Source organism: Electrophorus electricus, chromosome 6 (genome assembly GCF_041902795.1).
Source record: "Electrophorus electricus isolate QZ-2024a chromosome 6, ASM4190279v1, whole genome shotgun sequence".
NCBI lineage: Eukaryota > Metazoa > Chordata > Actinopteri > Gymnotiformes > Gymnotidae > Electrophorus > Electrophorus electricus.
In genome coordinates this window covers 21,606,103-21,750,281 of record NC_137502.1, presented here as the reverse complement: position 1 = coordinate 21,750,281, position 144,179 = coordinate 21,606,103, and the positions used below count along the sequence as shown (strand labels likewise).

The 144,179-nt window shown below is 41.8% G+C and overlaps 4 protein-coding genes and 1 long non-coding RNA gene across 18 annotated transcripts in view; 1 reads left to right on the top strand and 4 right to left on the bottom strand.

The window, feature by feature from the left end:
* The window catches only part of tnfaip8l3 (tumor necrosis factor, alpha-induced protein 8-like 3), a 24,781-nt gene extending 20,094 nt beyond the window's left edge, over positions 1-4,687 (bottom strand). The window contains exon 1 of the mRNA XM_027009835.3: positions 4,375-4,687. Within this exon, the coding sequence (XP_026865636.1) occupies positions 4,375-4,420 (46 nt within the window). The 5' untranslated portion in view covers positions 4,421-4,687. The remainder of the gene's footprint in view (positions 1-4,374) is intronic.
* A 12,625-nt stretch (positions 4,688-17,312) lies between these two features.
* On the bottom strand, positions 17,313-21,850 carry cyp19a1a (cytochrome P450, family 19, subfamily A, polypeptide 1a). Of its 2 annotated transcripts, none has more exons than XM_027009871.3 (9): positions 21,414-21,850; positions 20,930-21,080; positions 20,417-20,571; positions 20,076-20,252; positions 19,700-19,814; positions 19,390-19,501; positions 18,971-19,133; positions 18,538-18,779; positions 17,313-17,790 (listed from the first exon to the last, which is right to left on the bottom strand). In XM_027009871.3, the coding sequence occupies exons 1-9, from the start codon at positions 21,619-21,621 to the stop codon at positions 17,545-17,547; spliced, it is 1,569 nt and encodes a 522-aa protein (XP_026865672.2). In that variant the 5' UTR covers positions 21,622-21,850; the 3' UTR covers positions 17,313-17,544. The 2 variants fall into 2 exon arrangements, with proteins under 2 accessions (XP_026865672.2, XP_035381207.1); XM_035525314.2 differs by having other exon boundaries at positions 18,971-19,019.
* Positions 21,851-25,442: 3,592 nt separating this feature from the next.
* On the top strand, positions 25,443-31,474 carry gldn (gliomedin). The gene is made up of 10 exons (XM_035525752.2): positions 25,443-26,250; positions 26,986-27,037; positions 27,164-27,181; positions 27,361-27,459; positions 28,195-28,296; positions 28,592-28,720; positions 29,387-29,455; positions 29,590-29,715; positions 30,145-30,295; positions 30,431-31,474. Exons 1-10 carry the CDS (start codon positions 25,744-25,746, stop codon positions 30,894-30,896), a joined length of 1,719 nt encoding a protein of 572 aa, XP_035381645.1. The 5' UTR covers positions 25,443-25,743; the 3' UTR covers positions 30,897-31,474.
* A 503-nt stretch (positions 31,475-31,977) lies between these two features.
* On the bottom strand, positions 31,978-88,938 carry dmxl2 (Dmx-like 2). 13 transcript variants are annotated; one of them, XM_081715938.1, is made up of 48 exons: positions 88,370-88,938; positions 82,868-82,993; positions 82,470-82,541; positions 81,933-82,011; positions 80,744-80,888; positions 77,492-77,558; positions 75,544-75,716; positions 74,928-75,105; positions 74,417-74,591; positions 74,035-74,241; positions 73,317-73,579; positions 72,054-72,756; positions 71,249-71,370; positions 70,675-70,764; positions 68,312-68,423; positions 68,096-68,215; positions 67,080-67,310; positions 65,209-66,894; positions 63,073-63,183; positions 62,641-62,810; positions 62,407-62,504; positions 62,039-62,204; positions 60,557-60,821; positions 57,009-57,766; positions 56,413-56,700; positions 55,792-55,983; positions 55,190-55,266; positions 54,931-55,061; positions 54,150-54,398; positions 47,028-47,180; positions 46,380-46,445; positions 43,532-43,552; positions 42,687-42,880; positions 41,606-41,736; positions 41,411-41,496; positions 40,956-41,157; positions 40,668-40,785; positions 39,865-39,930; positions 39,137-39,223; positions 38,802-38,923; positions 38,062-38,197; positions 37,010-37,070; positions 36,448-36,575; positions 34,933-35,010; positions 34,430-34,521; positions 34,248-34,300; positions 33,774-33,991; positions 31,978-33,552 (listed from the first exon to the last, which is right to left on the bottom strand). In XM_081715938.1, exons 1-48 carry the CDS (start codon positions 88,454-88,456, stop codon positions 33,343-33,345), a joined length of 9,363 nt encoding a protein of 3,120 aa, XP_081572064.1. In that variant the 5' UTR covers positions 88,457-88,938; the 3' UTR covers positions 31,978-33,342. The 13 variants fall into 13 exon arrangements, with proteins under 13 accessions (XP_081572064.1, XP_081572065.1, XP_081572066.1 ...); XM_081715939.1 differs by having other exon boundaries at positions 42,687-42,877; XM_081715940.1 differs by having other exon boundaries at positions 54,931-55,058.
* A 12,958-nt stretch (positions 88,939-101,896) lies between these two features.
* LOC113577283 (uncharacterized) lies at positions 101,897-121,602 on the bottom strand. The gene is made up of 3 exons (XR_003410614.3): positions 121,417-121,602; positions 107,922-108,128; positions 101,897-102,026 (listed from the first exon to the last, which is right to left on the bottom strand). It is a non-coding gene; the product is annotated as an uncharacterized LOC113577283 (long non-coding RNA).
* Positions 121,603-144,179: the final 22,577 nt, after the last annotated feature.

Genomic DNA, 144,179 nt, shown 5'->3' with positions numbered 1-144,179 from the left:
ACTTTTTAAATACTGTATGACAACATATTTAGATGGGCCTCTGTAGACATGGCTGTCTGGAGACTTAATGTGGCATAGTTTGACACTAATGAGAGGGAAATAACTGTGGTTACACCTCAAAACGTAAAAAGAGACTGAGATCGAGAGAGATGTCCAGGAAAAATACTGGAGTGTTTCATGCTGTTTTTCTGAATGCAGTTTTTTGCAGCCTTGTAAAGTATGGCTCCGAAATATTTCCATCTCTCAGCAAAACCAGTTAATCACTTAGCAGCCATTTGGACTGTTTCTCTACTCTTCTTGATGTTTAGAAAACAAGTAAACAGGAAACTCTTTTTCTCTCACTAAAACACACACACAAGAGGGAGAAAAGCACCTCTCCCCTTTACTCTTACTCGTCTTTTCCAGTGAAGAGTCCTGGCAAAGAGCAAGAAAGAAAGAGAAGGAGAAAGAGAAAATGCGAGAGAGAGAGAATCTGCCATCTCTCTCTCTCTCGCTCTCTCTCTCTCTCTCTCTCTCTCTCTCTCTCTCTCTCTCTCTCTCTCTCTCTCTCTTGCTCTCTCTCTGTAGTGGTTACATTTCATGTGTAATGAGTGGGTGGGCCAGTTAGCCACAAGGATGCTGGTTGGGGCTGGTAGATCGGCGAGCGGGGCGTTTACTCAGCTGAAGCAGTAAGCGCTAGGCACACTGGGAGCTGAATGCTGAGCAGTGGAGCTAATGAGAGCAACTGTGAGAGTTGCCACGATGGCTGTGCCTTCACCCTCCTGTTTGGGACCCTGGATGGAAGAGCTCCTGTGTGTGTGTCTGCTTGCATGTGTGCAGAGAGGGCAGTTCTATGAAATGTCAAATTTTATGCAGTATACCCTTAGTGTGTAAGACAGACAGAGAGACAAACAGAGAGACAGTGGTTCACTCTCATACTTGCTCTGAGCTTATAGAATGCACATTCTCCAATTAAAGAATTGTGGTTCACTTAAAGACCACAGATGTGACTCCTAAAAGGGTGAGAGGGCGTGGGCCCACATGACTTCTTTAAAAGGAAACATCACAACTGAGGATCTTACAGACAAATAAAAGAAGAAGAAGACATGTGTGTGTGTGTTTGTGTTTGTGTGTGTGTGTGTTGTGTTTGAGTGATATTTATCATTCCTCACCAGAGGGCAGAACATTCGCTTCAAACACTTTTATTGAAGGAGAGTATTTCCCTGATCTGCTGGAACTATATACACACATCACACACCTTCTGAAAGCCCAGACATAGCCACTGTCTTGAAAAGGAAAATACATCATTAAATATAAGCCTGTTCTTCAAATGCCTGCAGTTTCTAATTACAAAATAGCAGCTTTTTTCTCTTCATATGTGTCCGCGCTGGTCTGCGTGTGTATCAGCACACTGTATTTGAAAAAGTTTGGACTCCTGCCTAGGCACTAAGCTTGAACTGCAACTTTATTTTGTCTGAATATGTTTTGCAAAGCTCACAATATTGTACCTTTGATGAGCTCAGAATAGATCTGAATATCTCCAGTCTCTCGGTGATAATTAGAGAGGTTCTGTGCATATGTGTGTGTAAGTGTGTGTGTGTGTGTGTGTGTGTGTGTGTGAGGGAGAGAGAGAGAGAGAGAGAGAGAGAGAGAGAGCGATAGGACAAGAGCATGTGTTGAGTGAGAGTTTCCTTATGTGGGTGTGTGTATGGATTTGTGTATGAACGTTTGTGTGTGCATGTGTAAGACGTGTGTATATGTGTGCATGTGGTTGTGTATGTGTGCTTGTGTGCATGTGTGTATGTGTGTGTATCTATGTGTATTTAAGTGTGTGTGTGATCTGCTAGCTAGCTTCTGTGGAGCTTGGGTGGAGCAAATCAGCACTTGTGGATGTGAAGTCAGAGCCTCTGAGATGTCTCTAGAGCTGACTCTGTCTCTAGAGATGACTTTGACTCTGGAGTTGACTCTGAAGGTTCTACGTTCATCCCTTCCTGCAGCTGCTCTAGACTAGCTGCTCTAGTGTGTGCATGTGTATGTGAGTGTATGTATGTATGTGTGTGTGTGTGTGTGTGTGTGTGTGTGTGTGTGTGTGTGTGTGTGTGTGTGTGTGAAGGGGGAAAAAAGAGAGTGTATGGGTGTGTCTGTGTAATGTATGATGTGTGAAGTGAGGAGTGTCTGTGTGAGAGCGCCTTAGTTCACTGTGTAGTGCTACACACACAGATGACCTTTGATGACCTTTCAGTGACTGGTGGTAGAGCAAATGCAAGAGAGAGAGAGAAAGAGAGAGAGAGAGAGAGAGAGAGAGAGAGAGAGAGAGAGAGAGAGACTGACTAGCCCAGAGAACTGCACATAAAAAAAAATATATATATATATATATATATATATATATATATATATATATATATATATATATATATATATATATATATATATATAAATGAGTCATCAGATAAACTTGAATCAGCCTTTAGAAAAGCCCAACTAAAGGAGTGATGGGTGGTGGTCATAGGACTGTTGGCCACTGCTCTAGGGTTAGTTTGGGTTTATGGTATCATGATGTAAGGTCTGAGCTGTGTAAGATCTGATCCTGGGTCAGTGTTGTACATGGTTGTACATGGTAGTATAAGCCTTGTGCTCCTGACACACACAACCTTCAGCAACTTGTTTTCTTTCAGAACTTTAGTTCTTCACCCTACAAGTGTTCTGTATCTGCATTTGCCTGTTTGTGTGTTTGTTGTGTAGTAGCTTGCGTTCATTTTGCATTCTTGCATATATATATTTGCATATATATATTTAAATGTTGTGTATGAGTTGTTTTATAATGGTACTACACCACACAGATCATGTTAAACTGGTTAGCACATCATTATAGACACTTTATTTAGCATGTTATTTCCAACACATTATGTAATTTCCATTCTTAATCTGGTGATTAGGAAAGCGAACGATAAACAGATTTTTCTTTCTTCTGTTCTAAAGCTGCTTTAATATAATCTTAAGATAGGCACTGAGTCTTTTTTTAATCATGTGTGTGCATGCATGCGTGCGTGGCTCAGGGAGAGGTGGCGCACAGGGAGGCGTGACATGGAGGTGCAGTGGTTAGCACTGCTGCCTCACAGCTGCAGCTACCAGGTCCAGGTTTGCTCTGCCTGTGTGGAGTTTGCATGTTCTCCCTGTGCCTGTGTGGGTTTCCTCTGGGTATTTTTGTTTCCTGGATTCCAGAGTGTACTAACACTAGTATACACCAAGTATACAAGCACACTTGAACCTGAGTGAACTAATGCTGTTTCAGCGATGTTAACACCAGCACACCTGAACAATGAATGCACTGTTTCAATGAAGGCTGTTTCAACCACACACGTTACAATACTGCTTCGGGTAATGTTATTACCTCATGTCACGGCATACCTGATAATGATACTTCACCAGCAGTGCAGCACAGGTGACAGACTTTACACCCAGGTCAAAATTCACACATTAATGAATGTACAATTAATTTCATTTCCAGATTTTCTGCATGAACAAATGAGTGTACTCACACACTAGAAATGCAAAACAATCAGAAAAATGTGGAAAAAATGAATTATTTTATATATTGTTTTTTTTTCTAAGAGCATATTCCTTAGGGCTCTTTTCTATTTAAGTAGTAAATGTGTTCAAATATGCAACTGGTTAGGCAGTTTTTTGGAGTAGAAGGTTAGGAAGGATGACTAAAGTGCAAGTACTTCTATCATTCTCCATCTCTCCCTCTCTCCCTCTCTCCCTCTCTTTCACTCCCATTTCTTTTTCTCTCTCCCTCTCCCTCTATACTCTTTTTTGCTCTCTCTCTCACAGAAAGATTTAGTTGTGGAGAGTATTCAGGCAGCCCAACCTGCAGAGTAGCCAAAACCCTGTGTGTGTGTGAGTGTATGTGTGTGTGTATGTGTGTGTATGCGTGTGTATGCGTGTGTGTGAGTGTGTGTGTGTGTGTGTGTGTGAGTGTGTGTGTGTGTGTGTGTGTGTGTGTGAGTGTGTGTGTGTGTGTGTGTATGTGTGTGTGTACGTATGCGTGTGCGTGTGCGTGTGCGCGTGCATGTGCGTGCGTGTGTGTGTGTGTGTGTGTGTGTGTGTGTGTGTGTGTGTGTGTGTTTTTAACACAAAGTGGCCAAGTGCAGGCTGAGGCTGAGTGCTGCTCCCCTTATCACCCTGGGCATCAGAATCAGTAACACAGGATATCAGAGTGGCCGAACAGGGTTACGGCGCATGTGGTTGAGAGGTATCGGGAGGATGATGGGTAGAATGTGATAACAAGGCTAGAGAGTCCATAGGAAAAACTCAATAAGCAGGAGTTGGAGATGAGGAGAGGAAAGGAATGAAAAATGAAAGAAGGAAAGGAGTCAAAATTCCTTCTCTTACCTGGTGAAAGCTCTCCTTCACTCAGCTCCCCAGAATCTGAGTCCATGGTTTGCTCTCTTCTCTTCTCCTCTCTTCTGGTCTCAGCAGAGCTCTGCCTCTTCTCCTCTGTCTCGTGTGAAAACTCTCTTCTCTGGCTTGAACACAGCAGTTGTCCGTGGGTAGAATGAAGCTGACATTGAGAGCGCTAGCTATTTGGTAAGTCGCTCTCTCTCTCCCTCTCGCACTCTCGCACTCTTTTTTCTCCTCAGTCAGGCTGCCGGTCTCTTGTCGTCTTTGCTGACTCTCTCTCTGCTTTTCATTCCCTCTCTAAGCCTTCCTATTCCCCTCCTCCCCTATTCCCCCTGCTGCTCCTCCTTCTCTCTCTTCCTCTTTATCTCTCTCTCTCTCTCTCTCTCTCTCTCTCTCTCTCTCTCTCTCTCTCTCTCTCTCTCACTCACCCCCTTTCTGGCTCAGAGTTGCTCATGTCTATGAAAACACAGGGAGAGGAAAACCTCTTGTATTTCTACCAGACCATGAGAGTGCATATGTGTGTGTGTCTGTCCACTAGCCCAACAGTGTGTGTCTTTCTACCGACCAAACTGTGTGTTTGTCTTCTTTTTCCCTCCCTGTCTGTGGACCCACAGCCCGTCAGCCCTGTAACAGTGTCCTAGGCCAGTGCTCCACTGCTGTGCTAGTAGTCATGACTCTAGTCTAGCCAAACATACTGCATGCTACATGCTAAACACCTCTGTATACTACATACTATGTTCTACATACTAGGGCAAACACAATATGGCCAAAAGAGCACTTTGTTAATATATTCTATCATATCTCCTTTAGATGATAAAGGGAGCACAGATAACCCATAGAATTATTGGCCAATTACCATACTCAGTGTTTAACATTTTAGAAAAGATTGATGACAAACAGATATACATGTAAAAATGTATACAAACACAATCATATGATAAGTTTCAGTCAGGGCTTAGAAAGTCATTTCTAGAGATTGCTGCCTACAATTTTTCCAAAGTATCTAAGTATGGTTCTTACAAAAATGACAGGTTCTCATGACATGTTCAGAAAGCAGGGCTGGGCGGCATATTTTCTAAGATCTTTTGAGTCCTTTATTGTTTCTGTTGTATGGATATGAACTCAGTCTTGTAATTTATTGCTTAATGCTATGATTCTGCACTACTGATTTCAGAAAGAGATATCAACAGTGTGTAGAAGAAGATAGATATGGATTAGTCTAATAAGCTTTCTTTATGTATGTATGTATTAATGTATGTATGTATTAATGTATTTTCACCTACAACTTCTTTCTTTCATCTCATTTGTCTTTTGTGTTTCTGCCTTTCTCTGTGTGTGTCTGGTTGTCTGTTAGTTTATGGGATACACAGCAGGTCAGTGTGACAGCAGATGGCTGTGCACATCCACAGGGCAAATGTGTGTGTGAGTGTGTTTGTGCATGGATATGGGTGTGTGTGAATTTGTGTGAGGTCCTCTATTTCATGTCAATCTACAGATGGTCATGAACTTGCATGATTACCTCTGTCCATTGTCTATTATTTAATCAATCAGCAACTAAAATGGTGAAAATTTGCTGGTGTAGTATCAAGTATCAAGTCCATTAGAAGTGCATTGCAATTTTAGAATAACATATGCCAAATATTGCACCATCATATGATTTAGAGTTTAATTTGATCGCCCTGCATTCTGAATCCTCCTGTCAAGATTAAACTCCTCTTCCACTGGAGTCTCTTTGCTCTGTGAGCGAGCCATTCTCTGTTCAGCACTGTCTCTCTCTGCCTCTGTGTCTCTAAAGAAAGACCCCCAGCCCTGGACGCAGCAGAGGGGGACCCAGGGCTGAAGGTAGGCAAGCAGCTCTGGATCTGCAGAGACCTGCCCTGCCCTGTAGGCCTGAGTCACTGTTGGTTCTGGATGTGTATTTGCATGTAGAACAGAATGGCTTAAGACACGCAGTCATATCAGATCCTATCGCATCCTGAGTCCTAACCTACATTCATACATCATATCATGTCTGTTACAGAGATATGCAAATACATGTGGCTGAAGATCTAAGATTCTGTGTGTGTGCATGTTTGTGTGTGTGTGTGTGTGTGTGTGTGTGTGTATATGCATGAATGTCTTCTGCACTTGTATAAGAGATAGAGAGAGCAAAGGTGCTTAAAACAAAGAAAAAGTTCTTTAAGGGACGATAATTGCTGTCTGCCTCATCTTGGTAAAGACAGAGTAGCACAAAGAGCCAACTGGCTATGGAGAGAACCTGAACTCATGCTCCTCCCTCTCAAACATTACTCACTGTTACTTACCTTAAAACAATACTCACTCTCAAACAATACTAACTCGCTCTAAAGCGATGTTTGTCTGTCAAGGAAAGTCACTGGTGCTAAAATGACTTTCTCACTCTCAAACACAAAAATACTCATTCTAATACAAAACTCATACTAAAACAGTACTTACAATAAAGCAATACTTAGACAACATACATAACCAAAAGAAGCTGTCCAAGTTTACCAACATCCAATATACAAGTGTTTAGAAAGAAACTAAAGAAAAGAGGTTTGAAATTTCAATAAAAGAATCATGAATCCACAGCTTGTGGTTTTAAATTGTTGTCCAAATATTATATTATATTATATTATATTATATTATATTACATTATATTATATTATATATGGGGTGAGCAATGTTAGATGAGTATGAACGGAGCATTGTTTAAGAGAAAGGAGTTTGACCTTGGATCCTCTGAATGCATCCTGTGATGGTGCAGTCTGGGGCACATAACTGTTAAAACACAGGTTTGTAACCTAATTGTAGAACCCCTAGGTGTTGAACTCTTGCATGTTGAACTCCTGGAGCTCTTTACATATTATACGTAAATGTTAAGTCTGATCCAGTGGCAGATTTGACCACATCCTGGTGCGTCATACAGCCACAAACAAATTCATAGTTCTGTGGTTGCCTGTTAAGGTTAGGACTCCGTGAAAGAAACACAACAGAAGGACCTTCTCTGTGGAGTTCCTTCTGTCAACAAGATTCAATTGAGTTTTCTTAGTCTTTTCCTTAATCCAAATAATTAGTTGTGATATTTTAGTGATTTATTTCACCCTAATTGTAGTTAGGTTTCACTGTCTCCAGATGAGAAGTCCAGTAAAACAGATTATGCTATGTGCAAAAGTTCTATACAGTATTCTTTGTTGTGTGTCCCAGTCCATATGAATACTACTCTTACTGTGCTAAATTTGATTTGTCTCTGGCACATTGTTTTTGCACATTAACTTAGTATCCATCCATCCATCCATCCATCCATCCATCCATCCATCCATCCATCCATCCATCCATCCATCCAGCTGTCTAGCTATTGCCTGCCTAAGAATAGAATGACAGGGCAAGTCCTTCATTTCTACTGTTGTATTTTTGTGGTTTTCTGGATTCAAAGGATGAGAAGCCTTCTACGTTTACATATACATTTACATTTATGGAATTTATCAGATGCTCGTATCCATAGTGACTTTACATAAGGGATAAATAGATAAAGATAAAAATCATACATCCTGGAATCTAGCAGACACATGTGCTATACTAAAAGCTTATCTGTTCTGGCCTAATTGGGAAGTAAGCACAGCTAATGTTAATAAAGAGTAGCTGACAGATCATGAAGGCCTTTCAAGTATCAGAGGGATTTTTTAGAAGCTCTGAATTCTGTTCTCATTGACTACAGTTCATATAGTAAAGAATGAAGGAACTTCTCACTTTGTCTATCACACAGAAACTGATGGAATGGAATAGGGACACATTTATAAGTCAATTAGTTGATTTTGAGGTGCTTTGATGAATTTACAAATGAGACTATGAGAAACATATAGACAAAGATAATTACTATGAAAGGATGAAATGAATGAAGAAAATCACTTCTTACATAAAAATCTCTTTTTACATAGTCAACTCACTTCTTGGACAAATGACATGTTTGTATATGTATGCATGCTCACCTATCACTTTATCAGATGATGACATGCCCTGTTTGTGTCAGCCATGCTCCAGGCCTTCACTGATGCTCAGTTTCCAGTGTTTTCTAGTATTTTTGGCTGGCAGACCATATACCATACCATACCAAATTATACTATACTGTACATACCATACCATACCATACCATACCATACCATACCATACCATACCATACTGTACCATACATACCATACTGCACCATACTGTACCATACCATACTGTACAATACCATATATTACTATACCATACCCTACTGTACCATACTGTATCATAACATACCATACTGTACCATATCGTATCATACTGTAACGTACCATACCATAATGTACCATACTGTACCATACCATATTGTATCATACCATAGCATGCCATGCAGTACCACATCATACCATACTATTCAGTACAATACCATACCGTACCATACTGTACCATACCATAGCATGCCATACTGTACCATACCATACTGTATCATGTATCACAGTATGGTATGGCATGATATGGTACAGTATGCTAGCTGTACCATATTGTACCATACCATACTATACCATACTTTACCATACCATACCATACCATACCATACCATACCATACTGTACCATATTGTACCATACCATACTGTACCATACCATAGCAATCCATACCATACTGTACCATATCATACTGTATCATACCATACCATGCCATGCTGTACCACATCATGCCATACTATGCAGTACAATACCATATCATACCATACTATACCATACCATACTGCACCATACCATTCCATACCATACTGTACCGTATCATACCATACTGTACCATACCATACCATGCCATACCATACTATACTATACCATACCACACTGTACCATACCATACCATACAATATCATACCCTACCATATCCTACTGTACCATGCTGTACCATGACATACCATACTGTACCATATCATACCATACTGTACCGTACCATACCATACTGTAGCATACTGTACCATAGCATATTGTACATACCATACCATGCCATGCGGTACCACACCATGCCATACTATTCAGTACAATACCATACCATACCATACTGTACCATACTTTAGCATACCATACCATATTGTGTCATACCATAGCATGCCATGCAGTACCACACCATACCGTACTATTCAGTACAATACCATACCGTACCATATTGTACCATACTGTACCATACCATGCCATAACATACTGTACCATACTGTACCATACCATACTGTATAATACCATACCATGCCATGCTGTACTGCACTATACTATGCAGTAAAAAACCACACCATGCCATACTGTACCATATTGTACCATACTGTACCATACCATACTGTATCATTCCATACCATTGTACTGAATGGTATGGTAAAGTATGGTACATGGCATGATATGGTAGAGTATGCTAACTGTACCATATTGTACCATACCATACCATACCATACCATACCATACCATACCATACTGTATCATATCATACCATACCATACTGTATCATACCATACCATACTGTACCATACTGTACCATACCATACCATACCATACTGTATCATATCATACCATACCATACTGTATCATATCATACCATACCATACTGTATCATACCATACCATACTGTACCATACTGTACCATACCATACCATACCATACTGTACCATACTGTACCATATCATACTGTATCATACCATACCATACTGTACCATACTGTACCATACCATACTGTATCATATCATACCATACCATACTGTATCATACCATACCATACTGTACCATACTGTACCATACCATACTGTATCATATCATACCATACCATACTGTATCATATCATACCATACTTTACCATACCATACCATACCATATCTATACCAAGCCAGATGGAACACCAGGCAATGTTACTGGCACTTCTAAAAGCCCCAGCAACACTGCAGTGCCTGATAAATTTGTGTCAGCTCACCACCCACAACAGTGCCTTTACAATGTCAGTATTAATGCTGTGTTGAAAATGCTTCACCCAAATAATATACAGTCAGCAGTGGTCTTGTTGCCAGAAAACGAATAGTGATGAATGGATAGCTGACAATGTCCATGCCAACAGTAGATAATTGTAGGCTTATATAATGCGCCTATAGGATAGAATCTGTGTATCTAATAGAATGGTCATTGAAGGTGGGGCCAAGGCAGCAAGTTCCCAGAACCCCAGTAGAGTGGGCAATGAATGTGTGAGCATGTGTGTGCATTTCCTTATGACTGGAAGACTCAGACACAGTGCATGTGCTAACCTGAGCTCCTTGGCAGGGGACATTTAGTAGATTCCCATAATGAAAATGTTTTTATTTGTTAAAACTAAACAAGCTCTGCATGTGTCTGCGTGTGTGGCGGGGGCAGGGGTGGTGGTAGTTGTGAAGTCTTCCGCTGCTGTAGCACTCTTGTTTTTGCATGTTGTGACGTTCTCTCTGACACAAACCCAGGGATTATTATTATAGCTCGCTGATGGTGCATATTTCCATGGTAACCAGAAACTAAAATCTTCCATGCTGCTTTGGAGGCTGTAAAGCATCATGTTAATGCAAAGAGGGCGTCAAGGGGTGTGTGTGTCTTTTGTGGAAAAGAATGTCGTTGGGTGGATAACAGTAGTACTTTCTCATGTGTTTATACGAACATCTTTAAGTGCATTTGGAGTCTTGCGTGACCTACCTGAACACTGTGTTTTCTATGTGTCTGTGTGTCTGTGACGTTTGTTTTACAAGCAATGCTACAGGAAGGACATGAATATAGAGATAAATATTATGCAGAAATGTGTGGTGTGTTTGTGTATGTATGTGTGTCGGTGTGAGAGAGAGAGAAAAAGAGAGAGAGAGATAGACAGACACAGAGACAGACAGAGAGAGAGAGAGAGACAGACAGGCACACACAGAGAGAGAGAGACAGACACACACACAGAGAGAGAGAGAGAGAGAGAGAGAGAGAGAGAGACACACACACAGAGAGAGAGAGAGAGAGAGAGAGAGAGAGACACACACAGAGAGAGAGAGAGACACACACAGAGACAGACAGAGAGAGAGAGAGAGAGACAGACAGGCACACACAGAGAGAGAGAGACAGACACACACACAGAGAGAGAGAGAGAGAGAGAGAGAGAGAGAGACAGACAGGCACACACAGAGAGAGAGAGACAGACACACACACAGAGAGAGAGAGAGAGAGAGAGAGAGAGAGAGAGAGAGAGAGAGAGAGAGAGAGAGCGACAGGCTGTATAAAATATTATTTTAATTCCATTACCTCTCAGAGGCATGTTTTAGCTGTGATGCTGTGCTCCCGTGTGTGTGTGTGTGGGTGTGTGTTCATCTTTTCTCTCTTATATCTGAGGAAACACAAACCCTTCTAATCATCGTATCTTCCTAAAGACATGGCAGTGTCTGAGCTGTCATTACTGTCACATGCTCCATGCCAGGCCGGCTCAGTGGACACACGTGCGAAGCAGAAAAGTAGAAAAGGAGAGCCAAGCCATTTTTCCCTTTTCCTTTCCTGGGAACAATCACAGACTGGAGAAAAAAATCTTAGTGGGATTTTTCAGACAGCATATGCTCGAAGAAATTTCAGACTGGGGTATTAAAAAGACTATTAGACGATTTAAACAGCAATTACAAGGAAATATTTAAGAAAGGCAACAAATACTGGGCAGTGAGTCTACTCTTATCCCATCTTTTGTCTAAAGACATTGCTCATGTTCTCAAAAGACTTTCTCTGTCTTTGAGTCTTTTGCACATTCTTCTCTCATTCAGCATGATTGTGTTTGCTCTCTGTCTCTCTGTCTGTCTGTCTGTCTGTCTTTCTTTCTGTGTGTATGTGTGTAGGAAATATCATTATTCCTGTAGCGTGTTTAACCTTTATGTAGCTGCTAGCTGGTGCCTCAGGCCATGTAAAGGTTATCACAGAAAGAGACCACAGCCGTGCTTTGGCAGATTTAATTAGTCTGTCGATACAGTTTCTCCCTTTTAAAAATAGAACAAAAAGAATGATCGGATTTTTGTTTTGAACTATTTTCCAGTTTTAATTAGCTGATTTTTTAATAAGATTTTGATGCTCTTTATGTGTAGCAGCAATATAATGCTTCATACAACAAACAAGAAAGTCACTAAAACAGTGTGTTGTTACTGTCTGAGGAAAAATGGCTTGTCCACTGTTGGTTGACTTAAAATGAAATGTCAATAGGTTGTGTGTGTGTGTGTGTGTGTGTGTGTGTGTTTATTTGTGCATGCGTGTGAATGTGTATGTCTTATAAAATATCTGGGGGGAATCAAATTTCAGTTCATGCACAAAACAAAAGAAAAAGAGCAAAATGTAGAGATTTGAGTATACTCGACATGTCCATGTTCTTACTGTGTTGCTCCTTTGCCTGTTTCTGACTGGCTTTTTAATGTCTTTTTTCTTCCATCAGCAAACCGGTACCAGTCAGGCTCAATGAACCAACCTGATGTGCAGAGAGGCTGAGAGATGAATTAGACTGTGAGCTGCAGGAAAGACGACCAGCCAGGACGGAGCGGCACAGGGTGCTCCACTTCCTCCTCCCCTTATTCATCAGCCTGCCTCAAAAATATCGGAATGTGGAATGTGGGAATGTGAGACAGAGTGAAAGATAGGTAAGAAGGACAGAGTGTGCATGAATAACACTTGTTTTCAAAAATGGAGGTAAATAATTACAGAGACATCTGTGTGAGCAGTCAGGAACATTTTCTGTGGCATTAATTTGAGAATTAAAGACTTCCTCATCAAACACAAAGCCCTTGAGCAAAAGTCAGATTGGGATCCTACAAATCAGTGCACATCAGAACATATTCTCACCCTGCAACCTAAATTGCTCACATAGTAGCAAAAACTGGAATATTTCATAAAAATCGAGAAAACTTTTGAATATCATTGGTGTGGCAGAGTCACCTGTGTTCCACTGAAGCTACAGAGGAAGATGATGACGTCGTCATGCTTTTAGTGCCTCCAGTTGAGATCACAGTAAGCAAGACAGAAAATACCAGGCAATGTTGTTTTCAAAATAAACCTTATTGGCTTCGGTTATGGATGAGAAAAAAAGATGAGAAAAAATAATTTAATCAGTATTGAGTCAGATGGTAAAAAATAAAAAACAAAGTAGACTCTACTGCCAAGAGCTCATGACCTGTTTATTTAACTTCTGAGGCCTCCTAAGTGGAGATCTCTGTTGTGTTTTTGCAGTTTTAATCATTTTTAAACTCTTCCTACAGTTTTCCTACACTACATCCTGTTTACAGATTTTACAGGTTTGATTTTCCAACTGGTGTGTGCTAGCCCCCCAGCACCCACAAGCAGAAGAGCTCCATCTGCCTTCAGTGTAGCGCACAAGCCAGAGGTCTTGAACACCAAGTCCAGGTTAGGCAGTGACTTTTTTTTTTCTTAAACCAATGCAGTAAAGAGCAAAACAGCTCTGCCAGCGCTACACATGGTCTTGCTCCTCTTCTCTTTACAGCAGACTCAATCGTCTACTGAAAAACACCATTGTTGTCAAGAGGTGCTTTTATCTACCAGTCTACCCTGATATGGAGATTAGGACAACTGTTAGCTGGGTTCCAAGGACACATCTGTGCATGTATGTGCTGTGTTACATAGACTGCTTATTTGGGACTGTGTGTAGTTTTGTGTGTGTGTCTGAGAGATGTTTTTGTTTATTTTGTGTGCAGTGTATTGTTGAAGTGTCCCTTCTTTCTCAAAAACAGCTGTGGAAGGCCTGAAGGTCATATTTTCCTGTGTTAGTGTGAGAAAGGAGGATGAAGGAGGAAGGGGAGATCAAAAACAGCATTGCTTCTTCTATACTCTATTGACACAAGCAGCAGTGAAGCCCCTGAGTGATTAGGCAGGGCAGGCCTGGGACAGTGCACAGCTGTTTACGTCTGACGCTCACATATGAGCTCACCATTGGCCATTTCTTACGGAGCATTTGCGATAAGTGCCTTCTAATTTTGTTAGTACAGAAACGTCACACAAAATGTTTGGTATGTTAAAAGCTACCTATCATGACACTGAAATCCTCCCTCCCTGTTGGAGAGCACACCCACTGGACCACCAAACTGTCAGCGGAACGAGGAGTAATGTTTTCGCCATCTGAGTGATTGTTAAATATGACATTATTTGGATTTATAATAGGTCGAATTTTTTAATTCAAGTATTACTTTTGAAGGGCTTATGAGTCTTACATGTTTTATTCAGTATTCATTCCCACTGTAAAGTTGTAGAAAAAAAGATAAACAGTTGTTCATTGTGGCTCACGCTCGTTAGCAATTTGGCAAATGCAAAACCGCAGCAAGCAGCTAAATTTGCAGTGGGGTCATTTCAGCAGCTAAAGAAATTCTCTCTATTTGACATTTTAATAAATAATATATAGTGTGCAAATACATAAAAATAGCAACACATTTCTACATACATTTTTCAATAAATACATATTTTTTAATAAATACTTTTTAAAAAGTCTCTAATCCAGTAAAATTTCCTGTCTGTGAATTTAACTGAGGGACATTTATATTAAAATAAGAACATAAAAATGAAGAAAAAAAAAGAAAACAAAAATGCAAGTTTTTGTTAAACACTTCAAATGTTAAAAATCAGTAGTAATGCAAAAATAAGGCTATAAACATGTCCTCATTTTCTTATCAAGTCTGTATTGATGATGAGAAAACTAGAAGACGTTAGAGGGCAGCAGCATTTGAAGAAAGACAGGGAGAAACAGAAGTAAGACAGGCTGAAAGGGAAAAGAAAACCATTTATGAACTGAGTGAAAGAGAGCAGAGACTGAAATGCAGAATAACTTCCTAGCAGGAGTGTCATATGAAGGTAGCCACAGCACCCATTATTTAATGCCAGTTCAGGCAGGGAATCAAGGTCAGAATGTGAGAATTTTTACAGAAGCACTCTGGGTAGAAACCGTGTTTGCGAGTTTAGCATTAATTGGTGGGGCTAAATTGCTGTAGGAAAAAGGAGTGGTTAATCAGAAGGCAGATAACAAGAAAAATAATAAAAAAATTGCACGCTGCAAGCAAGCTATAGGCATCCCACAGAGAAACTTTTTCCAGATGCATCTTGTAACTAGCAACAACCTGGAAGACTACAGAGGTTTTGTGTGACACAGCAAATAATGTGCACATGTGGAGAGTGCAAAGAATTTAGACTGAGAACTTTCGCATTCAACAAAATGGGAGCAACAAACATTTCTGTGACAGTGTTGCATGCTCTCATAACATGCACATATACTGTATGTAGGAGAAGAAGCAGAACATATGTAGGATATGTAGGATTGGGAAGATTTCCCCATCAAGACTTGGCAACATGTTGACCCAGTACTAAATAACACATCAGGACCACATATCTTACAGTGTCATCACTGCATATCTTACAGTGTCATCACCGCACTTTTTTAGCAACGGGCCCTTTCCTCAGCATGGACAAAAAGGCAACTTCTTTATTCAGCACCATATTGGAGGAAAATGGCTACAAGGAACTTTTTTGAAGCCAGTCATGGGAATGGGGCACCTAATGTGTGTGTGTGTGTGTGTGTGTGTGTGTGTGTGTGTGTGTGTGTACTTGTGTATGCGCATGTGTGTGTGTCTGAGAGAGACAGAGAAGCAGTGTGATTATTCTGTTCAATCAACACTTCACTCTGACACCTGAACCAACAGCCCATTAATACTGCAGCTCACACTCCCTCAGCATCTAAGAAAAAAGAGAGAGAGATGGTGAGAGACAAAGAGTGATAGAGACAATGAGTTTAACTGGGAAAGAGAGGTACAGAGAGGACGGAGAAATATAATGTAAACAATGTACAACTCTGTCATACAGCAAATCACTGTGAACTTTAACTGAAATTTAACTGAACTGAATTGAAAGGAGAAGAGAAACAGGTAAACAGACATATTTCTGAAAGAAAGCATCGTTGAGAGTTGGATTGTGTGTGTGTGTGTGTGTGTGCGCGTGCATCTGTGGGAACCAGAACACACAAAAACAAAGCTATCTGTTCATCTTTTTTAGGTTTCTGAGGTTGTTACTGATGTGTGTGTGTGTGTGTGTGTGTGTGTGTGTGTGTGTGTGTGTGTGTGTGTGTGTGTGTGTGTGTGTGAGAGAGAGAGAAAGAGAGAGAGAGAGAGAGAGAGGGGGCAGGCCATAGTGAGAGAGAGGGCATATGGAAAGTCTACATCCACTAAAGGAACCCTTGGTCCTTATGTATAAACGTTCTTAGGCTGAAATGTTGCTGTTCCAGCAATCATTTTGCCTTTCTTTCTATGAAGATATGGTATAATAAAAGTCTTTTGAGAGAGGAGAAAGACAACAGATGTTTAGTTCTGCTCCGATTCTTATTAAATATCATGGTGTTCATGATGGTTAGCCCTAGTTCCTTCTGGTATAGTCATATAACGCCTACAAGCCAAACAGGGACAGTAGGCTTTCTGTTTATGTAACATAACTAATAGTGACACAAATGGAAATTAGGTTTGAGATCAGCACTGTTTCCTCCCACATATCAGGACGTGTGTATTCAGGTCCAGCAGTGTTAGAGTTTCACCAGGAAGCCAGTAGCAAGTAATACACCAGGTACACTTATAAAGGCCTGGCTTGCAAGAACATTCTTGATAATTTGCATCAGAAGAACTAGATGTTCTACAAGAATTAATTTAATTTGTAATAAACTATACAATTATATATATATATATATTACATTACTATATCATAGTTCCCAGATTCTCAGCAGTTGTATCTGCTCAGTTGGGCAATGGTGCCCTCTGGTGGGACACGCAACAAAAAAACCTCTGACATTTATCAAGGTGATCTGTTTTATAGACTAACAGACTTCTAGAATATGAAAAATATAAAAATGCTGCCGATGCTTATTTAAAAAATGCAAAAAAAAACCCATCAATTTCATAATAATTTATCTTTATTTTACAAATTTTTCCTTGTGCATGCAAGTCAGTCAACTGCCCTTCCGCGAAGAACGTTCCACTTCTCACACATAGGTTACAGCGTAAAACACACTGTAAGTGAGTGAGGAGCATGACCTTGGAGGAGAATGACCAGCTAGAATGTGAACTAGAGGCCTGCAGATAAACCGAGCAAAAGCGGGTGGTTCAGTGTGGAGAGGTGAGGATGGGTCAGGGGCGGTGGGTGGTGACGTTACGGGGGACAAACTGGACAGTGAGTGTGTGCTTATCCTCTACAGGCTGCTGTGAGAGGTTGTTGGTTTGTGGGACACTCTGTAGTGTGCAGTCCTGCCCAGGACACACCGAGTAGCGGGACAGCAACGTCACCAGGACGGCTTTCATCATCACCATGGCAATGTGCTTCCCCACACAGGAGCGAGGACCCGATCCAAAAGGCTGGAAGAAGCGGTTTGGGACCTGGAAGAGAGAGAGAGGGAGGAGAGAGGGAAGGAGAGAGAGAGATGAAAAGGGATGAGAGAGAAAGCAAAGAGACAGATATATTTTGTTTCTGCTTTTTCTGTCAAGCAGATGCTTTCTCTGCAGTTATTTCAGCTTTCTATTTTGTTCAAAGATGTCTTCAAACAGTCAGTATACATGTAAGAAATGGAACCAGTGAAGCATCCAAACATCTGAAAATAATGACCCAGGTAGAGCCAAATAATGCAGTGTTCACTGTCCTATGGCGATTTCCAGCAGTTCAAATCCATGGCTACTTGCCACTTAGCACCATTTAAAAATGTACGCTTTGTTTTGCTCACTGTCTGATAAATAAATACCAAACTCAAGAACATTTTATTTAGCTAACTCTTTCAGAGGAGTTAATATTCAAGTATGCCTAAATATGACAACAGTGGCCAGCTAATCAGAAACAATCCTTTTGCTTGGCCATGGATTAAACATAAATAAATACATGCTTTTAATGTTTTTAATGTGTGTTTTACAGACATATAGTTATGTACAGTAAACATCAAACTGTTGGGTTTTACTTAACAAAACCTTAGAGAGGTTTTTATATAGAGATTTTTACAACAGCCATTGTCACAAAGCAACTTTACAGTTGCCCGAATCCTATACATCCCAGTATAATACTTTACAGTTGTACTGTAATACGTAAGAAACTGTTGTACAGTAGTATGTAAGAATAGGGACCGTTTAACCACTAACCATTTTTTCAAAGTTGCTCAGGCTGAACTGGTCGGGCTTGTTGTAGAACTTTGACCTGTGCATACGGCCCACATTCAGAATGATATTTGTCCCTCTGGACACCTGGTAGCCCTCGATGACATCATCGTTGAGTGCCCGGCGCATGGTGAAATCCACAACAGGGTGGAAGCGGAGCGACTCATTAATGAAGCTCTCGAGGACACACAGCTGGGGCAGATGGGAATGCTGCAGTCTGCCGTTACCTAGGAGACGAGCAGAACACAGCAGGATGAGACCCATGCACAATCATTAATGATATTCAGAGTCATCTCAGTGTGAGGATGGGCTGTAACTGGCTTTCAGGATGGTTATGTGGTTATGTGTGTGGGTATGTGGTTATGTGGAAGTGTGTGTGTGTGTGTGTGTGTGTGTGTGTGTTTACAGAGAGCCCCACCTAAGACTGATTGGATCTCATGCAGGATTCTGAGTTCGATGTCAGGGTTCTGTTTCAGCAATAAAAGCATGAAGAACACACTGATGGAGAGAGTGTCTGGAGCAGCAATCACCATCTCCAACACACACTGCCTTACGTTCTCTGCTGTCAGCTCACCACGGCTCTACACACACACACAAGCATGCACATGCAGACCCATACATAAAGACAGACAAACCACCACACAACCATGTAGAAATATGCACATAACAACAAGGAACCACCTTCCAGCTTTAATTAATCAACTTCATTTTGTTTTGTATTCCTCCACTTCACAACAATGTAGATTTTTTTTTTTTTTTCATGAATATGTGTGCGCCAGCGTGCGTGCATCGGCATGTGTCCGCATATGTGCACACATATCTGCACTAGAGAGTTACCTGTGCGAATATGAGTTCTGCAGTGAAATTGAGGTCGTCCAGTTTCTCAGCCTCTAACAACTGAGTTCGTTTCTGTTCTATCAGGTCTTCAATGGCATCCTGCAGTTCCTGACTGCACACACACAGACATGTGCACACACACACAGACACCGAGACACAACAAACAATTTGATTATCAGTTGTAGTTCTACATTTATATATGAATGAACTGAACTGCATAGAAACTTGCTTTACCAATATGCATGCTGCAGAATACATATTTAAACACACAGCCACATGTGTATGAATGCACGCAGTCACAGTCACGTACGTAGCACTTTTGTGTTTCTTGTGCAGCCACTTCAGTCTGAAGTAAATGTCTGGTTTAATTAATACAGTCTGCCAGGTGTCGAAATACTTATGAATTTTAGATAACAGACTCTGTTCTGTAACATAAAAGAAACAAAGCATAGAGTTTATAATGAAGTACATAATCATTTATTTCTTTTTTAATAACAAGGAAATGTAATACATTGTTTTATGAATGACAATATGAAGGTTTCACACAAAAAATATGAAGGGCACACACAAAAAACAATAATGAAAATATGTATTGTAACACTAATTTACGTGTATACCTAAAAACCTTTTTATAGATGTGTTATTGGTGTGTCCTGTAAATGAACTGTTTGACAGGTGCTGCTGACCATTGACAGGCACATTGAGGAAAAGCCTATTGGAGATGTCCACCACGATGCAGCGAAGGAGGTTAAGAATATCCACCTGACCCCGTGTGTCCGTCAGTTGAAACAGGTTGTCCAGGTGCAGGTTTGTGGAAGAAGTGCAAATCTCTAATGTCCTTTGCAGCCCTGGACCTGTTAGAGCTGACACACACACACACACACACACACACACATATCAGAAATGCCAAAATAATGATAATGCTGATGGCAGGATAAAACACTGAAAGGACTCACATATTTAGGATGATCATTGATACATCTTTGGGACAGAGGACATTATTAAGCTGAAAATGATCGAGTTTTACCTTTGGCAAAGAAAGTGCGGACCTTCTTCCAGAGGGCAACGTTAGAGTTGAAGATGATTCCTTGCTCATGCATACCCAGGCACTGAAGTCCCTGCCTGCTCCCGAAGCGGGACATATAGTTGGTGTGCTTCAGGACATGGTGGACTGCTGAGGGCCTGCAAGATGTTTCAGATCTGAAACACTGATGCAGGACGCTCTTATATGAAGCCTCTCAGTCCATCATTACATTACTATGCCATAGTGTTGTTCATCGCTTTCGGGAATGTATCAAGGCAGTGGTCCCTGACCTCTGCTCTCAAAGGTTTTTTGTTTCTCTGCCAGCTCATCCAGTTGAAACCGGAGGGAAGTAACAAGCTAGTGATGGAAGACTTCAATAGTTGAATCTGATGTGTTGGGGCCAAAAGTGTGTGTGTGTGTACATGTTTCCTGGGATTCAAATGGCAGGCTTGCTCATGATCTGGGCTTCAAATAGCCAGAGGTGCTCTAGCTGAAGAGCAGGTGTTTGACTCATACCTGCTGAGAATGAGAGTCTGCTCTCCATCGATCCAGACACGCACTATATCCCCGTACTTCTGGTTGTAGTAGTTGCTCGCTGTGCCGATCCCGCTCCAGATAAACCGACAGTATGAAAGCAATGGTCCCACTCCCAGACAGAAGGATGGTCCTATCAAATACATGCACATACATCCATGAGGAAAAGCTAGCCAGCCAGTGATTCTTTTGCAGCTGTCTATACGGTAACTGCTCTAAAAACACTGCCTGTATACTATAGTGCAAGAATACCCATTCATGATGCATCTCTCCTGCAGAGTTGAGTTCCAATATCAAACCATGGACCTCAGTAGCATCCTATCAAAGGTAGCCTCACTATAAGAGTAGGATCTCTATAATTCTGGAGGAAGGTAGCTCTTCAGTAACAGTGTTGGAGATATTTGCTTTATTGATTTCAAAATACTGATGTTAAGCAAGTCCACGTTAAGCAAACAGTATTACTGACCTGGAACAGTACATTTTTTCTCGGCCCGGTTCCAGACGGCGAGCAGCAGGCACAGAAATAGCAGCAGTGTTGCGGTAGCCCCTTTCGCGCTCTCGTGCTGCGAACCCGTGTCATTACCCGCCACGTGGTGTAAGTGCTCCATCGCTGCCTCGCTGAGCCGCATAGGTTTCACCGCACGCTCACAGCCTGGGAAAAGATCGCCTGCCATAGGAGCTGTCAGCCGGTTCACTCATCTGCCACGCTACGTGTCCCTGCGGTGCGCTTTAATACTCGCCTGAAGAAGTTTGCTTAGGTCACGGTAATTCAAACGTCAAAACAAAAGTGAAGAGTTTCAAACAAAGCCTGAGTAACCTTGTGTCCTGAATCGTTGCCAGTTCGCTGTGTCCTTGAGGCTAAAAGCAGACGGAGGGAACCAGCAAACGGTCGTGTAATGTTTCCAAAACATAATAGCTTCAAATCAGAAATGTTTTCTCCCACAACGTATAACAGCTGTTAAAATCTCAAATTATTCCATCTGAGGTCTAATGTTAGTCAGCCCCCCCCCCCCCCCCCCCCCCAAAAAAAAAAAAAAACTAGTAATTTTTTACATTAAAGAAGAGTCTTATCCCAGGGATCATCCTTTAAAAAGTAGGGCTATACCTTGTAATCTGCAATGAGGAATTGACGAATAGTAGGGCTCACTTGTTGAGTATAAACTTTTTGATAAAAATCACTCTCATAAAACTCGGTCTTCTAAAAAATAAGCTTGTATTAAGAACTTAGTGACTACATTTATTTTAGAACAAAATGAGGAAAAAAAATTACTGAAGGCTTTAGTTACATTTAACACAAATAACTAAATACATATATGCTTTCTTTCATTTTTAAATTATTTATATATATACACACACACACACACACACACACACAGTTTTGGAGCCATATGAAAGGTTAAGGTTTAATGTTAAGTTATACATCACTTATATAGCCGTTATATTAAATTGCATATTTGCACATTGGATAAGAAATTTGTTTTTGCTTTCAATTAATGTAGAAATGCAACAAAGTGGGTGAGATGGATGGCGTTGCATGGACGTGCATGAGTTAATGAAGGCCTATACAAGCTTTCATCATCACCAGGCCTTTTGTGTTCCCTCATCAGAATGAGCCACTTTGTGAATTCACTGAACACCCACATATTTTTATGAAAGTATTCAGAGGAATCAAACAGACATCTTTGTGCATGTTTTGGGCAGTTGCCCGAGCACAAGGGTAGGATTCTTCCCTGATGCGGCCCTGTCTGTGGGTGTACGTGTTGAGTGTGCGCACACGGCGGCTCTCCCCTCTCCTCATTCCCACTTCAATCAACTGTGGCTGCAACCTTTTCAATATATTGTGTAAATATATGTAAATATAGGCTGTAAACTCTACTTTGGCAGCATTTTGGTCCAGTATGTATAGTGCTTACATGCTTCCCTTGTGTTCTTTTACCAGAAATTTGGATAACAGCAGATATAGGTGTTTGAAACTGTTTTGTTTGAAACTGAAAACGCTTTATGACTTTACTCTGACTAAACATGGCTGTAATTTATGGTTAAAACAGAACCCCTCATCTTTCCTGCATCCTAAACCATACATTATCATATGTCCTAAATCATACATCCTAAATCAAACATCCTGTATTCGTTCTGAAAAATCATGGACTTTATGGAGCGAAAAGGGAAAATACTCAAGGAAAAATTAAATGCTGCAGGGTTTTTGTCATGCTGAAATGCCTGAGAGTTTGCCACTCTGTGTGCATAAAGTCCTTATTATTCAGCACTTCAGCAATGAAGTGCATGCCTTTGGCGGCACTGTAAAGAGGCAGGACACATCTAACATGTTCTAACAAAATATTTTTAATTTTATACAACAATCAGTGAATAAATTAATTTGCTTTATTCTTCTCCGATGTTATCCAGTGTTATCTTGTTCAACTTTGGAACAGGCCACAGCCCTTTCTACTACTGTCTCCACTTTCACACACACGCTCACCTGCGTCCAGTCACATGCCCTCACTCTCTCGCCTACTCCCAGTCCCAGTCACACACCGTCTTGCTCTTACGTGCGCCCCCTCATGTCCCCCAACATTGTCCTATTCATTAATTTTCCGTGGCGATAATTAGCGTACCAGAGTCTTCTGACCGCAGTGCTAAATTTACATGTGCCCTAGGTGAAAGCCCAGGAAATTTGACATGTAAATGGGTCTGTGATTATTAAAGACCCACGCCCAGAGAGAGATGACTGATTAATCCCAGCCGTTAGCCCTGAAAACTGCCATTTATATAAAAATGTAACGCATTTGTAATTTTCACCAGGATAGGTGCTGTACGGTTGGTCTGCGTTGACGACTTCAGTACGTTTTATAAATGACAGCGCAGCAAAATTGTATCTCTCCTCAGTCTATATCTGTTTATAGTTTCTGCTTCTGTAACACCTAAATTTTCGTTTCTTATGGCAAAAAGTCGTGATATTCTTAAATCGTGCTCAAGCAGTTCACCTTCTTCTGTAGTAGGTGTACCCATTCTATAGTAGCTGAAAAGTTTGCCATCATGCTAAACCAGACCAAAAGTGTGCTTTTTAAACAAAATTTTCAATTTGGCGTAGATGACATTTTTGCGGAGCGGTGTTCTTGTTATTGTAACGGCCCAATAGCCGCAGGACGCACAGACTCCCTCGACGGTGACTGAAATTTATAACACACAACGAATACAACAGCACTCACATATAACGTGAACACACCAACAAGAGTTTAAAGCACATACAAACGTAACAAGACTAAACCATATGCAGGTTTGTGCTGACGAGTGGGCGTGGTTACAAACAGGACGCGTCAAACAGTCCACGAGAAACTCCCACTGCACGCGGCCGCACGTGATCAGCAGGAACGGCAGCGCTCTCTTATGAATCACTAAAGTCCTTTGCATGAATACAAAAAGTGGTAGCACGTGTGTGTATAGTTTTGGTCGAAGTCAACCTATAGTTAAAAAAAATATTTGGAGCCCTTATAAGTGAAGGAGTTGGTCACCCCCCCCAAAGCTCCGCTAAAATACTTTTTAAAACCTGGTTTATTAACCAGTTGTGCTATCACGTATACTAAAATCTCGTGACACTGGAAGACATTTCAAAGTTGTGCTAACGCTAAATGTAGCGCGACACCAATCCATTTCTGCTTTCCCTCATATATGTACAGAGCTTCATTTGTTCAGTCAGTTGGTGACCCACAGCTTTAAGGCATACGGCCAAATTGTGCTTCCTGTTTTTAGAACAACTACATTTTCAGCAGTGTTTCAAATAACATGGGTGGTTTGTGAAATCTTTCAATAAAAAGGGCCAGACTGTCGTAATTGTTATGTAATGTGTAATTGGAATGACGTCAGTTTTACAAAGACATATTTCTGAGATTCAAGTTTCTGCAGAGTGCAGTGTTTATTAGTATCCATACACATTACATGTCTGATGAGCTCAGACCACAATTCCTGATTCAAAATGTACAGAAATAGGTCATGTTGCAGGATATGAGGGAATCTTTTTGTTAAAGGTCATCGTGGACTGAACTGTCTGCTTTCATTTTGCCTGGGCAAGGATTTCAGACATGGCTATGTGCTACGTATCTTTCTATATTAGATATCTAGAGATATTTGGGTCCAATTACTACCCAGTTTTAAAATTTGTCCATTTTATTTTGTGATAAAAAGTATTTTTAGAATTATTGTTCTAGTTACATCTATTTCCATTTTTTTTTAAATTTTTTAATCATTACATGTGATATGTGTACATCATGAGGTTAAACATTACACTGGACAAAATATCAGAAAACCTTCTTTCATGTTAACCCTATGAAGTGATGTGAAATATAATACTGAAAATGAAAATGAAGTAAAAAAAAACATTGAAAGAAGAGAACCATGTCTTGGATGAAACATGAATTATGACATATGAATTATGTAAGTCAGCCTCCCAGCAGGCTGAAGTATGGGCACTGCTGCATATAAATCAGGTGATTCCACCAGTGGAGCTTTTTTTCTAGAACATTAGACCGAGTGACTGCCAGCTTCCTCAGACAGTACAAAACAAGGGCTGTATTTGTGTCGACAAAACACCACTTGTGCTTGGAGTTGTTATTTCTAAGTTTCCAGGATTCTTCAAACTTTTCAATGCTTTTAGGGCAAAAACTGTAGTTATATTGTCTAATTTTCTTAAAGATAAGCATCAGCTTATTGTTATTTACTGCAGTTTTTATTACTTAAGACTTTAAACTTTGTTTTAAACTTTTGTGAAAGATTTGGTTTCTCTGGAGCCCTAAAAGAAGATGCTGGACCCGCTGATGGAGGCGCGTCGGACTGGGACTTTGAGGCCATGTGTGGGCCGGGTGCCGTGGTTGCTGCGCTGGGTGCTCGGTAGTATATGCGTCCTCACCCTGATAAACTCAGCCACCGTCCTGCTGCTCCTGTTCCAGAACAGACAACTGGGAAAGCGCATGGCTCAGACAGAGGCTCGAGTAGAGGAGCTCTCCCAGAGCTCTGTGGTAGAGTTCATGACAGAGATGAGCAGAGATCAGAAGGAGATCCAGGAGGAGCTGTATCAGTCCTCCCGGAATAAAAGGAGTCAGGAGCTAAGGCATGCTCAGATGCTGACCCTGGAGATGGAAGAGGGATCAGGAGAGGATCTGGGGAAGGAAATTACAAAAGACCTTCAGCAGGAGCCAAGCCATGAAAAGAAACAGAAGGGGCACCAGTATCTCGCTAAGCCTCCCACCCATCACAGGACAGGCATACACGACAATATGATGATGATGATGACTTACTCCATGGTTCCGGTAAGAAGGAACTAGGAAATAATAATTTAAAAAAAAAACTTATAGGAGGGTGTTGTTTATGTAACTATAAAAAAAATATAAAAAATTGTGGGAGACTAGAGTTGAAAAATCAAAAACAAAAATCTAATAGTTCTTATAGTGAGAGTGAAAACATGTATTAACCTTTTCACTACTGTGTGGCCAGGGGGGAAAAATAAAGTAAATAATGATATAGGATGCATATTTTTTAAACATGTGGGAGAAAAATACAAAAGCAGAAATGACTTATGGTCCTAAATTTGAAAAAAAATCTTCTTCTTGTACTTACAGCAGAAAAGTAACTCACTGCAGAATGATCAGAATATAATTACTTATATAAATTTGTTATGAGGGTGGAAAATTAACTACATTAATTTTGGAATATTACAGATTATTATAATAGATTAATTTGGGATTGATATGTGATTAAATACATGCATTAGTTTTTTTGCTAAGGTGTTTAAATAAAGTATGGGAGTAAAATATGTATTGTAGTCACATTTGTGGACTCTTTTGAAAAACAATAATTCTAAATAGTACGAATATCATTAGATTTCATGATACATCAATTTTATGATACATGCAAGTTCAATCAAACTGAAATGTTGTGAGGTCAGAGATTTACACCGTGATCTCCAGTATGAAGACAGATTCATGATTTCAATCACACTGATTGTATCTATCATCTTTACCACTGCTGCTGTTTTCACACTTAAGGTTAAAATCTTACTAGACATCTGTAACAGCACAAATGGAGTCTGTCTCACTGGTAAGTGTGAGTCCTTTTTAATGGTTTTCATGAACCAATTAGTATAACAAATACATTTTTGACAATCCTAACTATTCAGAATCACCTTTTTGTTTGTTAATGTTTTACTGTATCTGTCTTCAACAGGACCTCCTGGACCCCCAGGTAAGCAATGAAGTATTAAATTAACTATAAAATCAATCAATGTCATGTCAATTAATATATGATCTCTCAGTGAATATGAATGATATTTTATGCGATAACGTATAAAATTGTATATAGAAATAATATAGTAGATAAAATGTGCATTAAATAAGAAATTACATTAACATTGGTAATTTCAGGTTTGCCAGGTGTAGATGGAATACCAGGATATAATGGAACAAATGGAATTCCTGGTCTGCCAGGGGACACTGGAACACCTGGAAAACGAGGGAAAAGAGGTCAGATCCATTGAAGAATCAGAAATTCTCTTCATTACACCATTCTCTTCGGTCCATTAAAGGGCTGGGAATTCTGTCCATTACACAAAGTGAATATGGAAACCAATGTAACAGCTGGGAAAACAGCTCTTCAGAAACACTCAAACCTCTAGCCATTACTGCTGGAAGTGTCTCCATTCACTTAAACGAATAAAAATTATTTTATGTCTCAGACACAAAGAAGCACAAAATCTGCCTTTGAGAAGCCTGTGGAAGGAAGTGGGGGCAGGTTGGGGGGCAGTCATAGCTGTGGTTTTGAGCCATGCTCACTCTATTGTATATAAATGGGAGTCCACTGACATTGCTGATGTGCTAGGACAGTGAATCACAGAAGACACATGAATAAAATTCTTTATTGCATGGCTGAAAAGCTTCTGGAAAATATTTGAATTGATTATAAAAATGATGACTGATCTGAAAGGGTATTTATTAACAGTGGTTGTATAGCCTTTATAAAGAGTACATAAATATAGTCAGTTGTGAGATAAGAAAGTGTCAGTAAAAGAACCTTTTTTAATACTTAAAAAGATTTTTGACATATGACATTCCATAAATTCACTCTTCCATTTGAATAAATGAAATCAAGTTGAGTCAAATGAGTTTGAGGCTATTCATGCACTTACTGCTTTTGGATTAACTTAAAATGGACCCAGAATCAGTCTGATAAGGTGAGATATACCTGACCTTCTCTTTTAGGCCCTCCTGGGGAGAAAGGGGACTCAGGTGAACCAGGGGAGAAAGGAAATCCTGGACCACGTGGATTAAAGGGAGAACCTTCAAATGATGTGATTGTACAGGGTAAATGTCACCAAATTTCCAATTAAAATTAATTAAAATCAGCTTTGTTGAATAGAATGCTATACATTTCACTTCAAAATTAACGAGTAGGAATTAAAACATGACATGACTTGTCCACCACATAATATATTATGTATATTAAATATTCAGTATTTCATAGGTTTAGTAGACCATTCTACTTTGAAACCATCACTTACTGTTCAGAAGCTTTAAAGGCTTATGAAACAGAACAGCTGAAAATTACTACACATTTTCCTTTGTTTTATGGAGTTTTGCACTATTTTATGCCTGTCAGGACCACCTGGTCCAGTAGGGCCACCTGGAGCCCCAGGTCCCATGGGCCCACCTGGACCACCTGGACTACCCAGGCTCGTGAGGAACAGAAGCCACCGAGCACATCTATACACTGGCCAGACAGCTGAAGGTTAGAGAGCAACCACAGCCTTTGGAGATTTAAAGGGCAATACAGCTAAGAAAGGACTATAAGCTAACATTTGGGAGGTGTAATGTAACGGTGTTGACTTTTGTCTGAGAGAGCAAGTGTAACGTACTGGTACTATGACTCGTCTGAGACAGCAGGCATTACCTGTAATGGTGATAAGACTGTTGTCTGACAGAGCAAGTGTAACATGTAATGGTGCTGACTGTTCTCTTAGAGAGCAGGTGTATATTAATTGTGCTTTGACTTTTGTCTGACAGAGCAGGTGTAGCTTAAGATGCTGTTCGATAGACGATAATAAGGGACTGCATGTCAAACAGAATTACTGTAGGCCTACTGCTATTATATTATATTGCGACTATGATATAATAAAAATAAAACGGTTATGTAACATGGGTAAGAATCAACATTATTTTGAACAAAAGTATTTTTATTCGTTGGACCGTTGAAAGCTGTGATTCATCACAGCATGCCCAGTACACTTATCTGGAACATCGGAAATTGGTCAGAATGCTGACAGCTCACACTAAAATTTGTGATTTGTAGGAGGGCTTATTTATTGCAATTTTGTCATGCAAATCAGATTCTTGGTTAAGAGTCTCAGCTGTTGTAAAGCAGCTGATTCCTGCCATTGTTGTCTCTCTATAAAAGGCTTCCTTCATGGAGCTCCAAATGATGACACCACTAGGCCAGGATCAGGAAGCAAGGCCTCAAAGAATGGTACAAACATGAGTCAAAGAATGGTACAAACATGAGTCAAAGAATGGTACAAACATGAGTCACATGCTCATTTGACTTGCAACAAATAACAAAACATATGGTTTCATTTTAACTTGTTCCTCTACATGTGGCAGAATGTATCATCAGGTCAGTTGAGAACCCAAAAGATCTGGCCAAAATGACCAGCACGTTTGGCACATGGATGGAAGACACAGCAGCACCGCATGATAAAAGGATCTGGGTGGCAGAACACTTCTCAGGTATCTATCAGACAGTCAGAGATTCATTGTCCATTATATTCTATACAACATCTTTGTTTACATTGTTCATTTAAGAAATAGAAATGTATTAGACACCAGCATTGAGATCCACTGACAACTGAAGGAATCCAGCAGTGACATTGGGCTCATATTTAACCAGTTTTTATAATAATTATTTTGAATTAATTAGCCCATCTTGTAGCTCAGATATGGTCATGACCATTCAAAGAATGTAATTTGTAAAATGAGTAGATCTGGAATGGGAACTTATTTATTTTCCTATCAAAACTACTGCTTCCATTTAATTTCCTATTAACTATTTATCAAGAAATGTATCAATGCTAACTAAGTGAAATGATATTGTCAAGTGGACACCTTAGTAATATTGAGTATTTGTGTCCATGTTTATTCTGAACTTGTCTTCTGTAGGTCGTATTGTAATGGAGTATAAAGACATGGCTGCATTCCAGAACAGCACCAGTGAGTCCATTGACGTGAGGAAGGTCTACCTAGGCTGCGGCCATTTGGTCCACAATGGCTCTTTTTACTACCATATTGCTGGGACATACAATATTGCCAAGTAAGCTAGTTTAATGAAATTTTGTCATTTATTTGTTTAGTGTCCATGTAAGTTGTTGGACTACGTTTCTTATAGCAAAATCTTCCAAGCTGTAACAAAGATTGAAACCAAACTAAAATTGTCAAACTTTCACAGATTTAATCTTCACACCAAGACCTTGCTTATGCTGGCCGTAGAGAACGCGCTCTACCACAACCTGTCCTACCTGTTCAGGAATTCAAAGACATATTTTAAAATGGCAGCAGACGAAAGTCGTCTTTGGCTCATCTTTGCCTCCAGCATCCATGAAAATGTCATGGTGGCACAACTTGATGAAAAAACCTTCTCCATCACAACATACATAAACACCACCTACCCCAGAAGCAAGGTTGGGAATGGTTTTATTGTCTGCGGCATACTCTATGTCACTGACACCAAAGACATGAAAGTCACCAATGCTTTTGACCTGTTGAAAAAAAAACCACTCAATGTGAACTTTGATATGTGGTCCCCAGCAAGCATCTTAGCAATGCTTTCTTATAATCCCAAAGACAAACACTTGTATGTTTGGGACAGTGGATACGTTAAGTCATATGAACTGCGTTTCCTTTCGGATGACTGAATTGGTCAAACCTCCTAATATAAATAACCACGGGGTGACAGCACTCTCTAAAACCAGCCTGGCTGGGTAATCTCAGTGCTCATTCCAGGGACACCAGAACAATGCATATACAAGTGCTGGATTACAGTCAAATATTGCTTCTTAAAGTAAACCAAGTTTATTTTTATTTTGTGGCAAAACAAAATGAAAATATAATAAATCTCAAATATTAAATAATATCTGAGTTCTCACTACCATTATTAGTTTCATCTTGCAAGCTGAGCAAATAACAGAAAACATTAACAGTAAATACAATCAGATTAAAATCCAAACAGAGGGCCAGTGTTTGTTTTAAATAACTTGTTTGTATTGATGTTTTTTATTTGTATAGATACTAGATATTATTCCCCTTGTGTACAAAATATAAGGGTATGGATTCATGTTGATATGACTTATGCATTTTCTAATGACTGACAGCGGAGATTCTCCACAGAATAAGTGAGGCAAGATGTTTTTGTACCTGTAACCGGTTTTGTAACACAATGTATATCCGTTATTGAATATATATATATATATATATATATATATATATATATATATATATATATAAATAAAATGTTATGAATATATGCATTCACATAAACAAAATAAATAAATGGATAAATAAATTCTCCCTCTGAATTAAACTGAATTTAATAAAATACTTCAAGGCCAGTTAATCCTCTGGCAGTAAAATGGGCTTTAAAATGCTCCTTTTGAAATAAAAAGAATTTATTCAGCTTACTTACAAAGGTAAAACTCTGACCATGGCAGAACCATTCTGTTCTTCCAGAAAATTCCACCTGGGCTTTTAACTGTGCACATCCTCACAGACAGTATAACCTTTTCAATAAATATTTGACAAACAAGAAGTAAACATACTGTTTAGTACAACACTCAGATACATACAGTGGACATGGTGGCCGGCAGACCAGACACAACACAAAGAGATTTTAATAAATACCACGCACATCCAACCAAATATACAACTACTCCAGCAGTATGATAAAAATAAAACAAAGTAGTAATAACAACAATAATAAGAAATGTTTTGCTGTTTATATATATATATATATATATATATATATATATATATATATTTATATATATATTTATATATTGTGTATGTATGTATTATTGTGTATATTCATACATAAATATTCATTTAAAATTAGTTCAGATTTGATAATTTGATACTACTTGGCCACACATAGCCAGACATTCATTTGTATACAAGTTTTCCCAATAACTTTTGAACTCTTTAAAATTTTATAGTGTCTTCAGATGTAAGTGCAAATATTCATAAATGGATTATACATTTAATAAAACAAAATGGCCAACCTATTTGGTGAAGCACTGTAACCGTACAATTCTAATGTAAAGGCAATAAGTTACAATATACAGCAGTCTGTAAAAGAATAATCAAATCAAAAACAATCCCCCCCCCCCCCCCAAAAAAAAAACCTAACCGCATGTTAAAAAGAACAACAGTAATAAATAAACACTTTGTGCAACATTTGAAACTATGTCTCTGGTCTCAGCGTTTGAAAAATAAAACCGTAAAAACATCTTAGATCACTGCAGAAGGGAACACAACCTCCTCACGATGGGATGTGGCTTCAGTGCAGCTGCTAGTCAAGCAGGCATTTCCTAACAGGACAGAGAGACAGGCTAATCAGCAACCATTAGGACCAGAGGGAAATGTGTCGCAGATAGGGACAGGATTACCTGCAGCTGCAGGGCAAGGTAATAGGGGAAAAATGGCATTAACCAAAGCTAGGGAGGAGAGCAAGATGTGTTCGACAGCAGTTACAGGGGTGAGGGGGCTTTTGTCTATAGCTATAGGGAAACTCAGTGAGATGTTTTTATCAGCAGCTAGAGAGTGAGACAGGTTTATATGAACACCCTGATCTGCTGGGTGTGGGCGGCGCCCCGTGCCATGTCAAACGCTACAGGGTATGAGCAGCTGATGAGACAAATAAATAAAAGTCAGAGCCAACAATCTGATTCACAGCAGAGATCACCGACTGGATACTGAAGCACAGTGCTGGTAGATAAAGATGCTAAAATTGATCAGCCGCGGGCACAACATGACAACAGATACACACTTAAAAATGTCTGCATTGAGCACTTTTACGTAGCACAATCAACAACCTTGTGGAAGTACTGCAGTAACGAGTTCACACATGCATAGCTTTCCTATGATAAACAACCTAAATGACGAGTCTGCACCTGGGCCCAGTGCTCGCTCAGTTACAGTAATCATAACGGTCACGAGCGTGACTTCACATACGCTTTCACGCTTTGTTAATTTAAAAAAAGAAAAAAAAAGTCACGCAAAGTTTGTCTGTCGTGGTTTCCAGCTGAAAAGACGAGCAGGGTTGCTGTTCGAGAGCTTCTGCTGTGTCTCCTCAACATGGCGGTGTGTTTACAGAATGTCGAATATGCTGGCGGGGATACTGTAGCGGTCGGGGAGCACTCTCATCTTCAGCGTGCCATCAGCGCCGCACGTGAAGATGCGGTTGCCGGGACGAGTCTCGATCTTCATCACGCCCGCTCCGATGTTGCGGAAGATGGATTGCTTGGCATGCTCGTTGCTGAAGGAGTGCATCAGGCCATGGCCCGTTAACTTCCAAACCTGCACAAGCGCATTAGGCAAAGCTATTAACTTCTGCAGCACTAGCAGGTCAGAGGTAAACCAGTTTATCTTTCAGAGCTATAACAGATTAGATAGAAAACTGCTTAATCTTTGTAACTGGCCAAATAAATCCTTGCATCTCTATACAAGACATTGCAAGTCCTAAGTGTATATGGGGAATGTGTGTTTTCTAACTGCAGTGCAGATGGCAGCGTGACCACCTTCATGTTGCCCTCGGCTGAGCCGGTGATGAAGAAGTCCTCGCTGGCGTCCATGGCGAGTGCTTTGATGGTGGAGTCGTGGGCCTGGAAAGTGTGCAGCAGCTGCCTCTGCCGGATGTCAAAGATGCAGATGAAGCCCTTCCTCCCTCCTGAAATGATCAGCTGCTGCTTTGGTGCGTACTGCAGGACTGTGGCGCCATTCTCATGGCAGGGGAAGGCTGTGCACATGCACACACGCCCCCACACACAGACACACACACCCACACACAGGCACACACACCCATTAGAGAGACGTGTGCACCCAGACAGCCACACACCCAAACCAGTCTAAAGGAAAGGTAAGACTGCTGTATCAGAATAACTGCTGTTTAAACTATTACTGTGTTATTGTCTGTCAGTCTACAGCAACCAATGGAAATACAATGATTACCATGGCCGTGACGGAATGTACAGAATGTCAGGAGTGTAGCTTACCGTGCACCATGCTGTTACTGGGTGAAATCAGTGTGTCCCAAAGGCAAACATTCCTGTAGGGGAAAGTTCCGAAACAATGAACATTGGGGTGGGATCCCGAGAATGAGAACATTACTGAATGTTGTCATGGGACCCAGAGGATCAGAACGCTACTAAAATGTTGGCATGCAGAGGGATGGCACCTGCTGTCGTTGGAGTGACCCGCAGTTGCGATAAGGCTGGAGGACGTGATGAACGCAAAGTCCCCGCATGTTTTACTGTGACATTGCCAACTCTGAGAGGGACCAAAGCATACAGAGGCAGAGGGAGGGAGGGATGGCAATAGGAAGGAAAAGAGGAAAGGGCAGATAGGGGGAGGAAACAGATGGAGGGAGGTAGAGAGAGGGAGAGAGAAAGTAATTTCACTTTCATCTAGAGAAAAGGCTTAATAACGATCATTCAAAGCATCTCAGAAAGGTGAGACTATATATATATATATATATATATATATATATATATATATATATATATATATATATATATATATATATATATAATTATTTGTGTTATATATGTATGCAAAATATGCTCTGCATTAACATTAAAGCTTAGCTTTTTTCCAGGAATATTAATAGCTATGATGATGATGTGTGGCTGGCTGAATAGGAGCATACAGAACCCAACAATTGGCTGTTAGCCCACTTACCAAATATGGCTTGGGGTTTGATGAGGCTTGATTGACTTGCCACAGGCTTAAAAAGCCTTCGCCATCTGCCACTCCACACTGCAGACAGAGAGATGGAAAACAGAATACGGCTTTTCACGCTCTTGTAAGGAGAAAGGAAGATATTATCTGTCTGACGCCACTGAGGTAATAAAAGAATGTTCACAGGCAAAAGAGGCCTAACATTGCGTTAGACATATTAATAACGTAAAACATAAAGGAGTATAGAGAATCTTTGTCCTTTCAGAATGATTTGCATACAGGGCCTCTGTAGAGGCATCTGCAGGCTTCAGCAAAGGATCCTGGGTAGGCTTTGGTGGACCTCAGGGTAAGATATATGACTTTTCCACCGGGCTCAGGATGGTACAGAAAAACAATCTTCTTTAGGACAAGGTTAAGAGAAATCTTCTCTTGGAATGTGGTGGTAATGAGTTACAATTGGTGTGGGTGTTGAATGTCAGTTTGCATGTTGACTAATGTATAGTTTGGATGTAATGGTGGCAAATGCAAACCCTAGTATGTAAAACGGTGGGGTGAATACATAATCAATTCTGACCAATGTATAAAAATGTGGGTTCTTTGTTGTTATACATTCTCTAATGTCTTAATAATGCTTGTTAACGTTAAATGGCAATAAAAGATGGACCAGCTATTCTCTTTAACTAATTCTGAAGTCTGCATCTTCATTTTATAGTTAAATGTTTAACTTTACAAATAGCTGACTGGGGATTTAGAAATGACACCATAATGGGTTCGCAATGGGAACTGTTAAACTGATCATTACAGGAACAGCAACAAGAACATGAACGCACTCATGACAGACCGTTTGAGATTTAAACCCTGAAGCTCCCAGTATACCCAGCACATCTACACACTCACCGTATACCCAGCACATCTACACGCTCACTGCCCCATAGGCATAACCGGAATTCTCTATTCTTGACCGTATAAGCTTTAAGTTGTATACTCAAACATTAATCCAGTACGGATTTACACTTGTGAATATAAAATGTGCGATGCAGTTTACAACACTTTGCCCCCCCCAACCCCTGAGAATTTTTTCCTTAAATTATTTGAATTTATCCCTCCCTTCCAAAAGCAGGACCTTGGGTTCTTTATCATGTGCCTTTGGGATGTCATCATATGTGGGCTTGTACATTAGGTCGTAAATGAAATGACTATGAAGTTAAAGTGCAAACTCTCAACTTCAGGAACATCCATACTACTAAGGTAGACCGGATAGTTTGCCATTCATTTCTGTCTTGGTCAGCTGTGTCTTGCTGCATCAGTAACTCATTCTGCCTTCACCAGCATATTTAATAGAAAAACTGACCTTTCACCTGCACTCATTGGCCACTTTATTAGGTACTTATGCTTTATAGATGCATTTTCTAGGCTGACTTTTGTCTGTGTGTGTGCGCGCGTGTATATATATGTGCACCTAATTGCCCTATGAGTTAAAAGAGTTGTAGATTTTGCTTTTGCGTGTGTGTGTACCTTGTTGCCCTGCGAGTTGAAATAAAGGCGTGTGACTCTGGCATTTCCTGCCTGTCGGAAGCAGATGAGTTGCTGTGGACGATTCCACTCAAACATCCTTACGCTTCCATCTTGAGCTCCAGTCATATCTACAAATACATGAAGCACATGCATAGGCATGAACACACACACGCGCGTGCACGCGCACACACACACACACACACAGGGAGAGAGAGAGACACACACACACACAACAAAACAACCTTAAAACATACAGCATAAATATTTAGTAGCAGTGCTTTTCACTATTTGTAAGGGACTCAATTTAAAATGTTAGAGAACATTTTTTGGAAGAAATTCTCAGTGAAGGTAAAAGAAATAATAAAATTAACTCTGTGAAAGTTCTGTTTCTCAGTATCAGTCCCTGTGGTAACAGTTTTTCACCACTGAATTAATTATGAAAGTTAATTTTACTTTTTCTGAGAGGACAACAATGCACGTGTAAGTGCCATAAACAAACATAAATCTAAGTGTAAAAGAAGGAGTTCTAACAGTATATGAAACTCTCATTAAAGTTACTTACAATATTGGTATATAGGATGGGAGGTCATTCTCTTCACATTGTTCAAGTTTCTTTTCACAATCTGAGGGACAATCATTTGATTAATATACACAAATTCAGTTCTAAGTCAGTTTTAACAAATTAAAGATGGATATGGGTCATGTGTATATGCTTGTCCTGCTGCCTTGTTTCACTAGCCCAATGACAACTGCAGCTCAGAATGAATAGATGAGCAGAGGAGAAGCTCTCCTTTCGTTACCCAAACACTGAAGCACTTCTGGGGATGCAGAACGCGGGGGAACACGGGGTCGGCTTTCGGCCTTTGTGAGAAAACCCAGGCTAAAGACAGCGTGAGCGTGTGAGCGTGTGTGTATGTGCGTAGTTTATCTGTGGTGGATTAAGGCCAGACGGGAGCTGGGCTTGGGATCCAGCGATGACGCAGGCTGCCACCTTGGTCTGTCTGGTAGTGACTGTTCCCTGTTTCCATCCTAACGGGACACTGGGCTTATCTCTGCTTAAATAGACTCATCACAGCGCCTGTTTAGACCACCCAGCGCTGTTTATGTTATGCTGATAAGGGTGGAAATAAACTATACTAAAACCTCTGATTGTGCCTCTGTGTCTAACTCATACTCTCTCTCTAGTAGTGTGTGTCACCAAAGGTCTCCTTTTACAGGGTTCTCTCTTTTGATTTAAGGGAATTAAACTGAAACATCAAACACATTTTGAACCACAAGATGCCTGTTCCTATAATGGAGTAACTGTCATGCACAAAATCAACTGGTTTTTGTAAATTTCTTTTCATTCTTTTTAATTTTGATAAAATTTGAAATTTAAGCTCAGACATCTCATCACTATTATTTGTTGAGTAAACCCAGTATGTCTTAAACTGAAAGATCAGATCAGAAAACAAAATGAGATCTGATCAGCCAGTTAATTATAGATAAACAGACCAATAATAACGACAACCTAACAGTCTGTCCAAATGTAGACTATGCAAATACACACACACACACACACACACACACACACACACAATTCTCTCTCTCTCTCCCCCTTTCACCCACTCATACCACGCTGGCGCCCATGCTGGTCAGTCCACTGCCAAGCCAGGGCATAGAGGCGGAGACTGGCATTGGGTGAGGGGCAAATGGTCCAGTGCTGGCTTGGGCAATGTTGGTGTGGGAGGAGCGATAATCATCATCAGAGCTAAGGAGAAATGTTTTTAAATATTTCAGTTTAGAAAAACAAAATAATAATAATTATTAGAAATATTTAATTTGATGCATGTTTCACTGAAATCACAAACAAAAACAGAAATCATTTGGTGGGATATTTAAAATAATCAGTACAATCAACATTTTACATAAAGGCTTTTAAATGCCACAAACAAGAACATAATCATAACTATATCTATGTGTAGTACTGTAAAATATGCATATGCTAATTAACTAGGACAACTTATAGAAGCTCCCTCGCCATACACACATGCAAGTGAATTTTTATCCTGTAATTTAAAAATAACAAAATCTGCTAGTAAAATGTCTTTCTTGAAAAAAAGGTTTATTTAGAGTCACTGCTGAGAACGGTGAACCAATCAGTGTTGCATCTGTACTCAGTTTCTAACATTCAACACCACAAACCTGGATGATCTATCAAATTGTATTTGTTTTAAAAAGATAGTATGTTCACAGTTTAACTCATTCTGCATTTCCCCACTCAATATTCATCTTTTAGAGTGGCAAGCGCACACATCCACACACAAGCCCACACACAAGCATGCAACCATACATGCACACACACAAACCCACACCTGCGTGACTCCTTATCAAACTCCTCGCCAATCCAGGTGTATGGCTGGGTGGCTAGCAGAGTGGACACGTCCACCTCCTGGACATCATGAGTGGAGGCCAGCACGATCTCACTGGGGTTAGCCTACACACACACACACACACACACACACACACACACACACACACACACACACACACACACACACACATATATATACACAATTGAGAAACAAAATACTTATTTAGAATAAAAATATGACATTTTTTCTTCCTCCATATATTCAGAATTGTTTAGCCTTGACTATCAGGTCTGCTAGCAGACATCAATCTAAAGCAGACGGACTGTGCCTTTCACCTTATTGATGGCAAACGCCATGATAATGTCTGACTCCTTGTGGATAATTTTAGCCTTCCCTCCGGGATATCCGAGATCAGCTTCCACCTTCACCCCACACACACACACACACACACACACACACAAAGTCATTTCTTTCACCTGGTTATCCCACAGTGTTAGGTGTTTTATACAGGCTGTTTCTGAGCATGCCACAGATGATGATCTGTGGCATCACAAGGCAGTGGTTAAGGTACTTGACTAGTAATCAGAAAGTTGCTGGTTCAAGCCCCACCACCAAGTTGCCACAGTTGGGCCCCTGAGCAAGGCCCTTAACCTTCAGTAGCTCCATTTGTACTCAGTCATAATTGTAAGTTGCTCTGGATAAAAGCCTCAGCTAAATGCCATTAAATGTAAATCATACAGCTGAATGGTTATTTGGTTAATTGCTGTGTAATTGGTAAACGGGCGCGGTGGATCTGGGGCTTGGTCTCGCAGATGGCTTTTAGTGTGCACACAGGTTAGTGGAGTGAAGAGAGGAGAAATGCTACCGTGCTCAGGACCCATGAGGAAGGAGAGTCACGTGTTAGCAAGTGTATGTAAGCGTGTGCATCTGTCTACTCCCATCTGCTTGTGTGTATGTGTAGGGGTATGTGTGCACGAGATCACAGCAGGTTCACTAGAGAGAAGCCCAAAGCCTGAAAGAAAACGTTATGGAGTCAGTGTCACACACACACACTCAGTACTACCTTGTTCACTTTGTGAGTCCCTGCTATGCAGTTTTGTGTGAGGTACTCCATATGGCCCTCTAAACACTGTACAGTGCACATCACAACACACACAAAGCATAAACACAAACACAGCAGAACACACCAAAACACATGCAGAAACCACTGATGAAAGAAGACAAAAAAAATTCCCCCCCAAATCGCCTCTCGATTTGTTATCTGACTTCAAGATTACACTACAAGTACAGATTCCTTGAGATACTACAAATATTATACAGTTCAGTGATCTGGATTACTGAAAAAACAAAAATATGGCAATTCTCCAATGTAATACATAAAAAAAAAATATATATATATATATATATATATATATATATATATATATTATTAAAATTATAAATATTTTATATATATATATATATATATATATATATATATATATATATATATATATCACACACACACACACACACACACATGCATACATACATACATATATATACATATATATGTATATATATATACACATATATACATATACATACATACATACATACATACATACATACATACATACATATACACACACACACACACAGAGAATGAGTTGGTTTTTTTTTTTAAGATCTAAGAATATTTAAATTGTACTTTGGAATGCAGCTGGCTGACTTCCTGGATGTCCCTGGAAATGAAGTCTATTAAACTCCAGGTGTGGTGGCTAACTCTACCCTGTCTTTCTATCCTGCTAAATGCTGTATATGTAAATGTATCCTGTCTTTTTGTTTGATGTGCAGAATGAGGATGACCCTGCCCACGGCCATCACCTCACTCTGCTTCCTCTTCTTGGTGAAGATATAGCGGATAAGAGTCTCCTGCAGGACTTCCTGTTTCACCAAGAAATGCCACAGACGCCGGGTGGGGAAGGAGAGGTGGTGCTTTGCCCTACAGGAAGGGAACCAAACACACACGACTGAGATCAAACCACAGAGGCCTCTCGACACATGAGATCCATGCCTGTTCGAGCAGGGTCAATCCAATAAAAGGTCTGAACACACTAAAAAGCAAAGAGGCAGATGGTGAGTGTAACCACGGCAACCTGCCATGGTGCAGACCTGAAAGGCGTGTTGTCTGGCTCCAGCATGGCCTTCTGGCGCAGGGCGGCAGGGCTTGCGCCCACAGATCCGTCCGCAGGGTAGGTGTTGATGTAGTTGGGTGGAGGACCATCGAAGCTGTTCATCTTATCGAGAAGCAGCTGCTCCCAGTTCTCCAGAGACTTCAGCACGGCATTACACAGTGGAGAGGTCACGGGCAGGTCTGGATAGCACACACAGTAATGGGGGGGTGGGTGGTTAGTAGGGAGGAGGGTGGGAGGCTCCTCTGGGACTACCCACATCAGAGGTTTATCAAAACATGTGGGAACTAAGAAGGCAGACACCTGAGTCAATATGAGTGCTCTCACTGCCTGTGGGAGAAGCCAGAGGTGAGAACTAAATGCCATGCCAGCCCAGGACACTGTTGAGGCATGTCAAAGAATCTGTGTGTGTGTGTGTGTGTGTTCCACCAGTACCTGTAAAGTCCAGTCCTGCGATGGGTAAGAATGTCTTAACATTGTGAAGAGCCAGTTTTACCATGACCATACGGATCAGACACCAACTACAGAGAGATGGTAGTAGAGGGAGATTTACACATATGTATTCCCTTGGTTACCTTTCTCTTTCACCAAGATTCTCCAAAGAAGGTCAAAATATGTTGCCATGGGTACCTATATGAGTTAGGATTGCTGTGCTCCGTCATTTGAGTATTAGAGAGGAAGGCATCTTCATCCTCATCATCGCTGGCACCACTTTCATCGGAGTCGTACAGTGCTCCACTGTTTGAAATGGGCAGGAAAGGCTGCAGGACAAGCACAGACACACACGCGCACACACACAGCAACAGTTACACATGTGCATACACATACAGTAACATATACAACATAGTTAAACATACATGCATACACACAAAGAAGCAGGCGGTTGTAACAATAACCATTCAGCTTTGTGAGATAAGAGTCTTAAACTGAGGACAGCTCAGCCAAAAACCTTGAAACCAGAACCTGAAATGGATATATTTCTATTAATTCAGGTGCAAAGCTGGGCTGCCAGCAGATTGGACATGTTCACCTCGCCATCCTGGTGTGTAGGTCTGTTACCCACCCCAACCCCCCATCCTCACTGGCCAGACTGCACAACATACAGCACAACATCCACCGCTCTCGTAGGCACTGGGTTAGACCAGCTACACACCAGGGTGACTGACAAACAACACAGTACTTCCTGAAAAGACAGAGGCTAAGGAATATCATGGTCTAGGTCTCATCTAAATCACTGAATATTTATAGATTATCATCATTCATCGGATTGTCTTTGAAATGTAAAGGTCAGGGGTGACCATGTCAAGGAAACAAAGCGGTCTGGTGATTTCTCTGCTATAACATTTACATAACCTAGCAGAATTAGTACGAGTTACACTATGGAAATCACCAAACCGGCCAAGACTGCTGGTTTAGGGATATATTGGCACACTGATCCAGGTAGTCTCTCCAAGCTGAGGATGTAAATCACTAAAAAACCAAAACACTACAATTATGAATGATTAAAATAGCAAATCAATCATGGATTTTATAAGTAAAATAGAATAATAAATAGAAGAGCAAATTTACAAAGGCCCTGAATCATCAGTAGAACAAATCAGCAAAAGGCTGAATCACAAAAGGGGTCAGTGACCAAAAAGAGCCAATCACTAACGGAATCATCTTAACTGACCCCTTTCAGCCTGATTTATCCAGCAGATAGGGGTCTTACTTTGGCAACAAAGTAATCCCACATGCTGAGCTCAGGAGGGATAAATTTCTCCTTGTAGGTGGGGCGCTCGGCTGGGATGGGAGGGGGCGTGGCTTGCGTCTCCTTCACGGGCCGGCCAGGCACCAACATGCGCATGTTGAATCGCCGCCGCTGCCGGTCCACGTCCTCAGCAGGAGGGGTCGGGGGCAGGGCTGCTACACGGAGACAGATTGGATAGAGAGAGAGAGGGGGAGAGAGAGAGAGAGAGAGAGAGAGAGAGAGAAAGAGAGAGAGAGAAAAGCCAGCACAGTGGGAGGAAGAGTTAACCTTCTTTCATAACTTTAATTATTAAGTTTGTGAGTATCTGAATCCTGAAAGCAGAGTCCGAGTCTGAGACAGAGAGAGGCCTACAGTGTTAGTGGCCTGTATGAGAGAGACACTCAGGTATCATAAGGTCCACAAGCATCATTGCACTCTCCAAAGGATAGGGAGATCAGCTTCTCATCAGATCATTACATTCATGAAATACGAGAGACAGGACAGAGAGAGGGGCGAGTTTTACTACATTTCCATTTTTTCCCCCTCTCTCCACCCAACACACAGAAACACACACAAGGATTGTGAACATTTACAGTTTAAGTATTTCGCTAAGACATGCAAGCTGCTTGTTTGAATAGGTTGAAATTCTAACACAGCATAAACCTAAGGCTCAGTGTTTTAAAAAGTGCAATGTTTAGCATCTCTGCAATATGTTGATTTAGTTAGTTTGCAAAATGTATGCTATTTAATGTTTATCAAGTTGCAGATTTTAATATGCCAAACACAAACAGGTATTGCGAGCGTTTGACAGACCATAAAGCACAAACCTTCACCGCTGTCCATTTTCACTTGATCAGGAGCATCAGAGTCCAACAATTACAAACAACAACAACAAAACAGTGAGCAACAACAGACTAATAAACAACAGACATCATGTCAAAAAAGCCAATTATAAAAAAAATAAATAAAATTGTTTGGACTTCATTAACCAAACATTTGGTTGCCGAAGATGACTATAGAATTGTCCAAAGATGACTATGGCGACAAATATGGAATGTCTCTACTTATTTCTAGGCCAGCAGAACATGGGAAGAAGCATCAGAGTTGTTTTTGCTGGTGTGCCATCCCGCTGCAGAATCCAATAACTTTTCAAAGGAAGATCTGGACTTGGCTTTGGCATTTGGCCATCAGCTTATCTCAACTTGCCTTCTTCAGAAAGAAGGTCTGTGTGGTGCCAGCTAACCCTGCTAAAAACTAGCAACATATCTCCACCAAACCTCAGAGGAACTATGTTTGGTCGAGCATTTGGACTCCATCCTAATCAACAGAATGCAGGGAATTTGACATCTGAAATTTGAATTCTCAGTATCAAAAAAGTGAAGGTGGACACATGTAAACAGTGGCAGGACCAGGGCCAGCTGCTTGGGAGAGCCAGAGCTGTCTTTCCGTCTGGACCTCAGCTGACTGAAAGGATGCAGTTGCCTACAGAGCTATGGTAATATAAGCTTTCTAAAACCAATCAGCCAAACGCAGCCCACAGAGCTACCAGATACACACATGTATAAACTCATAAGCACACACAATTACATACAAGGACAAACACGCTTGAATACTCAAACATGGACACAAACACCAAAAATGACAACAGTCAGTCATGCTCTGTAACACAAAAAACATGCTAAAATGTACAAAGACACACTAAACAGATATATACTTGTTATAGATACACTTGACACATGGTGTACTTATGCATTGAATTTGAAAGCTCACCCATGAAGAGCAATACTAGAATTTTGAAGGTATTCCCTGTTCTAGTGTAGTGTTGCTTGCATGCATTTAATCGCATCTCTAGCTTTGCCACTATCGCCAAGCTACTTCTCTGGCCACCAAGCTGGGTGTTAGGGGATGTTTGTGTTACAGTGGGAGTTGGGTGATGGGCAGGGTTCAGGGCTTTACATTGAAACCCCTCTGTCCCTGATTACACCTACACATTATGACTTACTGTATGGGGCAGGGTTTTGGATGTTGAATGTGTCTTGGGAGAGACTGATGCATTTAAACTACCACAGTATCTGGCTCAGACCCCTCATAAACTGGTTTAAGAGAATTTTATTTAAATGTGTCTTGGGTGCTTTTACACCTCTATTTTTAAGACCTGTTCACACCTGATCGTTTCATGCATCTTGAGTATCAGGATTATATCTGGATAAAGATAATCCGCATAAAAATTAATGTGTAAATGCACTCAAAACAAATTTAAAACGCATTGCTCAAATCACTTCAGGAGGACAAATGTAAACAGAAAAACTGTGATAGGCCTGACCAATAAAACAATAATAAGTTCTGAAAGCCAGTTCACTGATTTTGGATGTTTCAGTAAAGGCTTGACCTGTAAACAACTGCTTTGTAACGAGTGCTAACAGGTATCTAGTGATGTTCTAGTACTGGAATAAAGCAGTTTCTGCTAGTTCCAAAATGGATGCCTTTGCCATCCTTATTTCACAGTCATGAAATGTCCCCTGTTAAGGTCAGGTGTCATCACTTATCCCATGTATGAAGTATTCCTGAACAGAACAGAGGAGAGATGTGGTAGAGATGAAAGGGTGAGGGCATGATGAGGTAAGTGAAAGCCTGTCTCATCTCTGTCTCATTTCCTGTCCTGGAGTGGAGGTGTGGTCTGTGTGCTTTTACTCACTGCTCTCCAGTGGTGCCACTATCTCTATGGTGATATCACCCTTGCTACCATGTTGGGATTTTGGGGATGAGGTTGTGATGGTATGGGTTGGGGACACAGAAGGGTTCCTCTCAGGGCAAAATAGCTGTGTTATTTCAGTATTAATGGGAACATAAGCTTGAGTATGTGTGAGGTTTCTGCTGCAATTCATATGGTTCCTGCACATGAGTTTTCAGAGGAGTATAATGACATTTTTTATGTTCTTGAAATCTTGATTTTTTTTTTTTTTGCATGCGTGTTAACTGGTGTAACATTTTTAAATTCTTAACTGATGAACACTAAACAAACGTAATCTTTAAAGACATGTCATTATTAAAATTGAATGTTTTTATCACCGAGGAAGTAAATGTCCTGTGATTCTGAAGTCTAACCACATTAAAAAAAGTTGAAACAGCAGGCACAAGGCTGGTGTATATTTGACTTTTTTTTACACCTGCCATGGCTGTTAAGTTACATTCTCACCCATTATTCCTCATGAAATCTATTTTCACATGACATATTGTCTTCTTTATGTATCGTCTCCTGCTGCTATTATAATGATCTACCCTATCAGCTAGCTATGGGGTTTATTAACTAGTCTGTCCCAGCTAAATGGTCAGCAGGGCTAGGTTAGCAGGGGCTATATAATTATAGCTAAGAGAATAGTTCTGTTATGAAGCACAGGTCTAATCTCCTTGATTATGGAGGTATAAATGCTGTGGATTCAATGACTGTGCGAGAGAGCTGAAGGACAGTGTGTGGTTTGAAGATTCCGTATGGGCATGTTGTACGCAGAGTCGCTGCTGATGCTAGCAAGCCAGTTTTGTGCAAATCCTTTCCCAAACTCTTTCCTCTGAGTGTTATAGTTCATATTATTAACAGGGAAGTATTATTGCAGCACAGAGCAGAGGAGATGGTGAGACAGGTGAAAGAGCAACATGTGAGACAGGTTAAGGGAGTACCTGTATTTGATTCATTCTCCCCCTCCTGCTCTGTCCTCTTCTCTGAGTCCACACTAGTGCTACCCGCTGTACACATACATCATATATACACAAGGGCACATGTACAGAGATGTGCATATGCAACAAACATAAATGTGTAAATATGGAGACAAATTATTCAAAACAAAACCCAAACAAGCAAACAAACTCAAAACACACCCCCACTCCCACACCATGCACAACTAAATGCAGATGCATGCAAGTATACAAACGATACAAAATCTGAGAGGAAAGTACAAGCACACACACCCTCCCATAAATTAGTAGGTTTAACACATTCTTTAGCTTAGTCTTCTGACCACAAAAATCTCAGCAGATATCTCACCAGTCCAGCAGGTACCTGTGCACTCACTGCAAACACCCATCAGAGAGCTACAGAGCGTTTTTTTATATATATATATAAAATTTGAAAGCTCAATAATCCTTTTTCACTAAACCCTACAGCAAATATTTGAAGTTTAACAGTACTCAGGTCAGAGCAGCGTGAATCTAGATTTTCTGCTCTCCAGAAATTGCCTCTCGGCGTCTCTTATCGTCTATACCAACCATTCCGCTCTGAGCTCATTTCCTGTTGGAGTTTGGGGGTGTGCTCATCATGCATTTACTCACAGCTTGCTAGCTGTGTTGCTGTCACCATGGTGATGTCACCCTCACTATCAAAATGGGTGTCAGGGGATGATGGTGTGAAAGTTGGGTTTGGGGGATCAGCTGGTTCCAGGGCCCCACCAAGAGAGCCGTACAGAGGGGCTGCCTCTAAATCAGCTGGCAAGATCAAAATGGTACAGTCACATTCCCCACACACACACACACACACACACACACACACACACACCTACCTGATGCGAGTCCAAACCCACAGAATCATTGAGCCAAGAGCTGAACACATACAGCTATGTGAATACCATCATCACCATGAAGGAATGATAAGAGCCAGCACATAATTCATTTGAACCACATGAAGCCAGCCACTGGACATGAATCCAGGGAGCCTTCATGTGTTTCCTTCGGGCTCCATCCTTTTACCTGTGCTGCCATAGCTAGATCTGTCCATCCTTGCACATTATTAGTTCCATAATTTACACACTTTAGTATTTGTACCTGCATAATAACATCTCTCTTTCTGCCAAGATGCATCTTCTCCTGGGGCTACTGCTGAGCCTCCACCCATGTCGGCTGATGTGGCTCCTCCCGCCACCCCTGATGCCCCCGTTCTGTGGCTCACCCCTCCTCCACCCCAGCCACCCAATTCTCCATCACCTTAGGCAGGCGTACTTGTGCCAGAGGGGCTTCAGACACACCTACAATCATCAGCCTCAGACTAGGACTTCTATAAACCCGGAACAGACATCCATTGCTTATAATGTTGTTATTGCCATGTCTGTTGTCGACCAGAGGAGGATGGGCCCCTTTGAGTCTTGGTTCCTCGCATGGTTTCTTCCTCGTGCTCTAGGGAGTTTTTCCCTGCCACTGTTGCCTTTGGCTTGCTCACTAGGATGCTTGGACTCAGACTTCTGTAAAGATGCTCTGTGACAATTACTGTAATATAAGGCAATATATGAATACCTTTGTCTGACACCAGAATTTGCTACTATTGGCTGGGGATATTTAAATGGTGAGACTTGGTCATGGTTGGTTTAGAAGCTCTTATCTCTTCTGATATTACTTAAGAGACTTCAACCAATTTGGTAGCATTATTGTGGATTGTTTTGGAGTCTAAAAGAGTGTGCGGTGTTCACAAGATTCTGTTTAAGGCCAGTTAGTGTGTGTAAATGTAATTTGCAAACATAACATTGGCTTTTGTTTTTGTAGTCATAATTAGAGGTGCACAACATATTGGCGGCTGACATATTTGCTGATGAGACTGATTTTGTATTTTTATTTATTTAAAAAAAAAAATTCGGTTCAATATTGGAATTTCTATAATTACAACCAATATTTTTCATCCATGCAACAGATTAAACCTTCTGTTTAATTTAGGCCTTGTTTGTATATTACTTTTCTTCTGTAAAGTGCAACCTGTGTTTATAATTATCACATCAGATTTAGTGTTTTTATTTTGCTCTATACTCATTAGGCAAACTAAGCTGTCTGTTAGTGACTGTATTTTGCAGTTATGTTTTTTTTTTATATAAACTCTGGGCATTCCAGCCATAGGCTCTTATACCTGCACCAGTTTAAGGCAGAAAAATTCCCTTAACATTTGAGAAAGGTTAGAAAATAAAATGTAATGAAATGTAATGTTCCCTTTGGGTTATGAGCAACATGTTTACAATAATTGTGATGTCTGATTTACCTGTGACATGGCCTGTGTAAAATTAATTATTAATCCATTTTTAGAGTTTAATATGCCTTACACCCACTGCACTTCATATATAGATTATGGATTGGACTTTCTTTGAAATGCATAAACATAAAATTATATAAAATTATTGATATTGGTATCAGCAACAACAAGGTGGTAATTATCATATTAGCCAAAGAAATTCAATATTGGTGTGTCCCTATTCACAATACAGTTATTCTCTTCATTTCAGCCAGATACAATTTTAACTGCTCCAAAAGTCTTCTATTTTGCATATATGATCAGAACTTCTGTATTCCGATAAAAAAAATAGTAATATGAAATTTTGTTTTAAGAAACATATCTAAAATAGAACTAGACTCCAACAATACAATTCCTGGTTCATTCCTGAATTGGTCTTGCTGGATTTGGAGCAGGGCTTTCTGTCCTCTTGTAGGATGAAACTGGCCAAGCACCATCCACAAAGTATGGCATGGCATTGCAACCCAGAGTTACCCTATTTCCCACTTTACTTTACAGGCACCAAAGCAATACCGAACCTTCTTCCCTCTTCCATGCTTGACTGAAGAATTTCTGACTACTTGATATTATTTCAATTGTAAACAACATTGATATTCTTTAGAAAACAAGAACATTTCTCCATAATTCCAAACTTTTGAATTCTAGTGTAAATATGAATTTATACATGACACTGCATAAAAAAACCAAAACTAAAGTCCTTTAAGCACTTCCCGTCTTTACTCTGAAACCACTGTGGCTGCTGTACTTTTTAAAGAGGACCAGCACTCTGAGCTACGATTCCAGTTACAATAGGCAATGGCAGTTGGTCATCACCACCCATTAACCACAGTTTTTCCATGTTTCCTTCACTGGATAAAACAAATTAGAACCTTAATTCAAAATGTAAAGATACAGGGTCTACACTGCCCTCTAGTGGATTGTAAAGGTCTAGAATTTCAAGGCCCTTAAATGAAAACAAACGTTAGGCAGCTAATGTGGGTAGACAATCTACTGAAAATCCTAACCTACCACTCAGTTTTAAAGACCTTCATGTTTGACAAACAATTCCAAGTAATCCATTACACTCATACACCTACCTGCTTCTAGTCCAAACATCCAGTGAGATAGAAAGAAATTTGACAGAATATCAATAACTTGTTGGAAATGTCTTTAAATGTCCTTATTAAGGCCAGTTAAGTTTAACGTGACCATACTCGGTGATGGTTCAAAATGAAATGAAATGAAACGAAACGAAACAAGCTACATACAATGATGGGGACACAGCTTTCTACAGGAACCATAAACTATGTACAGTGATGTTGACAAGAATTTCTACAGGAAGCCTGTTTGCACAAACATACAGCACATCCACCCACAGACAAATGCAACACAAATGTGCAAACATGGAGTCCTAACAGATAATGTACCGAACCACACATTTGGACTTTGCCTGTCCAGTCTACACACACACACACACACACACACACACACACACACACACACACACACACACACACACACACACACACACACACACACACACACACACACACACACGCGCGCAGAAGGAAACAGAATGCGGCTGGTTAATTACATGTTGTCTGGACGTGCAATAAAATGTGTGCCTCCAAATCTTGTGATACTGATCACCACATTGTGGATGTTTGATTAGAAAACCCAGAGCAGAGGAGCAGGGTGACTTAAAGGGTGAGGGAGGCAGACGCAGGTGAGAATTAGAGAGAGCGAGCGAGCGAGAGAGAGAGAGAGCGAGAGAGAGAGAGAGCGAGAGAGAGCGAGTGAGATAGTGAGAGAGAGCGAGCGAGAGAGCGACCGAGATAGTGAGAGCGAGCGAGAGAGAGCGCGAGTGAGATAGTGAGAGAGAGAGAGCGAGTGAGATAGTGAGAGAGAGAGCGACCGAGAGAGCGAGTGAGATAGAGAGAGAGAGAGAGAGAGCGAGTGAGATAGTGAGAGAGAGAGCGACCGAGAGAGAACGAGTGAGATAGTGAGAGAGAGAGCGACCGAGAGAGCGAGTGAGATAGTGAGAGAGAGAGCGACAGAGAGAGAGCGAGTGAGATAGTGAGAGAGAGAGAGAGAGCGAGCGAGCGAGCGAGCTAGTGAGAGAGAGAGAGCGCGAGCGAGCGAGATAGTGAGAGAGAGAGAGCGCGAGCGAGCGAGATAGTGAGAGAGAGAGCGCGAGCGAGCGAGATAGTGAGAGAGAGAGCGCGAGCGAGCGAGAGAGAGAGAGAGCGCGCTTAAAAGGTGATTATCCACCTGCTGCTGATTCTCTGAATTCACATATGCGCTACCAGCTACACACATGTATACAGTGTTTGTCCTGCATACATATGCATGCATTAGCCTCCATCAACATTTGTGCCGTCTCCAGCTCTCGATAAAACTCTAGCAAGTGTCTTCTTCTGATGAGCTTTGCACTAGTTCATGTGACCACTAACTGCTTTAAACAATGACAATTTTGCTTGCTTTAGTAAATAAAACCAAATGTATTATGTTCCTAGTGACAGAATCAGAACACATTTGTGCTTAGGCTTAGGCTATAATTTGTCACAAAATGGTGAAATAATTTCATGATTTGAAAAATTATTTTTAAATCAAAATAAATAGAAAATCCTAGTACTCCAGTTATATTTCAAAGCAATATGCTTAACAAAGGTGACTATGAAACCTTTCGTGAATCTATTCCTTTCGGTCCCAGCACTGATTTCTTTTCCATGAAACACGTGTGAGGATTTCTAATACATTATGCTAGATTCATTTTCATTTCAGCTGTATATATTAACACATTGCTTGTATATTGTATTTAATTTAATGTTGAACAGGGCACTTTTTAAAATAAAATACGCTTTAACGTGATAATTGTTATTTTCTTCAATTGTACAATTATCCGAACCCCTAAAATACATTGCTTGTAAAATGCCAGTTGCTTGGGGCAGTTGAAGGCACGGTACACATGCGCGCACATGATTAGGGTGGTACCACCTCCACCTCACTAAGTCAGGAAAAACACACACGCGCACGCACGCACACACACGCAGACATGGACACAAATGCCTAAAACAGATCAATCTAACTAAAAACACACACAGACGACAGCACACAGTTTAATGAAAAGACACACAAGCAGACTTTCCTTAATCTGTAAGTTTTAACAGGTTCTTCTGCACGGTCTGATCTCTTTGAATGAAAGCAAAACTCTCACAGATCCCTCATTTCACACTGCAAGCCTCCACGCCCAATCCTGCCCCAGCTTTGATAGAGCTACAGAGCACTGGATTCACAGCTGCCAGAACTCCTCATATCCACCCAGCTAAATTCTGGCAGTGTGGCTGATCAGTCCAACCTGGGAGAGGCACATTCACTCAGGGTCCCACTGATGAAAGCATGAGGAGTCTCAGAACATTCACACTGTTAGCTGGGTCGCAGAACACACAAAGTGGTTCAAAGCACATATAGCAAAGCACACATTTTTGACTATAAAAGGTGATTATTGTTTTCTTGTTAATCATGTACTTAGGTAAGTGGCTATATGAGTAGACTTCATCCAAGAATAATTACTTTCATTAAAGTTAACCACTGCTTTTGTTGTAGATAAACATTTCAGCTAGCTATAACTGGCTGGTCTGTAATGCGGACCATAGTGGACATTCTTTTGACATAATTGTGTACAGTACCATCAAGATCATGCAATTACTAACCTAAACTGAACTTTTTTCCAGCCTTCTGTCATTAAGCTGTATGTAGTTCAGTAATACTTGTACCAGGCACGTCTGGTTGCCTTTGCCCTCGTACCTTTGTAGTTATGAAATGTAACTTTTTTAGCTAGGTGTCATCACTAATCATTACCATTTGCACTAGTGCTACCAGCTGTACACATACACACACATATAACATTTACACAAGGGTACACACGCACACGCACAGATAAATCCATGCGCACACACATGCAAAACACAACTGTACAAACATGGAGCCAAAACATTAATCAAAACATAAAAGCATGCACCATAACACCAAACACACTGGAAAGCAAAGTGCTAACAAAATGCAGATGTGTGCGAGCCACATAGTATAAAGAAAGCACACACAAAAACGCACACCCTCCTAAAACTTTAACAGGTCCTTTAGCTCATGCCGAGTTCTGAGTTAAAGCAGAACTCCCACCAGTTCAGCAGATCCCTGTCCACACACTGCAACACCCTCAACTGACAGAACTACAGAGCACTGGGTTCACCACTGCCCTCACACCTCCTCTCTCCACTACTGACATTTGAGATTTTTACTTTATTATTATTATTATTAAGAATGTCAAAACTCTTCCAATTCTGAAATCCAAATGTAAACAACTTTAAGTCTAATGGTAATCACAAGTAAGCCAGACCAGTATTGGATTCCCTGAGACCCTTACTGGCTACAACATACAACCATTCTGCTCTGAGCTCACTTCCTGTTCCGGATAAGAGGCGTGGACTGCATGCCTTTATTCTCGGCCGTGTTGTCTTCTCCACTGTGGCATCACCCTGGCGACGTGGCAGGGTTACGTGTGATGAGGGGGTGACAGTTAAGGCAGGAAAGTCGGTTGGTCCCAGGGCTTCACCCTGAGTGACCTCTGGAGGAACTGTTTTTAATGCATCTAGCAGACAATGTAACATAACATTACAGTCACATTCACACAACATAACATTCACTCACATACAGACATCTCTCGCATACACGCCAACTTGCCTCCTTCCAGTCCACACAGAAACACAACCACTGAGCCCTGAGAAGTTTCTTGACAGATTTGAAGAGGAAGAGCTAAGTGAACACAGCCCCACAGAGTAGCCAATAGGGTGATATAGCAAGAGCAAAAAGAATTCCGTCATGTCTGTCTAATGGAAATAGAAGAAGTCTGGTAGTGTATTCTGTAAATTCTGTGAATTAGTACATGTTCATTGATAACATTAATGAACAGGTAATTGTTCAACTCATTCTCTAATATAAAACTGGATATCCTAATTTCTTGGCATGACAGAACGTGGTTTCACAAAAGGAGGAACATTGAAAGCGACTGGAGATTGTAGTACAGCATGTAGTCTGTAGAGTTCTGCTACGAGTCATAAATGGTCAAGAATTGTCCCTTCATAAGACATGCTAAGCCTGGTGTCTCATCTGCCCATATGTATTTCAAAATGAAACAAGTAAATGCAGCGATTGGGCTTTCTGCAGAGTTCACAGACCATATTACTACTCTACTTTGGTACATGATGTGCTTGGCCCAAATACGAAACTCCAAAAGATACGTGTGTCATTCCTGGTTTAAAACCTGCATCTTTTTCTTTTTGCTAAGATTACCTTGCAGTTCACCAATAAATGGATACCCAACTACCTTCTTCTCTGGGCTGGTCGGAGACGTTTAGCGCAGAGGGGCTCACCTGGGGAGATGTCGGCTGGGCGCTTGGGCTTGACGATGAGCTTGGCCCCTCCGCCGAACACAGCTGCCCACATGCGGGTGTTGAGGGGGTGGGCGGCCAGCCGGAACAGCTCGTTGCTGGAGTGTGTGCCGAGTCCGTGCAGAAGCAGGCTGAGGTAGACGGCCACCACGGCCTCACACAGCATGACACTGAGGCGGGGATGGTCCTCACCCTGGGCACACGCCAGCAGGCTGATGAGAGATGCTACACCTGCAGACGGGTTGGGGTGGGGGTAGAGCAATCTTTATATATCTGCTAAGAAACTCCAAAGTTAATCCAGTGAGAAGCACTATGTCAGCGACACCTATAACTAAATATTAACTACATGAAGTATTTAAAATGTATGGCGTGTTTCACACATATTAAGACGCCCAATTTAAATCTCCCTCTCTGGCTATGTCCGCCAAATACAGTCAGGCAGTACAAAGAGCCACTTATTCTTCTGCTGCCGTAAACTACATTTAATTATCTAATTATAGTGAACTACTCTGTTTGTCCAAGACACCATGAAATTAGCTCTCACTACATGCTATTTACCCATCCTCAGCCCCTCCCACCCTCTGCTCTCTCTTCAACATTTCAGTGTCTTAAAGCTGCTCCAGAAATTCTAATGAAAATTTTGTCTTTTCCAAATAACTAGAGAATAAAAAATTCCCATTCTATTAACTGGGTGGTTGTGTACCCGCCACCGTGCAGCGGTGCAGGTGGGCGTGTACCTGCAGCGGTACAGGTGGGTATGTACCTGGCCACTGTGCAGGGGCAGAGTTGGGTGTGGCATGCTCCTCGATGCTTTCTGTACGAAGTCTTCGCCTGTCGCTCAGGAGCAGCCCCTGATACACCATCCCTGTGAACTGATTCGCCTCTGTTTGGCTGCTGTGGACAGAGATGTGTGTATGTGTATATGCAAGTGTGTGTGTGCATTAGTGAATGAGTCAGAAAGTGTGTGTGTGTGTGTGTGTGTGTGTGTGTGTGTATATAGATAATTGCTTGTATAACATTACCTGTAGCTGTGGCTGTCACACAGTGCTTGATAAATACAGGCAGAGAGAGAAGCAGCCTGAGTGTGAAGAGCAATCACCTGTGACATATAATACAATAAACAAACAAAAATAATTTAAAAACAAGAGAGAGTAAGAGATTGGTAGCTTTATCTTCTTTATCTCTCTCTGTCTCTCACACACAAACACACACTCTCTCTTCTGTACTTCATAATCACATAATGTGTGCTTCTGAATGTATGTGTGTGCATGCATGCATGTACTGTTCTTGCTCTGCTAGCCCTCGTCTGCTATAGCAGACAGGGGCAGAGTGCCATCTGCTCTACGTTGTTGAATGTACTGTGTGAATGTGTGTGCATATTTTCTTTCTGAAGGGGCCAAAGATGACACATATGACACAAAGGAAAAGAGCTTTTATTAGAAAGTCTAAAGAGAAAGTGATTTCAAATTGTTTGGTGCAGTAAGCGTTAGCTTAAGTATAAGAGTAATTTCAGCATTATTTAGGTACTGTGCAATGAACCAGTCAACAGAAATACCCCTCAAAGACATTAATACAATAATGTCTACGTAATTTTCACATTTGTGTGAGCGCACTTCTCCCTCACCCTGTCATCCAGTACATCAGGGTGTGGTGGAGACTCCATCTGTACTATAGCATAGAGGATGTCATCGATGTGGTTGCACAGGTGCAGCACAGGGTTGGCTATGACCGTCCTGGTTGGGGCAATACTGGCAGACAGCAGGGGCAGCGTGGTGGGCAGTGGCAGGGGAGACTGTAATTGCTTTACGGTCGTCTCCTAGGGGTCATTATGGAAAACAATATTCTTTACTCCCATTTTATAAAGTGTCCTAAACTACGAACACTACAATACCACACCAGATCAAATACTGCAGTTGTTGTTCTAGTCTAAAAATCAAAACCTGCTTAAAACGACTAAGGCTTAATTTATTTGTCTTTATTTATTCACTACACATTGCTTTTCCCATGAAAGTGTGAACACCAAAGGGGACATGCTGAGTGGTACACAATCGAAAAAACTCGCCCACCTGCGAGGAGTCCTGTGGAGATACAGGATGGTTCATTCTCACCCCACAAACACAGCACATTTCCACCTACACCCGCCCACAACCGCCCACACCCACCCGATGGCTAGTCCTGCAGTATGGCACCTAGATTCGCAGATACAAACAGAGCTGCTTGCCTCCATTCACCCTGACGTCCTCACCTGCTGTGACTCCTGCAGCAGGAAGAGCAGCTCCATCCTGACGGAGGTGACCCCTCCGCCCTTGGCTCCGTGTAGGGTGCAATAACTGAGGAAGACTCGGAGCAGGGCCTGGTTCTTCCTCAGCCAAGCCTTGCGCCTCTCGGCATGCAGCTGTTTTGCCTGCAGTCTGCGTCTCTCCAGCTGGTGGCGTTCATATGTGCCTGTGTCACTCGTATCTTGTGATTCATCTAGATCAAATGAGCCATCTCTCCATTTCTCCAGCTCCACTGCAGGTTCCTTACCTTCCACCTGATCAGGACACACCCACACACAGGTACACACCCACACACACAGATACATACACAATTAGTCACACACAAAAACAAGAAATTGTTTTTTCTGTAACATTGTATTTAACAGTATTCAACAGCATTGTATTCAATGTTACACGTAAAAATAATTTTAATATATAATGAGGTAATAAACAGACAAACTATTCTAAAGGATGCGAGTGTTTTAAAGGCTAAGCAAAGAGGAGCATTATCAGCTTTAACTGGTGTTTTTTTTCCCTGGTGTGAACGCAGAAGGAGCATGTAAAAGGTAGGAGGGCCACCAGCCTTGTAATTGCAGATGCGGTGCATCGCCTCAATCTCCTTCTCCAGCCAACTGTAGAGCTGAAAGCGGAGTTTTCCACCGTCCACCTCATAGCCTGTGGCCAGTGTACGCAGCTCCGTCATCAAGATCTTCAGGCATGCGCGGAACTTCAGCTGCTCTGCGATCACGTCCACCTCTGCCTCACCTGCCAACTCCTCCCTCCACATGCCCGGCTCCACCTCCCCACTCTTTGGCTCTGTCTCTGGCTTCTTCATCGTCAGTCCTTCCCCCTCTTCCTCCTCATCGTCCTTGTCGTCACCCCAATCGAGCTGCAGACCTTCGTCTTCACTCTTCATCATGGGCTGACTCCAATCCAGGTCTGCGACGGTGTCTCCAGTCCCCCAGGCCTGGCTGGACACCGGCGCGGCCCAGCCCAGGTTGGTGTCTCGGCCGGACCTATTCTGCGTCTGCGGCGTACTCCCATTGGCCGGGGATGAGCCCTTGCTGAAGGACGAGGCTTTTTTGGTCACCTTGGGGATCTTGGACAGCACCTCGAGGGCCAGCACAGGGCAGCCCACCTTGAAATGGGCATTGGCCGTGGTGAAGAAGAGCTTGCGCTCGATCAGGTTGATCTCGTCAACACTGCCACGATCTGATGTCAGCCCCACTGTGGCCACAGAGCTGTCGGGCCACGCAAAATGCCTGCGGATGAGGAGTGGGTGCGTGCGCAGGTAGTTGTAGAAGCTGAACACCATGGGGTTGCAAGATTTCACCATCACATCTAAGCAAAATGAAATAAAAGCTACATCAGATAAATGAAGATCACTAAATGAGTGGGAGGTTTGCCAGATTCACAACGTTTCTTGATGTTGTGCCTGTTCCAAATTCAAGGTGCTTGGTAAAAATATAGTCAAGGTCCATCAGCAGAACTTCTGAAGAGTCTGTGAAGACTCAGGGTCACTGATTACACTTCTCTTCCCATGCCAATTCTGGCAGCTGAACCCAGGGTCTGATACTGAGTGTGCACCCCATATCACGGCCTCCTTTGACCTTCAGGTGTAAATCTGTATATCTCACTGTGAGGAACTGAATGGGATTATTCTTAACATAAGCCTATAACTACACATCCCGTAAAGGAAATAATCCCTTAAATTTGCTAAATTTAAATATTCAAAGAAATCAGTAAAGACATTCTGGCTAAAACTATGCTGGTGTATAATCTAAAACTAAACTTTATTTACTATTTTAAACATCTATATTTTTTCTAGAAATTTCATTGTGTAACTAAGAAACCTTACTAAGAAACAGCATGGGATTTTCACACTTGGTGCTTATACCATTTAATAAAGCCCAGATAAAGCCCGGAATAATAAAGCTCTGATACCGATCCGATTAATAATAATAATAAAAAAAAAGCTGTCTCTTTCCATGGTGTCCAACATACTTCCAAACTGGCTCTCATTTTCAGGAGTTCAAACTGATTAGAGATATCCTGGCAGAGGGTCCACAGCACTGCGCTTGGAATGTTCAATGGTCTGCTTTCCTGAACATTACTGCAGCAAACAGGTTATCCAGTTCTTTCATTGACCCTTATGCTTGGATTATTTTTGCTGCATAATATAGACCATAATATGGACCAAATATCTAGATATTGTTATGGTGAGAATGTCTTGCAATATATTCAAACACAATGTTTCCCACACATTGATTTATTTGTGGCAGCCACAATGTTAACACTGACTGCCACATACTTTGCCACATTCCCTTCATCTCCCTCTCTCCCTTTCCCTCCCCCTCTTCTCTTCTCTCTCACCCCCCCCCCCCCACTCTCTCGAAACACACACGCCTCTCTTCTCTGTGTGCACTGTATCAAAACATGATCAATGCGCAGCAGGAATCAATGTAATTTGCGCAGAGAAAACGCAAGTGAAATCGTTTCCACAAATGGTTATCATGAATGCAACTGCTTAAACTTGTCCAACACTGATGCATTCATCTGAACTCTGATAAGTCCGTCTATATTCTTAAAGGGGACCTATTAGGCTTTCCTGGTTTTCCTTATTGTAGTACATAGCTTTTGTGCATGTAAATGGTCTGCAAATGTACAAAGCCCAAAGTACCTGCCAGAAGAAACAACTTTTGTCAGTTACCTGAAATACCTTGTTGAAATTTCAGCCATTTTCATCATTACAAGATGAGGTAATCTTGTAACACTTTCCATACTGCACTCCTACCGGGATGCCTGGCACGCTCGCACACAACGCAAAGCAAACATTGGATTCTGGGAAGAGTTTTTTCAGTTTTGTAGCCATGTCAAGAACATACTGAGTTATGCATTGTTATGGGAAATCTCCTTTGTATGCTCTGCCAAAAGGTAAAAACACAAATTCGCCAGTGGTTGAAAGTCATTTTTACTACTGTTCTCTCCAGTGTTCCTGTTATTATACTTTGTGCCTGGCACTTCAGGGAGGAAGTGCATACACAGTTTGATGCTGGATTTTCCCCATCTCTTACTCCTGAAGGATGGGGTATGTCCAACTTCGTGTTGCCCAATGGAAGGTTCAGGTTCACAACTTACAAATATGCATTATTATTTGTGGATTTGTGATGCTTAAGCAAAACAAAGTAGCTACTACGAGTATGGAGTTGTTGGCTGTAGCTAAGATGTAGACCCAGTGTAGACTTCTCAGTTAATGTTGCTAACTTGAAAACTATTGTGTTATAATGGTTTGGCTAATCAACTGCAGGCCCACCTTTGCTGAAACTTGTATGTAAACATGCCAATGTTTTTTCTATCACTAGACATCAGTGTTCAAGTGTGGAAGTAGATTTATGATTAGAAGTATTGTTACCATCACTGTTGCAGGACTGTAAACAACTGAGAAACCACGAGACGCTGTATTGATTTTAAGGCAAAGTACACCTTGAAAATAAATTGAGCATAAAAAGGAACACAAAAAAGAGTTTGCCTACAGAAATGCAAATCATCAACTTTGGATAATTTTTATCACTGATAAACCTAACAAACAATTTGGCATAATCTTTGGGCAGGGGCAGAATGTATAGGGACAGAATCGTTCTGGTGGTTGTCCAATCAGACAAGCTGACCAATGGGGGAGCTGACCAATCAGAGCAAACTGGGCTCAACAAATTTGGGAGCTTATAGACACAGGAGCTGTAACAGAGTGTGTCAGACAGAGGGTGTACAGATGTAAAGTATGTAAATCTAGCATGTAAATCCATTCTAGTAGACCCCCAAAATAAAACTCTGAAAATGAGTAATGCTGTCAATCACGGAGACCCAACTCTCCAAAAACATTATTAGCAAGCATGTTAGGAACATAGCTAGCTAGCCTAACTTATTTATTATAGTAAGGAAGTTACATCTGGCGGTGCTTGGCCCACCCCTTCCCCCCCCCATCCTGTCAGTAAGCACCACAGCTCCACCCCTCCCTACCGGACCACTACCTCCACCAACTAAATAAAATTCTATGGAAAACACTGTATCAGTATCGCAAATACTGGACATCAGATAACATGAACCCATATACTGACCGGCTCTAGTGCTCACCTGGGTTCTCGTCATCCTCTTTGGGAGTCTGCTCCAGCAGCGTGTCCAGGGCCTGGGTGTAGTCTTTCATGATCCAGAAGGCGATGCTCCTCAGGAATGGATCTGGGTGCAGCCTGGTGCAGGAGAAGCCCTGTCCGTCTCTGTTGCAGCCCAGGACCTTCTCGTACAGGATTCCCTGGCAGGTGGATGAGCTCTCGAAGTCGGCCTCGTACAGGCGGGCCACAATCATGGCCAGCTGAATGTCCTCCATTTTCTCCAAACACACCTGAACACAAGATATGACATGCTTAAGGTATATTTAATATAATCTCAACTCCTCCCCTCTGGCCAGTGCTTTAGCCAAACCACAGTCAAAACTATTTTTTCCTCATGCTATCACACTTACGAACAATTATCGCACATTAGCACTGCTGATCTACCTCTCACACTTTTATTCTCTTATATTCTGATCACGTTGATACCTCCAATGTGGCTATACCCTGAACTTTCTTCTTATAAATGATTGTATGTACGTGTTCTCTTTATTTGTATTCTTTAAATGATTTCATTTTCAATCTCTGTAAAGCACTTTATAAACTATGTTTGTTATTATTATTATTACAAAGGGTGGGGTGTAGAATTCAGGTATGGGTATCAGGTATCTTTTACTGCCATGTAAAAGCTCTATTATCAGTTACAGTATACTGTGATATGTGTAACTTGCTCAGCAAAGCCTGAATCTGATTCTCTGTGATGCTGCACTTTTTGAACTGTTACACATTCTAAACACAACATGAGATGTTGCTCATTGAGTTATGGCATTGATGAGCTAAATTGAATTGATTTGCAGTCAATATCAGGACTATGAGCAGTGTAATCTAGGCAGGCCTGGGTGAATACTGGAGCCTTAAGCACATCATGTAAGCCTATAATTTAATAGAGCAGAAGGTGTACGTGCTTTCATATGCACAGCTGACCTTAACTCCCACTGAGGACAGCCCAGCCAAGCCGACTGTGTGCATGCGTGTGCGTGCGTGTGTGTGTGTGCGTGGGGAGGTGGGGGTGGGGTTGGGGTTTCTATGCTACAGTGCTGGCCCTATCAGTGTGTTTTGACTAAATGCGACTGTATATCTAGCCCAAGGTAAATGAAAGGACTCATAATTGTAGTAAGAGGAGTTTATCTACTGGTTAAGACACAGGCAGGACAGGCCAGGGCTATGTAGACGGACCTCATAAGACAAAGACACCCCCCTTGTCTCACACACACACACACACACACACACACACACACACACACCTTCCCCCCCCAACGCCCCCACATACCCATGTCCACACTCAAAGACACTAAGCGCTAAAATCTGAAATCCTTGAGATCATGACTACTGGACATGGAACATGAGAATTTCAGTGTGGTTTTGGCAGGCTTGGCTGTAGCTACAGTCTTGGAGGCTCCGTGCTGCATCTTCACCCAGCTGCCAGATGCAGGAGGGAGCTCGGACACACCTCGATGGCATCTTTGAGTGAGCCAGCGAGCAGGAAGAAGGCTGCTGACTGTTCGAAGCGCTGTTTCCCCAGCAGCGAGAAGGCATTCTTCAGTGCCGCCTTCCTCCAGCGGTCCTCGCTGAAGTTATGGCTGAAAAACTGGGTCATCTTCTCATCGTGCTGAGACCTGCACAAACAAACCAACAAATGAGAACGTGTGTCCTTTTGGTCTCAAAAATGTAGAAGTTGAAATATTTTTTCTAGCACAAGCACAATACAACACAACAAATTACAGAGATACAAAAACATTAACGTATTGCTTTGCAGTGCAAGACCTTCAGGACCAAAGCATGTGGTAAGAAGACATTAGGGGACAAGTGCAGGAGCACCTGAAAAGACCCCAGAGCACAGCCTTCTTCTTCATGGCCAAATAAAACAGAGCCGCATCCAGAGGATCATTATTCCGCTGGAATGCAGCTTTGGCCACCTGCCCATGGAGAGAGAGAGAGAGAACTTGATTGATGCATCATTATCAAATACAAATATCTGCAGTGGAATATAAATTTGGGATGGACAGAAAATAATTTTATAAATCCAGTACACAGCAGGTAAAATATCACCACCTTCTCCACCATCCGCCTGAGTGTGTTGATGTTTCGGATCCACCATCCAACGCCAACAGCACGGAGCTCAGACCACTGTGGGTCTCCTCTCTGCATGGCTGGGATCATGTTCAGCATCTCCTCCTCAGCTTCCGAATGGAACGCCCACGCAAAGTGACATGTAGAGACACCTGAAGAGTTGACCGGAAACACACATGCACACATGCATATACACTCCAGATGAGTAAAATGTTATTGTTGAGCTGCGCACAGCACACTGATTTGCTCAGGCCCTCCTTGCTCCCCACCCAATAACCCCCCCCCCCCCACACTTACACACACACACACACAGAACAAGTGTGGCAGTAATGGGGTGATGGGGCAGTGAGAGGCTGGGAGTGTGAGGGTGGGAGAGAGTAGGAGAGTGTAGAAGTGAGAGGGTGAGGATGTTACCTTGATGCAGTAGCTGGATCCTATAGAGAGGGGGCAGAGAGGTAAGCAGACAGGTGTGCAATCGCATTGCTAGCAGGTACCGCAGACCACACTCATCAAGAGCCTCCCCACCTGCAGAACACACACACACACACACACACACACACACACACACACACACACACACACGACAGAACAGACAGCAAACTAAACACCCATTGCTTCAGATTTGTTATGCTTTTTGCCCTTCAAATCAGATGCGTGCACACACATGAAGCAGCTTATCTAGTCACTATACTCACAGTACAGCCCTGAAAGACTCAGGAGAAACTCAAGAAACACACACAGGAGTCTCACGGGAAGAGGAAGCGATTGCAGAAAGAAGACTGATGTCCAGACCAAGCTTCAGAGAGCAGTGTGTTCATTAACCGATATAAGGCCGATATTAAACTGTACAGCAATGCAATACAGTTAAGAAATAAGAATGGCCTATAAAATGCAGCAAATTAATCAGTCTATTTACATACCAAACTGTTTCTGACATTGACCAGTAAGAAGAGATGAGCGAGAATATATTAAAAATATATAAAATATTCCTAGAGAGAACTTTTATCTTTTTTCTTTTGTACACACCACTATGAAAAGACTCAACATTGACCCATCCCATGCAACTAAAAATATGTAGCCTATTGCGCTTTACATATTTAGTCAATTATACATACAAATATTTCTCCTGAACACATTACCAGTTGGGATCCAACAATAGCCTATTTGACACTATTTTTAAAGTGCTAGTGGTTATGTTCACAGCAGTTAAGCAATTACAATTATGCAATGTTAAACACCAAAAGCCTGACAACCTTGTCATAAGTGACAAGCAAAACAGAACAGCGAAAGCAGCGGGATTGGAAATAAAGCCTCATAGAAAACCCAACTTTACCTAAGCTTAGCAAAAGTAAGCTAAAAAAATAAAAATAAACACTATTTTACAAGACATTCCCAGTGTAAGATGTTATGCATAGAAACTAGAAAACTCATTTTGACAAGTAAACCCAAGGATGGTAGCATTCATACTCCAACCATTAAATAACATGTAAACACTACTAAGTATCTACTAGGTATCGACTAGACAGGCCTAAAACCACATGAAATGTCTGTTTTAATCAGGACTGTGTTTGGGCATTGTCTGCGAGTGGCAGACGCCAGCCAATGCAGATATCCCAAAAAAGCCAAATACTGGCCTGACATACCGGCCTTCCGATGTTTCAAACACCTAGCAAAGGGTATAGAGGCATATGTGGAGAGGGTCTCGGGGCTTCTAGTCATCAGTCACTGTTGCTGTTGGGCAACTTTCAAATCTTCGTTCAAGTGTGCTTTTGCATATTTCAAGAAATTTTGCATCACGCGAGCAGAAATGCACATGCTCACCGTCCCTGAACCTCTCTAGCCTGCTTACTTTGGATCTGGAACGTTCTGCTCTGCTGTTTACCTCTGCTAAAAGACTAAATAAACACAATCTGAGCTCCCCTGCTATAGGTAGAAGTGGAAAATGTGATAAAGGCATGTTTTGTTTAATTAGTCTAGTGGCAATAGTACCATGTCTAGCATAAACAATGCAGTCAGATAACCATTGTCATATTTGGGCATTAAGGCCATTTAAGATGATACTCAAATCACAATGAGGAACATGAAGAGTCACATACAGAGGAATCGAAAGAGAAACAGAGACATGATAATAAAGAGCAAGAAAGAGAGGATGATTATACTACAACAAAAAACTATTTCAGAGTATCTATCCTATGGGTATATCCTACCTGATATATTAAAGCACATGATCCCTTGATGTGACATGCCTGGCTTATATTACTTTGACATATTTGCATGTACATGCAACCAAACCATCCAGACCGCTCGCCTGGACTGTGGAGTTGTTAGCATGCTCGCAGCATACGCCCATTGCGACTTGTTTCCATACTGCAGTTTTCAGCAATGTCTATATCAATACCAATGCTGCAATGGTTTACACCACATGTGCAGCCCTAGGCACTGAGACCTGCTTTTAGTGGTACCTCACACTAGCTTGCAATAAACTGTCAAATTGTGTGTACTGGATTCATGGATCTTGGATCAGATCCAGTTGAAGGAGGGGACACCCACCTGTGTACTGCTTACCAGTGGCTCCTCGCACCTCTGCGCTGGTGGTTGCCACGGTATCAGCGAGTGCCACAAGGAACATCTGCTCGAGGCGGGTGAGTCCAGGCAGGCTGGAGTGCATCAGGTGGGAGGAAAGGACCTGTGCATGCTCTGGGCCGAAGTAAGTAGGACCGTACTGCGAGAGGTTGACCACACGCGTCTTCTTCTCTGGCTTCTCCGACGCAAAACTCATGAAGTCATCCGTGGTGACAGTGGGCACCTGGAATAGGTCAGCGTACTGATCGTCCGTGGACTTCTGCGCCTCCTGCTCCTGGCCTTTGACTCCTTTCCCCACCTCTTCTGCCGCCTTGTAGGAGGTGTCCAGGTCGGCGGAGAGCAGGGCATAGAGTGGGAGCGGTGGTACGGAGTTGATCTCGGTGTAGTCACGGCCGCCATCACGTCCAGCAACAACGATGTCCTTCGCGGTGCTCCCCGTCACACTGATGGTGCGCGATAGGTGCCTCCGAGTGCCCCCCTCGCCTGCCTCCACATCACGGACCACAGCAACCTCCCCGGCGATGCACTTGACCAGATGCGATAGGATGGCCTTCGCCCACCGCACCTTGCCCAGGTCCATTAGCTCCAGCAGCTGGGTGGGATGGTACTGCGGGAGGGTGGGCGAGAGTGAGTGCGCCGCCTCGAACAGCCCGCCGTCTTGGATCACCGCCGGCACACGAAATACGTCGTCCATGCCGGCACTGCTGTCAAACACGCTCTTGGATCGCCCACGTGCCTCGGCTGACACAGAGGCGGCGCGTACAGCCAGACCTTCGTCGGGAGAGCCGGGACCGCCGGCATCGATGTCACTAGGCTTTTTATCCTGGTACCACTGAGCATAAACGTGCATCTCGCAGTCCATGCCTACCACAAGGATTCCATCCCGCACCCAGGAGAGAGACACTGGCAGGGACGGGGTCCCGTCTACTGAGGAGACCAAGTCCACCGCCCGCAACAAGACCCACCGTGACCGCACACCTTGTTTTACACTGCCCCCCAGTGGCAGTGTGATGACTGCCATGCCATCCTTACCGCTGGTCTGCTCAGAGACGATGCCCGAGACGCGCCCGTACATGAGGATGTTAGAACCCACCCCCACAGTCAGGATGTGTGACCCATCCTCCTTGGAGAGCCAGTCCAGGTGCACAAAATGCTTGATGTTGGGGCTGTCCTTGTTTACAAACAGGTCAGACTTGCTGTACACCACCAGGTTGCTGTCCACACTTACTCTGGGGTCCAGGGTATTTACAGGCTTGCTGAAGTCATCCAGGTGGATGATCTGCTCCAGAACCCACTCAGACCCACCTGTTGACTCACATTCATAGATAGACACATGCATGGAGAAGTCTCGGGAGGCTCCGCCCTCATCGCTGAGCACCAGCTGCTTGAACGCCACGGCAAGGCGACCCGTGTAGGAGCAGCTGACGGCGATGGGACGCCCGGAAACGGTTAGAGAGCTGTTGTTGTCCTCCTCGTCGTTAAGGAGGCACCATGGCTCCCAGTGGTACAAGCGCGACTCTTCTGTGCCTGCCACTGCAGACTGGTCCATCTCCACAGCGCACCTCCAGAACCGAACGCGCCCATCTGAACAGGTGGTGACAATCAGGTATGGTGCCAGGCAGACTGGGTAGATGGAGGAGGAACTCAGATGACCTGTGTGGCAGAAAAAAAACAGAAGCAAAACTGCATCACAGAATTTCACCATCTGACAGGTCATACCGCTTTGCAAAATATTTGTGATAGGCCAAGGGCACATCTGTCTTTTCACTGTGATTGTGACAGCCTTCAACCACCATTTTCTGTCTCTCCCATGTGCCCTGCAAGAGTGTTGCCTGTACCTGCAGAAGGTGTAGCGCGGATGACTTCCACATCTGGGGGTAGATCCAGTCTATGGCTGTAGACAAGTTTGGAGCTGAGGATCAGTTTACTGGCAGACTGCAGATTAGCCGAGGAAGAGGAACGAGGAAGAGGGCTCTGACCCGGAGTCGTGTCTGGAGATGAGTCCAGATTACTGAGTGCATTTGGAACAGTCAGCTGGTTCTGAAAGAACTGTTCCTGTGTTGGTTCCTCTACCGAAATACAGAGAGAACACAATATAACCTATAGGGCCATACTCTCTATATTATATTTAAACATAAATATACGTTTTATAGCAGGAATGGACACATGAATGAGAATAATAAAAATAGAATGATTTCAGACATGCAATAGCCATTGTTAACACACTTCAGACTAAACTAAACCATCAGACACACTCTGCCACTAAACTAATTGAACCTGTCAGTCATTAATATGTTCTGACCACACACACACAGAATGTGACATTAAACATGTGACATTAAACTGAAGTGTCATTACCACACTACAACATTAAAGAACTACACTTCTGATAGTAAGTCAAATAACCATCTTTAAAACACTTTACAAAACCACAGTAAATTAACCATCATTAACTAATAATTCTATAGTAAGAGAAATGCTCATAAATAATGCGAATAACCAGAATGAATGAGTGATGCTTTTGATCAGGTCTCTGAATATTAACGAGAGACAGCCAAGCTGGCTGAGGAGCTTAGACATGGCACTGGCTCCATCTTTACCTCTCATACCATTAACTAGGGGGGTAAAAATCACATTCATCCTTCAGAACAGCTCCACAGGGGAGCAGAAAACTGAGCTTACATTTTTCAGCTTTGACTGAGAAAAAAAAGAAACTTCACTGTGTTTGTAGTTGAAGCCCTCCGATGTGTAAAATGACACTACATTTTAATTTGAAAACAAAACAAAATCTGGGTTTTGGGTGTGTGGCACTCATGCAGTGTTACTAAGGCAACTGAGCACATGGTCCACTCACCCACATATGCCTGCACTGACTTCAGATGCAGATGCCACATCTGTAGCACCGAGTTGCGATTCTTATTCTTTTCAATCACAACCAGGAAAAACTTCTCAGAGAACGGAGGAGGGCGATACTCTGTCAGGCAGAAACATCAGTGAGGAGAGGAGAGGAAAGGAGAAAAGTGACGTGAAAAGGGAAGAGAGAAAAAGGAAGAGAAAAGAGAAGGTGTACCTCCAGCAGAAGGGGAGACAGAGGCATACATGTCGGCGCGGTCATCTTGAGGTTTGTATCCTAAAATGAAATCCTCCTGGAAGACATGGAGCAGCTGCGTTGCTGAACCACACTAGAAAAAGGGAAAAGACACAGAGCCTTCAATGTACACCAGGTTAATTGATCTATCCATCCATCCACACCCACACCCCCACACCGCACATTTGCTTTTAACACCACAACAGCAATACTGCAGACAGCCTTAGCTTTTCTGGCATGGATTCCACAAGGTGTTGAAAACATTAATTTAAGAGGCTGATATGATGAGATCACATAATTCTGCAGTTTTTTCAGCAGCACATTCATGCGGTGAATGTCTTGTTTTACCACATCATAAAAGGTGCTCTACTGGATTCTGATCTGTTGGCTGGGAAAAGTCCCCAAAACAAAATGAACTTATTATGGTCATGTACTATGGTCACCGACTTGCACTCTGACATTATCATGCTGGAAATAGTTATTATGAGATGGTAAATTGTGGCCATAAATGCACATTGCCAGAAAAAATACAATAAACAAACAAAAAAAAAATGCCATGGCCTATAACTGGTGCTCCATTACACCACCACCAGCCTACAATGATGACACAAGGCAGGCTGGATCCTTGGATTCCTGCTGTTTGGATTCCAAACTCTGATCCAACCACCTGCATGCTGCAGTAAAAGTGAGATTCATTAGAACACACAATATTTTTCCAGTCTTCCGCTGTCCAGTTTTGCTGCATGTGTCCACTGTAGTCTTAGATTCCTATTCTTTCTGACCTGAGTGGTTCCGGATGTAGTGAAGAGATACTACAACTTATTCTCTGATACTTTGATCTTGTCAGAGTGGGCTTCCTCTCACTCATGGTCCACAGACAGGAACTCGGGAAATCTCGCAACAAAGCCAGAAAACAGCCTAGCTGATGGCTTGTCACACTGGCTGACCATCTGACCTTCTCCCCTCTTCTTTCAAGACTTCATATGTGTCATTAATCCACAGATTAAGAAAGCAGTAACCCTCCAACAGTCCCAAGGAACCATGACCCCAAGTTCCATCAGACTCAAAACTTAGAAAGACAACCACTTGGAGTTAGACCCCTAGTCTTTGAGTTACCAGCAACTTCACTGTCACGTTACTTAAACAACAACTTAAACATCCCTTTTCTTTTTATTTTTATTTAGTCAGTCATGTTTGGTCCAACAAGAATCTCATTTAAATTAATTTTGGTTACATGGTATGATACTTTTATTTTACTATAGTGATTTAGTGAACTCAATACATCTAATGCATGTTGTCATATCTTTGTTTATTCAATAAAAATACCCTTAATTGTAAAGCTTGTGAGTGAAGATTGATATTCTTATTTCTTGTCAACCAAAAATTATCACGTTGTCAAACTTACAACTTAAGACTGAATTAATAATCATTGATAAAGTAATTACAATTTATTAACTTCTGCCAATCAGGGTGTTGCCCCAATTAATGTTAGCAATTCTGACTGACAAGTTAAAGTGATAATATCGCTACACTGATGTGATCTACTACTGCTGAAGCCTGTCTGCCTCAAGGTTTGATGTTGTACATGGTTAAGTTTTCATAGCCTTCCTGTCAGCTCAAATCAGGCTGGTCTTTCTCCTCTGATCTTTCTCATAAACATGGTGTTTCTGCCTACAGAACTGCCACTCATTGTCAATTTGTGTAAACTCCAGAAATTGTTGTGCACGAAAATCCCCAAATCCTTGAAATTCTGAAATACTCAAACCCGTCCTGGCAGCAACCATCATACAAACTATCAGATCCTTTTTTATGTAATTTCCCCTGATGTATGACATCATCTGGAGTGCTTGAAGAGTAATGCTTTTATGCACTCTGCTGCTGCTAAATTTGTCCCTGCTTCTTCTTTTGAAATTCACTTATTCTTGTTATCTATATCCAAGTGATCTCCCAGAGTTTGAGTATTGTGGATGCTGAGGTTCTGTTCTGTTAATCTGAACCTCTTATTTGTACTTCACTGCATTTGAAACTTTTGTCATGCTAAAAGATTTTTTGTAAGTCAAACATTGAGGAGAGATTAGGAAACCAAACTTATGCACTTTCACCCTACAAAATATCAATCATTTATTAGAAAAACACTCACAGAGATTATCTTTAATCTGATTAAAGTTAATCTGCTTTTTAGTTAGTCTTGTTATTTATTTTTGTGTTATGTAGTGGTTTATAAGCAAATTAACAATAACTGTCAACATAATAGTCAAGAAATGCATTTAAAACACTCACGCAGACCTACACAATGACAAATGCATACACTCACAAGCAGCCACACGCATATACACAGTTCTTACCTGGTTAGTGATTGCATCCAGTTCAATGATGCAGCCGGGCCGAGCAGTGGACTGCTGACTGACAATGTTGAACACCTCACCCACCAACTTCTGTACATGAACACACACTTAGAGACTTTCACACTCTACACTTTCACACTCTATACTTGATGATAGAGATTCACCAATCCTACTTTTTCCCTCTTTTGATTTTCCTTTTCTGATTTTTATACATGAACACTGGCCCCCTTTGACTTCCTCACTTCATCATCCAATATGCCTCACTGTACAGTACTGTTTGGGATCACTCATGTATATGTAACATGAGCTTGTAAGTACACTGAATGAAGTGCATGCAACCAGATAATTTAACATCAAATACAGCAATGATAATTTAATTCTGATGCAAGCCTTTCAGTACACACAATGCACCAATAAAACAGTGGTGCCACATTTTACAAAGACTATGAAAACTAAAAGCTATCTTAACAGCTTGTTACTATGCAGTTGTAATTTAACAGTGCAACATGCCATTGTTTAGGTTTGAAGGTATGTCATAATGATGTTAGTAGCTGTGGACCTGTGAAACACTTACAGAGGTCTCGGGGTCAGACAGTTCATCTAGCAGCTTCCTGGCGTCCACGACGGCCTGGTATAACCGCAAGTTCAGCCCGTCTGATGCCACAAAACAGGCACTCGCCGAGTTACAGTATGTCCCTTGAAGTCAGAGAGCGAGGGAATGATAGAGGCAGAGATAGAGACAGAGAGAGAGAGAGAGAGAGAAAAAGGATAAAAATGTTATATGAAAGGAACTTATAGTAACAATGATAAACAAGCCATCTGAAAACAGACTCACAATGAAGCCATTACAGTGAGGCCTTTATATACAATGCAAATGCCACCTAGCTAGTACCAATAGTAAAGAGCCTATTGCAAGCACTCTAGAGATGCTTCACCAGCAACCAGTTACTTCGACCTACTTTTCTCTTTTATTGCACATTTGAGATGAAAAGAATACATCAAAGCAAAAAATTAGACAAAAAAAAAAGTTTTTAAGCAAGCAAATACGTAATCACTGTTCTAATTGAATGACCAACTGCAAATTTAAAAACAGGCCATCAACGATTTGAATTCCATTAGAAGCATGAGCGTGCGCTTGTACATAACTAGCACCTTCATCCAGCAATGATAGCAGCAGGCCGAGTCAGGGCTGTGGATGTGGTATTATCAATGTTGAATGGCTTTAACACTGGCACAGAAGCAAATGCAAAGAAACCCCACTTTGGCACATCTTTGGCCCAGTGCAAGTTTATTTTTCCCTTCTTTGCCGATGTCTGAAATATATCAATGAAGAAAACCATACAAACAATCAACAACAAAAAAAGCAGCATGGCCCTCACCGAGCACAGAGCTGGGGACAAGGGTGGGCAGCCAGGCGACGTTGGAGAAGGCGGACGTGTGGAGTGAGTTGATGCGGGCAAGCTCGGATACGCCCCCTGTGCAGGACAGTGGGCCTATGTGGTCCACACGCCACAGGATCAGTTCGCTGTAGATTGCCTTCGGGTCGTGAAATGTGCGAGTGGCCACGTTCCGCATTTGCTTAGGAGGGAAGCCTTTGATTGGCCGAAGGGCTCGTGTGGCCCCGCCATCCTGGTCAACACCTGTGCTGCCAGGGTCGGAGGGTGGAGTCAGCAGGGCGTTGTGGTGTGATGATGTCAGCAGGAGGGGCAGGACCGTGTGGCAGGCCAGGTCGTTGAGATGAAAACGGTGTCCACAGTAACGGAATTTGTGCGAGACCGTGAGGACGTTGGAGAAGGCGGACTTCTCTGCAAAGGTGACAGCCCATTGGTTGAGTGAGCCATCCATGTGTTTGGACACCATCATCACGGCAGGTCCGATGACAGCAGCAAGCGAGTGGCTAAGGGAGCTGAGGTTGGCAGAAGCTGACGCACTCTGCAGAACCTCAAACTCCTTCCCATCCTGCTCTGCAGCAGCTCCACTGCTCCGTTCGGAGAAAGTGCAGGCGTACATCATTATGTTCTTACTCAAAGAATTCGCATCACCAGTGGGGAATGCTACAGGGATCCGTGAAGAGAATGCCACCTGGGACCGGTAGAAAATAATACATAAATTATACATACTTATGCACAAAAAGGTTTAGAGATCCCTGCCTGCAGACAAATGCCTCTGATGCGAGATTCAGCTGTATTGTGTTCCTCTAGTCATTCAAGCCCATCATGTCCCTTTAGGAGCCCAATGTTTGACGCTACCTTTCCAGATGGTGGAACTTAATTAATTCAATCTGATCTCACATTGGTTAACTTGCAACTACAGCAATGTTATTGTGATTAAAACTGCTCGAGGGCCATAAACGTTTATGAAAAGCATATAAAGCAATTGTTATTGGATTATTGTAAGTAGTCAATCTTACACCATGGTGCTAATTCATATTTCTCAGGCAGGTTGTAGTCCTCTTTTGTTACTTGGCTTCCGGTTGGTTGCAGCTACATTATATTATGGTTTGATACGATGTCTGCACATTTGGCTTGACTCTGTACATTTTTAATTGCTCTTGTAAAGGCAGGACTTAAATACACCAACTATAAGTCTTAACATCTGACATTAAAGGATACCAAAAGGACCCTGCATGCTGCCGCACTCACCTGGACCTGGCGGAAGATTCCAGGAATGAATTCGTCCAGGTACTTAACGTGCCAGACAAGGAAGGAGCCATCGGCAGGGTGGATGGTAAACAGCATGTCGGGGCTCTTGTTCCACTCCAGCGTAAGTGCCTCCATTTTGCGGTCCAGGAGAACGGAGGGTGGGGGCATGCTGCCACTTGATCCAGGAGAAGAGGCCTTCGTGCTGCCTTCCTGCTCACCTTCATCATGCTCCGATGAAGCCTTATCAGACATATCGTCCAGATCTACAGCAGGATATAGGTGCAGGGTGCCACCTTACTGACATGTGCTCAAATTATAGTCAGGTTATAACATTACAGACACTGGGTTGTATTTCAAACTGTCCAAACAGTGGGTTATTATGCTGTAGAAAGGTGTTTTAATGTGTGACAGAGATGAGACATCAGAATTAGATACTGTATTATTGGAGCTACTAGCTAATACAAATAATTTCTAATTATGGGGCTAGTACAATATTAATAATTAATTAAATAACTTGCAGTCTAAGAGTGGTAGATTTTGTGCTGTCTGTAACTCTGAATCCAATAAATTGACAAAAAAAAAAAAATCACTTTACATTACCTTGAATGTGGAAAGAAATATGTTTTTTGAGGTTTAGCATGGGGATATGCGTTCAGCTGAGTGTGGCTATGTGTCATGTGCTGTATGAGTGTGTATTTGAACATGTATTTGCATATACCGAAGTCAAACTTGGCTATGCCTTCCTGTCTGAAGTCTTCAGTGGTGTGTTCGAGGGGCTGCTCAGAGAGCTTGCGCAGTTGATGCATGAACTGGTCCATTGAGGAGGTAAAGCTTAGGTCTTTATTATTCAGCCAATGCACCACAAAACCCCCACTGCCATCACTCGAGGAGAAGAGCCCCGAACCGGCCAGTGTTGCTGGGATGTCTAACGCACAAAGAGAGGAAATACAGACTACTAATACCTGCAAAGATGTAGAAGTCCTGGCCTTGTAATGCCGTGTGTACCTGTACTGCGCTTGATACAGGCAGAGATGGGGAAATGGCCCTGTACACTGGCATGATGTTTTTGTGTTTGTTTGTGTTTGTGTGTGTGTGTATACCTGTATTGGGGTTGATACTGGCAGAGATGTGGAAGTGGCACAAGGCATTGGCGTGGTGCGTGATGTGCCGGTGAGTGTCGTGTGAGCCGAGCTGGCTGGGAAGCAGCTCTGTGTGAGCCACCAGAGCGGATGATCTCCTGCGACCTCGCCTTAGCTGTTTCAGGTGGTGAATTGACTGCATCCACACATGCGCACGCGCACACACACACACACACACACACACACCCCAACTTAAGTCCAAAAACATTCCATGTAAAATACAAACCACGCCATAGCTTTGTCATGCTCCTGAAATCATGGCACATTCCCTATATATAGCTGCTTTCTGAATGGGACAGCCATGATCTCACGTGCATTACAAAGCCACCCAACAGGTTGCCTTCTCAATGGAGTGTATGATATATGTCTTAGCATGCATTTGCAATGCTGTGCATTTCTGTGCCTGTGTGAATGTGTTTGTGTGCGCGTGTGCGTGTGAACGTGTGTGGGGGAGGAGGCTCTGCCCCCTCACCTCCAGGGCATGCTGGATCTTGTCCTTCTGGCCACTGCAGGGCAGAGAGGAGCTGAAGCTGGTGCTGTTCTCCGTGATCTGCCCCCCCAGCAGGCTGTCCTCAGGCAAAAGGGTCTCGCTCCACAAGCGACAGATTCCGTCCACACATGATGTCAATAACACGTTACACACTGAGCCCCTGCACATGCACACACAGTTAAATAGACATGTTCAGAATACAAAGTACAAAAAACAACAAACAACCAAGTATAAATACACAAGCAACACAATTAACAGCAAAAAACACCTATATTGAGACCCACAAAGCCAAAAAAACAAAAACATTCCCACACCCAGTAATATTAAACAACAAGACTAATGTTGCAAGTTGCAGATAACGTGATTGTTTGTGTCAATGCCTGCTCAGAGGTTGGACAAATTGGCCATGGCTCAAGAAATGAGCAGGGTTTGATTCCAGATGAGGGCTTTTGTCACTGTGCCTCAGAGCAAGGCTTTTAACCTCAGCATGCTCTCTTTGGCTGACTAATGCAAGTCTCTATAAATAAAAATAAAAATAAAAATTGCAAACAGTAATTAAGCAGTGCTGTGTGGGTAGGTGGGAGTGGGTCGGACGCACTTGGGCATGTATTTGCTGGTCTTCCTCCAGGAAAAGCCCATAACAGTGCGTGGGTGCGCAAGGTAGACAAAAGAGAAATGCACCAGTGGAGCTTTCCTGTCCAGCACCTCGGAGATCACCATCGCTGACTTCCAACCTGTAGCTGGGTACCACACCTTCAACAGACAGTCATCCTGAGAAAGCGAGTATAAGAAACAGCTATAAGGAGAGGGGAACTGAGAATGGTGAGACAAAAGCATAAGAAAGAAAAAAGTATGCACTGGTATTTAAATACTGAGAAAGCTCTCAATGTATTTTCCACACGGACAAGCATTGTCTTCATAAGATAGGTAAACATGTTTTGAATTTGTGCAAAAAAAGAAAGACTTAAAAGAGATGAGCTCCCAAGACCTGTTATAAAAGCGTAGGAACACAAAGGTCACATGACAGCCAGTTCTTGGTTTGCCGTCACTGGTCATGTGAATGCTTTTTGCCTTATACTACAGTGCCTGCAATAATTTTACATACAACTATTTTAAAGAATGAGACAAGTTGACTTCAACCAAGGCTCCCAACATGTGAGGTAAGCAAGTAAATTTAAATAAAACAAACAAACAAAGCTAGCTAGCTAGCTAGCAGTCCCAAGCAGGGAGGGAAACTAAGCACTGCATCTTTACCAAACACTTGGTATTTCATGCAGGGTCATATTTTATTTGAGACTAATCCTCAACATAAATCAATTTAATGTGTTATTGGTTTTATGTACGAAAATATTCTATACTAAAGTTACCAACTGAAAAATGCTGCATGCATAGGTATGCGACCCCTGTGAATGCTCCAGGCTTAGTCAGATGAAAGATTCTGTCCTAACAAGGACATAAAATGGCTTAAAACCAAGAAATCTGTAAAAAGTTCAACTTTTCTGAACAAGAGTCCCCATTAATTAGATTTTTGGCAAGCCAGTGAGCAATTGTGGAGAAACAGTAGCTTGATCATACCACCCCGCTCAGATAATGCCCAGAAAGTCGCATATGGTTATCGGGTTATGAAACAAAAATTGAGGTTTTGGCCAAAATTCAAAAAGCAGTGTGGGGTGCAAATGTAACACTACCCATTCCTCCACAAACACAATCCCAAAAGTGAAGTAATGTAGGGATACTTTTCCTCGGCGGGAACTGGGCATCGTCTTCAAACTGAAGCACAGATGGATGTTGCAAAATACAGGGAGATACAGCAAGACAATCAACTTTAGTCAAAAAAACAAAACAAAACTAAAGCTTGGGAGAAACTTCCCCTAGCTGAATAATGTAAAGGTGAATGGCCAAGTTAAAATCCAGATCTCAGTCCAATAAAGAATATGCAGCACTATTTGAATATATATCCATCACTATGCATCATTCAACAAACCTGAACCTAGAAAAAATATGCCAGAGAGAACAGGTAAAAATCACTCCCAAATGGTCTTGTTTATTTTAATTACCTCAAAGCAGTTAATTTGGGGTTGAAGACTTATACAAGCAGCATTCTTCAGTTGTGAATTTTTAAATGTACATTTTCACCAGCTACACTTATCCAGAGTGACCTCCAAATAGTCATCAGTATTACAGGAAGTGTGCTTCCTGGGAAACCCAAGAAGCACCTGGACCTACCTTCTGCCAGGTGGGCTATGGGAGTAGATCTCTTAAAATCTCTTAAGATCTCAAAGAACTCATTTTGACTTACTAAGTGCAGACTGGAATCTAATACAAGTACTAGTTGGAATAATTTGTGTCATATGTAAGATGTGCACATCAGCATGCAGTTTTCAGAGTTGTACTATAGCAAAGTTGTTGTGAATCATCTTGTGCACAGCCTGTGTGCATGCATATGTCTCTTGCAAACTGTCATTAATTTCGCACCCGAGCTGTAGGATGAGAAGTCTTACTCCTGCACTCATACAAGATGGTGTGTGTTTGTGTGTAGGCACTACCTTCCCCACTGTGGCGAAGTACTCCCCATCAGGAGACCATTTGATTATGTGTATGGCAGCAGCAGTCCTGAGAGACAGCAACAAGAGCAGGTTATCTTATTTACATATCTCACACACACACACACACACACACACACACGCCACTTTATTAGGAACACCTGTTCAACTGCTCATTAATGCACATATCTAATCAGCCAATCACATGACAGCAAAAATGTCTCGCTGATGCCAGAGGTCAGAGGAGACTGGCCAGACTGGTTCGACTTGATAGAAAAGCAACAGTAACTGAAATAACCACTTTTCATAATCAAGGTATGCATAACATTAAGCATCGCTGAATGCACAACATGTTGAACCTTGAAGCAGATGGGCTCCAGCAGCAGTATACCACACCAGACGCCACTCCTATCAGCTAAGAACAAGCAACTGAGGCTACAATTCACAAGGATTGAACAACCTTGAACAACAGATGATCGGAAAACCATTGTCTGGTCCAATGAGTCATGATTTCTGCTGCATCACTCGGAAGGTAGGGTCAGAATTTGGCGTAAACAACATGAAAGCATGGATCCATCGTGCTTTGTATCAATGGTTCAGGCTGGTGGCCTTGGTGGGGGATATTTTCTTGGCAGACTTTGGGCCCCTTAATGCCAACCAAGCATCATTTTAACACCAAAACAATCTGAATATTGTTGCTGACCAAGTCCATCCCTTTATGACCACAGTGCACCCATCTCAAACTGTTTTGTAGAATATGAAAATGGGTTCATTTTACTCAAATAGCCTCCACAGTCACCAGATCTCAATCTGAAAGACTATTCAAAGAGAACCTGATCAGAACTTAGTAACTGACATGTCCTTGGAGGACATATGTATCTACTTTGTATTCTTGGCCTTATCAGTATGTTAGATTTGCATTTTAGACCTTTCAAATCCAGTAATGTAGGAAAATAAAAACTGCCATTCACCAAATACTAGGTTAAACTTTAGATATAAGAGTAGCTGGTCAATCTGACAGTGTATCTGTTTATCTAGGTTGTTATCGTCAAGATCATGTTAGCTTTATATAGGAGTAGGCACAGTCTATAGACAGCTATGCTAAAACAATAGCTATTTGCTGTGCACTGAAACTAGCCTTTTTGGTTGTATATCCATTGCTTTAACATTGTCTGGTATTAGCTATATGCACTTCTGTCAAATGTTTCTTAATGTAATCCAACATGAGCAAGTATCTCAATGGGACACCAAGAACTATCAATGAGATTAATTTAGAAATCTATCATATTTTAATTCAGGTTCAAAGTGTAAACTTAACAATGAGAAGAACATTTATCATAGCATTATTTATACAATGTCAGATAGTAGCATTAGAAACTATCCGAGAACAATGGCTAGCCTGGTTTGTCAAACAACAAAGGATGAATCCTGAAGCAAAAAAAGACACTTCTAGTAATTTAGCCAGCTAACGTTAATGATACAGTTAAAACAACTTACAAGGGTACACTGCATGACATGACATGATAAGGGTAACATTAAATTCTACAGCATTATTAATCTAGCTGGCTAGCAAACCACCAACATACCCTACCTGTTCTGCAATAAAAAAAGTTCCCTCTACACCACTCTTGAAACCCTTCAGGTCATGGAGATGTTGCCACCTCTAAAAAACCAAGCCAATGTTTATTCTGGTCTTAGCTTGTGGTCTGTTGCTCTCTCTTTTAGCTTGACTCCATATTCAGCAATCTCTTTCACCTTCTATTCATTAATTTTCAGCACTGTACAGATCAATGCAAGTCACACCCCAGCTAATATTATTCAGGTAACCAACTCATCGAACTGGTCCTCCTTTTTTAACCTGTATGTGACATTAACACAGACATCTGACTTGGTCTGAAATGATAAATCCCGACAGATCTGACTTTTAAATTAATATTTCATGCTTTACTGGGAGACTTGCAGCAGAACACTATATTTTAGCAGATACGTTTCTTCTTGACTCAGTAATCTCAAATCTCTCAAATCTTACATAGTGTATCTTTAACAAAATTGAGGATTGTGTAAATTAAAAATTTGAGTTTGCTCAGTGAGGAATTATTAGTATGAACCACACACTTGTTTTGCCACTACAGGTCACATTACTTGCCTCATAGAAAGCGAAAGCACTTGTGTTTTTTTGTCTACTACTTGTTGGGAAAGTCTGGCATTGCACTACTCCTTTCCACTCTTTCATCAGTCGTACCCCCACCGCCCACATAAAGCAGACGTATGAAACCTAGTAGAATCCACATCACAAACTATAAACTCATGTGTTGTGAATGATTTATCTTAAGCAGTTCATCTGGTTAGTTGCTATGAGCTGGTGCACCTGCTTTCCTTATACATTCTTTAATGCTTATACATTCCCTAAATGTGTCATTCCACAAAATATTATAAAGATGAATACATTTGACGTTGAAAAGGTTGTTTACTTTGACCTTTTCAAATTTGGTATTATGGGTGTGTGTGGGTGTGGGTGTGTGTGCGCGTGTGTGTAAAGGAAATTTGAGTTTGCTCAGTGAGGAATTATTGGTACGAACCGCACACTTGTTTTGCCACTACAGGTCACATTATATGTGTCATAGAAAGCATGTGCTTTCTGTCTATTACTTGTTGGAAAAGTCTGGCTTTGCACTACTCCTTTCTACTCTCAGCAATTTTTTTTTCTTCAAATGTAAGCTTTCAACTGTAAGATTGTACATTCTGCACTTAAACTGCTGACAAACTACCAGTGGTAAACACGGACAAGCCTTATGTAATTTGAGATTATAAATTGCGACATCAGAAGCCAGCACACGTGAATACACGTAAATCACATGAACACAACAGACCAGGCTGCAGCAATGACACCAATGTCATAATCTTAATTTTAATGCATATACCTTAATTAGCTCTAACATTAAGCATTACAATGGACAAGCAACCAAGAAATAACATTTGGTAGCTAACTGCTTGCTTTTCTGATGTGCTTAGAAATAATTACATTTATTTTGGTATTCTTGCATCAGGCTTACTGCTAAAACCAAAATACTTGTTACATTTATGCTAGGTCTTTACCAATAAGAAAGCAGTGGGTAAAATATATCTGAATTATTGAGAACCAAAACTCTAATGCTCAGTATCGTAAATCCAGAGACCCTAATAATTCTCTCTCAAAATAACTGAACTGTCTAGGTTGCGTTCACGATGGTGGGTTTATGTGCTTTCATGACTTACTTGCACTGCCACACACACTTCCAGTCATTGAGTACGGGATGCGGTTTGTCTTCAGTGATCTGACCATCCTCTTCCTCCAGCAGTGTGTCAGTAGTGGGTGGAGCCCACAGCTGCAGTCGCTCTGTTGCCGCCAGGATGCGGTTGCCTAGGGAGTCAGAGGAACCATTAGAAAACACGGACGCACACGCACACGCACACACGTGCCCCAAAGCACAGATAAACAAATTTCTTAAAATACAAATCAACAAACAATAAATGCAATTTTATCTTATGGTGGACACACACACAAAAAAGAAAGGTACCTAATGTGCACACAGCAGGGTTTCCATTAAAAAAATTGTGGTAAATATTTAGCCACCAAGAATAATTAGAATGGATAAATCAACTGATACCCAACAAACTGGCTGCAGGGAAGTACAGTAGCCTCTGCTTCCTTACAGCAAGAGCCAGTGAGCTATGAGCATTTGGAAGTGAAGCACATCAATCTGTTTTATGTTTTAGTTAGAACGGATATTAAGAAAATATTTTTTGTTATTTGAACTGCACATTTTTTTTTAAACCAGACAATTTTCAATATCTCCATATGCATATTTTAGATTATTTTCACTGGCTGAGTGTCACACAAGTCACTAAAAGAGCCACACACATTCTTTATTAAAAATTAACATTTACCTTTAAAATATGCAATATGAGAGATACTATGAAATACACATGGTAAACAGGTGACACAAACACAGACAATAACACATACACACAGCAACAGATGACACACCAAGAGAACTCCTTAGGTTGGATGGAGGTTGATGGGGCATTTATTACCTGCATCAGGGTCTCATTCACACACATTCACCCACACATGTACTGGTAGAAAAGGACTTTCCAAAATATACCCAAATTTATTAACACTCTAATGGCCCTGACTCAAGCACTGTACTGCAAGTAAGACTGTGGTCGTCTGACTGGAGAACTGAGGAAGTGACCCAAACCGGCATTGGTTACTGCCATGGAAACCCTGAACTGAAACTCAAGGCTTGAAATGACCCAGTACTGAAAGAATATACTGGGATTGCTTAGACAGCAGTGAATGCATTGGGAAAACACAGATGAGAATAAACAAGAAAGGAAATGTTTTAAACTGAGAGCTCCACACAAGGACACACACTCCCTCCCTCAGTAAGTTTCTTCGCACCTTGTGGGTCCCAGGCCAGGTTGTAGGTAATGGCATTGAGCAAAAAGTGTCCAGTTTTCTGCCATTGGTAGTTTAGTTGCTGGGATTCAGACAAAACACAAAGAGTAATAAAACAGAGTATTACAACAGTACAACAGATACCAAATCAAACAACATTAAGATGACCTGAACAAAACATCTTTTTTTTAAATAAGCACTGAGTACCATTGCAAAAAAAAAAAAAAAAATCAAGCTACCTAAATTTCATGAGAAAGTGTGGCATTGATGGTCTATCTGCTATGATGCAGTATTATAAATACATCGCCTTGCTCAGAAGGGTATCCCCCTACTGGCCCTGTGTCTTTATCTCTAGGAGTTTAATAAGCAGAGACGTTTGTTAACAGATAGCAACCGATGAAGTCTAATTTGGAGAGAATGAAGCATGTTTGCACATGATGCACACAATGCAACCTTCATTGGCTCCTTATCATCAACACTATCATAATCAGTTTAATAACGATGGTATCCTCCCCCCCCACTGTTTCCATGGACACTTACCTTGTGTCTCTTGTTTGGGTTGGTAGAGACCGGTTCAAAAATGCAGACAGTGTTTCCGTATGATGCAGCGATCTATAACCAACCAGCAACAGTTCACGATCAGGCTGGTAATATAAACCAAACTTTCAGTACTGCTCAAAATTTACATTTTAAAGTCACGAGGTGGTTCAAGTATTGGTGCAGTTAATAGAGAAGTTGCATATTGTTTATAGATAACGTTTTTGCAGACAAACGTTCTAATTTTCAATCTTTTATTCTTAAAGAAACTGCAATTTAAACCAAAACAATCTAAAAAAGTTTTTTTAAAAATTCACACAAATTTAACAAAAATCAAAAATTGTAATTTGGAAAAGGTAAGCCAGGCTTATGGTGTAGTAGGGAATGTTTTTGAGTCTTACCCGGCCAAGCTCGTGGGAGCACTCCACACATCCCACCTGGATATTTCCATGCTGAGCTCCAGGGATGATCTGCACACACTCGAAATCACTTGCCAAGATCACTATATCACAGCCTGAACCATACGCCTGCACACACACGCACACACATTAGAAAAACTAAACAACATGCTGCACCATTTACACACATGTGGACCAACAGACTCATACACACAGACAGAGAGGAGCATTAACAATCCCACAAACACACACAATTGGGTTTCTGCTATTGAGGAGGCTGGCACACAGCAAATGTGCAATGTGTATTGCAAAAAAGTTAATTAACATTCTCATCCCATAATAAAGTGTCAATAGATGCAGATACACACACACCATGTGGGTCATTACTGTAAATTCCAACAGTGAACTCCAGCAGGAATCCCCCTACTGTCCCTGTGCTTTTATCTCTGATTCCATTTCTCTCTCTTCTTCCGCAGGGAAGGGTGACACCACACACACACACACACACACACACACACACACACACACACACACACACACACACTTGCTAGGAGCGACTAATCAGTCCAGACTGAAAAGCCGAATAGAGCACCTGTTGTTCAGGACACTGAGAATGGTGTGCTCTCAGGCATCCGTGTGTGTTGTCACCTCACTCCTGACTTATTCATGGAAACAGAGAATGAGGGTGCTTCTGAATGCAAGCAGCTCACACAACACATAGTAGTCAAGACCAGGCTATAATAAACACATACACACTCTTCCACAATAAGCATATACACAAAGGGAGAAGGACATCAGCATAACCGGAATCAGTGAAAAAGGGAAGCAGACAAAAAAGGGAAAAAAAAACAAACAAAACACAACACAGGACGGAGGTACACCTGAAGCAGAGAGAGAGAAACTGAAATACAGAGTGGGGGGGGGGGGGGTGCAAAGATATGTTACAGTGGGAATAAAAAGCAGTCACCGTCACGGACTGGCTAGTCACACTCAAATACCTCCCACACATTACACCCATCAGTCCTAGAGAGTGCATACACACACACACACACACACACACACACACACGTACATGCAGGAGTATCCAAGCAGACACACAGACTCTCATACAAAGGGGCTTGCATGCTCACACACAAACACACACACTCACATACACATGTGCACCTGCATGCACATGGAGTTGTACAGGCTACACACATCCCACTCACCCCATTTAACACACCACAGTACAGATAGATGAGGACCTCTTGGTTTTTACAATGCAAAAACCATCAGGCTGTAGCCAGCTGTAGCTACCATTCGTATAAATCCAAAGCTGACTGAAGAGTTGGCGTGTAGTGAGATCAGAGACACAGAGGTGCAAAGCCCACTGTGGATTCAGCTTTCGGCTTGACGAAAAGCCAAAGTCCTCCTCACTGCAGGCAGCCGGCTCATTTCCGGCCCTGCTCGCAGAGAAGCACAGATGCGCTGTTCTGCAAGATCTAGTGCATCATGCTAATGTTCGAGTGCTAACCCTTGAAAAGACGTCAAACAATGCTTTCAAAAACAGCACAACCATCCTCCAACGTGGTCTGTATGTTAACCTGGATATCCCAGTATGGAGCACTGGCTGGCTGTTTTGGGGAAGGACGAGACTGCAGCATCCCTGCACCACCCTGCACCACCCTATACACGGACAAATAGTGGTGCAAAAGGTCAAACTAGCTGCTCCTCACCATTCAGCGTCAGCCTCTTCGAGCTCAGCATTTATAGGGCCCTACTATGAACATCCTTGGTCTCACTTGAATTTCCTTGCATAAGTAACAGTTGCAGACTTTAAAGAGGTTTTAAAATGTAACAGCCTTCTACTTTGTGCTTAGTTGCAGAGCGCGAGGTGAGGATCCGGACATGGTGCTGATGCACTGCCTTTCACCACCGTCAGTCAGAGGCGTTCTCTTCTCTCATCCTGAACAAGGGACAAAGCCAGGCATCACTCATCACTCCTCAAGAACACGATCAGCTCATCGATGACAGCTCAACTCGATGCTGGTGTGTGCGTGCACCTGTGTCTGTGTGGCAGGACATGGCACGTACATGTTCTTTGGAACAGAAAGGAAGGTGGGAATAAGCTTATGGGGTGGGATCTGCATAGGGCCAACACTCTACTGCTCGTGTGCATTTAGACTCAGAGTGCAGATGCATGGTGTTGGCAGCACCCACGGCAGAACAGGGGGGGCCAGTGCTTCATTCAGAGCCTCTTGTGAAAACCCCGGATTGTCGCAGCTAATTCAGTGATGTATCTTGCAGTGTCATGGTGGTAATCCCAGAAAGCCATACCCCAAGTTCACCATTTACATAAGTGACAGGACACATTAAACAACCAGTGCTGGGCCTTCAGCCTCCAGAAAAGCAGTCCACCGATAAACAGTGTGAGAGTGCTGGGAGTAATTGTGTGCTCTGTGTGTGCATGTGGATGTTAGGGACAGCATGCTGCATGTGTGTGGGCCAGCGTAAGTGTTTCAGACATGCTGTGCTTGGGTGCCTTTTTTTGGCTGTTCTGAATGCCAAGCAACCGCCAACAGCTCTGACAGCCCACGACGCAGTGCCACAAACACCTGAGAGCAAGCCCTCTTTCCTTGGCCAAAGAGGGGCTGCTCTTTTCCTGGCAGCCCGTGGATTTGATGTATATGTGAAGTGGGTTGCTCTGATGCTCCACACAGAGGGAACATCTTCCACACACGGTGAGACCACATCTCCCAGAAACAGCACGCCTGTGTGCAGCTGGACTCGCAGATGAGCCTGGCTAATCTACAAACAGTTCCAATGCATGCAACACTAAGGATTAAACAATCCTACAATCTAAATGACAGCATGATTTCTTTTAAAAACAGCTCCACAACATTGATCTAAATTTTGTGGTCTGACCATTTAACAAGGATCTTAAGAAAGTGATGAAATATTCTAAGATGGTGAAAAGGAATTTTACTTCACATTAATGTGTTGGTAAGTCGTCGTTATCTCATGATAAACAATAGTGGAAAACAGCTCTGCACACTGGTTACTTCTTATTCTAATGAAATGTTTGTTGTTTTATTTTGCTAATGTTACCTATATGTAGATTTATGTATAGGCAGAAAAGGTCACATAACAATGTTTGTTTTTCAGTAAAGCCTTGCTCATATTACATTTGACAGTGACCAGGTCCGGGATTATCTGTCTAGTAAAATTTGCAGCAGTTGGGGCCGAGCAGCCGTATGGCCTCGCTAACATTCCCTGCTCCCTTCGGGAGAGCTTAAGGAGGAGCAAAACACATAGGGGTGGCGACACAGCCAGCAGGGCAAAGCAGTGGGGAGCGTAGAAGGGGGCAGAGACAGACAGAAGGGTAAGGAACAGTGAGGCACCAAACCAGTGTGAAAAAGCAACCGTCACACTGCTTCCCACAGAGCTGTGGGTTTGGGGAACCTTGAATAGCCTTCTGCAAAATACTTACTCATCATCTTAACAAGCACCATGGAGTTGGCACCCCTTGATTAAGCTCCCGCAGCACATAATACGCTCTGTCATCTGGCCGTCTACCTAATGCACTGACAGCTCACTGACAAGCATGCAGATTAGATCTGAAGTAAAAGCTAATCAATTCCACTGAAGCACAGGCAGTCAGTTTAATAGCTATTAGTGTAGAATATTTTTGAGCTGAAATGAACTGATAAAATTAGGGCCATTACAGGGGGTTAATATAGAGAATAGAGTCACAAAGGACAGGGAACAGATCTGATGAAAGCTAATTACATCAAAACACAGCGATCTTAGATAACAGAGACATTTCAACCTGGGAGTCACAGGGTTATTCCAAAGGTGAAAACGGAGGACACAGTCCCCTGTTGGTCATACGCATAGTGATCAAAGAACAGAAAACCATTACATGCTACATTAAATTGAAGCACTACTCTGTGGAAGAAACACTATCTTCCATGAATCAGTCATGGCACCTCAAGCCTGCTGTCAATATGAAATGCTAATTTAAAGAGGGGGAAATAGATGGCTCAGATAGAAAATACAGCTTCAGATAGTGGAAAACAAAAAGGTCCCCAATTCAATCACTCTCATACATATAACACACCTTTAAGGAACCACAAAAAAAAAACAAAAAAAAAAACCCTTCTGCACTTTCACAAACCTGTGTGTGTTAATCTGTGACAGTCTGATTCAGCACAAAGAGCTTCTACAACCCAACTGGTTACAAATACACAGGGACTATAAAACAGCTAATTATAGCCTGTCCAATACACCTTGCACATCCATAGATTTATGAGAATCTGATACTGCATCTGTGGGTGACTCATGGGGAAATAAATACCCCTGGCACAAAGTTAATACAGGAATATTCCAATCTGTATTACAAAGGTTTAGCTTCTTCATTCTAACGTAATAAATCACTGCCTCAAAATTCAAGGACCATTATTAAAAGGACAGGAATAATTCACGTCATCTTGCCTAATCTGTTTAATTCGGCCAATACGGATATGCGGAATGGCTAACGAATGATATCGCAGCGATGAAAAAGAATCTTTGAATCTATGATTTCATGACTGACACGGAAAAACTGTTTGTCATGTATGTATATTTTTGCTCATGATGACAGTGGACGACAGAGAGCCATAAATCAACACTTAACCCGCATCAAAAGTGCACGGTGCGCTGACGCAATGAACGGAGACATCACACAAAAACAACAAACGCATAAACTAAGGAATTATACGTAACCAGTTATATCCATCACGCCGTCTCAGCTATTTCGACACAGGCCTGGTTCCGCGGTTTGCACGAAATGATCATGCTGTCTACAAAAGAGCGGAGGCTCTGTGTCATTTGATGCATCGTTACACGGCCAGTAACTACGCCTTCAGCGACCGCCGTACTTTCTACGGCACGGTCTGCACAGCTGATGCTAGTAACGACAGCTCTCACGACGAAGCGTAAACCTCAACGCTGCTGGCCAATCGACCAAGCCTCCATCGTGTGGGTTATGTCTCCTAGCTAACGTTGCCAACATCTAGTGAGAATATAACTAGCAAACTAGCGACTTAAAGTTACTGGTGAATTAAAACTCTTCAGCGACCATATATAGCTAGCTAGCTAGCTAATTATTCAACAGCGAGCGTTTGCTTTTAAAGCTCACCGTATTGTACCCTAGTTAGTTTATTCATGCGATTTAGACTGTACAAGGAGACACATTAAAATAACCTTGACTCAAGCATCCACTGTAGCTAGCTAAGATAAAACAGAGAGCACATATGTCATTCTGAACAAATGAATGACGGAAAGAAGCTGACAGGGAAACTCACGTTAGCGTTAGGTTAGCATTCACACGCAAACCACCAGCATCACAGCTAGTTTGTGGCCATGACACTAACTGCCTACTAAATGCAGCTAACTAGCCTGCTAGTCAACGCATACTAGACAGGTAAATAGCCAGCTGGCAGGCTCGGTAGTTTGGCATCAAAATATGCGTGGTTGGGTACCTACCGTGAATGGAATGTAATTAACGCTTCCCACCGAATAACAGCAGTCCCCGGGATTAACAGCTCCTGTTAGCACCTGGTGCAGATGCATGTTTGTTGTTTTAAACGTACAATATTTAATAATTTACAACATCAACACTCTTCCACCCTCTCGGCTTCTCCATCTAGCTAGCAACTGGGAATTCCATCCGTATGTCTTCTTCGTCCTGTCAATCTGTTTCTCTTTTTCTCTGTCGCAAAATATGATCTATGCAGGTTTGATAAATGAGACAGACATGTAAGAAACACTGGACAATATAGTGCCGGTTTCAGTTCTTCTCCCAGAGCTGTTACATCAATCGTCTCACGGCGTTGTCAACATTAACGCCCAGATTATTCTCCTTCCTAGTCATCGGTAGGATCACCGCAGCGCTAGCAATGCGCGCTCCCTGTACTCATAGGCACGACCGCATCAGTATAGATCTAGACAAACTAGAGCTCAGCGATTGTAAACCAATTCACTTTAATGGACTCTCGCCATTATAATACTACACTGTTCGAAAAAAAACATGCATTTATTTTCATTCATTTTCTATAGCATGTTCAAAAAGTATGTTTTAAAGTTTTTGATGGTATATAATCTATGTGTTCTACATCTGCAGTCATGAAAAAAAAACCTCCAACGTTCCAGGAGCGCGCACAACTGTGACGACAATGCACGCGTTCATTGATCATTAAGTATTGAGGGGTTGAAAGTTCAATGTCGAGATATTGGATGTGTTCACTCAATAAAGGAAATTATATTTTTAGAGCAGACAGTACTGAAAGGAGTCACAGTGTTGTGCACTGGAAAATAAAGCCAAGCAGTGATCATGTTCCTATTTTTTGTTATTCTAGGAATTTCCAGGGGGATCCCCACCCCCTTCAGGGCTATCTTGGTTCATTCTGCTGATATCGTATTCCATGTCTCGGAGTACGTTATAACATTGTAGGAGTTTTCCTCAGAATTATTCTAAAGAGCGCTAATCAAAACACGACCCAGAGAACAAGGGAATTAGGTTATAATAAGCATAATAATGCACACTACAGTCAGATGTTATATTATGAAACTGATTGTATCATATATCATTATCATGTGATTGTGATCTTTTTATTTATTTAGGTCATACAGAAAAACTAGAGTAAAACATTTTCTCTTTTTGCTCTTTTTGAGATGAAGAGTTTAGTAACTACAATAATAACAGTTACATATGTTGATTCATGCACAATTATAACACCTTCTGCCTTCTGATAATTATTATATTTTGTTGGCCACACTGACATACAGTGAATGTTGAAAAAGCCCCAGTGTGCAATACAAACAGAGGAATACAGGCAGACATCACATAAAACAATTACCCATAGTCACAACTGTAATTTGTTTTTGCATGTTTTCTGTGTGCATTAAGTCTGTGTGTATGAATTAATCAGAATAGTGAAATTCTGCATATGTGCCTATTAATATAGTCTGTGACACCTCATGGGAAGACCCTCAAAGGTTATGTTCTGGCAGAGGCAAGGAACTCAACATGGAGATAGGGGTTCTGTGATGTACCTGCTAAACCCTAACTCTTTCTTAAGACTTTGATAACTTGCATCTGTAATTATCCACCTTGCTATGGCTGCAGGCATAGTTTGAGGAAAATGTCTAATTATTTAGCTTAATGTCTTAATCTGAATAAGCATTGATGTTCATGCTGATGCCTTTGGGAGGTGCAGTACTGATCTACAGGTAAAGGAATGAAAATCCATGATGCAGACATTGGACCTCACTCGACACTCCTTTAATTAATTCACAACTTTTTCAAGTTATATACACTCTGTCATCGAACACTTTGGCACTGAGAGTTGTAGTATATTGGAAGTACAATTGTATTTTAATTGTATATATACATATTACACAAGGTATTACACGAAATATTACATGGCTAAGAAGGACAGACTACCAAGATCAAGTGAAGAACCTGAAAAGCTGCTGGAAGCCGTGAATGCAGCACTTCAAACGATCACTACTGTGACCATCTGTGAGACCAACCAGTTGATATACGCCACAGCAACAACAATACTTGAGATGCCTGGCTACGAGATAAACACCATCAAAGAGCAGTATCCTCCATGAAGAGTGAGGTTGAAGGCCATGATAAGGGCAACACAGTGAGAAGTTAGCCAGCTATCATAAATGCAGAAAACCGTGATGAAGGTACCTGAGAAGTATAACAAGCTGTCCATACCTGAGGCCTTGGAGATTGCCAAGCAATGAGTAGCAGCTCCAACTTCCCACCTGAAGAGGTACACAAGAAAAGGAGAAGCCAGTAGAATAAACAGGATATTCTCATATGAGCCATCCGAAGTGTACTCTCGATGGCAGGATAATAGCATAAGAAAAGACCCACCAAAGGTGGAGAGTGAACAATACTGGAAAAGCACATGGGAGAAGGAGGTATCACACAACAACAGACCAAAGCAACCTCCCTGAACAGGACCCAGTAACCAATATGCTAGCAGACATCCAAGAAAGGGTCTCAAATATGAAGGGCTGGAAAACTCTAGGCCCTGACATGGTCCATCCCTACTGGCTGAAAAAACCAACTGCACTCCATGAATGCCTGGCAGCATATAGGCCAGAGCTCTTGATGTTATTGATTGGTGTACCTTCACTCCAGTCTCTGAACTTTGTGGCTCCTTCACTTTCTTGTTGAATTTTGAGGGATGGTCATGTGTATGCAATGTTTGAATAACATGATGCAGCATTTGTTTCCTCACAGTTGATCCAAAAGTGGTCACTGGGATATTCAAACACTTGGACATGTTGTGTCTTCATTCTTGTGTCTATTTACAACTTTATATCGGATTTCTTTAGAATGTTCTTTAAATGATTCAGAGGTAGAGGTCAAATGGAGGCCAATAATGTTCTCATTATAGCAAAATATGTTATCTGTGTAAATGTGAAGCTACCACAGATCATGGGAAATGTACTAATACAAACAGTAATTTTCAGTTAATAATTTTTGTTCTAGAATATTTTATTACATGTATCCAATAACATTTTAAATTAATTAATTTTAAGGTCTGTCTCTTAAAGTAAAACATGACACAGAACAACATATCAAAGTGTTGTATCATCCAGACAAATCTGATGACTTTTAGTGGAATTGAATACTTTTGCAAGGTTGCAAGGTACTATAAAATATCTAATCAATTATACAGCACATGCACTTTCTCTCTCTCTCTCTCTCTCTCTCTCTCTCTCTCTCTCTCTCTCTCTCTCTCTCTCTCTCTCTCTCTATATATATATATATATATATATATATATATATATATATATATACACTCAAATCTGCACACACTTCCAGAAAAAAAATCTTGAGCTACTCTACATTATTCATGAAATTCATGTAACTGTGAGTTGTTTTGGATAAAAGTGTCAGCTTAATGTTGTAAATGTTCTGTGGCAATGGGTGCAGATATGTCCTATGAAATAACCTAAACATCTGTGGTGGAGAGGTGGAGGATTATAGCCAGGAGCAAAGCGTAGAGGCTTTGCCATCCAATCTCTTTCCATGTCTCGCTCTGTCTCTGCTTCTAACATTTATCATTTTGGCAAATGGCAGACTCTGGTTTAAGATATTCACTTAATGAAGGAAAATATCATTTATGATGTTTATGAATTTCAATCTTGCACTTGAGAAAGGTGTTCACCTAGGAGCAGGAACTTGACCTGCCTCGTGAACTAACTGCCTCTTCCAAACTAAATAGTTTACTGGATTTCTTAGCTTACAAGGTACACATACTGAACTTCCTAATCAGATATATTCTCATATCTCTCATATCATGTCAATAGCTATGCAACTGTATCAGTAGTATCCCTTAGCCCTTTAACTACCTTTAACATTCATTCAGAACATTAATTTTTAAAGAACACTTCAAATTAAATTGTAAATCCTTATAAGTAAAATAGTTGCACTGAGAAAGAAAGAAGTCTCTGTGACAGTTCTGTTGTCTATAATCAGCAATTAAACATTTTAATCATACTAACCATTCAGAAAATGTCTCTACAAGGAGGCAGTGCACCTTGCCTATCAATTGGTTTGCCTGGAGGGTGTGGGGCTGAAAAGAAGTAGATAAACTCCTTTGTCTGGTGGAAGTTAGCAAATACTTTAAAATCAATTGCAGCAACATTAACTGTAGTAACTATTGCAATCACTGTCTGAAACTATCTAGAAATGGCCTTCCCACATGCTGGTGCTTCCATAAGCACACATCATATCAGACACCAGCTTAGTCTTTCCTGACCCACTAAACCCTCCCTCATGAATATTTACCCATTCCTCTCTATATTATTTCTTAGCTCTCAACTGTTTCTCTTTTGAGCACTGCTCTGTCAATGTCTTTTTTTCTTTCACTCTCACTCTGTAAGTGGAGGGAGTTTACTCAGGTACAAACACAGAAGTTCAACCTCTTCTCCCACCTACCTTATAATAATTCAAACTTATGGTGGCTGTAGCAATGGGAGGAGGGGGATATTACACATTCACTCAGTAATCTGCTGCAGTAATTCCACATGGAGGTAATATGTGTGCACTCGTAGAGCTATAAATCACTGATTTACCTCTGAACTGAGCAGGCCTGTATTGCTCTGGGTCTAGTGTCACATATTAGAATTATTCAAAGTTCAGTGGGCCTGATTCTCATGCTGCTGTTGCTGCATTGTAATCGTTTCTCTTCCACTAATGGTAAGTCTGAGAGTTACCAATATTCGGGAAACCTTGAGCTGTGTCGTCTCTTCACTGGAGACTCTCCCTGGATGAGAACAGTTGGTGAATGAGAGAAAGATCCAGAGGAACACACCTACAGTCCAGTGTGTTTATGTGTGTGTGTGATCATGTGTGGATCAAAGGTATGGCATTGTACCATTTGGCAACAGAAGATCTCCTAATCCCTTTGAATTGATAGATCATTGAGTTTAGAGTCTCTGTGTGATGCCTAAGATTAGATTAGAGACTGTTCTTTCTGCAAAAAGAAAGTCTGAAATCTTATGACCTGTGCATCTGTGTCTCTCTGTCTCTCTCTCTCTGTGTGTGTGTGTGTGTGTCTTTCTGTCTGCATTTGTGTGCATGTGTGTGTGTCTGAGCATGTGGACACAGACTTATGTTTGTATGAGAGATCATGTTCGCTTGTCAGAGTTATGAACCATGAGTCAGAAATCCACATTAAAAAGTCAGTGAAGTTTCTTTTCATGTTCATCATGCTCTCTGTTTCCCACCTCCTTGCGACACACCAAGCCACACACAAAAGTGTTTAAGGGCTTTGGTACCATTTGCACAGAGCAAGGATTACGACACATAACCTTTTCACTGAGAGAAACTCCCCTCCCCCTGTTACCCAGAGTTCCGCAGTCAGTCCCGGTGGTGTTGCCTGGAAACGGGACCATGCCCTTCGCTCATCTCCCTCTTTTTGCTGAGTGACTGTCTTTGCTCCCAGCTGACCTTTTCTGGGCTGGGGGAATATGTCTTATTTTACTTGCACATCCATTACAGCTTAGGAGAGATGAACCCTTGTGTGCCAGGGAGATGGTGTTCACCTGCCACAGAAGCTTCAGAAAATTGGCGTGCCAGTCAGGAGCACATTACCCACTGCACATTTCTGTTTCTTTTATTCTGATGCATCTGATTTCAAACTCAAAGTGACTGCCAGTTATATGAACCAGCTGCGTTAGAGCGGGAAGAAGCTTTATGATGGCCAGTGATTCAAGCCTTCCATGGCTGTGGCTTTTCCCCACTCCCCATTAGCGCATGTTGAGGGCACATTGACTGACAGGTCCATTGGGTGCATGCAGTGCACAATCTGAGCAAGTAAATACAGTGACTGGGAAACATCCCATGACAGGCATGCTGTTATCCGAGGTCAAACAGGAGTGACTTGCACAAATAGCATGATTTCAGACAACCAAGGTGACATAAATACTGCCTTTCACTCAGCAAAGTGCTGGTATTGAATCTAGTGTTTGGTTGGTTCCCGTGAACTAGCGGACCCATGTTTCTACTGGTTTGAGAACACAATGATTACCTGTCTGGTTGTGGCCATTCCCTATCTGGAAACAGAAGCTGGAAGATGTTGTTTAAAACATATGGTGGAACAAGCTCTTCTTTTGCAAATTCTACTTCTTTCCTTTGAGGGCATTTTGAGGGTGAACAGTCCAGAATCAACTTTTTCAGCTGGTTCAGGACCACTGATAATTCATAGCTGCTGTTTTTGGTATGTTTCTTGTGCTTTTATTTGTAAATGGTGGAAAGAGGTGTGAACGGCTTTACGTGGTGACACCCTTTGGATACTTGCATCACGTGTGCGTAGGTTCCACATCAGCAAAGTTTTGCAGATCCTATTTTTTTGCAGTGGCAAAGTGCAGAATCATTCAAGATTTTGGCATCAGCATTGGCACCAAAAGTGCTACTAGGAAGAATGTTGGAACACTGAGTCAGGATAAAAAGGAAGCAAGCCAGTAGAGTTCTTATCTTAACTCCAAAATGTTGATTGCATTTTGTGAATAGCATTAATAGAGAGCCTGACCTACCCAGATCAGTCTACATGCCAATTTCTTTCTAAAATGACTGGCCATTTGTGAAATAGGGCACTCCTTAGTGAGTATATGCAATGCCAATGTCTATTGAATGCACTATAAGCAGTTATTCTTGATTCAGCTGTTTTAAGAACTTAAAGGATTTCTATTTGATTGATTCTGTTGTTTTCCCAGAGAATAATCCATGAGATAGCAGGATAGTGAGTTCTTCACACAGTCAGGCAGTGTGTACAATAACAGATGACACCTCCCTCTTTTCTGGACAGTGGCTTCAGCTTTCAGAGCTCAAATGATGCATAGCATGGTCAGTGCCTATCCTGTTTAAACCAAACATGCCCAGATAGTTTCTTAAAGTTGCCAAGTTCTGCATGACCCATCTGTGAGGGCTTCTGCTTATGAAGAGCAGGCTGACTTATATTTAATTCAACAATGCCCAACTGCAGCCCACAGACAGGGAGGTGGACAGATTGACAGACAGCCAAAGACCACTAAACAAAATTACTCTTATCAGTCACTGATTTTATTTTCTAATATAAAATTGTAACGTTGCTGCTGACCCGAGTGCCGATGGACGTGGAGCAGGACGGACAGACTCCCTCGACAGTGACATACATTTATTAACATAGAACACATACTATAACAATGGCACCCACACACAACATTAACCACAGACATGACTATACATTTAACTAGACACAGGCTACACAACATTTCACGATGGCTTCACAAACGTTTCAACAGACTTCAGCAAACAATAACCAAAATGATGCACACACTAGCAGAGATTTAAATAGACACACAACGGTAACCCCGTGCAGGTGTGTGCAATCACGGAGGGCCTGGCTACAAATGACGGTGAACCCCCCTGCACGTGGCAAGCCATACCACGTTACTCGTGGGGGGCTGCGTCCCGTGACAAATATACTATTGTCAGAGTTCTAATTGAATTAACAGTATGTTTGGAGCACTGTTCTGGAATCATGGTGAAAAGCTCTGATTTAGAAGTTTATATATCCTTTAATAATGCATTCTACAATAACAGAGTAGAGTTCTTGTCCATAACTATGCTCTAGACATCACAAAGAAATCTACAAACTTTTAAACCTTGTCCTATTCTGTCCTATTCTGGGCATCTCTTCCAGTCAGGCCGATGTCACCAGAAGGCTAATATAAGACTTTATTGGCTATAGGCACTGTCATGACTCATATCTCACACAAAAGTCACTCTAAACTCCAGTCATGCATATGTGTCATGTGACACACACACACACACACACACACACACACACACACACACACACACACACACACACACACACACACACACAAAGAGAGAGAGAGAGAGAGAGTAGCAACACATTTGCACATTCTTCATTCTTCTGTCTTTATCTGTTTAAACAGTGGGACAGTTGTAGTCATGAATGTTCTGATAGAAAAAACTATCAAACTATCTAGTTTGCACATCAAATAGTGCTTTAAAGATGAGTTCAGATGTTACTACAGAACAGTGTCACAATCCTCTTTTAAATACATTAGAAGCTGATTTGAGTATTTACTATTCTGTCTTTGCATGTTATCTTTATTGTACTACCTATCAGTCCTGTTCAGTGCAAGACGCAAAGTACCTGTCAGCCCACCAGAGGGCAGTCTAATTCCAGTTCTTACGAACTGAGTGAAGCTCAAGGTCCTAAGCACTGTTACAATACAGTGTTACATGACATTTAGCTTTACTTTGCTACTTTATCCAAGAGACTGACATGTGAAACACTTTAGTGGAATAAATATACGTAGCAACAACTGCGCATATTAGCAAGAGGCCAACAGTACAGAATCAAAAATATTCCAGTGTTGGCCAAGCCTGTTTCTGGCCATCTGTCCTAGTTTACGTTGACATTAAAACTCTACAAGGCAGTAGATATCCAGCAGCAGATACACACTGTATTTGTATTGCTTTTTTCTTTCCTGTGTGAAGTCAAGTCAACGTTAAGTCAGCGTTAATACTTATCCTATGCGTATTTAAGTATATTGTAATACAAAATAGTTTTAGTCCAGGACAACAGAGTAACACACAAAACAAGGCCATGTACACAGGACTCCATGCAGTACAAGTGAAATTATAAAACCCAATTATGACACAACACAGTTTTTATTGAAGAAGTATAGTTTGATATAACAGCTTGCACTGGGGTGGGTGTTGGGTGGCATTAGGGTCTCAATGAGGCTGACATCTTGGGGGAAGGAGATGTTAGAGACTCTGGCATGCTATGCCTGGATGCTGTACTACCTTCTGCCACACACCAAGGGACCAAAGACCCTGTGGGCTAGCAGAAGGGGCGGGGCATGCAGGAGGCCACAAGGGAGTTGCTATCCACTGTGCCATTTGCATTTGTGGTCAGTCTCCTGAGGTTGGGAAAATTGGCCACTTTCCCTATCTGCCGCAGGTTCTAAATGATGCAGCTTCCATGGCAAACAGTGGTCCAGCTGTTCAGGATGCTGTCAGTGGGTGGCCCTGCAAATTGTAGAAGGGGTAACTCTCAACAGGAAATGGAGAAGCTTCCTCAATCGTAGAGGTGGTGCTAAGAGCCCAGAAATGTGGTTTTGATTGGCTGAATGAAAGAGACCAGCTTGTACCTAAAACATTCTTTCCCAGATTCTATTGCAAAGATTCCTTCAAGCAAAAATCCATATGTGAAATGCAATATTATATCCTAAGATATTGTATTTGTCCCAACAGTATCTACTGAATGTGACGGTGATGGCACAGAGGGATCTATAGGTGAGGGTAAGGTAAAGGAGTCTTTATTCTCCATAACCCACAGCAGTTTAACAAGCAGCAATCCAATGACAGAGAAAACAAGTATGTTGCTCCAAGGTCCACTAATGTGCAGCACCGAGTGCAGGAACCCATGGGCTTAAATAGTGAAAGGGGAAGCAAGGAACAGGTGAATGAGCTCAGTAAACGGGTGACTGGGACCAGGGTAGGTGTTTAGTGTGGTTCTGTGCAGCAGTAGGCGTGTCCTGCTAGATGACCGGCCTACTGTGACATTCAGATTATGTTGTCTCATGGAACTGGAGGTCAGGAGCTCCTGGATCCAATTAAATGCAATTTGAGAACTACAATATCCTACAATATAAAAATACAGAGGGCAGAGGCTTTCCACTGTTCCAGACGCCAATGTCACTGTGTGTGTGTGTGTGTGTGTATAGCAAGTATGTATATATATATATAGAAGGGGTATATATATATACCCCTATATATATATATATATATATATATATATATATATATATATATATATATATATATATATATATATATATACACACACACACCCCTACACTCACCTGGAATCTTAAATAGATATATTAACTTTTCAGCTTTCCTTCTACTGCAGGTTAGGTTCCTTTCTTTTACTTGCTTTGAAGTTTATTATTATTATTATTATTATTATTATTATTATTATTATTATTATACTGTACTTTTATCTTTAATTATCCTTATCTTCTTTGCTCATTTAATATTTTTTTACAGCGATCTTGGGTACCTTGAAAGGTGCTTATAACTAAAAATGTATAATTATTATTCCACTATTCCATTATAATTAATGCAATTTCAATAATATTAGTATATAAATATGTCAGTCTGAGTAAAGCATTCTATCCCAGAGTGGGACCCACAGTGCTGCAGTGGTCTCGTGCATCTATGCACTGGTCTGGGACCAGTGCTAAATTGACCCCAGAGTGGGGTCCACAGTTTATGGGTCTACACACTGGCCTGGGACTAGTGCTGGCACTCGTCTCATGCTACAAAGTCACCACATTAGCTGGTCATTTTTTTGGGTAGGTGCCGCATGGTGATCACTTCTACCTCAGTGACATGCCATTCATGAACACACACAGACACATGGCATCATCAGCTCTTGCACTGCTGTCTGTGTGTGTGTGTGTGTGTGTGTGTTTGTGATCTTACAGTCTGCTGGCCTGGACAGAGCATAACCACAGGAATATACACATGCACACTCAGAGGGAGAGAGGAAATGAGTCTGCCATATGCTACTGTGCTTCTCTGCCCTTCGCATATGCTGCACTGCACACACCCTCTTGGCCTGCCACACACACAGACACACATATGCTATAACATATGTGCATACACCTCATGCTTCTCCTGAAGTGATGACAATTGTTTTACAGTTTGAAGAGAAAACTCTTATCCAAAGCAACCTTCTATACTGTCAATAACAAGAGCAATAATAGACAGGCAAAGATCAGCTTATTGGCATTTTTTATTTCAGTGAGAAGAGATAGACATTCAGTGGGGTTGGCAGAGAGAAAGAGGGACAAAAATATACAGAGAGATATAAATAAGAGAAGTGGACCATCAATTTCTGTTAAAACAGAAAAAAACTGTCAATTTTGAGCATGATAGCTGGGTTGTATAATTTGCTAACTGGGTTGTGTAATGTGTGAGGTAGACTGATCTAATTAAAGTAAAGGGATTTGTTATCCGATGAAGAGGGCATGTAGGTTAGGGTGTGAGATGTACTGGGAGAATAGTTTGTTAACTGGGGTGTATGTTTTACTGGGGGTGTGGTTTATTGAATGAAGTGTGGATGTTGTTAGCTGGCTTGTGAGTGCTATTAGCTGGACTGGATCTTTTATTTTTCGGCCGGGTTGAGGAGATTGTTAGCTGGGTCAGGCAGTAGGCTACTGGCTGGGTTTCAGATTGCTGTGAATAGTCAACTGGGCAGTTTAATCACTGTCTGTAAAGTGCAGAGAGCATCTTTCAGACACTCAGACCCTGCTGTAAATCCTGCAGACAGTGCAGCAAAGATGGCTTATCTCAGTCACACACAATACATTTCACACGGGGACGACAGATAAATGAACGCAGGGAAAACAGCATTCAGCTCCCCACCAACTGCCTACATTAGCGTTAAAAGGGTAATATATTACAGCGATAATACTGAACACTGCAGCACTGGAATGTGTTTTGACTTAAATGGAGAAACACTCAGACAGGGTAATTCAGGTGGAGATGGATTTATGGGCCTTAAAGCTGTTTTCTTTTTAAAGGAGAAAGAAAAAAACCCCAGATAATCAGATAGCAGTGGCCTGGAAATAACAGTGCGTATCAATGACCCATCAGCATATTTATAGTATGAAGCCATGATAAACCGTTACAAAACTTCTGCAAAGTTACTTTTAACTGTCTTTCTGTCTAGGTGAACATGCGGTAAGTGCAGTACCTACCTGTAACCAATATGGGGAGGCAGAGACCAGATAAAAGCTAAGAAAACCTGACGTGCCATTTTAGGTGCTATTTAGTTTCTGTGAAAGTCGCTTTTAGTTCATGCCATGTACACATAGGATGCCTAACGTCATATTTCTACATTATTGGGAGTAGAATAATTGACTGTCTGTGGCTTAATAATAACAGCATTTAAAGCTCGGCAAGACATATCCTGCTGTAGACATACAGTACTTTTTCTCACACAGCCCATAATGCGTTGTTTTTCCCAAGATGTTCCTCTTTTTAATCAGTAACAGTTTTACAGCTTCTGTGACTACTAAACATTCACACATGAAAGCTCACACACACACATACACATTCAAGTGCACCCTCTCTTTTGTGCAGAGCCCTGTGATCTGTCCTTATACATGTGCTATGTAGTTCTTCAGGGCTGCAAAGAGTAAGCTGTTAATCATCTGAAACACATGCACAACCAAGCATGCTCAGACACACACACACACACACACACACACACACACACACACACACACACACACACACACACACACACACACACACACACACACAGAGATACAGACACACACAAACACATGAACTAGGCAGAAATAGGACTGCAATCTAAGGTACCCCTCATTTATAAGTGATAAAATTCAGCATGCATAGCAGTGGACATAGGGACACGGAAACACACACTCATAGTGACACACACACACACACACACACACAGACACACACACTCACACTCATAGAGTCATAGATACACACACAGGGTGTAGCACCTAGTTTTGAGCCCTGGCACTTTGAAACTAGCAATGTGCATAATGTTAGTTAGCTGCTGACCTGAGGCTGACATTGATGATTGCGGAAACGCTGCATGTTTCATTATACTTACCTATTACAAATCCTTACTTGCAAATCCTGTGCCTAACTAGCTTCTGTTACTACAACATATTTACTGTTGCCACTTTAGACTCACCTGTTTTCTGAAAAAATTGGCCAGAAGTTGTCATCTGCTCTCTTTTTGTTCTCTCGCTCTCTCTGCACACACACACACACACACACACACACACACACACACACACACACACACACACACAAAGAGCACTTACTAGAGCTATTGTAGTCAGCCCTGTTAGTCCCTTACATCTTACATCTAACTCCTCAGTTGAGAGACACAGAGAGTGAGAGTGGAACACACACACACACACACACACACACACACACACACACACACACACAGAGAGAGAGAGAGAGAGAGAGAGAGAGAGTGAGAGAGAGAGAGAGATGGAGAGAGATAGAGCATGTGTATATGTGTATGAGAGGGAGGGAGAGAGAGAGAGAATTATGTTCAAGGACAACGTATACAAGTCTGCAATTAGATGGAAAAAGAGCAAAAGTCAAAAGGCTCCCTGGTACGTGCACACACACACACACACACACACACACACACACACACACACACACACACACACACACACACACACACACACACAATGGAGAGAAAGCCTATGAAATAAGAGCTCACAAAGGAACCACAGACTCTGTCTCTCTCTCATTCACCTTTTTAGTCTGTGTGTCTGTCTCACTGAAGACTGAACCTTCAGGAAGAGACAAGCACAAAATCAATTCCCCCTCATTTGAAACTGAGTAGAGAAACCAGAGGGGGAACTAGTCCCACTCATATTTATTGATCAGAAGTGACGTGTGTTTGTAAACAGTAAACTGAGTCACACAGACACTGAATCATTTATTAGTTATTCCGTCTCATTCTTCTCTTCTTTTTCTTTCTCTCTGTTGACCAAAGAACTGGGGGATCTGAGAAAGACAAAACAAACTTGTTCAGAACATGTTCCCAAACCACTGCACGCACACGCATACACGCACACGCATACACACACACACACACACACACACACACACACACTGTCAGGCTGAGGTAGTATGTCTGACCATGTGACCTCACCTGCTTCCTCAAATCTGTTAAGATTACAGAGTTCTTTTTGATGGTGTCTGTGGTACATGTGTACAAATATGAAATAAAGATTTTCTTTAAAGAGCTTGTCTGTCCACAGAGCATCCTGTCACTATCAGACAGACAGAGAGAGAAACAGAAGGGAGACAGAGAAGGGAGGAAAGAGAGAGAGAGAGAGAGAGAGAGAGAGAGAGAGAGAGAGAGAGAGAGAGAGAGAGAGAGAGAGAGACAGACAGGAAACACATACAGAAAGAGAGAGAGATTTTTTTCCTGGGACCTCTTCCTGCTCTTTGGAGCTTTACTGGCTGATTCCTTTTTGATCCATTGAAGTTTTCAAAGTTGCCCAAAATACACTGCTTCTTGCTACAGAATGCATTTCCATAGCAGCTGCCTCAAGCTGGCTGTAGGCTATAGGTTATACTTCAGGTGTGGGAAATACATGCGTTACCTGGGCTGTGTCAGCAATTTGTAAGACATGTTGGCTTAATTTGGAAACTACAGGTGACTTACATTGTATTATGTAGAGAAAATCTGTAAGCTACTATTACAAAGCATTGTGTACTGTAGGGTAATCTATATAAGAAATGTGAAAGGGTTACATAGGTTAGTGCTTCTGTTCAACACTATGGGTGATGCTAAATACAGTTACTGTGATTACCATGACTCAGGACAACGGTGTCAGCTGACACTCCATCAACCCACAAAGACACATACACACACACACACACACACACACACACACACACACACAAATCAAAGCAGATCTTGAGACAAAGCTAAATTTCTTCGTTATGTAGCTGTTATGTAGAGCAAGCCCTGGGGAATCAGATATCTGAAGGGGCGATGGACAGCTCAGTGACACCGAAGGCTGTCAGGCATCGAGAGATGCAATCCTGCTGCAGGCAGCTTCAGGACAAAAGCCTTCATCACACAGATGTTAGGGGGCTTGACCAAAACTGTGTAACAGGAAAAAAGTACTAAAAAACCCTAAATAGACAGTGAACAAGCAAAGTAGCTAATAAACTGCTAATTATTCTCTTGCTCATGTGTACCAGGGTAAATCACATTGATAATTAGCACTAACAATCACAAGAAACCCCTGGTAGAACGCTTCACTTTCTGATAAACTAACCCACATTTTCATTCGTGCTCAGTACAGGCTGGAAGTTTCAAGGTCAAAATAGGATACATTGCCAAAGTTAAGATCCTGTGTGACTTCCAGATACAGGCTGACAAAATGATAATGGCTAACCAACTGGACATAGTAGTGATGGACAAACAGCAGATGAGGCCTGTAGTGATAGAACTAGTAATACCAAGTGATAGCAACATTAGGAACAAGGAACACGAAAAACTCAAGAAATACCAAGGGCTGAAAGAAGAGAAAGAAAACATGTGGAGGGTGAAGGCAACAGTGATTTCTGTGGTAACTGGAGCACTATGGGCTGTGATCCCCAAACTGGGAGAATGGCTCCAGTAGAGCCCAGGGTCAACATCTGAGCTCTCCATCCAGAAGAGTGCAGTCCTGAGAACAGCTAAGATACTATGTAGGACCCTCAAGCTCCCAAACCTCTGGTAGAGGACCCAAACTTGAAGGGAAAAGAGAGTACACAGGAGTAGTAGTAGTACACAGAGTACACAGGAGTAGTAGTAGTACACAGAGTACACAGGAGTATGGCAAATGGGAGAATTTTATATATATATATAAATAAAAAATCTACCATTACTGCAAGGCACATTGCAATAATAAAAGATCTGTTTGCATTGCCAGTTGTTGCTGCAGCAGCAATGAAGTTCGGAACTTGGAACTTTAGAATCCCATGTAATGAATCTTTCCTGATATAAAACATTTTAAATATATTTAAATTTACATTTACATAAGTACTAATTCAGCCAGTCAATATTGGAGTAGGGTCAGTTGTCCTTTAAATATTCTGCAAATAGATGGGTCTTCAGTAATATAAATTGTCATTTCCTAGAACTGTGCTTACACAGGCACACACACACACACACTGGCAGCTTTTCCCTATCTGGAGTCAATAACACATCAGTCTAACTAACCATATACTGTGTGTGCAATTATTAGGCAAGAGAGTATTTTGACCATATCATTTTTAAGCATATTTTACAACTCCAAGCTGTATAAACTTGAATGCTTAATGGATTTAAACTTATCAGGTAATGTGTATTTATGTAATGATGGAGAGTGCACCATATATCAAGGCAAAATGGTCCAAAAAAAGATATTTAACTGACTCTGAAAAGTCAAAAATTGTAAAATGTCTTTCAGAGAGATGCAGCACTCTTAAAATTGCTAAGATATTGGGGCGTGATCACAGAACCATTACATGTTTTGTTGCAAATAGTCAACAGGGTCGCAAGACACGTGCAAATTAACTGCCAAAAAACATGCAAATTAACTGCCAAAGATTTGAAAAGAATCAAACATAAAGTGACCAGGAACCCGTTATCCTCCAGTACTGTCGTATTCCAGAACTGCAACCCAACTGGAGTGGCCAGAAGTACAAGGTGTTCAGTACTCAGTGACACGGTCAGGTAAAGGAAGGCTGAAATCTGACCACCACTGACCACCACTGAACAAGACACATAAGGTGAAACGTCACATAAGGTGAAAAGACTGGGCCAAGAAATATGTGAATACAGATTTTTCAAAGATTTTATGGACTGATGAGATGAGAGTTACTCTTGACTGACCGGATGGATGGGCCAGTGGCCGGATCAGTAACGGGCACAGAGCTCCACTTTTAAGAAGACACTTTCTTCAAGCAGGTACAGGACAAAGTCTGCATCTTTCAAGAAGACCATGATTTTTATGCATTGCTCCATTGCATGCATCAAAGTACTCCACTGCATGGCTAGCCAGTAAAGGCCTTAAAGATGAAAGAATAATGACATGGCCCCTTAAGCCCACCTACCTGCACTACCTGACCTTTTTAGCAGAAATACCTAACATACAAGATATCAGGAATGTCTTAACTGGAAAATGCTACATTAATATAAAAAATCATCAGATTGTGCCGTGACATATGTAAGAACAACCCTGCTCCTGTGATACTCCCAGCCCTGCACAAATCAGTTGGAACAGTTTGCACAAATCAGTTTCCACAAATCAGTTGGGACAGGTATGGTTTATTCAGGCCCATGGTGTATTACAGGACAACTAGAAATCAGTATCTTAGGAAAAGACTTGGAAAAGCTTCCTTCGTTCTTATCTGGATTGTGTATGGTAAGTTATGGATGGAATAGCACTTCATGATTAGATTTTTTGTCCATAGTCATTTAAAATAAATTGTATTGTGTTTAAAGCTCAAATAAATATTTTCCCAAGTAATAGAAATACCCCAACTCTACTCAGTTATAATAAGATTATTATTTAACATTTCCATACTGTAAAGTATGCATTCATTGGAAGAAAAGGTGCAAAAAGTAAGAGCACAATAAAAAGATTGTCAGCCTAAAAAAACATCATGTGGTGGCTATTAAATAGGATTTGTTCAAGTGAAAAAAATATCTTGATAGAAACAAAGTAAGGTTCAGATCAACAAAGGCAGTATTTAACACCAGTCTAAATCACAGAAACACTTTAAGTCAACTTCTATCTCATTCTATGGTACATCTTAACATACAACTCCCAGGTGTTAATCAAACCCAGCTTTTCAGTCACATGTTGCTTGACAGGATGTGACCACTGTTTTATATATAAGTATATTTCCACTCTCAATACATTTCAATGTATTCAAATAGCTACCCTCACTATTTCCCATAATATTGTTTGCACATTGACCTCACCAACACAATGTCAATAATCTTAAATATACAACAGTGTTAAATACTGTTTTGTTTTCAGCATTATGTGGACTACATACACACTACTGTACTGAAAAAAGCATATTAAACCAACAATACAACTACTCAAGCAACAGACAACAGACAACAGACAACAAATATCAACTGCTTTAAGTACAAAGATGTAGTAATGACAGACATAATGGACCAACAAATCCTTGAGTAAAAAAGTAAATAAATTGTGTTGATTAATATTATTTCTTTAATTGTTTATCAATGTGTAGAGGACAGTTAGAAACAAAAGCTAAAACAGGGTGTGGTGAGGGGCACTGTGTCTGTGCTTCAGGCACTACGGGGAGTAGAGCATAGCGTAACAGTAAACAAGGTGATGACCTGGAGCTTTGGCTCATCAAGACAAGCTTGCAAAAGCAGTGCCATATCCTCTCTGTATTCAAAAATAAACAGAAAGGGTTCTTTGGCCTCTGGGCCAACTCCCTGAAAGTCTGGCAGTCCTCCCATCATAGACAAAAATCTCAGCTCCGTCACCTGCCCATGGAACAGCGTCTGATTTCTGTCTACCCATAGCATAGCAATTAGAGCTGTAATCAGATTAGAGCTGTAATAAGACATTTTGTCATCTCAGTCACAACCCAAATTAAAATGAGAAATACTCAATCGGAATTATTACCTTAAGAGTCCAAAGTCGATCTGTCTAGATCATACTTTGTCTAGTAAAAATGTCTTTCCTATTCACCAACAAAGTGAGAGAGAGAGTTGTATGCATACTGTAGTTGTTGGAGGCACAAGGGGAGGAGCTGCGAAAGGCACAGTCATAGAACCTACAGAAGGGGCTAACGAATAAGTTGTAGTACATGCAAGGACACACATATCCAAATGGGCATTTGGCTATATTCCACTGAACATGTTGTTGTAATTCATTCATATAGTGACCTACTAAATTAGTTAGGTAGCTACTTTACAAGTCAACATAACTGTTAGCCTAATATTACCACACAGTTAACACACACACACACACACACACACAAAACGAAATACTGATCATACATTACACACTGTATATACAGTTAACATAAAAAAATAATTTGGATGTTTAGTCATTAGTCATGCTAAACAGTGTGCGGAACTGTGTGTATTTTCACTTGCTACTTACAACTGATAACTTAACTTGCACAAAACACACTGAACAGACTGAAGTTAGCCATAATCCACTAATGTGATGTACTAATATATGTTGGCATGCCCCTTTGTCTCACACATTTGCAGCCTGTACCAAGAGATACCCTTCTCATTCATCAGCATTTCTCCTGTTACTTAATAAATAAGTTTTACATTTTGTACGTTTCGCCACAACCTGTCAAGTGTGGGTTGGTGAAATCCCTAAAGATGATCACTGAGTGCCACTGCTTTGTTTCAGCAAATTAGTCAACTGGACAGTAGACCAATACAATGAACAGCAAATAGACACATTTTCCTATTCAAATGTCATTTATGAATAGTAGCTCACAATGTATCCTTTTGTTTAAGGATCACATATCTGTGTGAAATCGGTGCTCTCTTTTAATGTCCAACATTAGTATGTAAGAAAAGTGCGGTCCGATATCAATTATATTGTGAGAAAAAATGGCTAGCTACCTACATAGCTAAACTACAAGCATCAGAAAAAGCAGCTGAACTGCGACCAGTGACAGCAGCAGCAGCCTCAAATGGACAGGAAGCACAGCGAAGTCCAGCTGCGGCAGCAGTCTCAGTGGGACCAGAAACAATGCAGTGATGACGGTCAACAGCAGCCTCGGCGGGACCCAGCCGAGACAGATTACATGACGTACCCACATGGACAGTGGGTGCATACAATAATGAGGAGATATTGACAAACATGAGGAGATATTGACAAACACAAATGGTGCACTAACATAGCTCCTGCTGGAAGGGCAGGCCCTGGAGGTGTGTCCCTGTCCCCGCAGCACACGCAGGGGGGCATGACCGCTCTGGGTCCAGACGTGCCGAGACGGAGTTCAGCCCACTCGTCGAAAGCCGCCCAGGGAGAGCCCATCATGGAGAAGAAGAGGCAGCCCCCTCGTGGGCTTTTGGTAGACCTGCCAGGTATTCATAACCCCCATCTGGAAGAGACAGAGAAGAGACGGCAGTAGCAACAGCTGGAGGCCTTACCGGGTCCCCATAGTGGTCCCAGAGGAGCCAGGCTGCTCCCCATGGGCTCGGTCGGGTAGCACTAGCCCCCCCCCCCCAAGAAATTCCAGTGGGGGTTCCCCAACTTGGCTGGAGTGGGCGGTGTCTTCTTCTGGTGTGGCCACGAGCTCTGGTTGAGGTCCTCTCCTGAACATCCAGGGATCCAGGCAGCAGCTTGGGATGTCAGAAATAGGGAGCCCTCTAATTTAGCCGTGGCTAGGGGATTATCCCCTGGCGTCAGTGCTTCCTCTCGGTGCGTGCCAGCTCTATGTCATTCTGAACGCTCAACCTTGAGTGCATCCTTGAGAGAGTCGGCGTCCTGTGGTGGTTGGTCATTCTGTGACGGCCCGAGTGCCGCAGGTCAAGGAGCAGGATGCAAAGACATCTCTTGACGAAGACAGACATTTATTACACATGATGAAACTAAACAAATTACGGCACTCACAATAAACAAACAGTGCAGCACGGTATAGCACATAAACACCAACACTTACACAATCCAGAACAAGAACATGACATGATACAATGAATGACAAAACCCAGGGGTTTATAAAGATGGAACAAATAAGGTACAGGTGTGTGCTATCAAGGGGACGAGGAGTTCTAATGAAAACAAACAACACAAACTACTCCACATGCACATGATAAGTGAGAAGGGGAGCATAGCATGACATAGCCGATATGAAAAACCTCAGCTTTACATTACACACAAACTACGTAGGACAGATGGAGAGCAATTACATATTTTTTACCCATTATATTTACATCTACATGTATGGCATTTATCTGATGTGATCTACAAAATTGCTTTTAGCTGTCTACTTAGAACAAGTAGTTTAGAACTGATTAGAGTTACATTATGTATAGTAGGCCTATGGAAAATCGGTACCAAGGAAAGTGGAGCCCCTTTGTGTTGACTATTCCTGGACACCGAAGAGGAATGTTTCTGAGGCTAAATATTCACGAAATTCATACACCTGTACATATTTTAATGTGTGATGACAGCCTTGTTTTTGAATAAGTAATATGTACTTATTGTAAATGTCACATGCCTGAGAGAAACATATTTAAAATTGAATTCAGTGTAAAAAGAACTATGAAGACCACATAATATCAGTCAACAAACTTTAGTGACTAAAAGGAGGTGAAGTGACAGCATATCATCCCAGTTTACCAGAACTCTCAACGCCCATGGACCCCCAGATCTGCAACTTTACCTAAGATGACAGGTATTTAATAAAATACCTGACTGTACAGCCTTAAATACCGATACTGTGTCTGTCTCGAACGTTAACAGAAAGGTTAGTTCATAGTGTAGGGGCTTCATGGGAAACGGGAGCTTTATAGGAAAAGAGGAAGGATGGAATGTCAGTCTTTCAGAGTAAATAGATGGAAAAATGTTTACGTAAACTGCAAAGCCAGGCATCTTTTTATTGTTGTTTAAACTGCTCATGTTTTGATGGACTCCCATAATTCATATTTTCTCAGGCACTTTTGTGTTCTGTGCCGATGCATTGTGGGTTTTACGAGTTCTGCTGTCAGCTTTTCATTATATAGATTGTATTCAAATCACGTCTTTCATACAGAAAACAGGTTGTGTCGCATTTCACAAGTAAATATTAAAATGTTCCTCTGCACAGACCGGCAGCAGATGGATGAGGGTGGGTTTACTGAGTTTCTCAACTAAATTCAGTCAGCCACAAGCAAACAGCACCATGGAGTAGGTCCTACAGCTGCCTTCCCCTACGACCCTCATACATTTCTCATGCTAAGAATTTTTGGCAAGCAGAAATTAGTTAATTTCAAAAAGCAATGCAGTCTCGTATGGGCTGAAAAATAATGTCCCTGGTGAGATAGAGACAGAGGGAGGGAGGGAGGGAGGGAGAAAGAGAGAGAGAGAGAGAGAGAGAGAGAGAAAGAGAGAGAGAGAGAGAGAGAGACAAAGAAAGAAAAGCTTCTGGTCTTTCCCATTATGGCACTTTGTCCTTTGGCGAAGGGTTATTGATCTCTAGCTGCATTAGTCTGCCTTACTCTACAAAGCTCCTCTGCTATATCATATACTGTATATATTAGTTTTTAGAGTCTGGATATTGTCTAAATACCATGTGTTGTATTGTGCAGTGGTACCTGTCCCTGAGGGCTCTGTGAATTTCATAGTGCTGTGTTTTCTCTGCTTTAATATGGCCATCAGCCAAGCAGCTGCAGAGAGAAAGCAGTGGGAGGCCTGCAAAGACCCAGCTCACCGCTGGTGCTTGAAAACTGATGTCCTGCCAGCCGTGCAGAACAACTGACTCGAAAAAATCCAGCCAATAGAATGAAAGATATATTCACAGCCAATAGAATTAAATTGAAATTGTGAGGCAAATTTGATTGGTTGGGTGTGCATTGTGTGAAGAAGTTTTGCTTTATATTGTATTTAGACTACAATACATATAAGACAACAATACATTCAGAGACTGGAATAACAATTTTTTTTTTTTACTGCAATAACAAGATGTAGGAAATTAGAATTAAATAACTGTTTCCACAAGTAAGGTATTTATCTTTCATTTGTAATGTGGCAGGATTGCATCACTGTTGGGAAGTGGTGCATGGAGAACATTTTGTTACTATAATGACTCTGTAGTGTGGACAGAGACAGTGCTAAAAAGCCAAATCATGCTCAGTTACACATAATGTAGTATGGGAGCATGACGCAACATCCCCAGGAAGACTGGCAAGGAGTCAGCATTATCACACCATCACTCACACTCACTCTCTCTCTCTCTCTCTCTCTCTCTCTCTCTCTCTCTCTCTCTAAGTTTAATTATTTAATATATTTAATATATTCTTCTATGACTATAAACACAATTCTAATTCTATTAAAAGCATTAACAAAAACCTAACTAGGTGTAGTGTGTTTCTGTCTGTCTACGTTTCTCTCCTCTCTAGTAGAGTGTTTATAATTCTCTCTCTTGAGAAGCAGGTGCTCTGGTGTAGAGATTTCTGCCTCGAGCTCTGTAGCTCTGTAGCTTCTGAAATATTCCGGGCAGGTTAAACAGATCGGGAATCGCTCCTGCAGGCTGTGTGGTGGGGCGTCAGAGCGGGGCCACGCCAGCTTTACCCAGAGCCTCTAGAGTGTGTGCAAGGGTATAGAACAGGGAGCTGAGTCACTGACAGGACACACACACACCCCACTGAGAGAGATAGAGACTGGGGTGATCAGAGGGGTGGGAGAAGAGCGCAAGAATGAAAAAATGAAAGATGGAGCCAATGACGGGTGGGGGGTGGGGTTAGACAGGGAGAGTGACACCTGTTTTCTTCTTTGTGTAGGCCTGTCACCTAGTTCTGACTGGTTGACGATTTTCTCCTGTGCTGTATAATTGATCAGCTTGAGGCTGGATCTAAACACTCTCCCACCAACACACCTCATGCCTCTGCCTCACCCACTCCTTGTGCTCAGGGACAGAGATTCTCTTCGTGGGAGGGGCTTGGGGAGTGGACTGGAGGCTCACTTTAAAGTCTCTCTCTCTCTGTTTCTTAGTCTTAATTTTCAATTTGGAATTTAAATGAGCTTTATTAGCATGACAAAATCATACTGCATGTCATAAACAGAAGTAACAAACACAGATGAAGAATAGAGCAGTAAACAGCAGTATATACAGTACATACCCTGTACAGTGTTTATATACTGTAACGTGTATACATGTTTCTCTGTCCTCTCTCTGCCTCTCTTTCTGACTGTCTCTCTCTCTCACTCTTTCTCTCTCTATCTCTCTCCCTCCCTCCCTCTGAGACACATTTCTCCAAAGTGTGAACACATGCAACTTTTAACATATGTCTAAATTTAAATTCATTTGTGTAACCTGAGTCAGCAGTTCTGCCTTGCAAACTTGATCTGCAGGAAAAGGATTAAGCTACTAACATTTAAATGACCCCAATTTTCACATGGATTATGTAGCCTGTGTGTGTGTGTGTGTGTGTGTGTGTGTGTGAGTGAGTGTGTGTAAATCCTGGGAACTTGCTAAACTAAATTAGGCTTGATGCTTCACAGATGGAGGGATCTAGTAGGAGGAGAGAGAGGAATCAGCCCACTGTGTGTTATGGACTACCACACACACACACAAACCACTGAAATGTGTGAGGGTTCTCACAGGACTCTGTCAGAGTTAGACATGCAGCTTCTATTACCACACAGCAGAAAAGGCCCATTTTTTATACTAGATCCTCTCTCTCTGTCTCTTACACACACACACACACACACACACACACACACACACACACACACATACACACACACACAGTCTTACATGTAAAAAAAAAAAAGATTAAGGCACCATACACCTGCTTTCTCTCTCTTTTACTGGTTTAGATCTAAAACAGCATATGGAAAACTACTTGATAGCTTGATGACAAAACCAGGCATGGTGTCCCAGAGGAAAGAAACAGAGGAGAGAGTCCAGTGGGATCTGAGTGAAATCTCTGATTGCCATGTGATAATTACAATGGTTTCTATGCTCTGTGAATTAGTTCTATTAGTCAAATAACTAATGCACATTAGCAACATGTGGGCAATGGCTTGATCCCCAGTGTCACAGAAGAATGAACATCAAACAGCTCTTTCAAACTAGTGTTACATTTCACACTGTGAAACTTTCACCCTACCCCTGTAAAGAGAAGCTTTGTGGTCAGAGTATTAAAACATGAAATGCTGAACTAATTTCCCTCATTTTACCTTATAGAGTCTGTTGGGACATTTCCTTTGCGAAAAGAAAAGGAGGAGTGTTTCCAGGTCAGGGTTCAGAGGAGACGAAGGAGTCATGCAGTGTGCTTCAATCAGGATGTCAGCGGCCATGCCCTAATCTCTGCAGGATTCCCCTCCACACCTCCCACCCCTCCACCCAGTGTGGAGGTGTGAAGGCTGGGTTGTGTGGGACACTCAACCTTCATGAACCTGTTACGGATCCTCTGTGTGGTCAATGACCTCGCAAAGAGCATATTGAGCTACGTAACTCATTTTATTTACAATGAATATTCAGGAGTAGAATTGCTCCCAGAAGCTATTAGTGGAAGATAGGTCCGGGGTGGGGTGGGGTTAAGAGGTCCTGGAGCACTCACAGGCTCCTCCCCTGATTACTCTACAGGCCTTTTTGCAGACCCCGCTCTTTTTAAATGAACTTCTTGCACCTGGAGCTAAAGGTGATTGGACAAAAACCACAACAGGCTGCAGTGGATTTACTGCCTCCAAGCAGACACTGTGCTGCAAATGAGTGTGCAAGCCTCCACCTAAACCCTATCAACACACACACACACACACACACACAACCAAAATCTAAAACTTACCCTTCTATGTTGGAATAAGAACTAGTGCAGCCTATTTTAAGGAAAAGTTGTATATATGCGTAAGAGTATGTATGTGTGTGTGTGTATCTATGTATGTGTGGGGGGTAGGAACATAACTTAATTTCAAGGTCAAAGCTCTGTTTCACATTAAACTCCAGCTCCCAGCATGCAACTTTGCTCTCTTTGCCCCAGAGCCAAGTGTACACCCCATAATTAGAGCCTAACAGCTATTCCCAAACAAGGAATTATTTTTAAGCTACTCAATTAAAGACAAAATAATAAAAAAGAAAGTGTAGATAATTTTCAGTGGCAATAAACCGGTAGTGAGAGGTCCATCCTCTGAAAAACCCTATGACTGCACAAATGACACAATTTACACCCATAAAATGTTAACAAAACATCAATACCCCATTTTGGAGTATTTGTTTCAGTTTGGATGAAGGAAAATTAAAATAATGTAAAGAATTACATTTACCTGATGCTTTTATCCAAAGCAACTTATAATTATGACAGAGTACAATTTGAGCAATTGAGGGTCAAGGGCCCAACAGTGAAAACTAGGCAGTGAACCAGCAACCTTCCAATTACAACTCAAGTACCTTACCCACTGAGCTACCACTGCCCTAGTAGGAAAACACTCATGGCCACACACAAACATCCCCTCCAACACACACACACACACACACACACACACACACACACACACACACACACACACACACACACACACACACACACACACACACACACACACACACACAGGGAGGACTATAGGATCAGTGGCAAGGAAAATGGAAATCATTTTCCCCATGGTTTCCCATGTGATCTTCTCTTGGGACTTAGGGCTTTTGTTTAAGTGAGTGCCTGAATCATAAGATCAGGGGGACTCTGGGAGGAGAGACAGAGAGTGCCTGCAGACATCTGCATAAACGGAGAGGGAGAAAGAGAGATGAGAAGGACGAGGAGGAAGAGAAGGAGAGAAAGCAGAGATAGAATGACACACAAGCACACATCGGTGTTTGATGTTTGACAACCAGTCAGAATTGCCAGTGTCTTTAGGTCATTAAAGTCCCGAACAGGAGTCTAAAACAGAAGTTCAGGAGCTGTAAGACTCACTCTGTGTTTACTGACAGCGTAGCACATGCTGAGTATGGTGCTGGAGGTGTCTTCTGGAACAGCAAGGAAGGTCCGACATTCACAGATTGCAGTGAAGCACTCAATCACAATTAATGTGGCAATAAAAATATTCACTTTTCCCCCTTTTACTTGCTTTCATTTTATTTTTCTTTCTTCCTTCCTTTTTCCCCACACTATAAAAAGTCATGGCCCTCTAGAGCCCTAAAGCACTACAAAGTCTGCATTTAAAATTTACAGCAGATCTTAAGCAATGCAGCACACAGCTGGAACTGGTTAGAGAAAACAGACACACAAAGTTACACAAACACGTGCAGACACACGCGAGCGCGCAAAGCCACGGACAGAAAGATAGATAGAGGGAGAGGTAGAGGGAGAGAGAGATTGCATTTGTGTTTATAGAGCGTGCCTGGCTATCACTCATGCCTAAGGATACGACTATCGACAGCAAAGGCTTCGGGCCTCAACACCAAGCGCTTATCTGGAACACACACTGGAACAGCTCTCTATCTGAGGATGGATCGGGACTTGGAATCCCACTTGAATGGCTTTCTGTCCAAGTGAGCTGGCCAGTTTCCCATCTTTTAATCTTGGCCAGGATAGGCAGAAGGTTTTATGGTCTTATTTTTAATGTGAAGCTACTCCATATCTGTAGTTTTGGGTTTTGTTTTATCATTCAGGTATGAAGGCTTCACTGTGCTATGCTGAGCTGTGTGAACGGGATGTGGGAGTAAGTAGATCTTACAGGCTGAGATACATAAATCATCGGAGGGGAGACAAATCCACGTGGATGAAAAAAAAATGTTTACACACTTCCCTTCCACTGGTTCAAGTAGTCAGGTGGAAAATACAAAAATAACCTATCTGCAATATTCATCAGAGTTTAACACTCATGCGAGGTCAAAGACTTTAGCACATGCGTACACACACACACAGCAGCTCCTGTCTGAACGCCCCTCACTTTCACAGCTGATGTGTCGTGGTGCAAAGGGATTTAGCTGTGTAAAAGTATGTAACAGCATACACACACAAACATACACCCACATACCTACAGGCACACACACACAGACGACAAGTCTGAACTCATTTAGTCTTATTTATAAAAGATACTATGAGGAACAGTGGCTTTAATTATTCATGATCACCAAGGCCAGCACAGGCCGATGCCATCCAGTATAGCTCAACACAGCTCTGCCCAGAGTAGCTCAGCCCCGGCCAGCTGAAAGGAACTGGCCTTAATTTAGTCTTTCCCATTCACTGGTTTGTGGAGAAAGTCTTCCACACATGCTTCCATTTCCTGAGGGCAGATGACCACATGAATACATGGTCTCAAAGTAACTCTTGTCACGCAGACCTGTGAAGTGGATAGAGAGAAACTGGAAGAGAGGGAGAAAGACAGAGAGGGGTGGGGGGTGTTTGGTTCACAGCAGCCTGGGGCGATTAAAATTTAATTGACAGCTTTCCTGAGAAAAATGCTCATCTCAAGAGTCCATCAAATTTTCATGCTGGTTGAAAATGGCTGTTTGCTAGTGGGTGATGCAATGCATTTAGATCTACCACAGGAACCCACTTCAGGGCAGAACATGGAGATGTAACCAACAGTACACACACATACCCACAGCTCTGACCCAGGGTCAGACAGGGCAGCTTCAACAGTCCATTAGTCTGTCTGAGATTATGTCCAAAGTGTGGCACCTCTGTGAAACGAAATCCAAACATGAACTAGGTAGACTTCCATAACATCTGTCTGAGAGGGTAACTTTTCAGACTTGCTTGATTTCTGTTTTCTCTCTACAGGGCGTTTACTGTAACGTCGTCACTCGGGGTCTGCTCTTCCAGACAGACAGTTAAAAATTCTCTGGGACGGCTTGAGTGCAGCTTTGCATTTCTGGGTTTTGATTTGTATTGCTTTAATGCTGTTCTCTAGTTATTATGACCTGTGATCTCAGCCTAGGACGACTTGTGATCTACACCTATGACGGTGATGGCTTGGCATATGGTGAAAATCTGAATGGATTTCCATAATCACTTGATGTGTGTTATGCTACTATAACTGGATTTAGGCCAAAGGCGTTTTCAGATGAGTCAAAATCCAGCATTAGTACCAGGTGCATTTGGGAATCATAACTCAGAAAGTACAAAAAGTTCTTTGAGATTTTGTAGTTTGTTCGGTATAGGAGTATATTAAGAGAGTCGAGGTGTAGGTGAGGCTCTGAGCTTGAATACTTCCCTCTGTAGATCCTGATATATGCTTCCTGTCTAATTCCTCTGACCTTCTCCTGCAAAATATTGTAATTATATTCATTGAGATCACACTGTGTGAAATGAAAGTACCTCTGCTGACACACATGTATACACACAAGTAAACTCAAGCATGTTCATGTGAGCACACACATACACATGCATACACACATGCATACACACATATAGACACAAACAATTTATCGTGTGTGTGTGCGTGTGTGTGTGTGTGTGTGTGTGTGTGTGTGTGTGTGTGCGTGTATGCGTGCGCGTGCGCACGGCATATGTGTCAGGATTTTCTCAAGGGAAAAACATGTTTATGTATATCACATGCATGGATGTCTTTGCAGAGGGTATTTATATGCACAGAGCAGAGTACGCAGACACACACACACACATAGGCAGGTGTGAGCATACATATTCATGAGTAGTTTGGACAAGTAGCCAATAAGCTGCATGTCAGAGGAGATTAAAGCGAATGACCTTTACCCGCCCTCAGGGAAAGGGCAAAGTCAGCAGGGGGAAAAAAACCCTTTCCAAGTTTCTCTCTCTCCCTCCATCTTTTCCACTGTTTCTCCCATCTCTCCCCAGTTCTCTCTCTCCTTTCATCCCTCCCTCTCTGTCTCCCTATCTCTTCAACCCTCTCTTCTTTCTTATTTCTTTCTCTTGCTGTTTGTTATTTCTCGCCATCATTCATGTTTGATTTCGTTCATTCCCGCTCTGTGTTTTTCTTTCTATCCACCTTATTCCCTCTTTGTATTGTAGGTGATGTCAAGTCCTAAGACCTTGCAGGTCAGCGTAATAGTACTACCTCCTGATAAAGCATGTGTCTGTACATGTGCATGCATGTGTGTGTTTTGTCAGCAGCGATGACGAGCATGAAGAGTTAAGACATCCACTGGCTGTCGCTGGCCCTCCCTCTGTGTATGCTGCATCTCTTGAATGCAGCGTGTAAACACAGCTATGAAACAGCAGTTTGGTTTTGTGAATGCCTCTCAATGGCAATATAAATCCCATATAAAACTGGAACTCATGAATGGAATGTCAGGCTAGTTCTCTCGTTCGCTCTCTCTCTCTCTGTCACACACACACATACGCACACTCTTCTGGCTTCTTTCCCTGCTGATACCGTCACCTGCATCCACTGCATTGACCAAATGACAAGAGACAGACTACCTCAAACTCAAACACCTTAACTGAATTGGCTGATTACACATGAACTATCCAAGAAATAGCAGATAACAGTGTCTCAGAAGAGAAACTACATAGTAGAACCTCCAATTCTGCCAGCTGTAGCAGAGTTAATAAAACGAATTAGAACTGAACCTAGGTGAAGATTTAAACTAAATTACCCAACGTCAAAACTTATTACACAAATGTAATAATAGTAAAACTAATAATAATAATAATAATAAATGCTGCTACTACTACTACTAACAACAACAACAACAACAACAATAATAATAATATTAGATTAATACTACACTTTTACTAAACCCAAAGCACTACAAACCAACAAAATGCCTCAAAACTAAATATGAAACATATATGAAACATTAATGAAGGCTAAACTAAAAAGATGAGTTTTAAGAAACTTATTTAAACAATCTAAAGTAAGAGGTTATGTAAAACATTCTATAATCGTGGTGCTCTACAAGAAAAAGCTCTCTTACTCATGGGTTCAACTTTGCAGGTTGCTGTAGAGTGAGAGAACTAACACAGCTTAAAGAGTGAGGAGTAAAAAAAACCTCACCAGGTTACAGAGGTAAACTGGGGCTAAACCATGAACAGCTTTATATGTTAAAAAAGAGCTTTAAAATCAATACGTACATGCACAGGGGGCCAGTGTAGCTCAGCAGTACAAGAGTAAAATGAATGCGAGATGAAGTGTGAGGGGGAACTCTGGCAGCAAAATGATGCACACACTGAAGGCTCTGGAGGTTTTTTGAAGGAAACCTAGCAAAAAAGAGCCTTAGAATTGTCCAGCAAGAAACAAAGGCATATACAAGCTTCTCAGCATTAGAAGGTGAGAGAAAAAGCTTATGCTTGACACTATTACATAAATGGTGGAAAGAGGTTTTGGTAATGTTCTTGATGTGAGTGCCAAACATTAACTGATTATCAAAAATTACTCCTAGGTTACGTATTTGTGTAACATGTGAAATCTGAGCATCACCTATAATGCCTACATTCAAGCATGGATGACTGACAGTTAAAATCCAGTCCAAGAATAATTTATCTGAAGAAAATTCTGTTGCATCCAGATTTGATGGAGGATAGGCAGACATTAAAACACAAGCAGATGCCAAATTGCTCTTAGTGCTGATTAAATTTGGGTATCATCAGTATAAAAGTGAAAGCTCAAGCCGAACCTCCTAATGATCTGCCCCAAAGGTAACATATAAATACTAAACAGTAATGGCACAAGGACAGATCCTTGAGGGATGCCTTGGCAAAGCAGTACAGTATGAGATTTATTACTAATGAATAAGACAAATTGTGAACGGTTGGAAAGGTAAGCTATGAATCATCTAAGCATATTCCAGATATACCCAGATATTTTTCTGTGCAATCTAACAGTGGGGAGTTGTGACCTATATGGAGGGCAGCACTAAGGTCCAACAAAATAAGAATGTTCAGAGTTCCTGAGTCTGCTGACACAAGAAGATCATTCACAGTCCTCATCAATGCAGTTTCAGTGCTGTGCACATCTTGAAAATCAGACTGAAGTGGTTCAACTTTATTGTGTAACAAATGTCCTTGAAGTTGGGCTGAAACAACACACTAAATGACTTTAGGCATGAATGGATAATGATTAGAAATCGGGCAATAGTTTGTAAGGCTGTATGTATTATAACCACAATTCTTTGGAACACCAATGACAGCAGCTAGTTTCAGTTCAGGTTGGGCAAAACCAGTAATGAGAAAATAATTAATAATAGTAGTGATTACAGGACGAAGAGCCAGCAAACATTTTTAAAGAGATTAGTAGAAAGGGGGTCAAATATACAAGTTCCAGACTTAATGTAAGAGACCCACAAATTTAAAGGCAGACACTCAAAATATGTATATTGCATAAATATGTACATATAATGCATTGGTAAATTATAGCCCAGAAGAAGAAAATAAATAAATAAATAAAACTAAACTTCAATTACAAAAAATAGTAAAACAAATGTAAGAGGTACACACACACACAAACACACACACACACACACACACACACACACACACACACACACACACACACACAGCAAATAATTCATTCTTCAACAATAAATAGATCGTCTAGAATTGTACCGGTGGGGCAAAGCGGAAACCCAGGACTCAAAGTATAGCTTTTGGTGGTAGAATACTGAGCATTTAACTGAGAGCATTTTGTCACCTGCACCCAACAGCACAGAAGGGTTTGGCTCGCATTCTCTTTTCATACGACTTTCAAATGAGGAAAAAACACAGCCTCTGGGCACGCTATTTATTTACACGCATAAATTTGGCTGATTGTGTAACGCACACTGGAACAATACACGAAAGGCTCATACACGGTGAGGAAAAGGGGAAGTTTACAACGCAGATGGAGAAACGGAAGTCCACTGCTGAACAGCGGAGTAAGACTCGCACGCTTACGAGTCTATTAACTAGAAGCAACGTGGAAATGACTCTGAATAGGCAGGAGAGGCGTAACGGACCCATCGTTGTTCTTGTTCGTGCGTGACCGACACGCTTAAATTTGGCCGAAGTTGCCTTTTCATCTGTACGTCATCCGGTTTACCGTTGCAAACCATATGTGAGATTACCTGAAAACGAAGTATGTTCACAAATCTGATTGTATTTCATCGGACATTCAACACTGTGACATTAGAAACGCATTAGTAAAGCGCTCTAGATCAACTAAAATCGAATCATTTAGATAGGGAGTTCTTTTATAACATAAGTTTTAGAAAAGAGATAAACTCCCCTCAGTTTGAGCGAAATGACAGCACCGACCGCTTTCCGAAAAACTATATGTGGGTTTGCGTTTTTGAGGTTGTGTTACATGTATACGTTTAGGCCACAACACACACGCGTACTACACAGCAGCAGGTGCATGGACTTCCGTATTCCGCGCTCGGTTTCTTTTGATAGTGCACATCGCTTATATGCTCACTGGATGGAAGATCGGCATAGATAAACCAAGCTCAGAGAAAACACAAATTCGAAACTCCTAATGGTGAGTACACACGTGTGCATGCCGGGAATGGATAGAAGTAGACAGTGACTATGTTGCTGGGTGAATATGCTCGTGTGCTTTCCTTCACTGTCTCTGTGTATGCGCCTCCCACACGTACACGCACAATCACACGTGAGCGTGATTGTTTGTCCTCTGTGTGACCTTCCCTTGTCTGTCTTTCTAATCTACGCACGTCTGTAACAGTATTTACATGAGGAGCTGCTCAAAAATGCTGTGTAGGCTATAAAAATAACACACACACACACACACACACACACGAACCAAAGTGTAAAAAAATAATTCTCTATGCTTACCTTTCAGTAAAACCCAGCTCCAGTAAATCCCTGGAGTGTCTGTGTGTATGTGCATAAAAGGCATTAAGTGAATTTGTGTGTGTGTGTGTGTGTGTGTGTGTGTGTGTGTGTGTCCCACACAATGCAGTACAGTGTGAGGTTTTTGTAAGGTGCATTGTAAGAACAGTTGAAACCACAACAGACTGTTAAGCCAAGTCTATGAGAATGGTATTGTTTCTAATTATATATCATAGCAATATTGGAAATATTTGCTTTCAGGCCTGTCCTCAATATTGATGATTTTGCTGTGTTTTGCTGTTCTCCTAAAGCTTGAGCAAAAGCTTGATTATCCAACCAGCATATGGCTGACACGCATATATACAAACATTCACTCTTAAGTGAAGAAAGCCATGGGGTGAAACAGAAGTAAAAGCTCACAATATTTATTAAAGCAGGCTATCAAAACTTACATTAATAACGGATTTGAACATGTATTAAAGGTCCAGTGTTAAATAACAAAAAAAAACAAAACATTTTTTTTCCCAGCAGCCAGAGTAATTTCAAATGTTTCTACAATGTTTATTTGTCAAATGTTATGTTTCAAGTGTTTCCTTCCTTAGAGTTCCATGGGGCATAATTTCAAGATTGCAGAGTTTTGAGGAATGCTTCAATATCGTCAAGATTACCTGAGATTATTGTCCTGGGATGATTTCCTATGTATCTGCTATCTGCTCAATTGTATATGGTGGAAAGCGATGGGCAGTATTTTCTGTGAGTGAGTGTTTAGCCTCTGTCTGCATCAGCTTTAGTCCACCAGTTCAAATAAATACGAATTCACTTCATATAGAAACATTTCAGCCTCCTTGTTAAACATGTTTATGTTTATGTGTGATAAGAATGCTTACAGGAGTTGACTCTGTAACTAAGGGTGCTCCTGCTGTAATAAGGGATTGAACCATCGAGGACACAGGACTACATGTAAAAGGTACTAGCTGTCAAGCTACATGTAGCTTTTTCAGCAAGTACATTATAATACCTATTACGAATTCACAGAATAACCAAGGTCACAATATTGGTAAACTCTTTCTGATGCTTGCGTTTGCATTGAAAATTGGTTTATGAGAGTTTTTTGTCTGCAACTCTAAAACTAAACATTTAAATAACAATATAAACCATTTTTAAATTACCATAAATGCAGCAAAAGATGTATTTTTAGGTTTAGCATCGGACCATTTCTCTCACTCACTCTTTTTCTCTCTTTCTCTCTCTTTCTCGCTTTTTTTCTCTCTCTCTCTCTAACTAATGCAGTGCTTACAAATGCACGTGCTTCTAACATTATGGAGCGTTAATTTTTCACATGCACTGAAATGTCATGTTTGTAATTATGCCTTTTTTTTTTTTTACTCCTTCGGACGGAAGCAAATCTGTAATGGCTCTCGTCCGAAGTGCCTGGAGGACCGTACTGATGAAGCGATCAGTTATGCTGCTTTCCTTCTTTTTCTTTTTTTGAACGCTAGATTTGCTCGGCTCGTTGATTGATTAATGTGGTCAGCAGGAATAAGGAAGAGGAGGAGTCATTCTTCATCCCAGCACTATTGCTGCTAGGCACTGTGGATCGATATGCAACTCGTGCTCAGAATGTATAATGGAGGTGCGTGGGCGTTGGCTGGGGCGAGGGGCGACGTTGGGAGAGGATCACTGAGGAAGAGACACAGGCACATGCGTATGATATTACAATGTTTCTAGAGGGAAGACTTTGTCGTGTCCTGATCTCTCTCTCTCCTCTCCATCAACACACAAGACATTAGACCGCTACCAGGTCCCAGACAGACGAGTGCATTGATCCCTCTCTCTGTGTCCCTCACTTTCCCCTTACTCTCTTTCCCTCCATTCTTTGATTGTCTCTGCTCAATTCTCTCCCTCTCTTCTGTGTAAGCAGATAGAGGGCACAACAGACGATCGCCATCGATGCACGCAGACAGACTGACTGACTGATTGAGTGTCAGCTGACCCTGCTGAAAGCACCTAAAACAATCGCTAATCTAATTACCTTCCACTGGAGAGAAATGGGGGAGGAGATGAGAGACAGGATGTCAGAGAGAGGAGAGGAGAAGAGGGGGGAAACTGAAAAGAGAGGATGAGGAGAGAGAAAAGAGGAAGAGTGAATGCACTATAGTGTGCTAAGGAAAGGAATATAGACTGGGGCCTCAGTTATTCCACAGGTAACAACTCTCATTTCTTCTTTGCTTGTCTGTTTCTCATCTTTCAAATCAGTGCAACATTACTGTTTATCTCTCAGTAAATAGCACATAATCAGTGTGTGTGTGTGTAAGTGGGTAGAGCAGCTCTCAGTACAATGCCAACAGCACACACACACACACACTCACTCAAAGGGAAAGGATTGGATTTGGCTGGTTGAATGGATAAAAGGCTTTCCATCAGTCATGTCAAGTTGACCTTTTATGGCTGTATAACACACACAAGTGGACGATCTCCTAGAAGATGTCACTGCAGTCAGACATGTACATCCACACACACATACACACACATGCCCTTCACAAAGAGTAATAAGTAGCCAATACCATTTGAACTGTGACTTTCCACCACAACTTTGTAATTACGATAAACTCCCTTCACTTTCCTCTCTGTGTGGCAATGACTGTATATCTGCCTATGACTGCATATGCCTCTGCACTGATGAAAAATTACTATACCAACTAATTAAATGCAACACACACACACACACACACACACACACACACACACACACACACACACACACACACACACACACACACACACACACACACACACACACAAAACGAACAAACTCTGTTACATGATTTCTTTCTGTGCTATCAGAAGTTGTCCCACTCAGGCAGCATCAGGGCACTGCTGCATAATAATGGCACTCCTGCTTCTGCTCCTCATTCTTCCTGTTGCTGGTAAACAAATGCGCAGAAAAGCAAAACTTCACTTTGAAATTAGGAGAAAATGAAGTCATTTAAACTGGAACTCGGAGTGTAGAAAGTGATAAAATAGTTAATGTGTGGAGAATATGACTGAAATCACTAATGAAATGGCTAAAGACCATCTTAAAATGTAGGGTTATTTTGTTAAATGTGAACACAGTACAACCAATGCACAATGGAAGCACAAAACCTGAAAAGCCTGAAAATGAGTGGGCTCTGATGTTGTGGATGCTCTTCACCAGGTGTGTGGTGTCTGCTGTTAGCCAGAGTAAGATGGTCACCCCTTTGAGTCTCGGTTCCTCTCAAGGTTTCTTCCTCATGGTCTAGGTAGTTTTTCCTTGCCACTGTCGCCCTTGGCTTGCTCGCTGGGGACCTGAAACTGGACATGTGTAAAGCTGCTTTGGGACAATGGCTGTTGTAAAAAGCGCTATATAAATAAATTTGACTTTGTCTTTGGTAGCAGGTTTCAATGGACCCTTGAGTTGTATAAGTGGAAAGAGAAGATCAGCCAAGAAAGATTCAGTTAATTATATGCCAAGTCCAGCAACTAAAAATATAGATAAATAATTTTCTTTTGGAAAAACTGAGAAATACAATATCAAGAAGCCTACTAGCCCCTGACTGCCGAAGCATTAAACCATTAAGCAATTTAAAACGATATAGGTTTTGATTTTTTCCAAGTAAACAGTACTTGGGCCTGTTGGCTAGTGAGGTGTATGCTAGACACATATTACAGCCAATATGAGTCAAGCATACACCTCACTACCTCTGTTTAACTGAAAATTAGGTGCAATATTAATTTGGAACCACTATTGCCACCAAATGACACCTAGTGATAGGGATGAACATATAAATATGTAGACACATTTATAAACCACTTATAACAGACAAACATATGGAACCTGTGAGCATGTTGTGCATACACACACACGCACACATGCAAACACTTGGAGTCAGATCTGAGAACCCGGCGCATATCCAGCAGTCAGGCAGCATCTGGGAAGGTCAAAGGTTGGGCTCGTCACAAGGTGCCTGTGTAGGTGGCCTGTTTTATCGGAATCCTAGAACAGGTCCATGATGCTGCATAGAAATTAATGTTTCTTATGACATCATGGTGCTTTAGGAGACACCGCACTATATTCCGTTTTTGAGAGACGTCAGCCCTGTGCTGTGTGCATACATGCCTGGCCCTTGGGCAGCATGACCTTAGCTACTGCGCGACAGCATCAGCCCTGCCCCCTACTGTCTTCCCTGGTCACAGTGACCTTTCAAAACACAGCGCTCAGCGTTCAGTACCATGAATGTGACTATTGAGAGATGTCTACATAGAGCAGAACTGAGGTTAGTGGTACCCAAGTCCAGCTGATTAACAACTGATTAAATCCATGTTCCCTGTGGCAGGGTAGTAGAAATGGAATTCTAACTTGTTTACAGTGAAGACGGGATCTGTCCTAGATGCCCCTGTGCCAGTGGAGGGCACTGTGATTGGCCCTGGCAGGGTGGCATTGCCCAGCTGTTGCAGCAGGGGTGAGCTGCCAGACTCATGTGGGTGCTCAGCTGCTTGCTGCCTCTCTCAAAACACCCTTCATTTGGAAGAGCAGATGCAGGGCAAGTGGTAATCACCCAAGCCAATTATGCAGTCCAATTAGCTGGGCCCTGTCCCAGGCGTGGTGGACCCCTGGTCCAGCCTGAGGAATTAGAGCATCAAGCACAAACAGACAAGCTAAGGGGGGGCCTTCTCTGTGTCATTAAGGAGCTTCATGATGTTGGACCACTTTCAACAAGTTCTGTTCTCTTCTATTTCAATACTAAGCAGTTGAAATGAAAACAAGAATAGACTCAGGCAAAATGGAAGCGCATGTGTAAACGTGTGTGTGTGTGTGTGTGTGTGTGTGAGAGAGAGAGAGAGAGAGAGAGAGAGAGAGAGAGAGAGATTATTAGAGGTGTGGAGCAGACTCTCCTGAGACTTCTGCCCTCAGATCTACTCTGGCTATTTCTACTCCACTGTCTTCATTATAACAGGGTGAGAGGTAGGCAGAGATGTAGCAGATGTGTGTGTGTGTGTGTGTGTGTTTGTGTGTGTGTGTGTGTGTGTGTGTGTGTGTGTGTGTGTTGGTGTGTAAGTAAGTAAGAGTGAGGGAAGGGCCAGGGGAAAGAGAGAGTGAATTAAGTGACAGAAAACTGCAAAATCCCTGAGCATTATGCAAACACTTAATGGAAACACTCCTTCCAAACCAGCTGTTTAATATTTACACATTTACTCATAATACTCTAAATGCATGATGTGTACGCCTCATATCATAGTATAATTGCTTTGGTATATAGTTTACAGAACTTCTCCATAGCAGTTTTCAACTTTAAATTGAGCCACTTGTGCACTCCTGTATGTGTATCAGAAATTCACTAAGGATGTCTTGCTACAGATGTAAGTACACATTTGTAATAATACGAGTAGGTGCATGTGTTTATAGGTGAGTGATGATCATTCTCAGGAGTATGTGCAGGTGAGTATGTGAGAGTGATCACAGTGTGTGGCTTTGGTGACCAATTTCCCCAGGGACTCCTGGAGAAATTAAGGTTGCACATTAAGAACCACAACCTGTTCTACCACCTTGCAAACAATGCTTGGCTCTTCAACTGGTAACTGCTGACATTTAACTACTATTGCTCATCATATCAACTAATGGCAAGGGTTTATTAAATGCCATCCGTAACAATATAAACCCCCCACCCCACCCCACTTTTTTAAAAAGATGGACTAGAGGTTTCAACTGAATGGGTTTAGGTAAGAAACAGGTCAGGTCAGATCATACCACTCCCTCTGATGGGGGGGGGGGGGGGGGTCTGATGTCTCCTTTGAAGTCTCTATCAAAGGTGTTTTGGCTTTGATAGCTGTGGTGGATAGAGAGATGGACAACAGCATTTCACTGCCAGTTATACCATGTATGACTATATACGTGACAAGTAAACTTTGAACTTTGAACAACACAGGGGACAGTAGCAGTGTGCCGGTGCTTTTATGTATCAAAATGCAACCTTGATGAAACCCTGTGATGGTGTCAGGAGTGTCTGGAACAGAGGGTACACTCAGTGAATGAACAGTCACAAACTATCACACTGTATGCAACAAAATCAAAAACATAAAAAGGTTAGGAAAGTTTTTTTTTCTGAGGCAATATGGTCAGCGCAGCAAAAATAATGGTTAAAGACAAAAATCTGTTTGTGATGGCTGATGGATCACATGGAGTTCATTTTGCCAGTGGCAGTTTCCTGGAGATGAAATACTTTGGCAGCCTGCATTAGCAAGGACTTCCCATCAAAACTGTCCAAAGCTGAAATAGAAATTGTTCTCTAGCTATGGTACTCTGCCTGAGTATGTGCCGATAGTTCTGTGGAGATCATTAACACAGATTGCTGAAGGTGTGCATAGCAGACAGAGATGGCACTCCCTGCGCTCCATGTCTCTGTGTGAGCTCATGCTTACTATGATTAACAATCAGCGGTTACTACAAGCTAGACCCTTCAGGCGGCTGCTTGTTAACCACCATGGCAACAGTCCAGTTTAAATCGGTGTCGGGCAAGGCGGATGGTAAAAGTTTGTCTCGGTGGGCTGATGCCGCTTGAATTAAATAAATGGCTATGATTGATCTGTCCTTTGCTTGGGGGGGTGCAGTGACAAGATCAGCTCGCTCTCCAATGGACCCTCATTGATCATGAGAGCTGGACTCCCTGCCCCTTGCCTCGCATTGCACTACACTGAAATTAAGCAAATAGGCAGGTATGTAATGTGGAGGTAGTCCTCCAGGTAGGCCTAATAGGTTTTGCACTAATAGGATGTTTTACTTCTGCAGGCTTTGCTTGGGTTATTTGCACAGAGTAAATGTTCTTGGCTAAATGACACTGTCAAAAAGGTCATTTAAAATCTGTTTTTCAGAACGTGTGAATTTCATTGTACATTGTTAGTATATATTTAGAGAATTGGAGTCATTTATTTGCTGAATCAGTTATATTGTTCATTTCAATCCCATTCTGAGACGACAGTCATTTATAAACCACAAAGTTGCCGATACCTGTGTAATTGTACTCCTGTCTCTGCTGGGCGGAAGTGGTCTCTCTCCCAGAATTCAAGTATGTAATGCATTCCAGAGGAGGACTCAATCTGTCATTCTGGACATGTCTGTCATTAAAGGGCTGTAAGGTGACATTGATTATTAGAGCCACGGACCCTCCATTGCACTGTTGTAAACACAGCCAGCCATCCTGCAGTCATTGACCCGAGTCCCGTTCAGATTGAATTCAATTTAATTCAATTGAAAACACATTTAGTGAAACTAAATCTTGTGCCCATTGGACAAAGAAGAGGCATAATTGCATCTCATATAATGTTTCCTGAGTGGGGAAGAAATCAGGTTTCTTGGCAAGACTAATAATCAGGGTATTGATTAGGTGGCTCAGCTTAAAGCTTCCACTCAGTACAAAACCTGTCATTCCGTAACAAATCACCCTTAGTCTGCTCTATAAAAGACCACACTCTGTTCACTCTGTAACAAGCCATGCTTGCTCAAATCCATAACAGCTATGCTCTGTCCCATCCGCAACAAAGCCTGCTTAAGTCAGCACATAAAGCCATGCACTGTCCTGTTTGTGTCCCAGAACCTTGCTTGTCCAATCTGAAATTCAGTTATACATGAGTTTGCAAAACCTGTTATAAATCAGTAAGAAGTAAACACATGCATAAAGTGAAAATGTGTGGAACTCTGACACAGCAACAAGCACAACAACACTGTAAGGGTGAGCAGAGGTAGATGACATGGAGTCAGGCCAGCTGTGTGTACTGTGTATAGTTTAGCAACAAATCATAGTGCAAGTAGAGCACAACTGCTCAAAGTGCAACAGAGTCCAGAGTAGGAGTTAATAAGTAACAGACAAACCATGGTAACAGGCATGTTCTCCAGTACTGTGTCCTCTTCAAAAGACATTTAATACAAAAACAAAATAAAAAATACACACTGCAGCTCTGTGTGAAGACATCTAGCTGATTATGGACTAACTGTGATTTGATCACTACAAATAAACAGCATTACTAAAGACCATAGAATTTTCATTATAAAACAAGTCAAAACTGAGGTATTTACACTGAGTGAGTACTTCAGCAGGTACACCTACTCTAGAGTTGTACCAAGAGGCATCCAGTCTTATTTTCAGCAGGTACAATTATAATGAGCTGTACTCAGAAGTTCACTGATGGTTCAACTTGTCTTATTTTCTGTACAGTTGTGCCTTGCTTGCAGTAGCCTCTTTAATGACTGACAGGGCAGACGTCTAGATATTTTGTTTACGTATATATATAAATGCATAAAAATATTCCTGTCTCAACCTTCCCGTAGGTGGTCGTATCTTACTTTTTACTAGAGTGCCGAATTTGCACTGTTCCTAGGATTGCAATCTTCTGAACTGAGATTGATTATGTCATTCCTAGGATTTGTTGGAGCCTCTCCTCCAGCTTAGGGGTCACCGCTCCAAGTTCCCCTGTCACCACTGGGACAGCCTTGGTGTTAGCTTTCCACATTCTCTTTATGCATTCTCTCTTTTTCTTCTTTCAAGTATTTCTTTCTTTTCATATGTCTTTCGTTTGTATCTCTCGGGACCACCACATCTATCACTACAGCTGTCTTGTGCATGTTATCTACTATCATGATGTCTGGTCAGTTTGCTATTACTTGCTTGTTTGTCTGGATCTGGATGTTCCACAACATCTTAGCCTTGTTTATTTGGCATTCACAAGAGGAGTGGCTTTAGTGTATATTTTACAAATGCATTTACAATATAAATATAGAAAAAGCATTCAGATGCCTTTTGGTTAAAAAATCAGGTCACTCATTATAGAGTTGTCACAATGGACACAGGTACAAGGCTCTGGTAGAGTCAGTCATCTCACTTCAGACGCCAACAGTGGTACCAGTAGTGTTGAATTACAGTTCACAAATGACTAAATGTTATGGCAGCCTATAGCCTACTGGATAGGTGAACTTAATAATCTGATTACATGTTCTATGTAATATGTAAGTAAGTAAACAAATAAGGAACTACCAAATATTATAAATTATGTATTTTGTGAGAGATAAAGGTTATAAATTATATATTAAATATGAATTATATATATTTGTGTGTGCATATATGTAAATTATGAAAAACAGAAGTGCTAAACCACAGCAGTAATGTGAAGGAAGCTGAGAAGGAAGCTCAGACTCAGCAGACATGTCATTAATATTTCACAAGTGAGCAGAGATTGCTTCTACATTTATCAGCCACAGATGATAAATGGCTGTGTGCGTGTGTGTGTGTGCGTGCGTGTGTGTGTGTGCGTGCGTGTGCGTGCGTGCGTGTGCGTGTGTGTGTGCGTGTGTGTGTGCGAGTGTGTGTGCGTGTGTGTGTGTGCGAGTGTGTGTGTGCGAGTGTGTGTGTGCGTGTGTGCGTGTGTGTGTGTGCGTGTGTGTGTGTGCGAGTGTGTGTGTGTGTGCGTGTGTGTGTGTGCGCGTGTGTGTGCGTGTGTGTGCGTGTGTGTGTGTGTGTGTGTGTGTGTGTGAGAATGATAGAGGTGATTTCTCTTTCTTTGTCCTTTTATTTCTCGTTGTGTGTGTATGCAAGCACGAATGTATGTGTTAATGCATGTTTGTGTGCCTGTGTGTGTGTCTGAGTGGGAGTGGGTGTGTGATTGTATGTGAATGCACATTTGTGTGTGTATATGTGCATGCATGTGTGTGAATTCATGTTTGTGTGTGCATGTGTGTTTGTATTTGTGCCTGTGTGCATACATGTGTGTGTGTGTGCCTGTGTGTGTCTATGTGTGTACATGTGTGCGTGCATGCGTGTATGAAAGCACATTTGTATGTGTATATGTGCACACATGCAAGTTTGAATGTATGTTTGTGTGTGTACATGTGCATGAGTGCCATGCTCAGGTAATCACACTCGGGTAGCTGCAGAACCAACAGGGGAGACTTCCACCATCATTACGGCTGGGAAATGGTCCATTCCTTCTCGAATCACACCGCTACGACTGCACCCCTGCCCCCACTACAAGCTACTACAACACCCTCCAATCCACCCCTCTCCCTCGCTCCCCCTCCACACCTCACTCCACCCCTCCCTCCCCTCCCCAGGACGCATTCTACCTGTTCTATAACTCTTTCCGAATCTCCCAGCAGAGGGAAATGGAAAGGTGCCATTAAAATGTGATCACGATGCACACCCCCGCTGCCCAGCGTGTGCTAACTCTGCACCCGTGCAACTCCTCAGCACGTCCGGGATGCTATTTTCTGCTAGGGAGAAAAACACAGCCATCAGCCTGATGATGGCCTTAACAGGAGACGGATACGGGAATAGTCGTTGGGAAGGCTGCACAGAAGAGGCAGTCTACAGTGCAGGTGTATGGGGGTGGGGAAATGAGCACAGCACATTAGCACAGAGCTAGACCTGCTATGGTCTACAGTAAATTGAATCTCACTTAATGCTACCTCTATACTCAGACGACATGACGTCGTTTGTGTGTGAGATATTCAGAGGAGTTGTGTGCTCTCCGGGTAAATTAGGTTTTACTGTTAGTGAAAGGATGGTTGAGGCAGTAAATCTGATCGTTAATTTTACTAAAGGTTTCAGGGTAATGCGGTGGTCAACTTCTGTGTGTGTCTCTATCTTTTTCTCTCTCTTCCTTAGCCCCCCACCAACATAACTCGTCTTGCTATTTTTAGAGTATTGTGTATATCTGTGGCTAAATAATGCTTTGATTAAACCCAAACTCAGTAACCAAAATTAAATGAAAAACCTATGGCTCTTGGTTTTTCAAATGAAAGTCTATGAAAAACATTTATCCTCATGGTTACCAGCCATATGGTTGCATTTTCAAGTTTTCTAGTCATCATGGAAATATTTGTTTCCCACAAAGAACTAAATATATAACCCCACATATTTTTAGTGAGTTTAGCTGTTTAAGATGAAGGAACAACAAATACTAGTACAGTACAGTACTAACAGAGAAGGCCAGTTTTTGTGTAGATGCAGGAGAGACAAGGGAGGTCATTTCCTTCTGTTTTTGAAGAGAAGGGTCATTGGTCTCTGCTGTTTGGTTTCTGTGGTTGTTTGTCATTTAATGATTCTCCTCTAACAGCCAAGCTCTAAACCAAATCATTTGCTTGAATGAGTAACACACACTATCATTCTTTCTCACACACACACACACACACACACACACACACACACACACACACACACACACACACACACACACACAAACTTGTGAAAGGTTCTTAGTTTGTTACAGTAAGCTATTTGCTCTCATTTTGACTAATTGCTCTTTGTGTCATGTGCCTACCCTCTGGTCTCACATTCCTGTCTTCAAATCTAACCCTGAACTGGTTATAATTTCAATTTCCCAGAGAGAGAAAGCAAGATCGAGTGAGAGAGAGGGAGTTGGTAGCGTCATAGTGAGGAATGATAAATTAGAATACAGTCATTTTAGGGCTGCTTGTTTCTTCAGCTCATTACAGCTTTCCCATGAAGCTCCAGGCCACCATCTCACATCTCTGGGTCTGATTTCTTTTCTGTCTGGCTGCAGGTGGAAAGGCAGTTAAAGCACAGAGAGACGAACTCTGCACCGACTATAAATTCTTTTCAGACAATCATAAGCTCTTCTTAGACGTAATCAACTGTCAGTCTTTGGCTGAATTCGCTCTGTCACGGTACTGATAATGGAGGAGGCCTGTGATGAATTGGAGAGTGAGTGGTTATCGGCGCGCCTTCGGATTGTGCTCTTCTGTCTAGCTCTCACAGACAGCTCACACAATTTGGGGTGGAGCAAAACAAGCCCTGCCACAAGTCAGGTGGGTTCATGTGTCTGATGATGATGAGGGAGGGGCATGGTGGAGGTACTCACAGGAGCAGGAGCCTTTGACCCTCAGGCTGCTGGAAGCCTCCATGGTAACGTGATAAACGGCGATGGAATGATGGTGTGAAGCTCGAGTTTGGAGCTTCAGCACGGCTGGCTGTAGGGTGATGTCTCTGTTTCGCGGCAGCTGAGACAGGCAGAGGTGGCATTGAGCGTTTAGGAGGTGAAAACAGGTAAATTAAGGAAAGACACATGGCAGCTGAGGAAGCAAAAAGATGTAAATAATAACAGAGTGGATAGAGTGAAACTGGAGTTTCAATGCACAGCAAGGTTCTTTCATGTCTCTCTCTCGCTCTCTCTCTCTCACTACTGTGTGAGCTTGAAAACTGCTCATACCAGCACAGCCCCACTGGCCATCACAAACCCAAACTGAGAGAAAAAACATGCTGTCTGTCTCTCTGAGCTCACTAGGCGGTAAGGGTGGTTTTACACTTTTACACCACTCATACAATAACAAAGTTCTGTATCAGACCTTCCACCCTGTATAGACCTAACTAGGAGAAAAAGCCAAAGTGCACATACAGACACACACAAGACTATTAGATGAGTTTGCTCTCTCCCACAGTCACATCAGGAAAGTTCACTAGCTCCAAGATCGTTTGGAAAACAGCAAAGAAGTGACCTCTAACCTTCACTGTTTGGAAATGCTCTAGCTATTTGCAACTTTCCACCTGTCTGTCTGAGCCTTTTTCATTGCTATGTGGTCTTTTGGTCCTGCCTGCTTCTGCTGGAAAGATTTGCCTTCTGTTCTCTCAAAGACCCAGATTAGTTTTGCATACTCCTCTGTAGCCAGGAAATTCCCATTTTACAAATATACCCTTCCATCTAGCTCACTTTGTCTAATTAAAATTTTTGAATCTCTCTGGCACAGTTCCAGATGTCTCGGCTGATGGAGGGGCATCTGTATCTGCTAGAATTCCACTGTGGAACAGAACTGATCCTGATTGGTTTTGAGCTCTACAGCCTATACATGAGCATCCTATCAGGAAAATTTACATTTGGCTGCACAGTGAAAGTGATATGTATTTGGGAAAGGGGGCTAATATTGGAGTGCATTAGGCACTGGCATGAGTGATGAAATACAGATTAATTTTCTATTGTCAGTCATTGTTTTATTTGTTGTTTAGAATGCCAACAACTCACTTCTGAGTCTTTGTGTCTGTGTTTGAGCATTAGTTAGCTAATAGCTGAGTGTGTGTGGGTGTGTGTGTGTGTGTGTAGTTCTTTAGGAAAGACGAGGTTTCAAGTGTGTATGTGTCCCCCACCCAGCAAGGAGAAATACTGTGAGGCTTTCCACATCCTCTCCAGTCAATAGAACACAGTTCACGGCAACAAAACAAAACCCCACAGGGGGCCGGATACAAAGACACATGGGGGGAAGACCTTCCTGGTGTGCGATGCAGAAAATGCTCCCCCAGAGCAAACCTTATTCTGACAGCATGACAGTTCCAGACCAGGAAGCTCTCACATATGCATATAAGGATTCATAGAGCTGGCAGGGGGGCTTTGGGTGTGTGTCTGTGTATATGTGTGTGTGTGTATGTGTGTGTGTGTGTGTGTGTGTGTGTGTGTGTGTGTGTGTGCGTGTGCGTGCGTGAGTGAGTGCAGGTGGGTGCGTGCCCGCGTGTGTGTGTGCATGTTCATGTGTATGCCTTTCCGGGTGTGTGTGTGTGTGTGTGTGTGTGTGGTGAAACTTTAAGCTTATTTCACACCGTGACAGGACCAGAGCAGGCAGGTGTTGGCACACACAGGTGAGATCCTGCCAGCTGTTGTTCCATGGATGGTTAATCTGTCAGATTTGCATGTGTGTGTGCGCGCGCGCGCGTGCGCGTGTGTGTGTGTGTGTGTGTGTGTGTGTGTGTGTGTGTGTGTGTATGTGTGTGTGCACTTCTGGCCATTCAGTAAATTCAAAATTACTCCACACATTGTGGGTGTGTGTTTATATGTCTGCATGTGTGCATCTGTCCAGACTCTGCAACACTGACCATAAGGCTAGGGAAATACCAAACTAACAATGAAGTCAATGCACGCCAACTGCGAGCGACTGATGATTCTGTCAGCTCACTGTCGCCCCTTGTTGACTGTGTTTATTTACACTCAGACTACAAACAGACTACAACTCATGAATATGCTTTGCACCTGCGCAAAAGAAAATAACTGCTATACCGGGAGGTGCAGTAGTCTGTTTAGTAATCTCAAAAGGAAACCAAACTTCTCGAAGGTGCAGGCTTCTTTTCTAGTGACTATATTGAGTTTTGAGTGACGCCCACTAATTTTTGAACTCTTTCTTTCCATAAAATTAAATACGATAACCGCAGGGTAATAACAAATGTTCCACTTGTTGTCTAGATAATTCGCGCAAGAAAGCAACTTCCTGTTGTAACAAAATATTATGTTAGTCTCACACACTGCCTCAGTAGATCATTCCACAATGCGACCAAAAATAAAATAAATAACTTATGTAGTTTGTATCTATAGTTTCATGTCAAATTAAGATTGAACAGCCAATCAAAGAAAACTCTCCTTCACGGTTGACCACCGATGCCGATTCAACATGCACAACACAACACAGCGCTGACGGGGACGAACTAGAGAAAACTGTGTGGAACACGCTGCACTGACCACGGGCAATGGTCACTCACGGATCACCTCTGTGACATCTGATACCTTCTGATGGCAGATAGTGTGTCCCTAGCCTAAAACTGTAACACTGATCTCCTGTAGCTGGATCAGGGATGGGTTCATCAATAGAATTAGCATGGCCATTTTTGGCTCATCCTGTCCAGTGGTGTTTCACCGCAGAGAGCTCATTTCAGCATCTCTACTATATTTGCGAAGGTTACACTGGACATTTGGACAACCTCTCTGGACATTTATACCACCTCTGGGGCAGTTCCCATGGAGCCTTGAGATGTTCTCAGTTAGGTGAATTATGCCAGGTTGATTGGTGTGCTGTCAAAGTATTTGGAGAATAATAGTCTGAGCTTGGTGATGGCATTTTACACACACTGAATTACAGTCACTATGACACAGCGTAGAGAGGTTTATGTGTTATAGTGAGTGAAACAGGTTTGCTATTAGTGGGTATATAAATAGTTATGTCGGAGTGAGAATTATCAAGGAGCAAATGAATGAAAGGGATTCACTTGCCTTTTCTTGAGAGGATGGATAATTTAAGCTTGGATTCCTATAAAATAAATAATAAAAAACCCTATCATGTATGTTGTCTCAGCAGGATGAAGGAGGAACAAAGAAGTCCACTTACATGAACGTTCACAAGAAAAGGCCGCCAGCTCTCTGAATGGATGAATACTAAAATGAATGTGTATATGAGTATCCTGAGGACTCGTTACAACAGGCCTTTGGATGCTAGTGGAGAACAGTGATTCTTTACTCTGGTAATGGAGGGGCTCTGCTCAGCACAGCTTACTGCTGCCACTGCATCTGACCGAAGACCAGAGAATTTCAGTCCAACCTGATTAAGTAAGCACTCATCTAGCAGGGTGACCTGACTGCAGTGCCCTCCTGTATTCACCCAGAGAAGCCTGAACACCCTCACTGTGGCTCTGCTAGGTATGTTCACTCTCTGGATAAGTTTGAGATTAAATGTGTCTACATTTATAAATCTACAAGATATAATGAGTTACTGTATTCATTTGCTTCTGAAGTAAATGGATGAAAATATATTTTTTTGTACCACCACCGAAAAAGCCACCACAAAGCATAATGGGAAGGTTATGTGTTTCTTTTTTTTTCTTTTTCTTTTTTTTTTCTAAAAATCAAATTCAGCCTAACTGCAGGGCAGCTACAAGTGACCTTTCTGAAATAGAACAGTGGTATGAAATGACTGCTGTTTTTCTAAATCCATTAAAAAGTCATGGCCTGAGGTCAGGATGAATCATTTCTGATTTACACTGCCATACTGAGTTTCATGGTCGACTTTCTTTTAACTACACATCAGCATCCTCTCAGAAGTGGCGGCAAACCAGGGTTAAGTAGGCCTTCAAATGAACCCCCCCCCTCACTTTGACTCCATTATCAAGAGGCTATTTCCAGATCAGAGGACATTTCGACTTGTTTACGTCTATCCTGCATAATCGCTGCTGCTTTGCTCTTGTCTTTTCAGGGAAGGCTCTCGGCGGGAATCACCGCAACCCGTCCATTACAGGCTAATGCCGGTGGGAGGAGGCGGAGAGGCTACAGACCCCTGCTGGGGACGCTGAAGTGCTTGATTCAGCTGTGAATGGGCTGTAACAAGGGCCAGCCTTACATTCTCCCTGCTACTAATTCTGCCATTAGCCAGCTGCAGGAAGCTGGAGAGGAGGCAAACATGTTCTGGCACTAAGAGGAGGCGAGGGTAGTAAACTGCGGCCTCTGAATCAGAGAGGGACAGGGCCTGTTTTCCCCTCTCCCTTGGTCCTAGTCTTGTCAGCTGTGTTTTTGTGATGAAGACTAGCCAAATCTTCCTCTAGCATTCTCTACCCATCACTCCCCCTGAGTCCTGCAATCTTTTATATCCCTCTACTGGCAGATCCTGGCTCACAGGGCCAATCAGAACCCTCTACACACACACACACACACACACACACACACACACACACACACACATATAAATGTGAGGGTGAAAATGTGAGGACAGAAGTTGAAGAGATAAGGCAAAAGCAAACAGACCCAAACCAGATGAAAACAAACACAGGACTCTGGGTTGCCATGTAAGGCCATTTATGTGATTAACACATATATACACACACACACAAACACACACACATGTGGAAAATCAGGCTTATCGTATGATGGGCTTCCCCACAAGTGATGGCTGTCATCACCTTACTAAAACCTGAAGAAGGAGGATGGGAGATAAAGCTAGAGAGAAAGAAACTACATTTCCTAGAGGCATCTTCTGTTACATATTCCTAAAGGATCTTATAGTTCTTGATACTCTTCCTATGGCTTATACATTTTGAAGGCTCCAGAATTACTCAGATTGAATGCAATTTTCTTGGATTTTCATGGATCTCATCATCCTAGAGCATGTCAGTGTCTACAGTTGCTATCGTGTGCCTTAAACCATGCTCTGCTTAGCCTCTGATGCTTGGGAACACACATAAGACAGACAGACAAACAGACAGACGCACGCAAGTAAATGCCAGGCTAACATGATTCCTCTCTACCAAACACAAAAATGTTTTGATATTGTTCTTAAAAAGCACAAACATTCAAACAAACCCACCTTTAAGAAGTGAATCAATGTGCGTGCACACACACACACACACACACACACACACACACACACACACTTGGGTGCTGCAAGTGTGACCTTGGAGCTAAAGATATGGTCATGTGAGCTGTAAGGTGTGACTCCTTAGTGTAAGTGCTAGGATGTATGCAACACATCAGAATGACTTACAGTAACAACAGCATGATGCTTCTGCAGTCACAGCAGGGTTTGTGTGTGTGTGTGTTTGTGCCTGCGTGTGTGTGGGCATTCTTTGACTTTAGGTCTTATTGGTCTTCTCTGATTGATTTGATTATTGACATTATTAAAACGGTTGAAGAGATGTCTGGTAACGTGTGGGAGAGGAGAGGAGAGGAGACTAGGGTTTGCCCTTTCTCTTTGTGCTTGCATCATTAGTATGAGTCACCATGCTTAAATCATAAACACACTATAAAACTGTCTACATTTGCTCAAACTAAGACTGATAACCAGATCAGAATAGAAAAAAATCATATCATATATAACTGATGTAGTCAAAGAAAAAAAAAACTATAGCACAGCAAAAAAAAAGATACTTAAAAAGTAAAACTGATTATTTAAGAAATAACTACAAAAAATCCACCAATATTTTATATCTAGAATAAGTCAGTTAAAATTTCTCTCTTTGTTGTGCTAATGAAAAGTTCTGCTGCTCCTGTGAGATAAATGACACATTGTAATCAACCACCCTGAAACAGAGGGGAATATCAAATCAAAGATTTTGTAAATATAACCTTTTGTGGTGCAAACACATAGATCAGTGAACTTCCCAACTCTTATCCACACAACTTGGAGTGGAAGAGTACCACTTCCCACCAACCCCAGATGCCTGCTGCTGTAGCCCATCACCCCTAAACCCCAGCCAACTACTTCTCCCCTGCCCTTGACAGACATTTTCATGCAAGATGGGTTTCAGACACACATACACTGTTGAAAGCAGAATAGGACTGCTTATTTTTAATGTTTTATTAATATTCTTTCCTCTCACTACTTACTTTGCTCTTTATTGATTATATTATGGCTTTTGAAGTGTCCGTTCTCGACCAGAGGAGGATACCCCCCCCACTTTGAGTCTTGGTTCCTCTCAAGGTTTCTTCCTCATGCTCTTAGGGATTTTTTCTTTGCCAAACCCATCAACAATTTTATTCACAAAAAAGCCTATCATATAAGTGACAATTTTTTTTTAATGTAATAGTTTCAAATCAAACAGCAACATCTGTAGTGTGGTGGTCTTTGTTAAGAACCACTGCTGTTTCTCTCACCTAGCTTACACTGGGGTGGAGGTTCTCTGTCTAGCAGGACAATGACCACACGCACACTGCTGAAACTACACATTGCTGAATACCAATGCAACCCATATAAGTGAAGTGGAGTAGTTTTGCCTTAAAGAATGGAGAAAAATCAGAGTGGCTAGATGTGCAAAGTTAATAAAGACATACTCCAAGAGACCTGCAGTTTATTGTTTGTCACACTAAAAAATATTTTGCACGTTCAGAGTGCAAAAGGCATGCTGTGTAAATGAAATTGTACAAACCACCAAAAAAAAAATCAATCTTAACAATAAGTTGGTTTTCCAATTATTCTTCTTCAAGTTATGAACCTGTACATAGGTAGGACCTGCACTCTGAATACAAATGCATATCAAATAAAAAAAAAAGTAAAATGTGATTGTGTTTGGTACTATGATGAGGTCACCAGAGTCATAAAAGTCCCTTATAAAAAGCTATTTTTCTTTGCACTCTAACTGGAGTGAAAGCTATATGAGTGTGACTAAGGTCAGCCTGTGTGTGTGTGTGTGTGTATTTTAATAGCTATCCAGTGACTACAGCATGAGAGAGGGTGCCAACAGTTTTACTGATGCACTCTGTGCTTGTCTATCTGACTGTCTATGTGCCTGTGTGTGCTTGTTGAATGAATTTAACACAAATGCACTTTATTTCCTCTGCGGCAACAGAACTTTGCCGTATTTGTTTATATTATGAACAGTAGGGGTCAGAAACACCAGGACTCATCTGTAATCTCTCTCTCTTCCACCCCTCAACCAAACTTCTGATTCTTCTGAAGTGACCGATTTTCCAATGGGAAGAAGTAGTAGCATGCAGCATTGTAACACATCCTTGGTCAAGCTCCTTTATTGTTTAGAAATTGCTAATGCACCATCATATTTTAGCGGACTTTCTAACCGTATTACTCCATAATTACACTAGATTGAGGTTTCTCTCTTCCCCTTACACAGATACACACACAGCAAAACACAGAAATTAGTGTAATTTAGGATATGTGTGAATATTTTAGCATTTATGTCCAAAATGAATATATGCGATAAGTAAAACTTTTTGAGTGGGTTCATATATTTAAGATGAGACATATTCCAGAAAGTCTCTCTCTTACTCTCTCTCTCCCTCCCTATCACTTACATTTTCTTTCAGACCATTGCCCCAAGTGTGTGTGTGTGTGTGTGTGTGTGTTTGAGTGTGACAGAGAGAGAGAGAGAGAGAGAGAGAGAGCGCGAGAGAGAGAGAGTTAAGTATGACCACATAAACCCAAAAAGCTCACAAACAGTTTGTATTTCCATGGGTTTGAAGACTCCATCTGCAAGCTACAATTATTAGGTCAGGAGCTCAGAATGTCAGGAAACTATGTCTTAAACATATCTAAGAGTATTAAGACCTTTCATAAATGATGGTATATTGTGAACTGCCCCCTGAAAGTGCCACTTCAGTCCCAGTGAAATATATGCTTTAAAATGACTATACAAACGTGGGAAGTGGGAATTACAGAGGGAGAGATGGGGACAGAGACGAGAACTGTGACATACCTGGAATATTCTCTTAGAGGGGGGGGGGGGGACATGGGGAGGAGGAGATAGAGAGAGAGAGAAAGAGAAAGAGCTGGCATTTACATGTTGCCATCTGGAGGCCTTGGGGAACAGGCCATGCTAGCCTTTTCCAGCAACAAGCATGTACCACACACACACAGAGATGCAATGAATAAAACTAAATGGAAGGTCATTATCATGCGCGAGAGACTGCAACCAGCCAACCGTAGGATGAGGAGAATAAGCTCAGTACAGAGCAGTTTCTAATAAAGACCCATACACTCTCACCTCCCTTATAAATAACCACACACACTCTCTCTTACTCTCCCTTATAAATAACCATACTCTCTCTCTCTTCAATTTTTTTTCCTATAAAGACTAATAGATTCATTCTACTCTATAATGAACTATACACACACAGTCACTCCTATAAAGACCCATACACACTCTCTCACTTACCCTTATAAATAGCCATACACTCACTCTTCCCTACAATAAACCATGCACTCTCTTTCACTCTCTCCTATAAAGACCCATACACACTCTTGCTCACTCTCTACAAAAATGAATCATACCCTCTATACCGCTGTTCTATAAAGACCCAGACACACTCCTGCTCACTTTCTACAAAAACGAATCATACCCTCTATACCGCTGTTCTATAAAGACCCATACACACTCCTGCTCACTCTCTACAAAAATGAATCATACCCTCTATACCGCTGTTCTATAAAGACGCAGACACACTCTCTCTCTTCCATCTTCCATTGCAATTATCCATTCTAATGCTGTTTGTTCAGCAGTATGACTGGATCTATACAATATTGCAAATGTGTGTAATAATAAAGCTACCTGCTTAAATAAAGAAGTGAGTTCACTCTTTCATAAGAATCAGGCATACATGGTGGCAATAGAACCTCCTGGCCTATGACACGTGCTTCAAATTAACCCCCAGTTAGTACTGTTACTGAGTCCAAGTGGCTTCTGCTGTGGTCATTGGGAAGGGTGTGAAAAGAGCTAACACAGTTATAGCTATTGCGCTAAATGACTAATTTCCCATAAACACTCAGCTCACAGCCTGGTCTCATTACACACCAATAATCTGTAGGCACGAAGCTGACATTTTTGCCAATGAGCTTGGAGTTCTGTGCTATGGTGCTTTGTTTGAATTGTTTGACAGAGCATTACCTTGCTAGGCCTGCAGTATAGGTGTTCAGTTTCTAGTCCAAACTTTTTTTAAAAAAGTGCATGTATGCACAGACACATTCATCACACGTTTGTCACATGCACATGCATGCACTCACACACACACACACACACACACACACACACACACACACACACACACACACACACACACACACACACACACACACACACACACACACACAATCTGTTTATTCAACCCTTCTTTTAAACTTTGGTACTTTTACTTAACTCTTACTGTTCGTTTAAACTGACAAAGCTCTCAGGAAGAACAGCACTGAAAGCAGCAAGGTTCTTTTATGGAGATCCAACAAGATGGAAAGCTGATAAAACTGTTTCTTCACACCTTCATGGTTACCTAACCCAGGATTATTCATCTCAAAATTATTCATCCTGTCACAACTTCAAAGACAAATTTAGAAATTTAGAGCAGATTAACTTTACTTGGATATGATCCAGGTTTATGTGAGCCAGAGGTGAGCTGTATCAGGATACTAGGTGGCACATGGGAAGGCTTTTAAAACTTTTGGTACAGTAATCTCTAGCTTTATGTGTTTATAAGTGCAATGTGTTCGTTGTGCTTTGGTATGGAATCACTCATAAGGAGTCTCAGCATATTCGAACTAACTGTCAACTGGAACCAAAACGACAAGTGAGTCATTTCCTTCTTGCGAATCAAATAACCACAGACATGAAATCAAGTTAAATTTACAGTTATCTTTCTTCTAGTGAGGTGCGAGCATCCAATCAGCTCTCTGCAGTTCCATGGGGAAGCTGTACCAGATCCATATGGATGTCATTATGGGACCTGGGCAGACTAGACCACAGAACACACAGATCGGCCTGGCTTTTTTACAATCTACTCCACACCTGCCTGTGTGTGTGTGTGTGTATGTGTGTGTGAGTGTTTGCGTGATAGAGAGAGAGAGAGAGAGAGAGAGAGAGAGAGAGGGAGAGAGAGAGAGAGAGAGAGAGAGGGAGCGAGCCTGTCACACCCCCAAGCCAACACTGCCAAGCTGCGATGTGGCTAAGCAACAGGCTAGCGACCCACTAGCAGTGTTGTAATCAACGAGTTGGCTTTTGGCCGCCTCTGCTCTGCTAGAGCACTTCCCTGCTCACCTCGCTCCTCTGAGCCGTTTGGCTCGTTTAATTTCCGCTGCCTAATTGAAGGCACAGAACAGAGCGAGCTTATGAAGGGCTAATTAGCGAAGCCGTTTTGGCTAAAAGGTTCGGATTAGCTGTGTGCCTAAAAAAAGGCCTGGGGAAAAAAACAACAAAGCCAAAGTTCCATCTTTAACATCGACGCGTTTTCAGTGTTTTCTCTTACACAGCCAGAAAGCTCCAGTGTTGCTCCAGCCTTCAAGCTTCTGAATAAAAATACAACTCTTTGCTGCAATTACAGATGTATTCATGGAATTTTAAAGTGCAGTGAATTGCTGCACTACAACACATTATAGCTTTGCTTTAATAAGGGCAAACAGCATCATAAAAGTATCTGAGCATCACATCACTAAGTCTCATTTATGCTTCGGTAATTTCATGGGTTGTGTGTTTACATGCTGCTTTGTACCCTAAGAGAAAATCTACTGG

Excerpts from the sequence above, each read along its gene's own strand:
- dmxl2 (XM_081715938.1), bottom strand. The coding sequence starts at position 88,456 with ATGCATCTGCACCAGGTGCTAACAGGAGCTGTTAATCCCGGGGACTGC. Across the intron at positions 73,580-74,034 it reads CATAGCCAAGTTTGACTTCG|ATCTGGACGATATGTCTGAT; the intron begins GTATATGCAAAT and ends ATCCTGCTGTAG. Across the intron at positions 46,446-47,027 it reads AGCAACACAGCTAGCAAGCT|CGGGTAGCACTAGTGTGGAC; the intron begins GTGAGTAAATGC and ends GTATGTGTACAG.
- cyp19a1a (XM_027009871.3), bottom strand. The coding sequence starts at position 21,621 with ATGGCAGGCGATCTTTTCCCAGGCTGTGAGCGTGCGGTGAAACCTATG. Across the intron at positions 21,081-21,413 it reads GAAAAAATGTACTGTTCCAG|GACCATCCTTCTGTCTGGGA; the intron begins GTCAGTAATACT and ends TGTATTTGATAG. Across the intron at positions 19,502-19,699 it reads AAGAAACACAAAAGTGCTAC|TCAGGAACTGCAGGATGCCA; the intron begins GTACGTGACTGT and ends GTGTGTGTGCAG.
- gldn (XM_035525752.2), top strand. The coding sequence starts at position 25,744 with ATGCTGGACCCGCTGATGGAGGCGCGTCGGACTGGGACTTTGAGGCCA. Across the intron at positions 26,251-26,985 it reads TGACTTACTCCATGGTTCCG|GTTAAAATCTTACTAGACAT; the intron begins GTAAGAAGGAAC and ends TTCACACTTAAG. Across the intron at positions 29,716-30,144 it reads GGTGGCAGAACACTTCTCAG|GTCGTATTGTAATGGAGTAT; the intron begins GTATCTATCAGA and ends TGTCTTCTGTAG.